At 34.6% G+C, this 121564-nt stretch overlaps 5 protein-coding genes across 13 annotated transcripts; 2 read left to right on the forward strand and 3 right to left on the reverse strand.

The window, feature by feature from the left end:
* Nucleotides 1-1399: 1399 nt before the first annotated feature.
* LOC128230695 (uncharacterized) lies at nucleotides 1400-2447 on the forward strand. The gene is made up of 4 exons (XM_052943138.1): nucleotides 1400-1543; nucleotides 1807-1976; nucleotides 2134-2383; nucleotides 2427-2447. Exons 1-4 carry the CDS (start codon nucleotides 1490-1492, stop codon nucleotides 2445-2447), a joined length of 495 nt encoding a protein of 164 aa, XP_052799098.1. The 5' UTR covers nucleotides 1400-1489.
* On the reverse strand, nucleotides 2351-3496 carry LOC128230070 (uncharacterized). Its single transcript, XM_052942067.1, has 3 exons — nucleotides 3287-3496; nucleotides 2847-2929; nucleotides 2351-2664 (listed from the first exon to the last, which is right to left on the reverse strand). Exons 1-3 carry the CDS (start codon nucleotides 3459-3461, stop codon nucleotides 2512-2514), a joined length of 411 nt encoding a protein of 136 aa, XP_052798027.1. The 5' UTR covers nucleotides 3462-3496; the 3' UTR covers nucleotides 2351-2511.
* An 18720-nt stretch (nucleotides 3497-22216) lies between these two features.
* Nucleotides 22217-29569, reverse strand: LOC128230696 (uncharacterized). The gene is made up of 6 exons (XM_052943140.1): nucleotides 29222-29569; nucleotides 24069-24295; nucleotides 23726-23942; nucleotides 23542-23637; nucleotides 22865-23009; nucleotides 22217-22749 (listed from the first exon to the last, which is right to left on the reverse strand). The coding sequence occupies exons 1-6, from the start codon at nucleotides 29567-29569 to the stop codon at nucleotides 22217-22219; spliced, it is 1566 nt and encodes a 521-aa protein (XP_052799100.1).
* Nucleotides 29570-40668: 11099 nt separating this feature from the next.
* On the reverse strand, nucleotides 40669-84179 carry LOC128232835 (serine/arginine-rich splicing factor 3-like). Of its 3 annotated transcripts, none has more exons than XM_052946601.1 (6): nucleotides 84141-84179; nucleotides 54561-54770; nucleotides 54029-54178; nucleotides 50193-50252; nucleotides 48282-48390; nucleotides 40669-42067 (listed from the first exon to the last, which is right to left on the reverse strand). In XM_052946601.1, the coding sequence occupies exons 2-5, from the start codon at nucleotides 54758-54760 to the stop codon at nucleotides 48324-48326; spliced, it is 477 nt and encodes a 158-aa protein (XP_052802561.1). In that variant the 5' UTR covers nucleotides 54761-54770; nucleotides 84141-84179; the 3' UTR covers nucleotides 40669-42067; nucleotides 48282-48323. The 3 variants fall into 3 exon arrangements, with proteins under 3 accessions (XP_052802561.1, XP_052802562.1, XP_052802560.1); XM_052946602.1 differs by lacking the exon at nucleotides 84141-84179 and adding an exon at nucleotides 76600-76686 and having other exon boundaries at nucleotides 48282-48381; XM_052946600.1 differs by lacking the exon at nucleotides 84141-84179 and adding an exon at nucleotides 76600-76686.
* On the forward strand, nucleotides 80169-117015 carry LOC128232832 (uncharacterized). 7 transcript variants are annotated; one of them, XM_052946591.1, is made up of 9 exons: nucleotides 80169-80266; nucleotides 86111-86188; nucleotides 89364-89434; nucleotides 90008-90096; nucleotides 90724-90809; nucleotides 96935-97096; nucleotides 99195-99706; nucleotides 114142-114210; nucleotides 115193-116983. In XM_052946591.1, exons 2-9 carry the CDS (start codon nucleotides 86138-86140, stop codon nucleotides 116307-116309), a joined length of 2157 nt encoding a protein of 718 aa, XP_052802551.1. In that variant the 5' UTR covers nucleotides 80169-80266; nucleotides 86111-86137; the 3' UTR covers nucleotides 116310-116983. The 7 variants fall into 7 exon arrangements, with proteins under 7 accessions (XP_052802551.1, XP_052802557.1, XP_052802553.1 ...); XM_052946593.1 differs by having other exon boundaries at nucleotides 80181-80266; nucleotides 86100-86188; XM_052946594.1 differs by lacking the exon at nucleotides 80169-80266 and adding an exon at nucleotides 84144-84451 and having other exon boundaries at nucleotides 86100-86188.
* The last annotated feature ends 4549 nt before the right edge of the window (nucleotides 117016-121564 follow it).

Consider the following 121564-nt stretch of genomic DNA (forward strand, 5'->3'; position numbering starts at 1 on the left):
ATTGATGAAAAACCGTTACAAACATGCCAACTAAAGCTCAAGAGTCCATACAAAACCCTATAAAATCAATGGAATAAATAATGCTATCATGAAACAGAGATGCAAGCATTGTTCCGTCTATTTATCATCATGCAGGGTACATTCATAAATTCATTTTTAAGTGCAAGTTTCCAACGATCGTTACTTTTAAATTAGCAATTTGAAAAGAGCTATTGTTTTGCTTCGTTATATGGGAGATGTTTTCGTCGCGCAACCGTTTATCAATTCGAGCGTATTGTTTTTACGACATGCCAGCGTATCCATGTATATTTAGCATAACATCGCTAAGAAATACGTGTCTCAGGTTTTCCAGGTTCTTTTTATACTTTATTTAGGAAAACATACCAACAATGAGTGCGGTTATCATAGTTCGTTTGGTAGTAGCACTCAGCATAGCCGTTGTTTTCCTCTTTCAATCTTTATCTGGTTTATACTTTGAACGGTGTGAAGCTAAAAATGGGGAACCTGGCCATGTTAGCATTCTACATGGAATTTGTTACCATACGTGTAAGAAAAAATGCGCCCTTTGCCCATGGCGTGAAATGGTGGGATACAACAGCAGATCTCACATGTGTTACTTGTTCAACCAAGCCCGCAATCAGACAAATGGTGGAACATTGGAATTAATGAACTGTGCATATATTCAGAGGCAAAAATTCCAAGCGGATTTGGAAAAGGTTTGCCTGATATCTTTCAGAAGTATCATTCACTTAGTTAAACGTTAGGTAACAAAAAGTCTTTATGCTTGTCGTCAGATTTTTTAATGAACAATGGTATACATTATTCATCCAAAATATCCACTTGACCTTGTAAGAAGATAAATTTTGACTATTTAAAAATAATATTTCCCTAGCATCAGATAACTTTTATGTGCTTTCCTGTGGTTTATAGAGATTTATAAGTGAAATAAAAATTATATTTCATTGTTTCAAACAGTGAAATAACAATTTGATAGTTTCACTGTTTTGAAATTTAAGCCTGCTCTCTCTTTCAAAATAAACATAAGCGCGCACCGGGCTTAGACACAATTTCAACGACGTCATTATGACGTTACTCTATGTACTGTTAATAGGTTTTTTGTGCATATGCATCTTCGTTACACATAATCAGAATATCAAGTATCACCACATGAAATAAGTTCGGACGTGTTAGCCCATCAAATATTCTTAAACAATGGTTTCGTTCTTTACGTGCAAAAAAAGGTAAATGATAAGTAACTGACGTACTAAAACTCATAGGCCTCTCTCAAATTATATGCATACCTTGCATTCCATAACCAGAGCGAGGCTAGCTAAACAAGAATCTAAACACAATGGCTGACCACCTGATAAGCCCAAGCACGAAGCAACTCAGTGTAAAATCTGCTTTACATTGCTGTGTACCTTTATGTAACTCAGATTCTAGGTATGATAATAGCATACACTTCCATAAAGTACCTAAAGATGCAATTATGAAAAAGAAATGGATTGTGAAAATAAGACGAGATGTAGGAGAACATTTTAAGGTAAATTCAATTTGTTTTCTATTAAACTAAGGCTATTTGTCTGACAATGTAATGAAAACATTTGCTATAAGACACATGTTCATAGGCTGAATTGCTTTTAAAAAGTAACACTTAAGCATGTCATTTCAAAATAAATATTAGTAATAAACAATCAAAAAGAAACATAAACTATGCTTAGCAATAAAGTTATGTGGGTCAGTGCAGACACTTAGCAATACCGTATTTATGCTAAGCAGCATTGATAAACAAGTATTTGATTTCAGATCACCAAGATGACGGTTGTTTGTTCAAAACATTTTAAACAAGAAGATTATAGGGCATGGACACCAGTCCGGAAGTGTCTCAAGCCAACTTCTGTACCGTCTGTGTTTGATTGGAGCAGTGACAAACCAAAGAGGCGAGCATTGAAGAGGAAGATCTTGGCAGATTATAGGTATTTAAAAAAAAGTAAAATAACACATATGCAAGTATTATATTTAATGAGCATATTACACATCAAAATGAAAAATAAATGTGATATAATAAGCTGTAATGTTTAATGTAAACAAACTTAATACATGCACATGTATATGTATTCATTTTGTTTTCAGTGTTCAGGTGTCAACTGGTGATGACAGTCTACCTCAACAAGCATCAAGTTCAACTGCTGAATTCACAGAGACACTAATACAAAAAGATACTATTGAAATTGAGAGGCTGCAAAAAGAGCTGGCTGACCAGAAAGTTGAAAATGAATTTCTCAACCAGCAACTTCAACTTGAAAAGTTTGGCATCACTAGGTTTTCATTAAATAGTTCATTAGTTTCATTCTATACTGGATTTTCATCATACTTTGCATTTGTCTGGAACTGTGGCTGTTTCATCTGTTACCCGTTTGGAATAGCCAGAAACTTGCAGGTCTTGAACTGCTTGGCCCTTTATTTGAGGTCCCCTTGGTACATGATGGGTTTGTTGCTGAGAGGTTTTGGCTACATCTTTAGGTAAAGCCCTAACCCCAACTTTTTGTATTTGGCAATTGTGTAGAGTGCTCCCACTACATGACCACAAACACCTGTCAAACCAATAGGGCACGAACACCATGAGCTTGTGATCTCTATATTCTCGTCATTCTTGAAGGATACCTGCAGTTCATTCATTATAAAATTATATCATTATGGATGTTTATTTTAATTTATAAACGCATTGACTTGAGAGAAAAACAACAAAAAAATGTATATTGCATTTCTTCATTTGTTATTTTATATTGATATATTGCCTCTGTACATGTGTCATCATGTTTGTTGAATTGTTTTAATAAACATACGTTTAACTGGTGTGGGTTTTCATTTTTCCTTTGGGATCTGTAACATTTTCCATCCAATCGACACCCATTATCTGTTTTTGAAACTGCAACAAAAAAAATAAACACATCACATTTTGTATGGTGAAACTACAAACCAATATAACTAGATAAAAGCTTTATGAGAACTATGGTAAATCAACCACTGAATTATTCTGACCATCAGATCACTCCTTGTAATTAGAGAACCCCCAGGTATGTGTATTGATCAGCCCTCTGGCTTAGGTTGTAAAAGTATGAATAGCTGCCCACTTATTACATAATATATTAGGGATAGAGGGTTAAGATGATTATAAAAGGGCTCTGAATGATCAATCTTTACAGCTCTGTATCAATGGTTTGCAATTTACAGGCCTGGTCAGTATACATAAACAATGAATGTAACACAACATAAAGTAACATACCTTTGAGATCCTGGATGTAGCTCTCACTATAGTATTTAAAACCTTTATCAATCGATTTTTCTCCAGAACTTGTTTTGTTATCTTTCACATAATTTTCAATAAAACTGAAGGTTAACTGTGGTATTAAATCCAAATCATGATGACTATAAGATGCTGGTGCTAATGCTTCCGCCATGGTCAACTATACATGTTTCTAGGGAAGCAGCTAGATTGCTTGTTTAGAAAGCCTCACTCTGAGATAAACATGAATATTCATTAGGCAATATTAAGAAGGGCCTATTAAATGGTCACTGCTTGTTTTCATTAGGAATCAAAGTACTGAAAGGACTGCTGGAAGGTGATTTGAACTGCTTAATACACACATTACGAGCCATTCAATCGAACGTTAATGACTTGCAAAAGGCCAAATGTCTGTCATTCACGTATGCTCGATTGAATGGTTCGTAACGAATCGGAACGAAAAAAAAAGTTGAGCGTTGATGTTTCGTTTAACGAAAATTTATACCCAACAAAGGTGTGTACATACTAACAACCTTTCCTTTAACCATTACTAAATGCATATTTACACTTTTACAATTAAAATCAAAGCGCTGAAAGTGTGGCATGCTACGATTTGTGGAATAGTCATGTAATACCGAATGGAATGGAAAGTGATGGAATATTTCTCAGTTTGTATTAATAATTTCACCCCTAGTCTTGAGCATTTTGCATATTCATAAACCACTGACATGAATATGCTCATTTTGTCCACGAGTGACATAGGGTGAGAGCAATAGTAAGATACATCAACACATACAGGCAAGATAGTATGTGGGTGATTCCATCCAGAGGAATTTAACGCCAGGATCTTGTCATAGTAGAATGACACCTTAAACATAAACTTTATTAGTTTAAACAATATGTATTCAGTATCATAACATTGTACATACACTACACAAAAATAAATCCGCATAAATAATGATGTAAATCGGGAAACAAGCTGTACAGTAGCAGCTTATGTAAATCCCTTTCAACCGTTTGGTATAGTTACAAACACTTGGTAAACTTATTGAATTGGTCAAGATCAATACTGTATAAATAACTTTCGTTGTTAAATAAGGCCTACCAAAAAATACATTTGGTTCGGGTAGCCCGACCCTACCTACGGAATAGGCACCGACCCTACCGTTTTTATAGTCAATTTGAAAAAAATTAATGAAAAACTAAACAAAAAATGTTTTTAATTGCTGTTCAATATGAATTTTAAAACCTTAAAATCTTATACAGAAGATAAATTTAACACCGTTTTCCAATGATGAAAATATCATTCTTATATAAAGCCTTATAAAAAAATAAAAAAAAAATAAAAAAAAGCCTACCTACCCTACCTATTTTTGAAAAGGATGTCACCCAAACCAAACAATTTATTTTTTAGGCCTAACATACGGTGTAATAAAAACAATATAACTATAAGTCAAGATCTAACTAGATATTTGGGACATTTTGTAATTATAGAGCGGCTTGCAACTGTGTTCCCAGTCATCATGTGGTTAACTGCAAAAACGGTTTTGAGGCAAGCGTGTATTGGTGAACATTAAGAAAAAAGTATTATTCTACTCGAGTGTAAGGTGTTCGTTTCCATAAAGAAGGTTGTCTACTGTTGGCGGACAAGGGATGGCAGATAACATATTAACGCTTATTGTGTTATATATATTACACTCCAGAAAGCAATGTTTAACAGTTTTAATTGACCCACACTCACAGAGAGCCGAGTCAACTATTGATTTGCGATGTAGGTCATAGCTAAGAGAACTACTTCCAAGTCGAAGGCGAGTATGGAGAATCTCCCCAATTCTTCAGCCAACATTGTAGTGTGGTGTTGGTTTACGAATATTTTTGTTCAGTGTTTGTTTAAAACTTGTTATTTGACGGGCCTTGACGTGTAGGGTGAGAAAGATAATTCCAATCTCGGATAGTTGCCGGTAGGAAACAAATTGAACAACTGAGTCCTTGCGTGGACAGGAGGAGTGTCACTAGCATTACACAGGCGATAGCGATCTTGAGTTTGGATCGATAGATATCTGATAGATAGCTTGGAGAAACGTGGTGATTCATTTGTAGAGATGTAGATATATGAGTTACCCAACGCCCGTCGTTCATAAATGTAAGACCAAGATGTTGGTGAGATTTTACTGTTGTGATTAAGCAGTTGTTGAATAGGAGAGGAGGGTGATACGGCTGATGCTGTTTTCTTGAGAAGAGCATGAATCCAGTTTTGACTGGGAGTGAGGCGACAAGCTACGACTTTGACCAGGAGTTTATCTTCTTAAGATCGTTATTGAGTTGGTGAGTTGCAGTTGTTGGAGAGTCAACAATTATGTACAAACTAGTATTGTCAGGAAAGAGACGTATATCAGACTGAATAAAATTGACAAATTGTTAATGTAAACCAGAAAGAGTAAGGGTCCGATGATCGAGCCTTGAGAAACTCCTGTTGAAATTGAACACCATTCGGAAGAGGCATTTGCAAAGATAACACATTGTTTACGAGAAGACAAATACGATTCAAACCATCGCAGAAGTCTACCTTGAATACCAAGAGGTGCAAGTTTGTGAAGAAGACCCTTGTGCCAAACCCGATCAAACGCTTTAGATATATGGCAAAAGACTGCTCTTACTTCTTTTCCTTGATCAATAGCAGAACAAATATCATTGTAGATATAAACCAATTGATTGGTGGTAGAATCTCCTTTAATAAAGCCAGATTGGAACGAAATAAGAATGCTATTCGAGAAAATAGTTGTAAACATATTTGTGGACACATCGCTCCATTACCTTTCCGATGCGATCAAAAGAGAAATAGGTCTATAGTTTACAGGGTTTGACGGATCAGATTTTTTTTAAAAAGGGTGTAACATTTGCCAATTTCAAGTCATAGGGAAAAATAGATCTACTTATAAGCTTGTTTAAAACTGTGACACAGGATGTGACAGAACGGTAACATCTTCTCTTAACAAACGGGGACTGATGCGATCAAAACTTTGGCCTTACTTGAGTCCATGGACATGATTGCATCTGAAATGTCCTTAGGGGTTATAATGCACTCAATGATGTACCAGAGATAGAAAGATCCGGAAGAGGGATGTCTTTATCGTCCAAAGGAGATTGTGAGCAGAAAAAATCATTAAGGAGTTCAACTTTTTCTTGGTCATTATCTGTTTTTTTACCATTGTATAAGAATGTTGGTACATTTGGCTGTTGCTTATTGGTTAATTGCTTTGTTAATTTGAACCATGTCTTTACATCAGTCGTGTTTGAATTTAACTGAATGAGTTTATGTTCATATTCAGCTTTAGATTTTCTTATTTATTTAACATCGTTCCGTATTGTCGAAAGTTTGCCCATGAGATTTCAAAATTTAGTAGTTTTGCTTCTTTATGCAGTTTTTATTACGTTTTCTTATGAGTTTCCTAATATCATTATTCATCCAAGGAATATCCGAAGGGCGTACCGTAGCTAGCTTGTTAGGTGTAGTCTCTAATGCGGATGTAAGAGTATTGTCGGTTATATTGTGTGCTGCTCTAAACTTTATTAGCATGTCCAATGCATTTTGTTAGATACATTTGGTTTAGCGGCCATACCCTGGTAGTAAATTAATTACGACTCAGTCATGTTTGAATTGTAGAATAGATTTGACTTAAGAATGCCTATAAATGCTGAGGCAGTGCATTGTTTGTGAAACCAAGGTTCCAGATAAGGTTTCATATGCAATTGCAATTTTTTATTACTCCAAACTTGTTAAATTAAATTTTCGAGTGACTGATACTCCATGGTTTTGATTTAATTCAGTTTCAGCATACAAATCTAAAAGTATTTGCGAAGGAATTCATGAGCATGCATATACATCTTTAGATGTTTACGTTAATTTGTTTTACAATAGCATGACCAAACTTACAAAACGTGGCAGGCCGAAAGTCTTTCAACGCTTAAAGCGCTTTCACTTGCAATTTTGACCTTGACCGCGCACTCGGTTGTTTTAAATGTAAGAAGGATTTTCATTGGACGGCTTTTACAACGTTTATGACGTTATTAGATGGCTGTCAAATGTCGGCCGAAAGTGAAGTAGAATTATCGCAATAAAAAAAAATCCATTCGGATACGTGTTATTTAATGACAGTTCTACAGATTTATTCATTTACTGTAGTTCGCGGTTGTCAAAGAAGGTCATGTTATTTTGTCTTCTGCTAAAGTTGATTAACTATCACTATAAACAACTTTGAAGAAAGCTTATTAAAATATATAAAGCACTTCAATGTGGCCTGATTTTGTTCTATTTATCTTTTTAAATGAATGAGCAATTATGATTATTATTTAATTATTTTACCTGTACACAGAAAACCCAGAAATGCCGGAAGTATTGTCCTGATGTCGGCGGATACCAAACATGCTTTAACTGCAGCCTTCAAGTTAAAGGTTGTTGTATTTGTGTGTGCGTGCGTTGTCATGTATTTAAGCCTGGCTATACAGTGTTATCATTCTAAAGCATGTTCTTGGTAGAAACAGAAAGTTAAAAAGGTATTTGCCATGAAAACTAAAAAATAAGTCTATTGTAATTCAGAGCTGGATAATTATTTCCAGAGTGTCTTTTATTCCGAGAGGTGGTCAATGGAAAAGTTTTAGGTAATCAAAATTGGCCTGGGTGTGTTCTTCTTGTTCGTTGTAACGAAGGCGCCATTTGGTTAACGGAACAGTACCTGCAACGGCCGTATGTTCAGAACAGGGCTCGTGGTCAAGCCAACCTGCATGTGTGGAAAACGGTAAATAATAACTAATAATTGATGACGTCAAACTACTGTACCAGATAGCTTCACATTTAAGAAATATCTCCAAACATGGGGTAACTTGATTTTTTCACTAATTTTATGTAATGGGTACTAAAGAACTCTTGTTGTTTTGTGTGCGTGTTTTTTAATTACATGACGTATGTAAGTTTGTAATTCTGACACAAATGTTCAATATGTTTTCTTTCAGGGCATCATCCGACGGGTGTCACAGGTTTGTTAAAAAATGATCAAAAATGATAGAATTTATTAAAATAGAAGTTTGCCATTAAATAACGAAGCTAACTTTTGTTAGAATTTGTTAAAATAGAAGTTTGCCATTAAATGACGAAGCTAACATTTGTGTTGATGACGTCGTATTTTTGTATAGTAAATCATTAAATTGTGTTTGAAAAAGTTCTCAACATAAATAAATTATAAGTTATATCCGCATACTCAGGGTGTCCAATTGCCTAATTAAATTAATATTAACATGTCTTACAGCTCGTGTCTTAATTACACTTTTATAAACACACGCGTTTTCTGATTCTGCATCACACAAAAAAAATGCATAAAAATTCTTTGCTCAGCATTAAATATGTTTAAACATGCAAAAATCGGCCGTATAGTGCTCATGGATGTGAGTGCACAAGTCGTCGAAAAAAAAATTGCAAACATCAATGAAAAATAGCTAAAATCGGTAAAAGAATGGTACACTTTGACTAAAAACACAGTTTCAAGTCACGCAGTTTTCTACTTTCACTTTGTTAACAAGCAATCGGTCAGCTTATACATTCAATAACCTTTTTGTTAAGGCCACTAGAAATATAGGTTAAAGAACTGAGGGAAACTTACATGTGCGGCCTCCGAGTAGGCGTATCTATAATGCGAGAGAATTTAAATAACTCACTTACCAGGTAAAAATGTCCTCCCGAAAAACCAAAATCCCTTCAAACACCGCCATTTTATTCCGCATCACACATTTCCCTCACTTAAAATTCGGAAAACACAAAACACGTTGGACCCCCCTGAGACTCAGAAGTGGATATTATTAACAGGTCGGCTAAAAGAGAAAAATGACTGTCCGCTTTTTTGAGCAATAAGAACGAAAGGGTCATTACATACTTAATATGCACCCTTCTTACTATTGTTATTTATTTTTGGAATTAACACATGTGAATTGTTTATGCTTATTTTCAACAAAAACAATAGCTTTTGCTTTTGTTTCAGAGCAACAACCGACGAGTAGTACAGGTATGTTCGTTATTGTTTCTAGAAGGGTTATAATTTGTTAAGATAGTAATTTGGTATTTCATGGCGAAACTCAAAGTTTTTACCACATGCTGCTTACTTTTATTCGTCCTGTATATTCGTCCACTTCTTCACAAACATAACCAACAACTTTTTTACGAAAGTTAAAACCAGTGATCAAAATAAACGTTAAAAATAATCTCGGCAGGCCGTAGTTTTATTCGAAATAAGGAGAAACGCAACTTGTTTTTATGGCGTCAAGACAGCGTAACCTAGAAGGCATGCGCTTTTGCCAGCGCATTTTTATCTAAATTTGCTTTGACTTATTTTTCCTACCAAAAGTAAGCATATCATAAAAAAAGATTCTGACTTTCGTCGTCATGAAACACTAAAATATATTAAACAAGTCAAGGTAGTTTATTATTAAGATTCATTACAATTTTCCTTAATTCGTTTAATTTTTTTTTGTATTACATGACAATTCAATATATTATATTCATCGCAGGTGTAATATATTATGAAATCGTATCAAATACATGTTTTTAACGTGAGCTTCTTTTCATTGATTTCTAAAAAAGCTGATAGCCGATAAATAGTCTGCAGGGTATATCATTGATTACCAGTATATCTATTAAATGCTCTATTGCACAACCTTCACAAAAGTAGCACAACCACTTACGTAAATTATCGACCAGAATTTTCCTTAAAAGAGCGTACAGAGTTAAATCAGTCACGCGGAATAACAACGGAACGAATACTTTGTTGTCGCACTGATACAAGAAGAGTATATTGCATGAAAATCGAAAAACACCACCTCTCGACTACCAATGGTGTGGAGGGCGTGACAAGTATGCAACATGCTCCGACACACTGATCTTTGTCAGGGACTGCTCTTTGCTCTTATGGAACATTGTTGGACAACAGTATACCAGGATGTTCCCCAAGTTCTAGCACATGTCCTTAAAGGGCTCTCTCTCTCTCTCTCTCTCTCTCTCTCTCTCTCTCTCTCTCTCCCTCCCTCCCTCCCTCCCTCTTCCTCTCCCTCTCCCTCCCTCTCCCTCTCCCTCAACTTGTAACAGTGGTGTTCGCCATCGTATTCGTCATTTCAACTTGTAACAGTGGTATTCGTCATCTAAACGTGTAACAGTAGTGTTTGTTATCTGACCTTTGTAACCGTGGTATTCGTCATCTAAACTTGTAACAGTGGTATTCGTCATCTAAACTTGTAACAGTAGTGTTTGTTATCTGACCTTTGTAACCGTGGTATTCGTCATCTAAACTTGTAACAGTAGTGTTTGTTATCTGACCTTTGTAACAGTGGTATTCGTCATCTAAACGTGTAACAGTAGTGTTTGTTATCTGACCTTTGTAACCGTGGTATTCGTCATCTAAACTTGTAACAGTGGTATTCGTCATCTAAACTTGTAACCGTGGTATTCGTCATCTAAACTTGTAACAATGGTATTCGTCATCTGAACCTGTAACCGTGGTGATTGTCATCTGAAGTTATATATATTAATTAATATAGTCCAACAAGAGCGAAAGCAAAATGAGAAATGAGAAATTATTAGTTGAGTCGGTAGACAGAATGACAGAAAATAAAAACTCGTCAAAACAAATATGGTAGCTACCGGTTTTGACACTTTTTATCTACGATATTAGTGGTATTTAGTGTTGTTGTGTTGTTGTTTTTTGTGTGTGTGTGTGTGGGGGGGGGGGGGGGGGTCCTAGTTTCCTCGTCGTTTGCCTGCCACCTGTCTAGTTTCCTATACACGTGTATTTACGGCTTGTTTTCAGAGTTTGAATCGTTGTCATACCCTCATGTACTTTCTTCACTACAAATACCTAAGGACAAACTGTTTACTGCCATGATTGGTAAATTATGCCAATCTTAAATCTTGTCTTGTTGATGTACCAAGGCTTAGAAAATATTATGAAACTGCTTAGCACAAAGACACGTTCTTTTCTTCCGTTTATTCGTTACTGGTTGAGAAGCAGTTTCCGACAGTTTTTAAACGTTTTTATTGAATTATTTATACGTGTTTAAATATCTACTAAAATTGTTCACATTTTATATAACTACAGCTCAAGCTGCTATTGTCGATATATTTCTTACATGTGTGACGTCACATATAGTGTATCTAATAGGGGCGCAAAGAGGGTACTTACATTGTTCTGATTAGCTTGTGATGAGAAGCAGTTTCCGACAATTTGAATGCGGGGCATATTTAAGGTGCCTGTTGTGTGTTTTTATTTTCCGTTTATTTAATAAACTAAATATAAGACTGTAATAAGAGAAATGTTATTTAATTTTTCAGCATTTACGAAAAATTTAAACCTTAAAATTTACAACATTCAATTCATACTCGAAATCAGGCAGAGACTGAATATCAATGATTTTTTTTATTCATTTCTGATGGAAACATGTGTTTGTATACATTTAAGTGAATGTGGATGCGAAACAAGCATGACACCAGTGCTCACAAATATGTACACAATGATCATCGTTTGTATAAGTCAATTAAGGAAAACCTTGTAGCTATTAATAGATATGCAAATTAGGTTCACACGCATGCGCAATACCCTGCGCGTGCAGATCCCCCACGTGCAAGTTTGTGTACAAAATGAAAAATAAACATTAAACATTAAATAATAATAAAAGTTTCTTACGTGTCTCGGTAAGAATTTCAACTTTTGATTGCAGTATTGTTGATATTCTCTTGTTGTTTATCAATTGCACTTTATTTCTGTATAAAGTGCAATGGCATTTCCCATCGATATCACGTGCGTTTGTTCGATACTTCTGTCCTGTCATTGGGCGCAATAATACCAAGGGGCGGGGCATATTTACTACGGAACTATTTTTTTTTAATGAAATCGTAGTACAATTATTGGCAACATGCAAAATTGAAATCTGCAGTAAAGCAGTTAAAACAAAATAAGCAACGATTATTTGATTGATTTTAATGTAGATAATTTCATGATGGATGGAACAGTTGAAGAAACGTTTGTGTTTAAAAATGCTGTTAAATGTCACGAAAATGCAAAAACAGTTAGTTCAAAATAATCTCTTTAACGGGTGCTTGTATGACGTCATGGGTGATGTCATTGAAAAAGTTTTACATTAAGCTCGATTCGGGCCGCAACATAACTCGGCAGCTGCATTTTGTTTCGACGCCATTTTTTGCAGTGTTCATTCGTTTTGAAAGTGTTGTTTTTCGAAAATTGACTGGATTACTGGGATTATTTACACACAATACCTATTGGGTAATCAATTAATTACCTATTCAGTCCTACTTTAACCATAATTTGTTTTGATAACTAATTCAAGCCTGAAAATTTTGTAAACATGTTCTTGATAAAATGTACAGCATCTTCAGCATCAGAGAAAAAACTATTTGAAATTTCTTTGTTTATTGCATACGACATAGTGGAATCATGTCCATATAAGTCGTATGTTCTGAATAAAATCGACAGAAATAACTAAAAGTTCGGAGGAGTTAGTCGTTTTAGACATAAGTTAGTGCTTTTAATAGTCAAAACAACTGCAGAAAAAAAACTATTTGGTAAACACATCAGCTTGCCATGAAAAGACAACTCAGCAGAAAATATGTAAGTTATATGACTTTTGTGGTTTATTTCCTGTTTTGGTATTTGTATGCAGCTACATTATATATTCTAAAATATGTTTTTGTGCAAAAGTTTGCATCGTTGACCAACTTTCGGTCAGAAATCAGGTCGCTCAGCCTTCATTGTTATGATGCGGGCCCTGAAAGCGCATATGTAAAACAAAAAAACGGCACGTGAATTTACTGAATAATGACCGTTTTCTACCGATAACGCCCGGGTTTTTGCGTTTTAATACACCACGATAACGGACCGAAAACACACATTGTATGCAAAAATACGTATTCATAATATTCTTGACCTTGAAAAGATAGAAAATAAACATATAAATAAGGAACTATTTTATCTGTGCATTCATTGTCGTATACAATTAGGTTACGATAGCTGTTCTAATTTACCCACCGTTGAGAACAACGAGAGAAAGAAAAGAGAAAATGCTCTTGAAATATCAATTTATTTTAGCAGAAATGTAGATTTAAATGAATGTAAATATAAGTATTAAAATTCGACATGTTGCAGTTCAAAATGTTGGTGGAGTCCTTCGGACTCCACCCATTTTGAACAGCCCCATTGCATACCATACCCCGATAAAATGCAACATGTCGAATTTTAATCCTTAAATAAAGTACGTCATTTTTGCGGGAAAAGAGCGTGTGATTCAGGTGAGACTTTTACTGACGTCACTTTGACGTGTCGATCATGTATATACGAAGTTTTGACGTCATACCATAAATAACAACGGTGCGCTGACCTTTTAAAATACCCACACTAGGATTATCTTCAAGTAAATGATATTTTGTATTTTTCATTTATATTAGTAATTGTTATTGTATTCACATTTATTTTTTGTACATGTTTTGAAAACATATTTGTTATTGTGTATATTAAATTTCATTACACGCAAACGCGCATTTGTTTTTTTAAAACGCTCGTTCACGAACTTATTGACTCCCCCTCGTATAAGGGACGATTTTTCCAGATGCCTTTCAAGAATCCAACGTATTTTTTATCAATTATATTGTAATATTTTGTACCTGTAGCATGATTTAATAATGAACCGAGCATTGGAATACATGCCTTGTTACAATTCGGCTTACATGTAATCCTGTCAGCATGCCAAAGTGAAAGTGAAAGTAGGTCTGGAGAAGTTCTATACGTTAGACAGTGACCTTACATAGTTAATGACGTCTTAAGTAGCATACATTTTTAAACAATAGTTCTTAGAGACTACGTTTCAGATTGTTGTTTTAGTTTATTGCACATGTGTAGTATTACATACTGATGTCAATAACAGTGGCGGTCCAGGAATTCATAACTGAGGCGGGGTTGGGGGTGGGGCGATTGGGTTTGAGGGTTGTCTTCCCACCGTCTTGGGAATTTTGTTTCGCTGATTGATTGCAATGACACATTCAACCCAACTCCGCCTCAGCGCGGTAAATTATTAAATCATGCTGCAGGTACAAAATCTTACAATATATTTGACAAAAATACTCACATCATAAATAAATCTGTGTTAACTTCACGTTAAATTCTTGAAAGGCATCTGAAATATCGCCCCTTGTGTAGTTTAGTAGGTGTTACCATATATGGTGACGTCATCAAGTACATGTGAAAACAGGAAACCGCAGCGCCACTCGTTTTTCGTTTTCCGTTTTGCGCTTTGTAAAACAAAAATCGAAAAACGGTATTAATTAATCAATTTCTTGTCTTGATTTCCGTTAGTAAAATTGAATTCATGGAAAAGAAAAAGCCTTTCGATTTTGGTTTTCTATTCAGTCTTAAGAAAAACGAAAAATGATTTGAATGTTCCTTTTTCGATTTTTACTTTTAATCATTAAAAAGGAAAAACGAAAAACGGTATATACAGGATAGCTTGTTTTTTGTTTTTCATTTTACACTTTGGCGGAGAGGGCCGATATGTTCCGATTGTCTGTCAGTGGTGCTGTATCTGTTGAATGGCGTTCGTCGGCGAATGAGTCTTACCATATGGCATGGAAAAACAAACGCAACATGATTATATAACATGATATTCGTATGTCTCACACCACACAGCCCTACCCCAATCCATAGACCACAACATATAACACAAATATATTAATCAAAATTGATTGATGATGCTCTAATTAATTAGAATTTTAAACAATGCTTAAAAATATTTGCTCCACAAAATTATGACAAAATGTTGCCGCCAGTCAGCCATCTTGAATGCGGCTGAAAACGTGTTTTATGTATATGCGATGAAGTGCAAACAAGAATTTCTATGTACTTAATGTTAATGTTAATGCCGATGTTAATGTACAACCAGGCTTGATTCTAATCATTCACGTGAAGTTTCATTATTTGTGACGTTCATCCCGACATACACTGATATAGCCACCAGATAAACCTACGGGATCATATTAGAATGTCGCTTTGTGTTCAATGTGCACAGTACTTTATGTAGTATAACTCCTAAGCAGTCAATGAAAAAGATGCGCCGATGCAACGATAAATATCGCGGTTTTTTTAACCCAGAAAAAAAACTTATGAAACTTATCAAATGTCAAATATCGCATCTTTGTTTTCAATGTGTACAGTACTTATATAGTAAAACCTTTAGGAAGTCAATGAAAAAAAATGAGTCAGTGCAACAATAAATATCGCGTTTTTCATTAGACAGACTTATTAAAAAGATGCACCGAAGTAAATGTAAAATCTCGCTTCTTTTTTATCGAATTTCAAATGAAAACACAAACGTTTGCCTAAATGAAGTACTACAAATTTGAAAGAAAGAAGATACAAAAATGTAACAAACAAATGTAGCGTTTTATTAATCAATAAGGCGAGGTGTGGGGTCGCGATGACCATATAGGATTCCGTATATACCTGTTTACGGGTTTATAAATTTGTAGTGATTATTATACGACGATCAATATTCCTAATTAACTTTTCTTCCATTGTAATAAAATACAAACTAGAGATTGCTTTTTTTGAAAAAGCGCTAGCCTCCCCTATTGTTTGGTCTTAGCTGAGAAAAAAGTAAATGATGGTCATGAAATTTGTAATTTTGGACTGGAGACGAACCAACAGTGAAGTTTGGTTTATTCACCCGTATTAATTAGTGAACATCTACTGCGACCTTGACCTTTGACCTACTGATCACAAAATAGGGGTCATCTACTAGTCATGACAAACTAGCATATAAAGTATGAAGTTCCTGGGTGCAAGCGTTCTTTATTTATTGAGCGGAAACGAAGTATGACGTACAGACTGACTGACAGACTGACTGACTGACTGACTGACTGAGAGACTGATCACAAAATCAATAGGGGTCATCTACTAGTCATGACCAACGTGCATACTAAGTATGAAGTTCTTGGGTACCTCCGTTCTTCAATTACTGAGCAGAAACCATTTTTAAGCTTAAGGTCACCGCCAACATATCGTTTTTTTTTTTACCTGAAGGTAACCGCGACCTTGACCTTTGACCGTTTTATAGTTAATGAGCGGAAACGAAGTGTGACGTACAGACTGACGGACGGACTGATGGATAGGGAAAAAACAATATGTCTTCCCATGAATGGGGGAGACATAATTCTATGAAACTATCGTTCCAGTACATTCCATTTAGGTCATTAATAGAAATAGGTCAAATCTGAACGTTTGAACACGGACGTCTTCAACAGATAAACATCCAACTCACTGAATTATAGCTGCATTTTCACAAATGGACCGTTTTGACATTTTTTTTATTTTTTTCTGGGAATGAGCCAATTTGTGCGTAAATGTCTGGAAACCAGTGGTATAAGATACACCAGAAAATATCAGAACGCAGTTTTTCATATTTACGTTCGAAATTGACGTTTATGACTAAAAGTGTTACTAACGCTTTAAGAAAAATGATTTTTTCGGCAGGTTTGCAAACCAGTGAGGTCTGTTCTTTGGTGTGTTGTCTTATATGACTGAATTGAAAGCATGTGTGCCAAAATAAGCTGATTCTGAGACAAAAAAAATAAAATAAAAGTCAAAACTGCCAATCTGTGAGAGTGCAGCTTTAACAGATATATCTAAAGAAAAAAAAGAAAGTAGGTGTGAATCACAGTTGTCTTGTCCATTAGAACTTAGCATGGAAAGGGCCTAAAACGAAGAATAATCCAACGGGCACACATAAGTATGCTTTTGTTACAACCACCGAAAAAGAAACCAGCAACAAACTTAAACAACAACAAATGCTATTTACTAACAGTTTTACAAAAAAAAATCAAATAAATATTGCTAATATTAAAATACCTAGACTAAAAACTAATGTACAAAGTCCAAAATACATTCACTTATTCAGGTGTGTTTAAGAATTAGAGCCCCTTGGAATATTGATCGATACATGAGCACTTTTAACTCTAACAACACTTTCCATACAAGTCCCAAAATGGTTGGAATCTAATCATCAATGATAAATTTTATTATTTTATTATTTATTTTTGGAAAGCATCAAAGGGCGCCGTTTAATAGTTTATGCATTTGTTATAATGAAAAGTTACGGTCAACGAGTATAAAATTACGCAAACAAGCTAAGGAAAAAATGTTCTTTTCAAAGTGTAAGATTTGTGAAGTTCCCGCGAAAACATCATATCACATGACTGACTCGATTAATCATTTTGTGCGCTGACTGTGTACTGTTTTTAGTTAAAACAACTCGGGACAATCGTTATGAAATTTTACTAATGTCACCTTCAACACATTAACAAATAAAGTAAAATGAACATTTAATTCCGATATCGATAAAATTAAAAAAAATATCTTAGCTTATGGTTTACTAATTCAGTAAACATAACAAAACAAAATATAATATAATTATTCGCAATCACATAATTACCGGTCCACCAATTTTACATTTCCAGCACATGATTACAGGTAACCAATCGGAAAACGTAAACGAATCGGTAACAGTTATTAAACTTATTTGTCGTTCTTCTGAAATAATGTTTTGAAGATAAATTGAAGACAATCTTTTTAACCATCAATAGCATTATTAACATCCATGCTATGGCCATCCATTTGCATTTTTTAAATCATAATAAAATAACAATAAAAACCAACTGTCAATCTGATTTAAAAAAAACGCTCCTACCGCTAATTAAAAAACCCATTCCCATCCAATAATAGGCGCGCACTTCAGTGCGGCGCCAATAAAGATTATTAGTATGCTGTGGAATCTACAATGACAAGCCAAGCAGCACAAACGGAAGTCTTTGTCGAATAAAGTTAAACGTCAGCGCGACAGTTAATTTTTCATCATGCAAAAGCATGGAGGCACAGCAAAGCTCATTTGAGTACTTTGCATTCTTTTGGGTAATGAGTCCTTTAAAATGCAGCCGCTAGTGTGTCAGTTTAGTTGTACCATTTGTAAATACCAAGTAAGGTTTTTGACCAGACATAACCCGTATTTTAACCTTGCTTTCTTTTGCGAGTATTGGTTAAACAATTCAGTCAAGATATGTGCTTTACTATTTCAAAAATGAACATAGTGCTGATGTTTTTAACTTGTTCTACATTTAATACAGAAGAACAGTATGCCCAGGTTTGATAAACATCTAGCCTATGTTAGCTATTGCTATAAAGTGAGGAAAAGGCTTTTACAACAATTGAGGGCGTGCCTTTATCGCTGTTACATATTTAAAGACAACTTTTAGAGCAGAATCCAACTGTTTGAAACTGGTCCATAAACACTATCCAAAATAAGACACTTTGTGACACTGAAGTGCTACATCTACCTGTTCAAGTAACTAATTGTTTATCAAAATGATTCTATTTTTAGAGCTTGGTTTGTCAATCTTTAAGACTATGACTTCAGGACTAAACAGCAAACAATAATATAATGTTAGGAATAAAGTCAAAAAGATCAGCCAGAAACTATATTTAAACTCTACTATCTAGGTTATTATCTCATATTCAATTTCGCGTACCAAGAAAAGAATCATTGTAGGGTGTCTAGATTTGAGTCTATTGTTTGTATAATATAGTGCAAAACCCTAAAGAAAACACCATTTTGCCTAAAAAAAATTAAATTTTCAGACTTAATTAAATCACCCTTCACCCTATCTTAACCTTCAACCTATCTTACCTCACCCTATCTTACCCTTCACCCTATCTTACCCTTCACCCTATATTACCCTTCTCCCTATCTTACCCTTCACCCTATCTTATCCATCACCCTATATTACCCTTCACCCGATCTTACCATTCATCTTATCTTAGCCTACACCCTATTTTACCCTTCACCCTATCTTACCCATCACCTTATCTTAAGATCACAAATTGGGAATACATTGCTATGCATTTAACTACAGCATGGTCAAATCACGTGGTTTGTGTTGTCGCATTTAAATAACGCTTAAATTGAAAAAGCCTCCAGATTCGAAAAGGAAACTCGCTTTAAGTCCTTTTTTTTTCTTATCAATTCTAACCAAACATAGCGCAGTCTAAGAAGAAAAATGTAAACTACACTTGATTATTGACAAATATGTTGTGCATTGCATTGTTTTTGCAAAATTAGCGGCCAAAATGTTGAGATTATATTAAAGTTGTTATTACCGAAAGCATATCACTTTTCAGTACAAAACAGGATCATTTTTATATCCACAGGGTAAAAAAATACATATGAGGCTCTAGAATATAAAAATATGATATTGTTGTATGTTTATATCGCAAAGAAACAAAATGCATTTCCCTTTCGTGTCCATTAGTTATTTAGTTATAAAGATAACACCGACAGACCTTTCGAAAGATGTATGTTTTAACAACCATACACCCTAAAACAAAACAAACTTTTTTTCCATAAGAAATTTAGTAATGACTGGTCGCGATCACTTGAGTGATCTTGATTTAATTAAATACCATAAATGAAAACCTGTTGTTGGTGTTGATATTGTTGTTGTTAGTATTGTTGTTGTTTTCGTCGTTGTTTTTGTTGTTGTGGTTATGTCGATTTAACATAATTTAACATTTAATGTTCGCAGAGTGTATATATATCGGCATCGATTAAATTGAAATAGACATATACTTATAAGATATAACCGAGGTACAGCCAATTCGCACTAATGATGATATGTCATGTCTGTTCTTTAATTCATAAACAACTTTTTATCATCCAAGCAGCGCATTGCATTTCAGATTTATTTTTTGTATATTAGTACAAAATTATGAACAAGAAACATCGTCTATATAAAGACCAGAGTTTACGCTATTTTGTTAAAGAAATTCAAGGTCTTCAACAAATAGCTCCATCAAATAACATCGGAGTCATTACTTCCCCTTGACGTAAGTCAATTACATAACAAAAATATTCAGAATATGATTTGATATGGCCCAGCCCTCACCGGCAGCCCAAGTTCCTGGTTTACCATATTTAAACAACAGTACACAATTCATCGTACGTTTTGGGCCGAAATCGGCCTCATCCAGATTTAAAAAAAAAATACACCACGGAATAATGAACATGTGTAGCTCGTATTTCCGAAGTTTTAAAGAAATATTTAAAAAAAAACAACTTGAAATGGCGACTTGTTGAGTAACGTACGTGCATTTCACGATTCCACTGCTTACCGCGAGATATTGACGCTTAGTTGCGCTCTGCGTTGTACAGTACGTTATAAAACAAGAACTGATTCACATTTGTATCTTTATCATTTAAAGTTTTAAATGGCATAAGGATCTCCTTTTGGTTTTTTATATTTCAATTTATTGTAAAACCAAATATAAACACACTGAGTTAAAACACAACATTGTCATAATATAGTATTAATTAATACCACATAAAAAAATTACTTCCCTTTATTTTTTATATCAGTTTTTGCAAAACAATTACTGGTTAGCGACCCCTTTTCGGCCGGAAATGGAGGTTTTTCCTATGTTACTTTTGACACAAGATAGCTATTACGATAAAACTTTACACTCAGATAGGTCGGCCCTTCCGACAAAAACTGTGTAATTTGTTTTTTAAAAATAGCTAGGGATTCCGAATATTCCCACGTGCAAAGTACCCCTATAATTTCGCTAAAATAAGCACCCTACTGTACCAATTATTCGCCCACCCCATAAATTCGCTGTTCATACGATGTTTTCATATATTTCTCTCTAAACTATATCTTTAAACATTTTTATTTTATTTGACAAGTCTAGCGACCGTTTAAAACGACAATTGATCAATAAATATAATATGTTAACTATTACATACTGTTTATGTATGTTTAAAATGATACAGCACCTACTCGGTAAGCCACCTCTTTGCAGAAATTGAAAAAGCTACCGGGATTCCTTCTTAAAATGACCTACACTATGTATGGTTATTTATAGACTTCCGAAGAGGCATGTCCGTACAAGAATGTAATCATTAATTCAAATTTGAGTTGCTTCCCTTAGACGAAAAATTCAACGATTACTTCACCGTTTTCAGGTTTTAAGTAAGTTAGTATTTATGAATTACTATACCTAATTAAATACATTTTATAAGAGTTAATTTATTTTACAAAAAAATATGTTTATTTATCAGTGTATATAATTTCTAAATTCCATTCAGTTTGTATAAAACCGGTCCGACCGCCCGGGTAGCTCTGTCGGTAGAGCGTTAGACTGTTAATCGGACAACCCGGGTTCGATTCCATGGGCGAACCAGGTCACTTCAGTTGTGATTGGTTATGAAATCCTTTCTACGACCATTCGCACTGTACCACTGCCCCTGGCATGTGCAGAAGTTGCAGAAGTGAAGGCACCTAGTACTGATTAACCGCCCAGGATATGTGTGCGGTGGTTGAACTGTCACTCTGGGACCCTTCAATGTGCTCACGCCGGGACCCGGAGTATAAACTACTAACACCACCACCACCAGTTTATATAAACCTTAAATGTGCCATAAACGCCGGGACCCGGAATTTCATCACCAATTTCATTCAACACCGATCGAATATAATGAAAGTACTAATAAACATAACATACAATCTTGAACTGAATTTTAAGAAGAAAAAAAAGTCCTTGAATTGAAATTAGGACGAAAGTGACGTATATCAATCAAGAAATAGATAATAATGTATCTATGATCAGATATGTTTCGTTTTCTTAATAGAAAATAACTGAACATATCTTTTATAAAGATTAATAAATCATTAATTCATTGTGAAAGCGTGAGGACCACATGCATACATAAAACAGTAGACTAAAAAAATCATCACTGTATCTATGGCGAAGTCCTATGATATGAAAGATCAAACCTTCAATCAATTTAAGGCTCAGCGGTGTCAATTAGAGCGTCGGTCCAGTTCCTGACACCGCGTGCCATGACATCGTGACGCTGGTATGACAAGTGCCATACAACCGCTGTTATGTGGGCGCACATGCCAACAACCCTGGCCCCCGACTTACATTTACAGTACCACCCATTAATGGCGCCCTCGTTATACCCAACCCAGCATTTGTATCTGATAGCTGACATATGCCTGCTCTGTATTTTAATACAAAGAAGGCCAGGCGATTGCTCGCGGACAAAGATATCGAAGTTGCCATGTTCATCAAGGTGCTCTTGTACGTAGGATGGCGCAAGCTTAAGTTGGTAAACACCAACAGTCAAAGTCCTAAGGTCGGACTCGTCCAGCTTTGGAAAGTCCGGCACCACACCAGGTTCAGACAATAGTGCCCAACCGGAGGACTTAGTCAGATGGTCAAGTCCTTCTTCTTCGACCATTGCTTGCAAGAGGTTCTCACGGCGGCTCATTGATATCAGACGCGCGGCTGTCAATAGGTCATCTTCATCATTACCTAGAAAATAAATTAGTTTGATACTACACATGTACAATGATATATAATGGTAATAACTTTAAATTACAAATAATAAAGCAATCATTAACATATTGCGTTCGTTATTAAAACATACCTGCTATCAGTGGGGATCTGTACTTGTTGCAGATCGCCGCAACAATGCGTGTGTAATCTCCGGCATACGGGATCTTAGAATTGGGTATCACGCGATCAAGATATTTCCAAACATATCCGTTTGCCGATTCTACTACCCATCTAATCTGGAGAAAGATTCACATGATTGCATGGCAATGAATACGGTATTGAAGATTGATAAAACATACGAGCCTAAACATGTATAATGTTTCTGATTGTAAATACCTTAATACTATTTGGATGTATATTTGCTAGGTTAGGCTTATTATAAGATGTTTCTGGTCGCTTTACTATTTTGCCTCTGAACCTAATTTTTGTTTGGTTTTCCCTTATCAATTACTTCCTTTTTCAATTCTTTAAAAGTAAAAAAGGTGTTTTACCAATGTCTGCGGTGCTATCATTGTAAATGTTAAGTTTTATAATAAGTAAAAACAAATGAGAACGACCCTGAGATTCTATTTTATGCAGGGGACCGGAAGCATGGCTGAGCTAGTATTTTAGCTTTCAAAAGAGCAGTATATTTTTTCAAGCGGAACAATTTATAGCAACTATAATGTTCCTGATTTGTGTCAGATTAGACAACGTGTCCAGTATTAATAGCTGAAATGTATAATGTAATACGACACTAGTTGCGCAGTATATTTTGAAGAGTATAACCTTTGTGACTAATCGACTGTGATTAGCGCTGTTTGTCTGGAATTGTTTTTCTTTGGGTCCAAGGAACGAGGGCATTTCTGTCTTGACACCGACGTCCTAAAATAAAAAGGAAGGAGTTCTGTGATATGAAAACATTACAATAAAGACGAAGCTGTAATGGAACAAGAATTTCATTTCGTGTTACCTTCAAATGTTGAACTGCGTCCCTAAATCCCCTGTCTACAACAGCAATATCGTCTTCTTGTATCCAATGTCGAAATTTTTCGACATTCTCATTAACGATGTGGTTGAGTATACTGGCGTCGTTATTTTTACCCACGTACGGCCCCAGTACACTGACAATGTATCCAGTAGTGGTAACCACTATCATCGGTTTTATCAGATGGCGGTGTTTGTGGACACTGAAAGAAAAAATAAATGTGTTTAACTAGTTTCATCTCAAGATGGTATTTATCGTGAAACAATTATCTATATTTATTTATCTTTTTTTTAAGTATTGTTAGAATAAAGCAGTAAGCATTTCATACCAGAAAGACCTTCGCAGGAATGTGTAATTGCCACTCTTCTGCACATATAAGTAGGTGCCATCTAGCGCAAGAATGGCCACGTCCAACCCATGTGCAAACAGTTCCTTGGCAAGCGTCCGTGTGTGTCTATGAATTACTTCATCTCGTGTGATATGGCCAAAACCGACATGCAGCGGAACGAAGTTTTTCAATAGAGCATTTCTGGCTGATGTTAACGTTCTTCGTACCTATCAGTTTAAAATAGAACAGTTGATAAAACGTGCATTTACAGTTTTATGTGCACGATAACACATCTCAAACAAAATTGATATTTAATTGTTGTTGATAATCGTTTGCATACTATTATAACGTGTATATATCGTCAAGGAAAATCAGAGAGTCGGCGTGAAATAAAAGGTCCCGAATTTACAACAGACAACAATAACGAGGCAAGTTGCAATGAAGATGTACAATTGCTTCCAGAGACAACATTGTTGATAGGAGATTCTATTCTCAAGAATGTAAATTCAAGAGGATTAGGAAATGTTGAAATTCGAATGATAAGAGGGGGTAAAGTTAACCATGTTGGTTTAAGGTTGGAAAAATGGGAAGTAGACGACTTGAAAAACGTTATTCTGTATATCGGTGGGAACGATGTATCTGATGGCCAGGATCTTCACGAAATGTATAAACAACTGAAAGATGGAATAGAATCAGTACAACGTAGAAATCCGTACTGCGAAATGTACGTTTGCACCATTTGTCCCCGAGCGGACTGTGAGGTAAGCCAGGCTAATAAAATGCTGGCAGCGCTGTGCGAAGAAACGGGAGCCAAACTTATTAATACATTTAATAAGTTTGTATTCGGTGACGGTTCCTCAATTCCGAAGTATTACAACCACGACGGTATTCATTTGAACAAAAAAGGAACAAGTGCTTTGGTTCGTGCAATTAACACGTCGGTGAAAATAATTCGAAGGTCAACAGACGCAGGAAGTTATCACTCCGAAATCGGCGGTGCAGTGCGAAACACACATAAACCCGAAGCAGCTTATAGGACGGGTCGTGAAAGAAAATCTGCGGGACAACGCGGTGAAAGAACAAGGAGGCACTCGGACAATATAAACAATAAATCCCCTCGGCAAAATGTTGCCGGCATTGACATAGAACGAGATAAACCCGTAGATCGTAATAAATGGTGTACACACTGCAGAATGCAGAACCACAATACCAGCGAGTGTGGACGAAGGCGGCATGCTGGAAATACACATTTCAGTTCTAGCTCTTACCGGAAATACTAGGAATCCGCCGACAAACACAATCAAAGTAATGAAACTGTTTTTCAAATTATTCCACGTAATACGTTTATAATGATACCATTACAATTATTGTATATATATAGTAAATTCTGTAATATTATGAACAAGTATAATGAAGGAATTTCAATCAGGAATCGCAATCAAAAATGTGCGAATACAAATGCATGTAACTCTGACTATTTGTTACAACCTACGGGTCAGCCTCAAAATATATATCCATTTATTTCATGTACGGTGAATACCCAAACTGATTTGATAAGAAATACAGGCTTTAATAATAATATTTCGACTTTGCCAATTAAACATGACAAAAAGAATCATAAAGGCTTACACATAGTCAGTTTAAATATTCAACACATTTCAAACAAGCGAGATGAGTTGAAATTTCATTTATTTCAGTCATTTCACATTGATATAATTGGTTTATGCGAAACGTTTTTGACACCCAGTGTACATGATAATGAATTAGTTATTCCTGGATATAGCTTCGTGCGCAAAGATCGCCTCGACAAAGGGGGCGGGGGTATAATTGTCTACATTTCAAATAAACTCTCATATGTTAGGCGATATGATTTAGAGTCTGACACTTTAGAATCCGTCTGGGTTCAAATCGCTTTACCCAGAAGTAAATCGTTTTTAGTAAACTTTGTATATAGACCTCCTGATTCTTCACAAAACTGGATAGATCTATTTGAAACTCAATACAACAAATTAGGAAGCAAGGATAGTGAAGTATATGCTCTAGGGGACTTTAACATCAATTATTTTCCAGACAAACAAATAAATTCAATAATGCAAAATGGGAAAATTTTCTTTCAAAGTTTGGACTTTCTCAAATCATTGAAACGCCAACTAGGATTCATACAAATGGTTCGTCTATTATAGACCATATATATACAACAAGAAAAGATCTCATCTCAGATATTGCTGTATATAATTATACCATAAGCGACCACTTGCCTATCGCTTTCACGAGATCAGTAAAAAAGAAACAAGTGAAAAACAGTCACGATTCAATAACATATCGATGTTATAAAGGCTTCGATGAAGATCTTTTTAAAGCAGATTTAGTTAACTCGAATCTGATCCTTATCGATTCAATAGCAGATCCAAACTTTGCTTTGGACATTTTTTATGATACAATTCATACTGCTCTTTCTGACCATACGACAATCAAGCAAAAGAGAATTAAACATGCGAGTCAACCGTTTTGGTTCTCGGATCAAATAAAACAAACAATTTTTTTGAGGGATTATTATTTTTTGCACAAAGATTTTGAAAATTACAAAAAAAAACACGAAACAAAATTTCATCTATGATACGCAAAAGCAAGAAATCCTTCTATAACGATGCTATCAAAAATAATAAATCTTCAAAGTTTCTTTGGCAAAACCTGAATGATATCACAAATAACAACAAAGCACACCAATTTAGTATTCCAAATAAACTTATAATAAATGAAAAAGATATTGAGGGTACAGTGGAAATATTGGAAGCCTTAAATTCTCACTTCACCAATATATCTAATATAATTAAGAGAAAACCATTTGCTAAGGAACATTTTTCTACTCTGCAGAAATATCTGGATGAAAAATTGCGACATCATCAATTTAATGTGGAAAATATTACAGCCCTTGATGTAAAGCACATCATTGATAAACTTGACATTTCAAAGTCCACTGGTCCTGATGGAATAGGACCAAACATTTTACGCTATTGTGGCGATTACATAACATCTACAATAGCTTCCATCATCAATAACAGTATAGAAAGCGGTATATTTCCTGACAAATTGAAAGAAGCTTCTGTTGTCCCGATACACAAATCAGGAAATAAATACGAACCGGGAAACTATCGCCCTATATCCATTCTCAATACTTTATCAAAGATATTTGAACGACACATTGCGTCTCAGTTGCAAATGTTTTTTAAGAGAACGGATATTATACACAAAAATCAGTCGGGTTTCCGTCCAAATCACTCTTGTCAGACTGCATTAACCCATCTTATAGATACTTGGTTGAAGGGTATAGACAGTGGTGATTATGTAGGGGCCATTTATCTCGATCTCCGAAAAGCATTTGACTTAGTCGACCATGAAATACTCTTACACAAATTTAAACTTTATCACTTCACAGAAAGGTCTATGAAGTTATTTAGGTCCTATCTGACTAACAGGATGCAATTTGTGAAAGGGAACAACATAAATTCAGAGAAAATGAAAACCATGTCGGGTGTCCCTCAAGGATCAATACTCGGTCCCTTACTTTTTCTAATATACATCAATGATATGCCTTTAATTTCTTCCAATTCATGTATTGACTTATATGCAGATGATTCCACGTTATACAAAATAGGTCCAAGTATATTGAGCATTCAGTCAGATCTACAAAAAAGTCTTAATAGTGTGAGCTGTTGGTGTGAGACAAATAATATGTCAATCCATCCATCAAAAACCAAATGTATGATTCTATGTACTAATTATAAGGCAAAACATGCATTGCAACTTGAACTATCAATAGATGGATTGTCAGTAGAAAACGTGAAATGTCAAAAGGTCCTCGGGGTGCATGTTGATCAGACATTGTCATGGCATACACATGTTAAGACTGTAGTGAATAAGCTTAATTCAAAATTGGCACTTTTAAGAAGAATAGCATATTATTTAACAGACGAGATGAAATCATTGTATTATAATGCATATATCATGTCAAACATGGAGTACTGTTGTAGTGTCTGGGGACTTACACATTCCTCAGATACCACTAAAATCACTAACATTCAGAAAAGAGCGATTAAGCTAATAATGAAGTCGGGAACTAGCCACTGTGGAAACATGTTCAAACAGTCTGGGTTGCTATCTTTTGAAGACAGGTGCTATTATCATCTCTCATTACTTGTTTTCAAAAGCATGAATTGTTTGACTCCTTCGTACTTCACAGAATTGTTAACATTTGCCAAAAATGAGCACTATAACTTGCGTTCTTCAGAAAACAAGGATCTTTTTGTTGTAAAACCTAGAACAAACTATATCAAAAATACATTTGCCTATAAAGGAATGAAAATTTGGAATAATCTTCCTACATACATAAAATGTCAACATAAGCTACCAGCCTTTAAACATGCATTAAAAGGCTACTTATTGGCAAAATAATTTTATCACATGAACAAAAAAATCTTGACACTTTATTTAAATCACATTATAATAAATAGTTCATTGTTTACATGAATTGTGTTAATGTACGTATATGACATTCTTGCAACAACTTGTAATGGATACTACCAAATATGTAAATATATTGATTGAATGTGGTTTTACTGAATATATCTACATTATTTACAGTATGAAATTATTGTAATTTATAATCATCATATTAAACTGAGTTGTGTTTGTCGAAGAAATGTATGATAGTGATAGTGTGATGGTATGTTTTGTATGTTGCTTAATATGTATAGTACATGTGTTTTTGTAATACTTTTTGTGTGAAGGCCATATGCTGGAAATAAGTAGTATGTCTGTAATGATTGTACACTTAGTATGTTACCTTCGTTAAATAAAGTTGTTATTATTATTATTTTTATTATTATATTATTGATGTCTACTTGAATAATCGATATTTAATGTAACAGTAGTTTAAGAGTTTACAATTAACGTAAAAAAATAACAATAAAAACAGGCAATAAAAAAACTTGATGACAAAAACGGGAAATCTGAAACAAAGTATAATTAAAATATTGTTTTAGCCTTAATACCTGTAAACGGTTCATGCCGAAGAGTGTTCCAAGAATGGCATTACCAAGGCCAGTCCGAAGTTTAACCAGTAAAACTGCGATACAACTTCTGAGTGACCGTACCCTAGAATGACGTAAATCTTCAGCTGTTGCGAAGGATGTGAGGTCATCGAACTGATCCTTGGTGAGACCAGTCAAGTTTAAGTAATCTTCAGGGCTAATGTTACCTGGCGGGTCAAACTTAAGTTTTGTGCTGGTTTTAGGTTCTAAAAACCTGAGAAGACGGGTCACTTCTGATCCACTCATTGTTGTTGGTTGGGTAAGATTGGACTTAAAATGTTCTTCATTGCAGATGGACGGTAAAAAGAAGCCGTTCTTTATGTGTTCTGCACACGACCGTGCCTTGCTTTGTAAGAGCACACCACTTCGTAGGAACATGTCACTAATTGCCATGGCCGAAACTACAACCATTTTCTTAGCCGAGCCGTTACATACAACACAGCGACTATGGCTTTTCCCTGTAGATTTTACTCGTATGTTACATACAGGGCTTCTTATCGTGCATTGCTTGACTTCGTCGGCCTTTCTACGGCCCTTTGTCTTGCTATTTTGGTAATATACCAGCTTACATTTGTTACATATGACATCATCGTCGCAGGTCCTTTCAATTAAAAATGTTTTTCTTAAATATTTCCTTAGAGGTTTATTTTGTGAACTTATTCACGGCCACACTGGCCGTCTATCTTTTGGCAAATCTGATCGTAAACTAACTACCACAATAAACGATATACCACGCGTCCATTATTTGCTTAAACACAATGACCACAATGGAAATAATTGATTTATAATTCCTTTTGTGATATCATTTGTGTATAATGTACTTGACATGGACAATTTGCCTTTATTTGTTAATTTTATTTGTTTAATGTTTTACCAGTGTATAAAGTTTCCATGTGTTCTTCGTTGTTCTTTTTCACCAAAATATGGTTCAACACCGGCTATGAACTATTAGTTGTGTTTAACCATCCTTTTTCAAAATACCAATAAAATACGTGTTCTTATAGAAAAACAAATAACTTTAAATTATTAAATATAACTAAAAATGTTAGTAAAATTTGTTTATTGCACAAAAAACTAATCAATTTCTCACATTCAATTTAAAAATAAATACTTTTGTATTAATTTTATTATCTCCCTTGTTTTTTCACATGAAGTAAATTAGTGCCCTTAGTCGTAATTTGGCGCCATTTGACAGACGACTTTTTCTCGAGCAGAATATTAAATACATAATTAAGCAAGTCTTGTAGTATAACATATCAGCTTTATTCTTATTATTGTTCTTTTCATTTCTAGTTCACTTCGTTTCACTCAGAGTCAGATATGAAATGAAGATAAAAATACATTACCTTACTGTTTAAACTGCGATTGGCTGTTGGGTTGATCCGGACCTTGAAGCTATGGTTAAAAAAATCACTTACACCTTTCAATACTATTTCAAACGTTGGAAAATACTCGACCCGAACAATCAAGTGATAAAGTACTTTTTTCTCGGAGCGTCTGCGTAGAAACGGATAATTGATTAAATCCTGGCGGTACTCAACCGATTTTTGGAAATATTGAATCGATTATTTTAAGTAAAAATATTTATAAGTGATTCCAAGTTTCAGACGATGTATTAAACCAAAACACTCGAACACATATGACAGACTAGACACTTTTTGGTTACATTTAAGGTCTAAATTATCAGTACTAGGAAAAAAACAAAAGTATTAATTTTATATTACGTACAAATTAAGAAGCTTTTTTTGGTGTTTAAGGGTAGAGCGCAGATAAGTGTCACGACCAAACTGTGCATAGAAGTAAATAAGATAATACTGAATCCTATGTGAAAAGATCTCAGTGACACTTGCATGAATTATTTAAACAATTAGAATGGCTTCAATTTGAATACCGTTGCAAATATCAAACGGCTGTTATGGTATATAAATCTATTAACAATCTTACACCGAGTTATATAAGAGACATTATAAAGTTATCAAACAATACAAGATATGGATTACGATCTTCTACGCGACAAGACATTGCCCACATTCGACATAAAACTCAATACAAGAAACACTCGTTTGCATGCTACAGCGGGACAGTTTGGAACTCTTTACCAGAACGAATACGTAAATCGAACACGGAAAATACATTTAAAGCCTGCTGCAAGAAGTTCTTTTTACATCATCAATTGCAAAAACCGTTGTAAGAATTGTACGCATAATTCCATGACTATTGTTTTTACATTATATATATCTCGATTAAGGTGTTAAATACATGTGTGACTGTCCTACTTACTCAGTTAATAAATTTTAATGATACGATTTGTTAACCTTTAGGTACAAATTGATGTATTGTTCGGCATTGATGTTATAATTAATGTATTATATTCATGTTTCTTTATGTTTTCGTATAACATTTTAATACGTACCCTTTTGAAATAACATAAATTTATGCTTGCGTTTTCATTCTAAGCATTTATGTGTGTGTGCGTGTGTATGTTCTTTCAGAAGGCCACATTGTAAATAAGTCGTGTGTTATGTTTGTTTATAATATGATGCCTATGTCTTAATGTGTTACCTTCTTTAAATAAAGTTATTATTATTATTATTATTATTATTATTATTATTATGCGCTCTGTGTTTATTTTTACTTTAAAAACACAAAAATCGGCAAAATCAACGCTTTTGGCGCGAAACCACGTGCTTTGTGTGCCGTTTCTGACTTCATCTGTTGGCATAGCGGAAAACTATTCGGAATAAAATGCAGTTTACATGTTACTCTGTTTATTAAAAACTTTCAGTAACAGCAGTTAATAACTGAATATTTTGTAATTTTGTTCATGCTCTGAATTAAATATAGATTTTACAACTAATGAAATATAAATTTTGATGAACCACATGAAATTGCAATGCTTTTGTTCATATAATCGTTTTCATGTTTTTACAATGCATATACAAGTTTACGAAAGTCATTGTTAACATTTGTTTTGTTGACGATGTACATTGTAAACATCTGCCTTCCTGCTTGTCTGTCTGAGAATACATAGATCTGTCTTTGAAGAAATCGGCACACCATTAATAAAAGCCAAACAAGGACAGCAATGAAATTATCAGGGACAAATAAAGCGTGTGTTTTGCAATACTTGATATGAATATTTAAAGGAATATAATCACATAAATAGTAATATTAAACACGCTTTGGTGAGTATGTTTAATTTAATTTTGGAGAAACACCGTTTTCCCAATTGAAAGAATATTACAAAATATCAAGGGTCTGCGCTTAAGGCCTTTTTTAAAAAAAAATGGTTAACGGATCCCCACCAAATTATTTCGACCCCTCCCCCTCTAAAAAAGGGGGAGGAAAAAGATTGTATTTTAGAATTGGCCTGATCCACTGTAAAGCTTTATCACAAAGGACTGAAGTTCAACTTAACATACCTGTCAAAATGTTTTTTTTAATATTTCATTTTTAAAATTGTACTGTAGAGTCAAAAGCTGGTGAAGCCAAAAAAAAAGAAAACTACAACTTATGTCTTCGAGACCAAGAACTTGTTATAAGCTTGGATGTTGTTATTATCTTTTCATATATTTTTGTTTTTATTTGGATGATCAGATGGAGAAAAAAAAACATAATCAAGGGTATATATAAATACATATGTATATTAACTCTAACAGTTCTAAAGCTGGCCCGGTTAGCACAGTCAGTAAAATGCTAGTTTACCAATTAAAAGGTCCTGCGTTCAAACCTGCAATCTGCTGGCTATAGTCACTGTCGTGATTTGTTTCAAGATTCAAGATAAGTGAAGTCGAGAAATGTGCTGGTTGTGTAGCCCAGGTAAACCCTGTATGGACTGACAACACCTGTAAATGACTTTAAATGATGTATTGTGTGTTTACCCCCACTTTTACATTAACCTAATCTTGTGGAACTACACAATTTCCAGAACCAAGCCCTTGCCACAACAAGGTGTTTGTACGAGGGGGCATTGATGGACGATAAGTTAGTTCCTTATTCCTTTTTCGAATAAGGAATAGGGAACTGGTTCCTTATTCCTTATTCAAAATAAATAATTGTAGATATGCATAAAATCGCTTCTTTGTGATATTTTCATCACAAACAACTGAATAAAAAAATGCACGATAATAGAAAAAAATCGAATAAGGAACTAGTTCCCTATTCCTTATTTAAACTCGAATTAGGAATAAAAACTTTTTAAGTAATACATTTTTTTCCAATAACTATGCAGAAGTGGTCTACATAAAAAGTTTACAGAAATGCATTGTCTATTCAAGAAGGTTTCAGTGCTTCAAGTGCTTTAAAAACGTTCCAAAAACCAAATAAGTAACAGAATTTACGAAAAAAACTCGATTTCAAAGTGCTTAATTTGCTATTTTTTTGAAGAAATATCAAAAATTAAACTTTTTAAACAACTTGAATAAATGCATTTACTTATTTAAAGGGATGGAGAGTTCCAAGTTCTTTATAACGCACACTAAGTCGAATAAGGAATAAGGAACTAGTTCCCTATTCCTTATTCAAACTCGAATAAGGAACAGAAACGGTGAATTTTCAACTTTTTAATTAAGACATATTTTGATCAAATAACTATGCAGAACTGGACTACATAAAAAGTTTACAGAAATGCATTGTCTATTCAAGAGAGTTTTAGTACTTAAAGTGCTTTAATAACGTACCAAACTCCGAATAAGGAACAGAAATCTGGAAAACTTCAAAAAATTAACTTACTCGTTTTATCACTTTTCGACAAAATAACTATGCAAAAGTTGTCTATATATAAAAAGTTTAAAGTAATGCATTGTCTATTCAAGAGAGTTTTAGTGCTTTAAGTGCTTTAAAAACGCTCCAAAATCCGAATAAGGAACAAAATTTACGAAAAAATACTGAATTTCAAAGTGCTTCATATATGCTATTTTTTCACGAAATATCAATTGCACATTGATCTTATCAAATAGTTTGAATAAATGCGTTGTCTTATTGAGCAGGATGGAGTGTTCCAAGTACTTTATAACGCACACTAAGTCGAATAAGGAACAGAAACGGTGAATTTTCAACTTTTGAAGTAACACATATTCTGATTAGAAAACTATGCAGAAGTGGTCTACATGAAAAGTTTACAGAAATGCATTGTCTCTTTAAGAGAGTTTTAGTACTTAAAGTGAAAACATACTGAATTTCAAAGTGCTTCATATATGCTATTTTTTCACGAAATATCAATTGCACATTGATCTTATGATATCAAATAGTTTGAATAAATGCGTTATCTTATTGAGCAGGATGGAGTGTTCCAAGTTCTTTATAACGCACACTTAGTCGAATAAGGAATAAGGAACTAGTTCCCTATTTCTTATTCAAACTCGAATAAGGAACAGAAACGGTGAATTTTCAACTTTTGAAGTAAGACATATTTTGATCAGATAACTATGCAGAAGTGGTCTACATAAAAAGTTTACAGAAATGCATTGTCTATTCAAGAGAGTTTTAGTACTTAAAGTGCTTTAAAAACGTATCAAACTCCGAATAAGGAACAGAAATCTGGAAAACTTCAAAATGCTAACTTACTCGTTTTATCATTTTTCGACAATATAACTGTACAGAAGTGGTCTATATAAAAAGTTTAAAGAAATGCATTGTCTATTCAAGAGAGTTTTAGTGCTTAAAGTGCTTTAAAAATGTACCAAACTCCGAATAAGGAACAAAAATCTTGAAAACGTCAAAAAATTAACTTACTCGTTTAATCACTTTCCGACAAAATAACTATGCAGAAGTTGTCTATATAAAAAGTTTAAAGAAATGCATTGTCTATTCAAGAGAGTTTTAGTGCTTAAAGTGCTTTAAAAACGCTCCAAAATCCGAATAAGGAACAGAATTTACGAAAAAATACTGAATTTCAAAGTGATTCATATGCTATGTTTTTGACGAAATATCAATTGCACATTGATCTTATCAAATAGTTTGAATAAATGCGTTGTCTTATTGAGCAGGATGGAGTGTTCCATGTACTTAATAACGCACACTTAGTCGAATAAGGAATAAGGAACTAGTTCCCCATTCCTTATTCAAACTCGAATAAGGAATAGAAACGGTGAATTTTCATCTTTTAAAGTAACACATATTTTGATCAAATAACTATGCAGAAGTGGTCTACATAAAAAGTTTACATAAATTCATCGTCCAATCAATAGAGTTTTAGTACTTAAAGTGCTTTAAAAACGTACCAAACTCCGAATAAGGAACAGAAATCTGGAAAACTTCAAAATGTTAACTTACTCGTTTTATCACTTTTCGACAAAATAACTGTGCAGAGGTGGTCTATATAAAAAGTTTAAAGAAATGCGTTGTCTATTCAAGGGAGTTTTAGTGCTTAAAGTGCTTTAAAAACGCTCCAAAATCCGATTAAGGAACAGAATTTACGAAAAAATACTGAATTTCAAAGTGCTTGTGAATGTTTTTTTTTTTGCATTTTTCTTAAACCGTTAGTAACGGTTTAAGTCATAAAACATTAATTTTCGAACGGAAATATGAAAATCTACAATCTGATTTGAAAATCTACAATCTGATTTTTTATCAGCAATCTTATATCATTGGTTTGTAGATACCTACGCAAAAATTTGCTCTTTCCAAGACAAAAAATAACAAGAGATGTTTGTCAAACATTATGCCCCCTGAGCGCCAAGTTGCCAGAAATATTTGGACAATTGAATGAAATATGCATGGACTGAAATGACAGCTGATTTGTCATTGGATGCATATGAGGCAGGTCATCTACTGGTCATACCTAATCTTCATGTCAAGTTTGATGACCATAGGTCCGGGAATTGTTGAGTTATCACTCGGACAAGCTTTGGTCTTCCAACAGACCGACCGACATGTGCAAAGCAATTATATAACCCCTCTGCTTCGAAGGGGGGCATAATTAAACTAGATGTTCACTGAAAACTGATACTTCAACTCATGCATTTAGTGACATATAAATTTCTACTGTCTACTATATAAGAAAATAAAATATGGACAATCAGAAAACCTTTTTTCAGCTTACAGTCACACTGACCTTGACCTTTGACCCACTGACCTCAAAATCAATAGGGTTCATCTGCTGGTCATGACCAATAAGCCTACCTAGTATGAGGTCCCTGGGTCAAAGCGTTCTCAAGTTATTGATCGGAAACCGTTTTTCATGTTAAGGTCACACTGACCTTGACCTTTGACCTCAAAATCAATAGGGTTCATCTGCTGGTCATGACCAATACACCTACCAAGTATGAGGTTCCTGGGTCAAAGCGTTCTCAAGTTATTGATCGGAAACCGTTTTTCATGTAAAGGTCACACTGACCTTGACCTTTGACCCACTGACCTCAAAATCAATAGGGTTCATCTGCTGGTCATGACCAATAAGCCTACCTAGTATGAGGTCCCTGGGTCAAAGCGTTCTCAAGTTATTGATCGGAAACCGTTTTTCATGTTAAGGTCACACTGACCTTGACCTTTGACCCACTGACCTCAAAATCAATAGGGTTCATCTGCTGGTCATGACCAATACACCTACCAAGTATGAGGTTCCTGGGTCAAAGCGTTCTCAAGTTATTGATCGGAAACCGTTTTTCATGTAAAGGTCACACTGACCTTGACCTTTGACCCACTGACCTCAAAATCAATAGGGTTCATCTGCTGGTGATGACCAATACACATACCAAGTATGAGGTCCCTCGGTCAAAGCGTTCTCAAGTTATTGATCGGAAACCATTTGGTATTCCGACCGACCGACCGACAGACAGACAGACCGACCGACCGACCGACCGACCGACATGTGCAAAACAATATACCCCACTTTTTCAAAAGGGGGCATAAAAAGTTGTAAAAACGGTAAATCTGTGAGAGTGCAGCTTTAATATACCAAATTACAAAGGTTATTTGGGACAATAAATTATCTTCATAACCCGTATATTCGTTTAAGAAAGTGGCGTTTTACCTTAAACTATAGAAAGCTTGCTTCTGGCCTGAAGCCTCGGTTTCGTCTCAGCTCTCCAGAGGTCCCTGTTCCTGGTTATCTCTATTGAAATGATCTACTAACTAGGTACCAGAATCGGATGATGTCACAATTCTGACCTAATTTCGTGATGATTTCCCAAAGATATTGATCGGTTAATCGATAAATGTTCCTTATTCGGAATTTGGAGCGTTTCTAAAGCACTTTAAGCACTAAAACTCTCTAAAATAGACAATACATTCCATTAAACTTTTAATATAGACCACCTCTGCACAGTTATTTTGTCGAAAAGTGATAAAACGAGTAAGTTAACGTTTTGAAGTTTTCCAGATTTATGTTCCTTATTCGGAGTTTGGTACGTTTTTAAAGCACTTTAAGTACTAAAACTATCTTAAAGAGAAAATGTATTTCTGTAAACTTTTTATGTAGACCACTTCTGCATAGTTATTTGATCAAAATATGTCTTACTTCAAAGTTGAAAATTCACCGTTTCTTTTCCTTCTTCGAGTTTAAATAAGGAATGGGGAACTAGTTCCTCATTCCTTATTCGATTTAGTGTGCGTTATAAAGTACTTGGAACACTCCATCCTGCTCAATAAGACAACGCATTTATTCAAACTATTTGATAAGATCAATGTGCAATTGATATTTCGTCAAAAACATAGCATATATGAAGCACTTTGAAATTCAGTATTTTTTCGTAAATTCTGTTCCTTATTCGGATTTTGGAGCGTTTTTAAAGCACTTTAAGCACTAAAACTCTCTTGAATAGACAATGCATTTCTTTAAACTTTTTATATAGACAACTTCTGCATAGTTATTTTGTCGGAAAGTGATAAAACGAGTAAGTTAATTTTTTGACGTTTTCAAGATTTCTTTTCCTTATTCGGAGTTTGGTACATTTTTAAAGCATTTTAAGCACTAAAACTCTCTTGAATAGACAACGCATTTCTTTAAACTTTTTATATAGACCACTTCTGTACAGTTATATTGTCGAAAAATGATAAAACGAGTAAGTTAACTTTTTGAAGTTTTCAAGATTTCTGTTCCTTATTCGGAGTTTGATACGTTTTTAAAGCACTTTAAGTACTAAAACTCTCTTGAATAGACAATGCATTTCTGTAAACTTTTTATGTAGTCCACTTCTGCATAGTTATTTTATCAAAATATGTCTTAATTAAAAAGTTGAAAATTCACCGTTTCTGTTCCTTATTCGAGTTTGAATAAGGAATAGGGAACTAGTTCCTTATTCCTTATTCGACTTAGTGTGCGTTATAAAGAAATTGAAACTCTCCGTCTCTTTAAATAAGTAAATGCATTTATTCAAGTTGTTTAAAAAGATTAATTTTTGATATTTCTTCAAAAAATTAGCAAATTAAGCACTTTGAAATTGAGTTTTTTTCGTAAATTCTGTTACTTATTCGGTTTTTGGAAAGTTTTTAAAGCACTTGAAGCACTGAAACCTTCTTAAATAGACAATGCATTTCTGTAAACTTTTTATGTAGTCCACTTCTGCATAGTTATTTGATCAAAATATGTCTTAATTAAAAAGTTGAAAATTCACCGTTTCTGTTCCTTATTCGAGTTTGAATAAGGAATAGGGAACTAGTTCCTTATTCCTTAATCGACTTAGTGTGCGTTATAAAGAAATTGAAACTCTCTATCCCTTTAAATAAGTAAATGCATTTATTCAAGTTGTTTAAAAAGATTAATTTTTGATATTTCTTCAAAAAATTAGCAAATTAAGCACTTTGAAATTGTGGTTTTTTCGTAAATTCTGTTACTTATTCGGTTTTTGGAACGTTTTTAAAGCACTTGAAGCACTGAAACCTTCTTGAATAGACAATGCATTTCTGTAAACTTTTTATGTAGACCACTTCTGCATAGTTATTGGAAAAAAAATGTATTACTTAAAAAGTTTTTATTCCTTATTCGAGTTTGAATAAGGAATAGGGAACTAGTTCCTTATTCGATTTTTTTCTATAATCGTGCATTATTTTATTCACAAAGTTGTTTAATTGTGATGAAAATATCACAAAGAAGTGATTTTATGCATATCTACAATTATTTATTTTGAATAAGGAATAAGGAACCAATTCCCTATTCCTTATTCGAAAAAGGAATAAGGAACTAACTTATCGTCCATGAAGTTTACAAAAAACTACATGAAGTTCAATGGAAAAGTCTGATTTTTAAATTCATCATTAAGTAAAAATGATTTTTTTTCTAAAGAATAAACCTTATAATAATTATTTGAATCTACCTTAAAAAGAACAATAATTACCTTAGAAGTGACTATGTTGAAGACTTAATAAAATCTAAAATCTCTTCCCTAGTTACTAAAAATAGAATTTTTTGAAAGTAGTGGAATCTCCAACAAAAAGGGAGACCATATAGCAAGACTTGCTGCCCTTGCTTCAAGAGTAAACTTTACATAACAATCAGATTTTAACATTTTGGCAATTTTGTTGTTGTTGATCAATCATGACCCCTTGTTGTATTTTTGTAGAGGGTCACCCAAGGAAGCTTTCTGTAAAGTTTAATTGAATTTGGACTGGTAATTTTAGAGATGTTTTTAAAGCAAAATAGGAAGTTGGCCATTATGTTGTTGTTGCTGTTGTTGTTGATAAATCATGACCCCTTGTTGTATTTTTGAAGATGGTCACCCAAGGAAGCTTCCTGTAAAGTTTCATTGAATTTGGCCAGGTAGTTTCAGAGGAGAAGTTTTTTTAAGCATTTGTTGACAGACGGACGCCGGACAAAGACCGATCACAATTGCTCACCTTGAGCACTTCGTGCTCTGGTGAGCTAACAAAACAGGAAGTCAGCTATTTTGTTGTTGTTGCTGTTAATCAATCATGACCCCTTGTTGTATTTTTGTAAAAGGACTATTATTGTTGTTGTTAATCAATCATGACCCCTTGTTGTATTTTTCTAGAGGGACACCCAATGAAGCTTCCTGTGAAGTTTCATTTAATTTGGCCTGGTAGTTTCAGAGGAGATGTTTTGTAAGCAATTGTTGATGGACGGACAGTCCGATCACAATAGCTCACTTTGAGCACTTCGTGCTCTGGTGAGCTAAAAAGCTTACTTTTTGCACAAAATAACCAAACAAGGTGACATCGCTAAATTCAACATGCCAACAAAATTTTCCCACCAAAGAGAAGAAAAGACCCATTACGGCATATGTAGTTGAATAATCAGTTTGTTTTTTACATTTTTCACTCGAGCATATCATTAAATATTCAACCTTCCCCTTTAAATTTGATAGACGCCTTGGGTTGTTTTGTTTTACTGGACTTGCCTTTTGCACGTGAATAACAACCAGTACTGTCACTTGCAGATTTGACAATACCACATTTTAACAAGTTCATAAGCTCGTAAGAATCACTTCGGTAAGGTCTAGGTACTGGTGAGTGAGACTGGTCTATAAGCTTATTTAATGGGATTTACATCATCATACAAAAACTGTTGATGTAACAAAACTATAAATGGATTTGAAAAATACACAAGTCTAACATAAAGACAATTGTTTTATTTATACAGTTTTCATAACATGACTCAACAAAGCCCTTTGGTTATTTGATGAAAAGAAATGGAACTCTTTGTAAACTTCATTTTAATGAATGTTACTTGAGAAACATTTTAATCAATCAAAATGTTGGATACAACAAAAAACAGAGACCATTTAAGACAATAGCAACCTTGTTAACTACACGCATAAAGGTTAATTAATATGATTGGCTTTAACTTCAATTGAATAAGAATGCTAAATGTTTCATGAACAACTCAACAAACTACAAAATAATATCAGCACAAATTCTGTTACAATCGCTGAAAATAAATATTGTACATGCTTAGTTTATATAAATATTTATTTTTCCAGTAAATGTGTTTTTGATGAAAAATATGCTGTATGCTGAAATTTCCTGGTGTGAAGAACTCGAATACAAATGTGACGAGTTTAATAAGCATCAGTCTTAAACACTTGACTGGAGCCTTATTAGAGAAGATGAGTCTATGGAGGTTAAACTATAGATGTAGTGGATAGAAATGAACAATTATTTACATGCAAGGTAATTAACTCATGACTTGATCAGCAAGAACAAATATAAGACAAGATAATTTTTAAAACAATCAAATTCTTCTTGCTTCCATGAACTATTTGCTTAACTCATTTAATAAAGAAGCAAAAACACAAATGAAAGCCGCACAGCATGTTTCTTTTGTGTAGAACTGTCTCTAAATGATTCATGTTCTCAAGCATGCTTACTAATCACTCAAATGTGTTAAGTAGAAAAATATACACTGTATAGTAGAGTAGGAGAAAAAAATGAAGAGTTCATTTAATAAATTGAATATTAAAACCATAAAAAACTTGGGAGCAATGGTATTCTTATGATACCTCATGACTAAGATTTTAACCATAATTCGACATAGAAATAATGAACACTATGATTATGATGATAAAACATTACGGTGATTTATATACCTTAGAAATAAAACTCTTCATAGGCAAATATTTCAAATCTCTACAATAATAACATTTAGGAATGACAAATACAAAAACAAAAACATCAAATTTTTCTTTTGTCACATTAAAATAACAGGTTCATTATATTTCTGTTCTACAGAGTTTGAATACAAACATCTCGAATTATCCCGATTTCATCATTTATTCCAACAATAGATTTGTGTGCATTTACTGATATAACTTTTTCTACAGTTCAAAAACTGTTGCATTTTAAAGTGCCAGGACTCCAAAGCATAGGGCATTAATTACAACATAATTTTTTATTTAATTAATTTGTTTACATAATATAACTGAAGGTTATGTTATTGATTATCATTAAAAAATAGCTGTTCGTTACGATGATTGGCTTGCTCTTCAAACTTCTTTGTACAAATGTGATCAGCATCTGCAAAGAATAAAATATACATATATGTTTGATATACTTTCATCATACAATTACCATAATGCTGAAGTGCCTTGATTTTATTATTCAGAACTGTAAAGCAATGGGGTAAAGCCTAGAACAAACAATGTACATCACAGAACATGGATATTTCATGGTTTGTAAAACAAATTCATAAATAAAGACAGACAACAAGGGGTTAATGCTAAATCCACAATAAAGCTAGATTTTTCGTTTGGATCAATGTGATTTTGATGCAGGACATATGTTAATAGAGCACAAGAAAATGCTGCAGCATATTCACATTGGTCTGACCTAGTTTTTATATTCTGACAAAAAAACTTTGGTTTGGATAATTTAAACCTTGTTGAATTTATGAATAAAACTAGAAATGTGTCCATAGGACACGGATGCCCCCACTTCGATTTTTTGTCACAGAAAATAAGCCATAATGATTATTCAGGATAATCTGCACATATAGGATAAGTTGAGTTGAGTTGGGTTTTACGGCATCGCAAGACTGTATAGGTTATATGGCGCCATTCAGGCAGGAAAAAACTTGTTGGATCCACATTGGACACATACTTTTCAAGAATTAGATTGGAAACATATATTTTTGAAGTATTTTTGGCAAAAAAGGGCCGTAACTCCTAAATGACTAAAGCGATTTCCATGACTATCGAACTTGATCAAGATATTATGGTCACAAACATGTGTTTAAAGTTTGGTGAGGATTGGACAAACAGTTTTCAAGAATTAGATTGGAAACATATATTTTTGAAGTATTTTTGGCAAAAAAGGGCCGTAACTCCTAAATGACTAAAGCGATTTCCATGACTATCGAACTTGATCAAGATATTATGGTCACAAACATGTGTTTAAAGTTTGGTGAGGATTGGACAAACGGTTTTCAAGAATTAGATCGGAAACAATCTTCGGGACGTACGTACATACAGACAGACAGACGTACGTACGGACAAGGGCAACCCTATATGCCGCCACTTTGTGGGGGCATAATAAGAAACTTAAACACAAAATGTTATAGTACTATAACTATGACCTAGTGAAAGTTTTCAAACCAAGATTACCTATAAATACACTGGTCTTAAATACCATGTTCACATATATAAGTGACATAGTTTTCAAACCATGATTACCTATAAACACACTGGTCTTAAATACCATGTTGACATATATTAGTGACATAGTTTTCAAACCATGACTACCTATAAATACACTGGTCTTACATACCAAGTTGACATAATTATATTCTGACCAAGTTTCATGAAGATTGGATAAACACTTTTGACTTGAACACAATACTTTCTTGATTTAACCTAGTGGCCAGTCTTTTGAGCTGAGAAGACTAATATTTACACTTTACTTCAATATCATACTGAGAAATAATATGACTAAATTTCATTTAAGATCAGATAAAAACTGTGTATATATGACTTGAAAAACAAACTATCTTGTTAACAAAATTAAATGCCCAATGCAAAGGCTTTTGCTAATCTATAACCAGGATTTTATCAATTAAAACATTTAAATATATAAGTATATAACTATTACTTGTAAACTAGAAATCTCATTAATACATGTTTTACATGTAAAAAGTGTAATACTTTAAAACAATTTTTAAATACAAATATGAAAAGTTCATGATATGGCACATAATTATAATACAAGAAACGCCACAATGCAACGAAACCAGGTTTTTAATGATTGACAAAAGAACTTCAGCCTGTGTCTGTTTTTCTATTTTTAGTAACAGTGACATTGACCCTAGGGACCCCAAATGCAATCCATTGAAAGGTATCCATTAACTCTTCCTTTATACTAAGTTGGGTCAGGATATGTCAACCCTAAATTAAGTTATCAAGTTTCAACCATTTTTCTATTTTTAGTAACAGTGACCTTGACCTTGAATTTAGGGAGCCCAAACGCACTCCCATGAAGGTATCTATAAACTCTTCATTTATACCTGGTATGGTCAAGATATGTGGACCCTGACTAAATTTATTCAGTTTCAACCATTTTTCTATTTTTAGTAACAGTGACCTTGACCCTAGGGATCCAAACACAATCCCATGAAAGTATCCATAAACTCTTCCTATAGACCAAGTTTGGTCAAGATATGTCAACCCTAACTAAAGATATTCAGTTTCAACCGTTTTTCTATTTTTAGTAACAGTGACCTTGACCCTAGGGACCCCAAACGCAATCCCATGAAAGGTATCCATAAACTCTTCCTATATACCAAGTTTGGTCAAGATATGTCAACCCTAACTAATAGTGATGTTCCAATGATCGATTATAATCGAAAATCGATTGGTTGCCCCAGAAGTCAGCGACAATCGTTTGTATATGGTCATAATCGATCATCGGTTGCTTTTCGTCTTCGTTTTTCACTCGCCAGGGGACATCACTGCGTTAGAGATTCGTCCTTTACTTTCCGTTCATTACCGTCTATTTTCTTTTGCTTCATTTATACATTTGGAGCTGTTCATTTCTTATCGTTAAACAATATGGCTGACTAAGCGCCAAATCTTGAAGACAAAATATTTCCCTATCCTGGGGGCAAAGCCAGTAGAGAGTATGGACTCACTTTGGCTTCAACAAAAAAAAGCCAGGCCCACCTACCAAAAAAAATCTTGATATGGATTATCCCCTGTGCCGGCTTTGTAACAAGAAATATGCAAACAAAGGTTGGCTGTCAAACTGTTTTCTTTTCATTTTGGCAATGCAATTAGCACGTTGGAACATTTGATACGATGGTCATAAAGAATGTTTGCTTATTTTTTTTCAATTGATAAGTAAATTTAACAAAATTTAATTAAAATTGAAATATAGCTGTCAAATTCACTAACTAACAATCACTTTATGACTATTTTGTTTTCTGATGCTTATGATAAAACAAATAATATTTAAAGTGTGTTTGTGGAAATATAATTGCCATGCTGATATTGATATATAAACTTTAAATGTTTACAACCATTCCATTAACTTTTTTACATGTCATAATGCTAGTCTAAAAATAATAGACGGGATTCTTCCAATCCCTAACATCTAAACGGGAATGTGCAAAAAACAGGGGTGTTTTAAAAATATTGAAATTGTTTTAAGTGAAGTATTTTATGGTTGAAATTGATCATAAAGAGTTATATTAATATTTTACCATGTAAGTGAAATGTTATTTTGCACTAAACAAGCATTTAATGCATTAAAACAAGTTGTTTACCTTTCCAACTAGAACTCCGCGAGTCGGATGTGTCGCCTGACGAATTATTTACTGTCGCCATTATAGCAGTTAGATTGGCATTTTATTCATTTATAGACAATGGCAAGAGATACAGTTTTTGTGCACTGCGATACCCTTCAATAAGATCTATCTATCTATAACGTTTCAAGTTGATAACTCTTATAGTTTTCGAGAAATGCCCCGGACAAAATTTAAGCTTGAAAATTAACAAAGGGCAATAACTCTAAACATATAGATGCAAGAGTTACGGTTTTTGTGCACTGCACTTTCCCTCAATCAGATATACCTACGGAATAAGTTTCAGGTTGACACCTCCTATAGTTTACGAGATATGCCACGGACAAAACCTAAGCAAGAAAATTAACAAAGGGCAATAACTCTAAAAATATGGCAGCAAGAGTAACGGTTCTTGTGCACTGCACTTGCCCTCAATGAGATCTATCTAGCTATGAAGTTTCAAGTTGATACCTCTTATATTCTTCAAGATATGCCCCGGACAAAACTTTAAAGCATGAAAATTAACAAAGGGCAATAACTTTAAAACTAAGAAAGCAAGAGTTACTGTTATTGTGCACTGCACTTGATCTCCATGAGATCTATCTATATATGAAGTTTCAAGTTGATAACTCTTATATTCTACAAAATATGCCCCGGACAAAACTTTAAGTATGAAAAATAACAAAGGGCAATAACTCTAAAAATATGAAAGCAAGAGTAACAGTTCTTGTGCACTGCACTTGCCCTCAATTAGATCTATCTACATATGAAATTTCAAGTTGATACCACTAATAGTTTAGGAGATATTCCCCAGACAAGCGAAAATGGGACGCGGACGCCGCCGCCGACGACAAAAGTAACCCCTATATGTCGTCTTTTCAGGCAACACAATAAAACGAAACTTGACTGACACAGACAACAATTATGGGAAGGGGAACAACTCGATACAATCGTAATAACTCGGCCTCCTCCGACAAAGCTTCGAGATAGACCATGGCCGAAATGTTCCGAGCGATTTAAAACTGTGCCCTGAAGCCTTGCAGGTGCCCTTCATGTATATATTGTTATGTTTTGACAGAATGAAATGAAGAAAAGCCGTCAAACTCATAATTATAAGTTGGACATTTATTTTTTGTGTACGGAACTAATATAAAATAACATTAACTGGTAATATTTCTTGTTTTTATGATATTTTATAGACGCTATATGCTTTACCCCGGAATCCTGATCGGAACAACTACCCACTTTTGATATTAAACAATTTGTACGTGAAGGATTTGCCATATCAAAAATCTAAAAAAAAAATCCGTCAACATATTTATTTAATATACCATTTATTTGGTTGTGAAAATGTTTTACATGTTCTTGTTACTTTTTTTGTTGTTTGTTCATTCATAAACAGTGTGTGTATACCACGTGATAAATTAATTACGTCATATATGCTACATCGGAAGGCAACATTTTGCTTAAAATGAAGACTTAAATCAAAGATAACTTTTCTTTTACAACTCCATTTTAAATGAAACAAATGGCAGTCTTAAAAGCTTAAAGAGCCCCGTATTTGTGTCATTACCGAAATTTGATAAGGTCATTAGTTTCATCAACACTTCGACAAACCTGTTTCCAAAATAATGTTTTGACAGTGCTCCGACAGACGGCCGTATTATGAAAAGGTTTGTCGAAGTGTTTTAAGAGACTAAACTCTCAATCAAATTCTGGTAAAAGACTGAAGGAAGGGCTCCGTAAGCGACGTAGACTACGGTATATTTCATTTAAAATGGTGAAGAAATAGTAAAGTAATCTTTGTTTAAAGTTTTTTTTTCAAATCAGAATATTGCCTTCCTACGTAGCATTTATAACGCAATTTATCATGTGGTATACACACACTGATAAATAAAACTAGTAAATGATTTAATGCATATGTTTGCATTTGGTATTGTCAACAAACCACTTGGGTAAACAAGGCATGACAGTTGTACTATATGACAGTCTATATTCTGAGACTAAGACTTTGATGCAACATAAAACTCAGCAGACTGTAGAGTGAAGCAGTTTGATTATTACAGTATTTATTTGGCTCATAGTAATAAAAGAAAAAACAACTACTTCAAACATGGTAAATTTACATGTTTAATATAAGCTTAGTTTAAAATGATTATGAGTTATTAACTTATTGTACAAAATACTACAAATACTACTACATTTAAGGTAAAGTCAGAAATGGTCCAACCGATTGTACTATCGATAATCTGTTACTTGAGTGGAACTGATCATCGATAGTAAAGCTGGAACCGATTTCCATCACTACTAACTAAAGTTATTCAGTTTCAACCATTTTTCTATTTTTAGTAACAGTGACCTTGACCTTGACCCTAGGGATCCCAAACACAATCCCATGAAAGGTATCCATAAACTCTTCCTATATACCAAGTTTAGTCAAGATATGTCAACCCTAACTAAAGTTATTCCGTTTCAACCGTTTTTCTATTATTAGTAACAGTGAACTTGACCTTGACCCTATGGACCCCAAACGCAATCCCATGAAAGGTCTCCATAAACTCTTCCAATAGACCAAATTTATTCAAGATATGTCATCCCTAACTAAAGTTATTCAGTTTCAACCGTTTTTCTATTTTTAGTAACAGTGACCTTGATCTTGATCCTAGGGACCCCCAAACGCTATCCCATGAAAGGTACCCATAAACTCTTTCTATAGACCAAGTTTGGTCAAGATATGTCAACCCTTACTAAAGTTATTCAGTTTCATAGGTGAGTTTGACGCTGCCCGGCCGCCAGCCCGCCCGAACAAAGACGTTCGTCATTCTAATAACCAGGTTTCACTATGTGAAAACCTGGTTAATAACACTTCTATTACTATAAACAAAGATATTGAATACATAAAAACCAAAATATTCAATATATAGGTATAAATATTTCATATCAAAATCCCATACTTACTGTTTAAACCATCCTCTTTTGCCAACAATACTGGCTGTAGTTCTACTTCCTCTCATCTGACAGGGAGCGGGATCGCCTTCTGTCGTCAGGGGAACGGGACCTGGAACGACTAACCATTTAAAAATATTTTAATTCAAGTAACAATATCTTAGTAACACAGAACTTGAATTATGTCATCAGGGGAACATACCTGGAAAGACTTAACAACTTAAACACATTTTATTTGAGTAACAATATCTTACAGGGTCGCCGTCTATCATCAGAGAAATGTCACTTGGAATGACTAACCATTTAAACACATTTTAATTTAGAAACAACATCTGACAGGGAAAGCAAACAAGATCCGACACAGAAAGCCTTTTATGTCAGCGGAAAAGGACGGGAATAACTTACCATTTTAACACATTTCAATTCTAGAAATTACATCTGTCAGGGAAAGCAAACAACATATGACAGTCATCTGTTGTCTGGGGAACAGGACCTTGAACTACTATAGATCCATAGACTACTCTATTTGTCAATTGGCATTATTGTTGTTTATCCTCCGATAAAATATTAATCTATATGTAATACAGTATGTTGATGTTTTTTGGCTTAATAATTCAAATAAACAATGTTTGAGAGGAAGAAATGCACTAGAGTAACTACTCATATATTCTAAGTTGTACTCCACTGTCTTTTGCATATGTAATGAGATAGTTTACACAAAAAATTTTCAGTTGCGTTAGTAGAATTATCAAGAAACTGGGGCCTGGAAGAACTAACAATTTAATCATATTTCAATTTTAAATAACAGCATTAAAATTATCCTTACAATGTGGCAATTCATAAGCGGTGCTTTAGAGCCATTATAGCTGATTTAGATAGTATTATATACAAAATTAATTTTAAATGAGATTCTTATTGAACATTTTCAAACTTTTGTCCTGTACAGTCTGAACCCGTTGACTTGATATCCAAGGGACCGACCAAAATACTTTGAGCCTTGCAAATATCCAGCCTAGCGGTTAATGCTTACAGTTTAATCAAAATCAGTCTTTTACATCCAGTTGATGTTTGAGCCAATGAGGAAATTGAGTCAACAGCGACTGTATATCCCTATGAAGAACAGGTGACTCAGAGGGCAGGGCCAAATATTACCCAAGGGGCATAATTTGAACAAGCTTGGTAGAGGACCACCATATGATGCTATGTAGTAAATATCAACGGTCTGAGCTGTTTCGATCAAGACGATCTCCATATATATATCAATATGTTTAACAGGTGAGACCCAGGGCATACTTTGTACAATCTTGGTAAAGAACCACTAGACAATGTGACACACAAAAGACTTCAGCATGAAATATATTTCTTTGAACAATTTCTGATAGAAATCACCCAAGGAAAATCCTTGATCAAAATTGGCCAAGCGGTTAAGGAGATGTTGTTTAAAGCAAATATTGACAGTTTGCAAAACAGATGACCCTCCAGGGCATGGTCAATTTGACCCTAGAGGCATAATTTGAACAGTCATGGTAGAGCACCACCAGACAATGCAACACCAAATATCTTAGCTCTACGCCTCATGGTTTGTGTCAAGAATATTATTCTAAGTTTAACCTTTCAGTTGCCATGGCAACCAGAGTTTTACATTGAATTCATTTCTTTGAACAATTATTTTTGAAAAGGCACCATCCAAGGAACATCCCAGTGAAGTCAAACTTTTGTCGGGGGTATAAATACATTTCAAAGGTTCCTCATTTCTTCTATTTTTCATCTCAGTTTTATATATTCATAATTTCACTGGTACCAGACATGTTCACTGTTCCTAAAAGATGTGAACAAAATTGCTATGAATCATGATCTTTTGTCAAATAGTAGAATTTGCTCAGGAAATCACACTGATATAAGATTTTCATTGGAAACACTTACCTGCTTCTGGCTGGGCGCCTTGGGGGCGTCGGCCTCCTGCGTGGGGGTGGGGTTCTTGATCTAAAAAAAGACCAAATGTCAACACACACAAAACAAATGGTTTGTAGGGAGATGAATTATGGGATACTCACTTTTAGCCTTACGAGCCACAAATAATACTCATTAAAGCAGTCTAAAAGCAGAAAATAAGATATCTTTGACAAATGCTTCATTGATTGTATATCGACGTATTATACCATTAAAAACCCTTTTAAGTTACACATTGGTACATGTATGCATGTTTTGTATCTCGCCACAGCAAATAGTTACCTGAGAAATCGCGTGGAGAGAATAGGACTGCATACAATAAATGTATGCAAAGGGGTCGACAAGACAACAACGGGAATGACGTATAGAATGAAGATGGATGGACGGCAGGATTATTCTTGGCGTTTTAACTGTGAGACTCGATGAGAGAATGAAGATATTTGTTTTCCTGTGCAGCGTTGTATTGAACACTGACGGGTTAGAGACTCTAGACGCTCCCTGCAGAGTTGCCTTCAACTCTCCCCAAACAGAAGCTTTGGCGATTTTGATTTTTTGGCCATTTTGAGATATTTTTGGTGCTGCGAAGCATTGAAGAATTAAGTGGGTGGAGTAAACAGGTTGACAAGACTGCAGGAGCCGCTAGCAGTTTCCGGTCGAGGTGAAGACTTTTTGTAGTCATAACGTAACTGAGGATTTGTGTGAATATGAAAGTCGCGAAGGGGAGCAGATGCCTTGATAACCCTGATAATATCAAAACATATGAATTAAAATTTAAAATCATACCATTAGAATGTATTTTTCATGCAGTTGATGCCAGAAGGTACCTAACCTTCAATATTGTTTGGTACCTTATGGAATTAACGCAATCATTTCATTCTTTTCATATTATGGGTAAAATCATTATTTTCGTAGTTAGTTTTAAAGATTTGAAAGAAAATTTACTCATGCACAAAAATGACATTGCTATTTCTAAAATAAGTATCACTTAAGTACATACAGTATAAGTGTTGTGTCTATAATAAATTCATCTGTAAGTACCCATAGCAGATGCATTAAGTATTGCCACAACTTAATTGAAAACTTGAGATTAATTCACATAAACAATTAGAGGTCTTAAGAAAGAGCATGAATCAGCAGAAAAGTTCAACACTAAAAAGAAATCATGCAATTTATAAAATCATCTCATCAATAAAACCTAGGTTAGACTGTAGATTACTTTAGAAAGTTTCTGCAATTTTTTAACGTTTTTGTGTGCTTTGGCCATTTTAAACATACTATAAAGTGTTAGGGACATGAACATGCTATTAATTGCTTCCAAGGTTTTCCCAGAGATTCTATATAACAGAAAACACAACACCAGATAAGCAAGCTTTTTGAGCGTACCCAATATTGCTTTAGTTAGTCCAGATATTCTATTAAGAATCTCTGATAAGTCTGAAATACATGTTTTTGTTCAGACTTAAAATAGTGCAAAATATAATGAAATGTCATAAACTGTTTTATCTGTTATTTTTATTGTGCCCTATCTAAAATAGAAGATATGTACTCCATCATTGAAATTAGTCTTTTGGATGAACAAGCCCGAATTCATATACTTCTGCTGGGCATTACATTTTGAAGAAGCCCTGCTGTATAAAACCCAGAATTTGACCAAGCCGGGAATGCATATTACCAGTGCAGGGTTTGAGGGCTTGTGCTAATTTTGACCACTGATGTACTTCATTTTGTTCATCAGGTACTTAATCAAATGACATTTATGATTTCTATGATTGCTTTTTCAAAATTTTGACTGTACAAATTCAAAGCTAAAACATATGTTAAATGAAAAAAATTTATAATCAGTGTGTGTATACCACGTGATATATTACGTCACAACTGCAATGTCAGAAGGCTGAATTTTCCTTCCAATGATGACTTAAAACTGTTTTTTTTCTTCACCATTTTAAATGAAACATTCATTCTAGCCACTTAAGGATCCCCGCCTTCTTTTATTACTGTAGTTTGATTAGGTGATTAGTTCCTCAAAAGCTTTGACAAACCTGTTTCAAAAATAATGTTTTGACAGTGCTACATCGGGCCGCGGTTTTGTGAGAAGGTTTGTCGGAGTGTTTTAAGAAACTAAACCATCAATCAAACTTGAGTAAAAGACCGAAGGCAGGACTACGTTAGCAGCGTAGACTGCACCATGTTTCATTAAATATGATGAATAAATAGTAAAGTTATCTTGGTTAAAAGACTAGATTTGAAGCAAAATATTGCCTTCCAATGTAGCATTTATGACATAATTTATCATGTGGTATACACACACTGTAATTAAACACTAAAAATGCGCACCTCTTTGTCACAATTATGTATAATGCAATGTCAAAATGTCAATATATATTTGATTCAAACTGTCAACCCAAAACACAACAACACACAATTCTGTAGCATAATGGCCAACATGACCAACATTTCTGAGAGAGTTCTTCAAGTCTAACTTTATAACTAAAAAAAATATAACAAAGAATTGTATAGCAAATTTGCAAATAACATGTCACTTAACTTACTTTTAATTGAGCTATAGAGGCTCATTTTATAAGAAAAGTATTGTTTAGCTGAAAATGACCCATTTAAAAAACATATTGGGTGCCATTCTTCGATAATGTTTTTGCGATTCTCATAGACAGAGTAATTGAGATAACTTGTCTTGTTCCTTATCTCTGTGTAGTGTACATAGGATCTCTGGTTTTCCCAAGGTTTTTCTTAAAGGGACTGTACACCAGATTGGCACCAAAAGAAGTGTTTTTTCTGTAACGAATCTCAGGACAATTATTTAATAAAATGTTTTACTCTTTGATACCATAATTGTAAAAAAATTACCAAAATGTAAACAAATTCAAGTCGGACACCGGGTTCGAACCGGTGTCGCCAAAATTGCATTCCAGTGTTGTATCCACTGTGACACGAAGGCTTACCCTAAACAGTTGGAATATTTAAGCTATATACCTAACATGGTAATATCTCGTGATAACATCGACTAGCCAATCATGCATAAGGAATGAATTCTACTAGGTAGACATACCTAGTAATCTTTTTTAATGGAAAAATACGAAAAAAATGCGGAAAATAAATTAATTGTAAACTATGTGGTACTTCAGTTAGTAAGTTTCAATGCATTGTACACATCGATACCAAGTTTATGTTTTCGACAATTTTCTTCTTTTTTTCCGCTATTTTATCATACGGAGTACAACCCCTTTAAGTAATAATTACAAGATTAAAAATAGTTTTGAATTTGTAACACCATGGTATCACGAACAACTGCAAAAATAAGACCGACAAAAATTAATAGTAATCTACAGTTATAATTTTAAGTTACTGTTTCAAATCTACACATTTAATTAACCAATTAACAATTCTGTATCATTGTTTCTCTGCAGAATAGTTGGAGGTCAAACAAACTACTGAGATGAAATCAACAAAAATTTCACGACATCAAATCATGCGAAGAATTCATTTTTGAGAAACATTCCTGATAATTTCAGTATGATCAAGTCATCCATAACAAATACTAAATCCATAATTAAGTGATTCTGATTTACACTTTGCTTAAAAATTTAACAATTTATATATTCTTCAAATGATAAAAGTCTTGATATTTGAAAACAAAATTATCTCTAAGCCCACATGACAGATCATAATTTTGTGATTCACAGACAATAGAAGTCAGTTCTATGTCAACACAGCAATTAACTTAGGACTTCAATAAAATAGTGAACAAAACTAAGGTGACCTCTAATAAAAAATATTTAGAAGTGTAGACTGACCCAGATCTGTCCCTGTAGTCCCGGCGACCTCCACCACCGCCCCGATCACCCCGATATCCACCACCACCACCACCACCACCACCACCGCCTCCTCGACTGCGTGATTTCCCGTTAGATTGCTCAACACGCACACGCCTGCCATTGACTCTCCTGTAAGACATATTGGAACTCCATTACAAGCATGTACACCATAGCACAAAATAAATCTAAAACAAGTAATGAAATAACAGCAAAAAAGTCTGAATGTTATTGCTGGGCTTCAAACAACGTTCAAATGTTTTGCTTCATTGATCAAAATTTTTATTTTGCATTACTGTCATTATATTACGTTAAAAGCACTATATCATATTGTTTTTAGCTTCAAAATTTGTCAGCAGCCCGCTTTTTATCATTTTATAGCTTAGTTTATTACAGTTAGTAATTTCAAATTAAGACTTCATGTACGAGTACAATAACTTTTTACTAACTGTTACTTATGTTGTAAGCAGCATTAAATCAACATTAACAAAATCAATAAAAGACAATGACTTACGTTCCATCCACCCCTCTAACAGAATCTTGGGCATCTCTAGGGTCTTCAAACTCAACAAAGGCAAACCCAGGAGGGTTTCTTGCAATCCAGACATTCTTTAAAGGGCCGTAGCGTGAGAACACATCCTCTAATTCCTGCTTGGCAGCACCGTATCCAAGATCTCCAACATAGACTTTACAATCACTTGGTCCTCTTGCCATGACTTTGCTTCTAAAACAAAAGGAAACAGTCTTTGGGAAATGAACAAGGCAAGCATTTTAGATCTTTGGAGAAGATCCATTGTCCTTTAGTGGGGAGAAATTCAAAACAGATTTCAAGTGTATGGGAAAGGAATGCAGCATGAAACTTAGTTACATAAAAAAATTATTGCACCAGAGACATCATTGTTTGCGATACTGTCTATAAACTATTTTGGATGAAAATTTCATACAAATCTATTGTACAGTTGCTAAATGTTGTGAAGATACAGATGCAAATTGACGCCATGTTCGATATGAAACTGCATAGCGTATTTATCCATTATATTCTTAGCCGGAAGTCGAAAAACACAATTTTTGATAGTTTTTATACTGTTTCACACATGGACACAAGCTATTAAGAGAGGATTTTCCAGAAAAACAGACAATTGTGGTACAAATTTCAATGCGAGTGGTTAAAGACATGATTCTGGGGATTTGTTTTTAGCATGATCACATAAAATGCCTTAAACTAAAAATTATCCAACACAGTTTGAAAAGTATTATGAGATATGCTGCGCAAACCAATGCACAAGGATTTTTCGCGCTGGAATATTGATATATAAGCCTTCAGTACTGTACACTCCACGCGGAACTACCACTTTCCTTTTCCTTGGCGGATTTTCGTCATCACAAACACAAAATCCAATTTACCGAAATCCGCTTTCCTCTGCATTTTCAATCGTTCACACTCTGAGGCTGATCAGTGGACCGTGTAATTACAATCGCTGCGTTACTAGGGAGTGAAAACACCGCATAACTCTGAGGAAACCGATAAGAATCTCCTACTGTATATGCATATTATTTTGTATAATTTATTTGAATACTGGTCTTTTATAGTGTTGTTTCAATATTTTTCAGACTAACTTGCGCATAATATGACCACCTTTGTATAATCCGCCTTTGACGGCGCAAAAATGCAATATTTGTCGATGTCAATTTTTGTCCCAGTTCTAATTATATCTTACTCATTTGACTCTAGTCCCAATTACTTAAAGTAATGTAAACATTCTGTTTCCTTCTTATATTCAATTAATTTCTATTAACTTGTTTACATTTAAACCTCCAGTTTGATATAAAAAAATATATGCATTTTTTCGCAAAAACAAACATGCCAGATAACCAAAAGTAGTCTAAATTTAGCGGACAATACGTCACAACTAAATTTGCATATCACGTGACTTCCACATTGACAAAAATGCTAGATTGCGTTCCATACCAATATTTTCTAATTATTAGACTAAGAAGTAATGGTTTCAATATTTATTAAACACAATAATCATACTAACACCGTAACTTTCATAAAATAGTTCAATAGAAAGCTGAATCAAATTCATTTAGAGAAGGAAATAGATTACAGAACATGAGTTACCTTCATACTTTTTTAATGTCATAATTAACAATACAATTAAAATATTATCTGGATGTGGAAAAACAACTGATATGTATCACAAAAGAAATAGTGACAGGAAAATTATTCAAACTTACATGGTACCCAACACCTGCATTACTCCAATCTAATTTAGTTCTCAACAACACAAAAGAGTATGACGTAATAATGGTAAACAAACAAACATGTGGTGTTATATCTTAAATGTGTGGATATCAACAGGCAATTAACAAATATTATTTGTTGAAAGGAAAATTAATAACCGAATGAGTTATATAGATGTATTGTTTTATTGAATATGTCTTCTTTCTTTCTTTACAAAAAAAAAAGATTTTTATAAACGAAATAACTGCAAATGTAATTATTTATTTTCAATAGTAGCAGGGTAGTAGCAAAACATACAACTTGGGAGTTCCGCTTTGAGGCCAATAAAACAACACGATCACCGGCGATACTGGCAATAAAACCCTCGGCTGAAAACGTGCAACTCGGCGAATAACGGCTAGTTTTAGCGAGGAAAGCGGTTACGTACTCGGTGGATGTCCGCGATAAATTAAATCAAAGCGCTGATAGTGTTGCATGAACAGGGTGTTATACGGGTTTTCACCATCATGATTTATGATCACGTGTGTATTAATAAGGTGATGATATGTAGCAAAGCGAATGAAAGAGACCCCGTGTAAAACAACCACATGGGCCGCCCCAGGTTTATTGAAGCGTGATGGTAAATGACAAATTCATATTTTTTTGACAATAAAGTTAATGTCGCTGTGTAAGCAAGCAAACCAGGATGGAGAATGTAACCAATCCCAGCATAACTCCATCCTATGGTGTTACAATATGAGTTAGGCTTGCCAAGGATTTATTAACCAAAGAAATAAAATAGAAATTGGTTGATCATCCTGGGTGAATTTAAAATATACACTAAAACCGTTTTCGGTTGGTAATTAGATGTTGGCATTAACACAGACTATACTAATTATGAAATTGAAAACAATCCTTTTCAGGGCCACTGTTAAAATTTTAAATAGTAGTTTTTTTACATAAAAAATGGATTCTCAGCCGGGAGGAACGATAAAAAGATAATATGCAACGACTGGTGAATTATTGAAACAGCATAGAAACAAACTCCACGAAGCCTCCATAAATGTGTGGGGTTTAATAATAGAAAATGAAAATATAAAAAAGGGTGAATGCTTGTGCTATTCCCAACCAAGAAAATGAAATATATTCTAATCAAACTTTACTATGTTTGCCTAGTTATTCACAAAACAAATTTGAAAGTACAACAGATTGAAGAGAAATAGTTAAATTAAAAAGATCAAAATTAAAATAATTGATTTCAAACAATTGTAGATGAAACACCTAGAAAAGTTATTTAATCCATGATAATTTCTCATATTTACACCAAACCAGCAAAAAATATAACTCAATTCATTTTAATGAAATGCCATTTTCAAAAATAAATACACAGACATCCGTCTATATGTACACTATGGAAAGTATATAAAATACAGTTAAACATTAAGTCTTGAAAAATCTTTAATTTCAAAACTTGTTTTCCTTTATTGTCTATATGGTCAGCAACTCTCTTCTATTTCTATATTGTCAGCTAACTCGTCAGCACTTTAGGACGTGCCTGGCAAAATGGCGTGTTTGTTATTCCCACTAACATGATGTTTTAAGCGATCATTGAGATCAATGAGATCATTGTGTCACGTGATGGAATGATGCGCTTTGAGTGGATAGTAATTCTTTGTTTACGTTTCGATGTTTATTCATTTTTCGGTGCAGGGATACTACTTTAATATTATCTTTAGGCCTAAAAAAAAAAATATGTCTGTTTCCTGTAACATGCTGAAAAAAAGATGGGTCGGGGTAGGGATTTTTTAATTCTTGTTTTAAAATGTCAGAATGATCCAATATTTATGTTTATTTCAGGTGAATTATTTTAAAAAGAATTCAGTGTGATATATAGATTCAAAATATCTGCCACTTATAAGCTAAAACTGCTAGCTTGACAGCCATTGTACATGTACTTCAGTTGTAGAATGCATCCTGTTGAAGGGCAAGCCATGGGTTCCACTCCCAGCGGTGGCAACATTATGTGCAATTTGGAGCATTGTCAGTATGTTCACCAGGGAAGCAGTTCATCTTTACACTTTGGAAATATAACCCAGTGAAAAAGTGAATCAAATAACATTTAGACAATTTATTTTTGGCAAATGTTTTAAACAAAACTTTCAAAATGCATACATTTTGTAGTATTAAAATATGATATTATTGCACAAACTATTTTAAACTAGAGCTATCACTGAAGGTGATTAATACCCCCGAATGCCGCCTCTCATTATGATTTATCATTGTAAGTTTTATGAAATTCCATCTAGTAGTTTTCAAGTTACTGTGCGGACGAAAGTTTGACAAAAAAAAACACAGAAAAAGGCATTAACTCTGTAATTTGCTAAAATAGTGTAATGATTCATTTACACTGCACTTTCTCTCATTGTGATTTACCATTGTATTTAAGTTTTAATAAATTCCATCCAATAGTTTTCAAGTTATGCTTCGGAAAAGAAAAAAAGTAACAAAGGGCAGTTACTCTGTAATTAGCTGAAATAGAGTTATGGTTCTTGTGCACTGCACTTCCTCTCATTGTGCTTTACCATTGTATTAAGTTTTAATAAATTCCATCTAGAAGTTTGCAAGTAAATGTCTGGAAAAAAAATGACAGCAAAAAACAAAACAAATAAAGGGCAATAACTCAGTAATTAGCTAAAGTAGAGTTATGGTTCTTGAACACTGCACTTCCTCTTATTGTGCTTTACCATTGTATGAAGTTCCAATCAATTCCATCCAGTACTTTTCAAGTTATACTCCGGACAAAAAAAGTAACAAAGGGCAATAACTGACTGGGTATAAGACGATAGGGGGTATTAGACGCAGGGAAAAAAATCTGTGAAAAATCTGCGAAAAAAACTTTTAATCTATGTTTTTGGTTAAAAGACGCATAGAAAAAATGTCAAAATTGTCCGGCATTTTCAGCCACCATGTTTGTTGACAGTGACAAAAAAATTTTTTTTTCGTGAAAATGGCGATGGTTATCTTTAAAACCATACTGTCGAGAATGAAAAGTTATGTTAAGCAAAAAATATTTTGACAGTGCCCAACTTTGCTTTTTTATATGTAAGTTTGATTATTGTTTAATTCAATTTATTATTCAAAATAATATTTAATACCGTAATTCACAAGAGTTCGGACACCATAAATTAATTATTTTTTTCGCTCTCCGAATACATCGAAAATTATCATTTTTACATTTTATTTACATGTTTGTTTAACCTGCCTTTTTTCTTCATGTTTGCTTTTTACCACTTATTAATTTATCCGTAGTAATCAATGGTCATAAACTTATTTATTACGCCTGTAAGTGTAAATCCTTCATGAAGTTAATTAAAACACCATTTTATACATGCACTGAACTGAATAAACACATTCTATCGGCTTCAGATCAAAGAGTCACACTGTGTGACGTCACATAACTTACAGTTATGCCCACGAGGATCTCGTGGAGAGCATGGACTTTGCTATGCAGGATTAATGTATAACTGTACGATTATTGCTTCATATAGTCTATAAGTGTGGTACAAGTTTGAAAGCTTATTGGCAGATCGTTTTACAAACATGCCATGTCGATGTTTTCTTAATCCCTTGATTGCCCTTGTTGTTTGTTTAATCCTCAAATAAATATATCACACTTCCTTTTCAACAGGCAATAAATCGTTTAGGATGGGTAGTAACTAATTAAATTGTCACAGTGGTGTATACGGTTAGGTAATCTAGCCAGGCAGTGTAAAGATAAAAATCAACAAGAGATGTTTGTCAAACATTATGCCCCCTGAGCGCCAAGTTGCCAGAAATATTTGGACAATTGAATGAAATATGCATGGACTGAAATGACAGCTGATTTGTCATTGGATGCATATGAGGCAGGTCATCTACTGGTCATACCTAATCTTCATGTCAAGTTTGATGACCATAGGTCCGGGAATTGTTGAGTTATCACTCGGACAAGCTTTGGTCTTCCAACAGACCGACCGACATGTGCAAAGCAATTATATAACCCCTCTGCTTCGAAGGGGGGCATAATTAAACTAGATGTTCACTGAAAACTGATACTTCAACTCATGCATTTAGTGACATATAAATTTCTACTGTCTACTATATAAGACAAATATCAGAACAATACTCTTACTTTAAAACTTTACTGAAGAAAATATATCCTTGATGATCATCTATCTTAGTTTGAAACAAACATGGCACTTAGTGGATAGAGGAGCTTGAGGCAAATTTTCTCCAAAATTGCATAAGATGCACTTTACTTATGATAACTTAAGAAGGCAAATAAATGCCCAACTAAAATAGTAACATAAAAGAAAACAAGAGATGTTTGTCAAACATTATGCCCCCTGAGCGCCAAGTTGCCAGAAATATTTGGACAATTGAATGAAATATGCATGGACTGAAATGACAGCTGATTTGTCATTGGATGCATATGAGGCAGGTCATCTACTGGTCATACCTAATCTTCATGTCAAGTTTGATGACCATAGGTCCGGGAATTGTTGAGTTATCACTCGGACAAGCTTTGGTCTTCCAACAGACCGACCGACATGTGCAAAGCAATTATATAACCCCTCTGCTTCGAAGGGGGGCATAATTAAACTAGATGTTCACTGAAAACTGATACTTCAACTCATGCATTTAGTGACATATAAATTTCTACTGTCTACTATATAAGACAAATATCAGAACAATACTCTTACTTTAAAACTTTACTGAAGAAAATATATCCTTGATGATCATCTATCTTAGTTTGAAACAAACATGGCACTTAGTGGATAGAGGAGCTTGAGGCAAATTTTCTCCAAAATTGCATAAGATGCACTTTACTTATGATAACTTAAGAAGGCAAATAAATGCCCAACTAAAATAGTAACATAAAAGAAAATCATTTCTATACAAACATTTATACATCAATCCCAATCATCTGTGCATGCATTAAAAAAATATGGACAATCAGAAAACCTTTTTTCAGCTTACAGTCACACTGACCTTGACCTTTGACCCACTGACCTCAAAATCAATAGGGTTCATCTGCTGGTCATGACCAATAAGCCTACCTAGTATGAGGTCCCTGGGTCAAAGCGTTCTCAAGTTATTGATCGGAAACCGTTTTTCATGTTAAGGTCACACTGACCTTGACCTTTGACCCACTGACCTCAAAATCAATAGGGTTCATCTGCTGGTCATGACCAATACACCTACCAAGTATGAGGTCCCTGGGTCAAAGCGTTCTCAAGTTATTGATCGGAAACCGTTTTTCATGTAAAGGTCACACTGACCTTGACCTTTGACCCACTGACCTCAAAATCAATAGGGTTCATCTGCTGGTCATGACCAATAAGCCTACCTAGTATGAGGTCCCTGGGTCAAAGCGTTCTCAAGTTATTGATCGGAAACCGTTTTTCATGTTAAGGTCACACTGACCTTGACCTTTGACCCACTGACCTCAAAATCAATAGGGTTCATCTGCTGGTCATGACCAATACACCTACCAAGTATGAGGTCCCTGGGTCAAAGCGTTCTCAAGTTATTGATCGGAAACCGTTTTTCATGTAAAGGTCACACTGACCTTGACCTTTGACCCACTGACCTCAAAATCAATAGGGTTCATCTGCTGGTGATGACCAATACACATACCAAGTATGAGGTCCCTCGGTCAAAGCGTTCTCAAGTTATTGATCGGAAACCATTTGGTATTCCGACCGACCGACAGACAGACAGACAGACAGACAGACAGACAGACCGACCGACATGTGCAAAACAATATACCCCACTTTTTTCAAAAGGGGGCATAAAAAATCAATAGGGTTCATCTGCTGGTCATGACCAATAAGCCTACCTAGTATGAGGTCCCTGGGTCAAAGCGTTCTCAAGTTATTGATCGGAAACCGTTTTTCATGTTAAGGTCACACTGACCTTGACCTTTGACCTCAAAATCAATAGGGTTCATCTGCTGGTCATGACCAATACACCTACCAAGTATGAGGTTCCTGGGTCAAAGCGTTCTCAAGTTATTGATCGGAAACCGTTTTTCATGTAAAGGTCACACTGACCTTGACCTTTGACCCACTGACCTCAAAATCAATAGGGTTCATCTGCTGGTCATGACCAATAAGCCTACCTAGTATGAGGTCCCTGGGTCAAAGCGTTCTCAAGTTATTGATCGGAAACCGTTTTTCATGTTAAGGTCACACTGACCTTGACCTTTGACCCACTGACCTCAAAATCAATAGGGTTCATCTGCTGGTCATGACCAATACACCTACCAAGTATGAGGTTCCTGGGTCAAAGCGTTCTCAAGTTATTGATCGGAAACCGTTTTTCATGTAAAGGTCACACTGAGCTTGACCTTTGACCCACTGACCTCAAAATCAATAGGGTTCATCTGCTGGTGATGACCAATACACATACCAAGTATGAGGTCCCTCGGTCAAAGCGTTCTCAAGTTATTGATCGGAAACCATTTGGTATTCCGACCGACCGACCGACAGACAGACAGACCGACCGACCGACCGACCGACATGTGCAAAACAATATACCCCACTTTTTTCAAAAGGGGGCATAATCATTTCTATACAAACATTTATACATCAATCCCAATCATCTGTGCATGCATTAAAAAAATATGGACAATCAGAAAACCTTTTTTCAGCTTACAGTCACACTGACCTTGACCTTTGACCCACTGACCTCAAAATCAATAGGGTTCATCTGCTGGTCATGACCAATAAGCCTACCTAGTATGAGGTCCCTGGGTCAAAGCGTTCTCAAGTTATTGATCGGAAACCGTTTTTCATGTTAAGGTCACACTGACCTTGACCTTTGACCCACTGACCTCAAAATCAATAGGGTTCATCTGCTGGTCATGACCAATACACCTACCAAGTATGAGGTCCCTGGGTCAAAGCGTTCTCAAGTTATTGATCGGAAACCGTTTTTCATGTAAAGGTCACACTGACCTTGACCTTTGACCCACTGACCTCAAAATCAATAGGGTTCATCTGCTGGTCATGACCAATAAGCCTACCAAGTATGAGGTCCCTGGGTCAAAGCGTTCTCAAGTTATTGATCGGAAACCGTTTTTCATGTTAAGGTCACACTGACCTTGACCTTTGACCCACTGACCTCAAAATCAATAGGGTTCATCTGCTGGTCATGACCAATACACCTACCAAGTATGAGGTTCCTGGGTCAAAGCGTTCTCAAGTTATTGATCGGAAACCGTTTTTCATGTAAAGGTCACACTGACCTTGACCTTTGACCCACTGACCTCAAAATCAATAGGGTTCATCTGCTGGTGATGACCAATACACATACCAAGTATGAGGTCCCTCGGTCAAAGCGTTCTCAAGTTATTGATCGGAAACCATTTGGTATTCCGACCGACCGACAGACAGACCGACCGACCGACCGACCGACCGACATGTGCAAAACAATATACCCCACTTTTTTCAAAAGGGGGCATAATAATCTTCGTCTGTGAAACTTGGTAACTATGAAAGTTATGATTGATGTCCTTTGGGTGTCCGAAATTCGGTACGCAAAATAAATTATTTTGGGAAATAATTATGGGTGTCCATATATTTAGAGTGTCCGAACTCTTAGGTGAATTACGGTAACTTTAATCGAAAAATATTTTTGTTGAAATTATAAACGTCTTACGATATACCGTATCCCGATCTTCAACTGCCGTTTTAACCCGTATATACTCGATCAATATGACGCGAGTAACATCCCTTTCTACATAAATCTAAACAAACTCTCGGCTTGAAATTGACCTCAGAAAAAAAGTTCAAAAAATTGTTACTGGGTATTATACGCAGGCATTTTTTTGCATCAAAATCTGAGGGAAAAAAGTGCGTCTAATACCCAGTCATTTACGGTAATAGGCAAGAATATAGTTATGGTTATTGTACGCTGCACTTCCTCTCATTATGCTCTACCATTGTATGAAGTTAAATCTAATTCCATCCAGTAGTTTTTAAGTTATGCTCCGGACAAGGTAAATTGCAACGGACCGACCGACAAACCAACCGACCGACCACAGGGTGACTCCAATATACCCCCTTCAAACTTCGTTTGTCGGGGGTATAAATAGACTGTGTAATAATATCAAGCTGTATTACAAATAAACGTACATGACAACTATTATAAAATAAAATGCTGTTACAACAAGAACTGGCAAGAATCTCCACAAAAGATAGACCCATGGTCTTCGCTGTTCACTGCTTGGACACTTAAACCTTACCTACTGACTAGTCAGCGAACAGTGTAAAATGATAGATTGGACTGAAATATGTTTAAATAGATTAGAATCAGTATCAAAAAAGCTTAGACTGACTGATTAAAAATTAATACCATTTTCTTTTTTAAAACATTAAAACAGCAAAACTAGTACACGTACAGTACCTTCATTAAATAGTTTCCACAACTTATTTTTTTTTAACAATTTCCAGTGTTTTAAAAAGATCTGCTCTTAAAGATCCACTGTTCATTCTCTAAAAATCTTGGAAAAATATGTTCTGACTCTGACGAACGTATTATTTAGTTAATGCATCTTCGTTATGTTACCCAGTGCATCCTTGTCAAATTCCAATATGCACCAGCGATTGTTTAGTTGCAACGACATCTTTCTTACTTTAACTTTCAGTTTCACTTTCACATTTATCTTTTTTTCCAGAAGTAAACAAAAACATTCAATGTTCCTATTGCCAATATTGCAACATAGTATTTTTCATAAATGGCATAACCATAACCATACAATACTGTTTTGTTTTAGAACTTAACTATAACTCTGACAATGGTCTACGCAGTTCTCCTTTCATTTTCATTAAAATTGACATGAAGTTAGCGTGCACCCGTTTCCCGTGCTTTTTAGACCATGCAGTACGAAAAATGTTTATTTTTCTGTTTACTCATTAAAAAATTATAAGAATATTTTTTAATTAACCTGAGATATAATAAAACAAATTAAAATAAATGAACAAAATATATCTTAATAGCATTGTTGTTTTTCAAAACAATCGCACTTAGGCCACAACAAATTGATCATTTGTTCGTCGGATTTGCCGCACCTCAAATTCGAAAAACGAAAAAAAAAATGAAAAAAAACTCTTTTTGCGCCAGCACATACTATTTGGCCGCCAAATTTTTATTTTTTGTTGACTTTTAAATTTCCTCTATTTTCTGAAACTCTTTTACTTAGAATTTAAACCTGCAACGTCGACTTTGCCTTTTTGAAGATAATTCCATGCTTTACATTCTTTGCGAGCAAACTTTCCTCGTGTCAGGACAAAATAAGGTCCGGGTAACCGCAAAATAGCCGATATTTGTTAACAGTATTTTTTTTCGGGAATATTTTGCAGGACACACCGTTGTTATTCATTTCCGGTATTAATTTTCAGGTTACTATCAGTATTTGTAATGTCAAATACACGTTTTAAGTGAAAATCAGTTTTATAGTCAATGGATTATAGTCTTCAGTAAACAACAAGAGTTTCACAGCGTCGAAGGCAATAATTATTTATGTGTGTTTTAAGTAATTTATTTTGTACTCAAAATTTAGTGTTAAATAATAACTAAATCGGATTTTGAGTGCAAAACTTATATTAAAATACACGAACACACGACTTACTGTACAACCATTGAACATGTTTTCGTGAGTTATTTTTTTTAAATTCTTAAATGCATTTCTCAGTTTTCATATAATCATAATTGTTTAAAACAGATAAAAATAGTAGGACTTGTAAATGTTTTAGAAACATTCTGTATTTATACACCAGTCAATTGTAACCACGCCCCCCCCAACCCCCTCCCCTCAGGTCCGAGGATAGCCGGGTAAATGAACCGTGTTTTAACCTTCCAGGTGGCCCCGCAGTGCCGGGTGAATGCGGTGGATTTACCTGGCAGGGTTGGCTGGACCGAAAGTCCCCGCTATTCCCCAGACCTGGAAGGGGGGGGGGGGGGGTTACAATTGACTAGTGCATAACACATACAGTTTGAAAAAAACATCAGTTAAATCAGAAAATAAAACCTTTTATAAGTAAAATGACTGTTTTAATTCTCTCAATTCTTTGTGCTTATCCAATTTTTTCTTTGACCGAGTTGTAGTAAAGTGGCCTGTTATCAAAGTGGCCTGTTTCTTACGTTCATTGAAGCTATGGGGCCATCATGTTATTCTTTTTAAGGCACGGACCTATACACCGTGGTCAAGCCGTGGTCTTGAAAGGGAAACACCACCTGCTTTAAAATAATAACCGGTGCCACATTTGCAGAATTGTTTGATACTGCTTTTCAAGTATGTTGTCCCGCAATTCAATCCACAGTGTTTCTTTTTTTAGAAATGTTCTCTGTGTTATTTACTTTTTCAACTTTCTGCAATGTCAATGTCACTACAATTTCATCATGTGCTTCAAGAGGTTCAAATTTAGACCTGACCCAATATTTGGACATGCTCAAATGATGAATTACTCTTACTAGTCTGAAATGTTTTTTTGTGATAGTAAGTTACGGAATGAATACAATAGTTCTCTTTTTGGTCCTCAAATAATTGCACGTTACTATGAGGAATGTTGTCTTTACAATATATCCACATTTAAATTTAAGTTAATAGTAAAGAGTATCTGTCTAATATTGATTCAACATCATCATCATGTCATCATATGCATCATTATCGTCAGCATCAACAGCATACTTATAATCATCATCATCATCATCGTCATCGTTGTTAGCATCGTCTTCATGTTTGTCTTATGATTATTTGCCATATTTTCATTCTGTTTCAGAGGGCCATATCGAAAATAAGATTCTGTAGTTTTGTACATGATCTTAATATGTCACCTTCTTAAAATAAAGATATTATTATTATTATTATTATTATTATTATTGCCATTTGTTAAATATTGAGACAGATTTTCATGTGATACAATCAAAACCTTTCCATTTATAACTGAGCACCTTTGTTTGTAATTAAAAAGCATTTCTTGACATAATTGTACGATAAATTTGGTAAGAAATAAACTTTTTTTATTTATTTTTTTAATTTTCCACTCTTCGCTCGCCTCTGATTTGCCTTAAATTTAAAAAAAAGTTTTTTTCGCTCGCTCGCTCCTACTTTTTTTGGCAAAATCCGTAGAACAAATGATCAATTTGTTGTGGCCTTAGTGAAAAAGTGGAAGGTATCCGTTAATTTGCATTATAGGCAGAGTTAATATTACGTCACTGAGTTTGAGCGCAGCTAATATTGACATGGTTACCGATCAGATTCCAGATCGATAATCATTTGTCACTTCGGGTGTTAATTGCTCTTGCGGGTTAAACAAACATACAGATCATGCATTGAGGCTCCTTTCAGATGATACTGACTCTCACACCGAAATATCCTAGGTCAAAACTGACGCATACTACAAATGTATGGTGCCGTCGATTTCGGGTCATTTACGATTTCTGTTCCTCAAAACCCGGGAGCACGGGTCAATTGAAAGCCCTACAGTTTAATGTCACAGCCATTAAGCTTTTTGCCATTGTTTCAACTTGTCAAACCGAAAATGTTTGTAACTATGCGACGATTATGCAACTTTGTCAAATCTAGCTCAGTTATTGAAACTTAGCTTGCAATTTATATAGTCCGCACATTGTCAAACTATATTTTTGGTGGTAAAGAGACAGACAACACTTGTTACTATTATTAGGCATTTTATGTTGTGAGTGTTTGTGGCTACATTGAACAGGGTTGAAAACAACCCTGTTCAAAAACCCTCAGAGTGACCGAGGAAAGTGGTAGTTCCGCATGGAGTGTACTGTATATGTGGACCTCTCCAGTCAGTGGAGTTCAAAAATCATCAAAACACTCTTTGATGTCCATCTAGGTGGACTATTCATGAGGGAAGAAGGGTGTTACCAAAAAAAAGGACTATGTGCAGCGCCCTTCAATATTCCTTCCTAAAAACCATGCTAAAGATGATGACATTACAGAGATGTTTTGTTGAGGGCTAATATTTAACCTCTAGAAAAGTCTATGAATAGTCTATGATATTTTTAGTATACATTAATTCCACTTTAACTCAGTAACTTTTGAAAATCGGCTGTCCCATGCATATATTTTGACAGTAAATAATGTTAAGGTGGGTTTGGGGGCACCTCTGTGTTGAACAATATCAATATTTTCTCAAACCAATCAGTTTTTTAGTATACAAATTGTCACACTGCTGTGGCTATATCAGATATTAGCTGTTTTTGGTCATTTGGGGCTGTCACAAATTATGAACACCACATTGTACATGAGATACTATGCATACTGAAGTTAATTAAGCATTTATTTTTCATTTTAACATAAGAAGGAAGGTTTGCCTTATCAATTTCAAGGATAAAATGCTGCTGTGTTTGCTATTATTTGTATGCATGCCAGACATCCATTGACCCAAATTTACAAATAAGATACGTTCCTTAGATTTCCATCCAAATTGATTTGGTTTTAAATGGCAGCGTAATGTTTTAATTAAAAGTGTTCAAACAAAGAACATAAAATTATATAGATAAACTTAATGAAAAGTTCTGTACAGGTAAAATGGATAAAAAGTAAGTTTTAGGCTTTGTTTCAATCACGACTGGGTTTGCACAAAATCCATCAGATACGTTCCCAGTCGAGCTTCAATATCTGAAACAAAATGGTCCTAATATGTCCTAAACCTATATATAATTACAGGCAGTTATGTTCTTTAATATAAAACCAAAATGCATATAAAAAAAAAAAAATTATGTCAAATCAACATTGTAATTAAGCATTGAATTTAATGTGCATAAGATACGTTCGAATAAGATACGTTCTAGAAATAATTTAATTGATTATAACACCCTGAAATAAATCCAGCTAAACGGCGTAGATGCAAATCTTCAATATTTTAGCATCCGCCGGAACCATGAAGTAGACGTTTTTGTTTATTACACTTCAAGTTTGAATGCCGCGAACGTTTGAAACTTCAAAGATACATGATGAAGACAAAGTAACTAAATTTTGAGATTGAAATTGTTATATATCAATTATTTTAGGATAACTATTAATATAAATGATTTTAGTTATGGTGATTTCATACTTAAGGTAAATGAAACAGACCATGTAGTAGTTTAGGAAGACTATCTGGATGGCAAATGAATAACGTATCATATGCATGTCAACGTATCTTATGAGGTATAAATAATCAATATATGCAAAATATGTTAATAAAACTGAAAATCAAACCATTATTGGACTGATAATCCATCCACACAATACTGTACATAACCGTTTATCACAGAAGTTGTCGAGCGGCACAATGAGCTTTTTGGGATGAGTGCATGTTGGAATTACTTTTAATCCATACATGGTAAGCTGCCATATGATGTCATCGGTGGCAAAGCCAAACAACAGCATCTGAGGCCGTCAAACAATGCAAAATTAGTACTCAGGACGCTAGTGATTTCTTTGCATTGAGAGTTCAGAATCAAAGGTTTCAACTACAGATTCTATACTCAAAATGAGTATGAGAGTATGTTTTAGAAACAAAACTTAAACCAACTTACGGAACCATGAAACTATATGCTGCCTTCCCAACAAGCAAAGGAATTTACACCTCAGTTCAGTTGTCTCGTGCCACTGTGACGGTTGCTTGATAGAGGGTGAGTTATGCAGCATTTAAAGAAGGGCAACATCAAATCACAAGAAAAGCAAGAAAATCAACAAACGAAACAAGCCCTACTATCTGAAGAGTTGGTCGACGAAGTTAAAACCAGGAACACACAATCAGACACTCCGAACAGTCTTTCAATTACAGATCAAAAGTCAGGAGAGTTTGTTGCTGCCATTTATGAAGAGAAATGTTATGTTGAAAAGGTTACTGGAATTGCCATAGAAAGTGAGACCATTGACATAACATTCATAAATACTAGATCTACAGTCACAAGTATTTATTCTGAAAGGTCATTGTCAGAAGAAAAATCCTCATGTAACTCGAAAATTTATTATACAAATGCAGACAATTTGTTAAACAAAATTGACGAGCTTGAAATATTAGTTTCAATAAAAATGATTGACAGACATCATTGTAAATGAAGTATTTCCAAAAAATATAAAAGCTACGAACATTGACTCTCGAGAGTATTCTTTGAAGGGTTATCAGTGTTTTAGTGCTAAAGTTCAAGACAACAGCCGTGGGGTAGTTATTTATGTTAAAGAGGCTATAGTTGCAGATTATTGTCAAATTTTGTGTGAAGCTGACTCTGTTTGGTGTGAATTGAGACTTGCAAATGCCAAATGCTAAAAAACTTTTAATAGAGGGAATATACAAGTCTCCTTCAAGTTACTTGGTAAATCAGAGGAATTTGAACCAGCTTGAAACAGGCATGTAGTTTAACTTTTGACCATCTGATGATTTTGGGTGACTTTAATTTCCCGGAAATAGACTGGTCCACATGGACAGTATACAGAAATGAAACACATCCTGCTTTTTCTTTTGTTGAATACCTCAGAGATAACTTTCTTAACCAACATGTGCAAGGTGTTACAAGGTATAGACAGGGTCAAGACCCTAGTTGTTTAGACATATTACTAACTGATAACCAGACTTAAGTTGAAAACTTAACTTTGAGTAGCAAACTCGGCGCAAGTGATCACATATCAATAATCTGTGAAATTCCATGTGTAGTAAACAAGGACAGAGAACCAGTAAATAAAGTAAAAAAAGTGATTATGTTGAAGTTAGAAACTACTTAAGTAGGGTAAACTGGAAGGAGATGGCGGATATGAATGTTGATGACTCTTGGTCCTTTCCATTTCGACATATGAATTTCTGTGTTGAAAATTTTATTCCAGAGTGTAATACTAAGGGGGGATGTAAAAACACCAAAATGGATGGACTTATTACTGTGTAAAAAGGTCAAGAAAAAGTATCATGCATGGAAGCGTTACACCTACAGCCGTAGTTATAGGGACTATCAATCTTACTGTAAAAAAAGAAATAGTACAACTAAAGCTATTCGGTTCTCTAAAAAGAAATACCAAAAAGGTGTAGCAGAAAGTTCAAAAACACATCAAAAATCGTTTTGGAGTTTTGTGAAAGGGGAGACAAAAAGCAGGAGTGATCTAAGAGATAAGAACGGTAACATTGCTACTGAAATTAAAGACAAAGCTAACATTTTGAATGATTTCTTTGCATCTGACAGTCTTCAGGAGGGAGGATAAATCTGAAATTCCTAATTTTGAGGATAAGTTTGAAAGAGAAAATTTTATCTCGGATGTTATTGTATCACCCCAGTTGGTGTTAAAACATTTAAAAGCTCTAAACTTCTTAAGCGTGTGGTCCAGATAACTGCCATCCTTTCTTTTTAAAGCAATGTGCTGAAGAAATATACATACCGTTAAGCGAAATATTTCAGAAGTCAGTTTCCACCGGGATCCTACCATGTGATTGGAAACTAGCAAATGTAACATGCATTTTTAAAAAAGGTGACAAAACAGACCCAGGAAATTACCGCCCCGTGTCATTGACTTCTTTGATTTGTAAACTGCTTGAGAAATTAATTCGGGCTGTTATAGTTGTACATTTGTCCCGTCATAAACTTTTGTCAGACTGTCAGTATGGCTTTCGTAAGAACAAAAACACTATTTTCCAACTACTGTCGGTATTGGAGGATTGGACTGAAGCAGTTGACAATGATTTTCAAGTTGATACAATATACCTTGACTTCAGAAAAGCTTTTGATAGTGTAGTGACTGTACCTCACCGTAGACTTCTTAAAAAGGTAAATGCATATGGTATTTCTGGACCAATTTTGAACTGGCCTGGTAACTTTTTAAAGAGTAGTGGTTGATGGTCAAAAATCTGAGTGGAATCCAGTTTTGTCAGGAATTCCCCAGGGCTCTATATTTGGGCCGATTCTTTTCGTATAATAATTTTCGTGAATGATATACCGGATGTAGTTGGATGCCTCTGTAAATGTTTGCAGATGACTGTAAAATCTATAATAATATTCTTTCCACAACTGATCAACAACAGCTTCAAGAAGATATTGACCATTTATGTCAGTGGAGTAAGGACTGGTAACTGAAATTCAATATTAAGAAATGTAAAATTGTGTCATTTGGTAATGAAAAATTTCACAATGACTATAACATGAAAGATGAAAACGGAAATGTTCACAAACTTGCAAGGGATTAATCTGAAAAAGACCAGGGTGTGCTCTTCACAAATAACTTGAATTTTGAAACCCACATTAATTATAGTCAACAAAGTAAACAAAATCATTTGGCTTATTAGAAAGAAATTCACCTTCATGGACAAATCCTTGTTCTTAACATTGTACAAGTCTCTTGTTCGTTGCCACTTGAACTATGGAAATTTAATATACTTCCCATACACTAAACAAGAGGCCCAAAAGGGCCTACGCTCTACTGGCATGGCTCTTGTGGTCATTTTCAATCCATGTACGTTTGAGTAATAGGCAACACATATATAGTTCACTTTTAGTGTTTGGGTTAGCTGAAAACGCTGCACGTTCAACATCTGAGGACAGGAAGTGTTGTAAGCAGATTAATTGCGTGAACTATTTTAATATGTGCCAAGTAAAGGTAATCTGAGGGTAAAACATATCTGCTTTCAAAACTGTACTCATCGTCAAAATTTCATTTCTGTAGCTTTAAAAATAAAAAGTCGGTCAAAGTCAAGGACATCCGAGGACAACATTAATGCTCGTTTGCAAAACTGTTCACATGGTCAAAATTTCATTACTGTAGCTTTAAAAATTAATAAGTCAAAAGGGGTGGGGCCAGCTTTTGCCCAAGGGGCATTATTTCAAATGTTTTCAATTGCATCATAAGATGCACCACAACAAATATGAAAGGTATAGGCCTTGTGGTTTGAAACAAGAAGATTTTGAAAATATTTCTTAAATAAGTCTCTAGGAAAATTGTGACACCCAGGGCAGTGCCAGTTTTGACCCAAGGGGCATAATTTGAACAACCATGGTAGTGAAATAAAGCCTTGTTCAATATAGCAAGGATTTGCATAGTGGTTTCAGACAAAAAAGTTTTTAACATTTCCCAATTTAGGGGGGTGGGGTGGGGCTGAGTCCGTCCCTTACATAGAAAAGACAACTCTTCCCTGGGCCTCCGCCAACATCGCAGAGGTCGTTTCCATCTCCGTGGGGGGGGGGGGGGGCAGTAATGACCCCAGGGGCATAATTTGAACAAACCTTCACAAGCAATTGTGACTTTACATGTAAACCTGGCTAAAAATAGACTTCGCTCATGCAGACTTGGCTAAAAAAAGACTTAGCTTAAAATAGCATTTTTTATACTTTCAAGACCCATAATCCAGGCATGCATGGGCAGATCTGGCTGGTTTTCAAAAGGAACTGAGCTCTAAGGGATATCTAAGTACTGTACAAGTTTCATCGAGATACAATCAAAACTGAAGACTGTATCGTGTTCACAAGCTAGTGTTTACACAATAGCATTTTTTTATACTATCAAGGGCTATAATCTAGGCATGCATGGTCAGATCTGGCTGGTTTTCGAAAGGAACCGAGCTCTAATGGATATGGGTGCTTTTCAAAATAATGAGGCAAAAGTGTGACATAGGGGTTGAAAATTCAAACCCAGTTTTCATGATTGTCACCTATTTTACATGAAAGTAAATACTTCAAATTACACAGAAACAACTTTGGGAAAGTATCAGGAAATACAAATAAAAAAATTTGACCTTAAATCCAAATATTGCGAACATTTCTACTACAATATGGTTGATTTATAAAAGTGTCTTATTCATGACAAGAACCTTGCGTAAATCATATGCTTTTTCTGAATTATATAATCAGTAATTGGTACCTGTGTGTAGTGATGTGCATACCGGTAATAACTCAGTTGTTTAAGAAAAATAAAAAAAATCAACACATTTTGTCTAAATTTGAAACCAAAAATAAATTGTTACCTCACAAAGTTTTTGCTGTAATTAAAACAAGAATCAAATAAGGGAAAAATCTACATTAACCTCACCTTATGCATCTTTATAGACCACATACCAAATTTCAAGAATGTATTGTAACTTAAAAGTGCCAAATTTTTCATTTCAAAATTGAACTATTTTTCGGTGCACAGGGGACACATATTGAAAGCAAATATAATGCATTATTATTCACTTTCATGTTAATAAAATAATGATTTGTGATCAACTAAAGACATTTCTGTGTATATGATAGTGTATTCCTCAAAATTTCTTCAGTATCACATTTTTCACAAGTATTTCCTCAAAATTCAACAGCATGTAATGATGCAAATGGAAAATAGTGGCTAAGAGAACAACTTACAGCAAACAATCACATATATATATATAACATTTATTACTTCATATTGAGTCTAAAAATAAGAAAATACCATCAATGGTAATATAAAGTACTAGAATTCATACATGTTTAATACTTTGTTAAATAATGGAAAGGGTGCACAGGGGACAAATCATAATGCAATTAAAAAAAATTAATTATGTAATTATTTTTGTAACTTAACTTTTCCTGGTAAACATTTTTACAATAAGAGGAACTGTACTTTCAGTAAAGCTTAAAACAATACTGTAAATGTTTGAAAGATTATATAAGAGCCTACAAAACTAAATTTCTAAACAATGGAATAATCAGGGATCGAATTTAACGGTCGCTAACTCGCAAAATGCGAGTAAGAATCGTAAAATGCGAGTAGAAAATCCTGGCACTCGAATATTTTTGCGACCGCGAATAAAATCGTCGAATTCGCTCAAACTCTCCTTTGCGCTTTAAAAACTCCTTTCCGCAAGTTTACTGCATAATAGATAATCACGTGACCCGGTATATGGACGCTTGTCGGTGTGTACAAATGTTATTATCAGATATTTAAGTAAGCGCCTCGAAGATAATCCCGTGACCGTGTATGGACGGTTGTCGCTATACTCAAATGTTAATATCGAATATTTAAGCAAGCGCCTAGGAGATAACTGTTTTCGTCTGGTTTGTGATTCACAACTGCCAAAAAAGAAGTGGAAATTAACCACGTTTTGTTACGCGAAAATGCCTGGAAAGGTGAAAAGGCTGACAGCGACGCGGGGATTGACCGAAAAACCCTTCAATAAAACCAAACCTAGCGAAAAGTCATGAATTGTCGGTACTTTGTCGCAAACCAAAAATTCTCGGTCCGATTCTACGGCATCTGTCAGAACCGTCTAAAAAATAGGAAACGGAGTTGAACACAAAACTTTTGTATGCAACAAAAGAGAATAATGGCAATGTTGAGTTTAAAGTGTAGTGTGATGTTTGTAAAGAATTCACCAGTGATAAAACATCAACTGTAGGCATTACAGTATTTTTTTTATTTATTTTTTTACTAAGCAACAGCTAGTTCGCACCCTGCCCATATTACTGACTAGATCCTCCATGCTTTGGTCACGTGTGCAACATACATTACCATCGAAAAATGTCAGTGTACATATATATATATTTTCAAGAGAAAAACATCTACTCTGTGTAGGATTCGAGCCTATGAACACCTGCTTGCAAGTCTGGTCCTCTAGCCAACTTGACTTACCAGGCACTTGGCTACTCAGACGCATTGAATGGCTAAGAATAATGACTGTTACACTCCTCCCCACTTCACATTTTGAAAGTATAAAATAAGGTGGGGAGGAGTGACTGTGTAGTCACATACTACTAATGATTCAAGGCTTTTGAGTAACCAGGAGCTTAGTTAGCCCAGCTAAGGGTATATGACTTAATATATGTAAGAATTAAAAACAAAACGTAAAGGTTTATAGTTGATTCTTATCTCAGTGCACTTGATAAACAATGTACATAATGCTACAACAAAACTACTTGTTTATTTGGCAACTTACATGAAGTAAAACAGCCTTTAAATATCTGCTAGTGGAACCAACCATTTTGCTAGTTGAAAAAAATGGCACTAGCAAAAACTTGCTAGTGGCAAAAAAAGTTAAATTCGATCCCTGAAAATTAAGTAAATAACTTTCTTGATGTGTCATTTTGACTTAAGATACACATGCGAAGTTGCTGAGTTAACGTGGAATGAATGTATAAACCTCTTCTCTTTCAATAGAATTTCATGTGGGTGGGGTGTGGCCACATGCAAAATGCATGCATGGGTGAATTTACCGTGAATTTAAAGACCTTTTAACAACAATGTACAGTATGCCTTAATAGCACAACATGTTTATCAAAGTAAATAATCTTCTCTAACGGAAAAGGGGTAACAATCTCTAATATTTCAGAAATATACCTGCGATCCGCCTTTCTTTGTGCAGATATCGGAAATAATTTAATTTCCCTTGGTTTGCCTGATTGTATTTGCACAGGACAGATTCTATCAATTGTTCAGCGAGACTGCAACAGTACTAGGACTAGCAAACTTTAAAAACAGACTGCATGTTTATCTACACATGTACTGTCTGCAGTTAAATTTCAAAATACAAGTCTAAGGTATCAATCTGAAAAAAACGATAAGTTTGAATTAAACCGTTCCATGATGATCGGAAAAAGTTCCTTTTGTATTTTCCTGCATATCGGATAAGCAACCCCATGAACCCGAACATGCATTTCCGGTGAATTAAGCCGTGCTGGAAAACTTCCGTCTGGCATCCCCAGGCCAGAGGGAAATATCGCGCCACTTCTAATTTCTTGTACTGCACGGTCTATGATATTTATGTAATGAAATTTCAATAAAGAGCAATTAACTATATAAGCATACCATTCTTTTAAATAATCAAAGCTTTGAAAGCACTAATGTACTCATGCACTACTTTACAACACAACTGATCATGCAGTTGATTCGTAGGCCGGTGTTTTATATTATGTTTTACTCTGAAAAATATTGACCATTTTTCAACGGATGCCGGATGACAGATCAAGTTTTAACGTTGAAATCTGCATGACCCCGACCGTAAATTAACGACCCTTCTATCATAGCTTGAAAACAGTTTATCCTTGTTTAAAAAAACAACGAACGACCAACCACTACGCTACCGATAGAGATGGTACAGTTTAATATTACCCAATACATGACAACAAAACATTACAACATACCCATTTATCAAGCTTTAAATATAACAGCAGTCAATACCAAAAAATAAAAATTACAATCTGCGTGAAGGTTTTATACGGTAAAGGTTATTCCCCTGTTTCTTTTATTGTCGTCTTTAATTTATTATCCCTTAAAGGCCTAGTTTAAGCCTTCTATAAGTGCCCCCCCCCCCAAAAAAAAAAAAAAAAAAAAAAATATAATAATAATAATAAATCAATCTTATTGCCTAATTGGCTTATCAGATCTCCAATCTGAGTATCCTGCTGTGCAGTTTTCGATGTTCTACTTTAAAAATGGACCCTAAATGACCCTGAGCCAATAAAAGAATAGACAAGAAATTGGCCCCTACTGTGACACCAGTGCAATTAGCAGGAGATGCACAACAGGGGATTATCATGCCAAACATTCCTTAAACTAGGCCTTTTAATTTCCATTTAAATCATGGAACGGCAGAGTGGATGAGGTTTTTTTTGTATTCAAGAATTCCCTGTTTTTTGTTAAACCTAGCTGGGAGTGGGATTTGTTTTAGGTCCCAGGTTTAACTCAATTCGGGTAATAGTTTCAGTTTCAGTTTATTTTTCAATTAATATTTTAGTTGAAATACAATAATGGATCTTCAGAAAAGTTTCATGCAGCTGTTTATACCACGGACCTATAAAACGGTTATGGATAGATAGATTCGTGCATTTGGTTTGTTACTATGACACACACACACATATATATATATATATATATATATATTATATATATATATATATATATATATATATATATATATATATATATATATATATATATATATATATATATATATATATATATATATATATATGTCATAGTAACAAACCAAATATCTCATAAAGTTATAACACAGACTGATTAACAAAGTATTAGTGATGATATAGATCTATACTAAAGCACAACATCATTAGAATGCTTTAGATACATACGTGCGTTAATAAAGATTTAATTCAATGTGACAAATATATAACACAGGATAACCCATTAAAGTTATTCAACTTATTTCCGATGGGGTCCTTATGACAAATGTAATTATTTGCCCAGATCTCAGTTGTAAGCTTTTTAAATTAGGTTTTCTTATGCAAAAATAACATGCATGTACTCTTGACCAGTCAAAGAATGATTAAATGTTTGAGATCGAACTTTTAAAATTATAATGCAACCAATTGTTAAAACCATATGACACTTTAGCATAATATGACAAAAATCTTAGAACTGATATATATGCAATATTAAATGAATAACAATTAATAAAATAGGAAATCTTCCATTTCTGCACATTTCATACCAACAATGAGATGTGATTTCACTTCTTTTTTAAAAGTATTCACTTCTTTTTTAAAAGTATTCTTATTTTTCAATTCTTTTAACTTTATTGGAATACTGTTCCAGTCCTGGATTGCTTGATAAAAGAAAGTATTTAATATAAAACTGTCAGCCTGTGGCACTTTAAAATTTCCAGCACTATGTCTACTGTTGTAAGAATGTGTGGATGAGACTAAAGTAAAATGTTCATGTAAGTATGATGGGCATTTGCTATTAACGATTTTAACGTAGTTGCTTTATCCTATTTTCTATATTAAGCCATCCAATATCATTGAAAGCTGAGACTTTCAGGGAAGTTCCACAATCATAGCCATAAATAAATCTGACAACTTTGTTCTGAGTGACCTGTAATCTGTTCCTGAATTGTTTAGATATACCACTGTACCAAGATTTCGATGCATAGTCAAAATGACATTGTATTAAGGAGTTACATAACAATCTTCTTAGTTTCATATCTAAAAAAAGATTTTGTCTATATAAATTTTTTAACCTAGAATTAACTTTACTGACAATATTGTTAACAATAGATGCCGCACTGAGATCATTGTCCAGTATACTTCCAAGATATTTAACGGATTGTTTAGGTTTTATGATATGGCCATTGCAGTTTACATTAAAGCTATCAACTTTTGTTAGTTTCCTTTTAGACCCAAATAAAATACATTCTGTTTTTCCAAGATGCAAAGACAGTTTGTTGTCAACTAACCACTTACTACAGTTTTCAAGTTCCTTGCCGAGTACATTACTAATAACAGACGGATCTTTGTGTGAGAAAAGGATAGCACTATCATCTGCATATAATATTAATTTACATTTTTCACTTATGCTTATACTCATAACATTGACATAGCTTAAAAACAGCAACGGTCCAAGTATGCTTCCTTGAGGAACGCCACAAGAGATGTTCATGAATTGAGACGTTGTATTATTTACACTGACAACTTGTTTACGTCCAGATAAATATGATTGAAACCACTCAATTGAATCCACACCAATTTCTTTTAACTTCTGACATAGAATTTTGTGATCTACGGTATCAAACGCCTTTTGAAGATCCAGCATAATCATTCCTGTATATAGACCTTTGGAATTTTGATCTTTTATATGGTCGGTCAAATGAATTAGGCAGGAGTCAGTTGAATAGTTACATCTAAAACCACTCTGAAGTTCGTATAATAATCCATGTTTAACAAGAAAAGATTCTAGTTGGTTGTATACAACTCTTTCTAAGATTTTTTAAACTATACGGTTAATAGGTCCGTGATTGATATGGACTACCTAGAAAGCAAATAATCTAAGTTAATCATCCAATTGGTATATTGCACGATGACGAATTAAATACTTAAACTTTTGCATAGAGTCACTATAGAGTCTAACCAAATCGACCACTGTTTCAACAAAAAATCAAGTACATCATAGCATTCGGAACAACTCGGCCATTTCTTATCGAAAACAACTGACTATTTTTTGTTCGAAATTTGTATGATCTGTAGCCGTTGACCGATTATTTGCCAACCAGGTATGATATCCAGGAACAATTTCATTTCGACCGCATATTGATTATTTCCATTGGCATAATAACTGAGTGATAGTAAAAAAGTGTGTGTGTTTCATTTAAAACAAGATGACCGAGGGAAAGGTGCCAGCTATGCCAGCAAATGCCTATCTGACCCCCATTAGTGGCAAACGCCTGATTAAACCCAGAAATCTTAAAGACTTTGTATCAAACAACCTAGTGCAAAAACACGCAATAAACCACTCAAAGTGTTACAAACATATAAACTGTAAAACTGAACAATTTAGGCAATCGTTCCTACCTAAGACTACCACCGAGTGGAATAACCTGGACCCTTCCATTGTGTGTGCTGATACAGTGAACTGCTTCAGAAGAGCAGTCCAACAGTCTTACTAAGTGTTCTCTCTCCCGCTGCGTACATGCTGAAAGGCTCTGCAGCGTATACATCCAGATCCAGATCCAGAACCACAGGCGGCAGTTGCATTGACATGACCCACCCTATAGCCGCGGTGGAGGTTATATGGGAGACGTTTTCTCATTATTCAATGATAGAGGGGATTCAAAAATGGATAATGTCGTAAAATGACTTATTTGCTACATAATGGTTTAAAGCTGTATATGGGTATAAGATAACTATATGGGAAGGAGTTTTGATATATCTTGGCCGTGGTTACTAATATGATTACTATATTGAAACGAAGTGTTGACTATAATTATGGGAGTCAGTTTTGGTAAAAAAGAAAATCCTTACTATATGGGATCCAGTTTTGGTAACTCAACGAATATATAATCATATAACATAAGACAGTTGATTAAAAGGATTCAGTGTTTGTTAAATGCAATTTATGGGTATAAAATTACTATATGGGATCAAGTTTTGGCATCTTAACTGTAGGCTAGGCATTGAAAACACGTTACAATGAACAGCTGAATCAGCTGACTATATGGGAGTCAGTTTTGGTTAACTGCAATTGATGGGTATACAATTACTATAAGGGAGTCAGTTTTGGTTAACTGCAATTTATGGGTATACAATTACTATAAGGGAGTTAGTTTTGGTTAACTGCAATTTATGGGTATACAATTACTATAAGGGAGTCAGTTTTGGTGAACTGCAATTTATGGGTATACAATTACTATATGGGAGTCAGTTTTGGTTAAATGCAATTTATGGGTATCAAATTGCTATAAGGGAGTCAGTTTTGGTGAACTGCAATTTATGGGTATACAATTACTATATGGGAGTCAGTTTTGGTGAACTGCAATTGATGGGCATACAATTACTATAAGAGAGTCAGTTTTGGTGAACTGCAATTTATGGGTATACAATTACTATATGGGAGTCAGTTTTGGTGAACTGCTATTTATGGGTATACAATTACTATATGGGAGTCAGTTTTGGTGAACTGCAATTTATGGGTATACAATTACTATATGGGAGTCAGTTTTGGTTAAATGCAATTTATGGGTATACAATTAATATATGGGAGTCAGTTTTGGTTAAATGCAATTTATGGGTCTTCAATTACTATATGGGAGTCAGTTTTGGTTAAATGCAATTTACAGGTATACGATTACTATATGGGAGTCAGTTTTGGTTAACTACAATTTATGGGTATACAATTACTATATGGGAGTCAGTTTTGGTTAAATGCAATTTATAGGTATACAATTACTATATGGGATCCAGGGTTGGCATCTCTACTGTAGGCTATGCAATGAACGCACATTGAAATGAACAGTTGACGCAATTGACTGTAAGGGATTCAGTTTTGGTTAATTGCATTTTTGCAACATAAATGTATGGGTATTAAACTACTAGATGGATCCAGGCTTGATATCCTTAGGCAGTGAAAACATATTGAATACACAGTTGACTTAACTGACTAAAAGGGATTCAGTTTTGGTTAATTGCATTGTATGTGTGTAGCATTACTTTATATGGGATCCAGTTTTGATATCTCTAAACCGTGAGCATTATAATGAAACGAACAGTTGACAGTAAGAGATCCCGTTTTGGTAAAAACACATTTTCCTCTGTATATGGGATCCAGTTTTGATAACACAACAAACGCATATTCATTTTAAATTGGACAGTAGACTTAAAAGGATCATGTTTTGGTTAAATGCAATTGCATTTCATAAGTAAGGCATCAATGCTATCTTGGATCCAGTTTTGATATCTCTAGGCATTGAATGCATATTGAAATGAACAGTTGACTTCCGACTGACTAAAGGGGATTCAGTTTCGGTTCATTGCATTTTGTAGATATATCATTATAGCTGTTCATTGTAACGTGCGTTCAATGCCTAGCCTACAGTAGAGATGCAAAAACTGGATCACATATAGTAATTGTATACCCATAAATTGCAGTTAACCAAAACTGACTCCCATATAGTAATTGTATACCCATAAATTGCAGTTCACCAAAACTGACTTCCATATAGTAATTGTATACCCATAAATTGCAGTTCACCAAAACTGACTCCCATATAGTAATTGTATACCCATAAATTGCATTTAACCAAAACTGACTCCCATATAGTAATTGTATACCCATAAATTGCAGTTCACCAAAACTGACTCCCATATAGTAATTGTATACCCATAAATTGCAGTTAACCAAAACTAACTCCCTTATAGTAATTGTATACCCATAAATTGCAGTTAACCAAAACTGACTCCCTTATAGTAATTGTATACCCATCAATTGCAGTTAACCAAAACTGACTCCCTTATAGTAATTGTATACCCATAAATTGCATTTAACCAAAACTGACTCCCATTTAGTAATCGTATACCCATAAATTGCATTCAACCATAACTGAATCCTTAATCAACTTTCTGGTGTAATACGACTTTATAATATTTGTTGAGTTATCAAAACTGAATCCCATATAGTTTTGTTGACTATACGGGGGTCAGTTGAAAGTCATTTTCATTTTTTGTTTATTTATTTTTTATAAAAACTTTAGCCTTATTGAAGTGTGCAATTGACTAAAATGGATCCAGTTTCGGTTTATCGCCTGATCTGCCAAAATATATAATTGGATACAATTTGGATAACTATAACCTTTGTTATCAAATGAAGGCATTTAGTTTAAAGTAAGAGCATATTTAATAATTATAACTCCACAACAGCCATCGTACTATTATAATATTAACTATAGCAGTCCTATCGGAAAGTGATTGCAAATACCGGGTACCGGTAACCGTGCTTTTGCACCGCCCTTCAGAACGATTTACGTTAACCAAAATCGAATCCCCTAAATATTCGATTTCGTTTCCCATATAACACTTGCCTATAGCCGCTCAACCCTCCAAAACCAAAATTAATTGAAACAACTATCACAAAACCCTAATGCACCAGTCAATTGTACCCCCCCCCCCCCCCCCCAAGGCCCCAGGACTGGGGAATAGCGGGGACTGACTTTTGGTCCAGCCAAGCCGGGGTAAAATCCCTGACCTGCGAAGACGGCCCGCTGGTAAAATCACCACCAAATGCCTCGCACCACAGGGACCTTAGGTAAGGCCCATTCACCGCTATTTTTGGTGCGAAGACAAAACATTCACCTGGGACTCGGGGGGGGGGGCATCTGGAAGGTAAAAACACAGCCCATCTCCCCGTTATACCCCTGGGGATGGGGGTGGAGGTAGTCTAAAATAATAGACATGTTATACGGGATTCTTCCAATTCTTAACGTCTAAACGGGAATGTGCAAAAAACAGGGGTGTTATAAAAATATTTAAATTGTTTTAAGTGAAGTATTTTATGGTTGAAATTGATCATAAAGAGTTATATTCATATTTTACCATGTAAGTGAAATGTTATTTTGCACTGAACAAGCATTTAATGCATTAAAAGATGTTGTTTACCTTTCCAATAAAACGAAAGTTGACTGACACAGACAACAATTATGCCAAGGGGAACAACTCGATACAATCGTAATAACTCGGCCTCCTCCGACAAGGCTTCGAGATAGACCTCGTTATACAATCGTAACAACTCGGCCATGGCCGAAATGTTCCGAGCGATTTAAAACTGTGCCCTAAAGCCTTGCAGGTGCCCTTCATGTATATATTGTTATGTTTTGACAGAATGAAATGAAGAAAAGCCGTCAAACTCATTATTATAAGTTGGATATTTAATTTTTGTGTACGGAACTAATATAAAATAACATTATCTGGTAATATTTCTTGTTTTTACGATATTTTATAGACGCTATATGCTTTAACACGGAATCCTGATCGGAACAACTACCCACTTTTGATACTAAACAATTTGTACGTGAAGGATTTGCCATATCAAAAATCTAAAAAAAAATCGTCAAAGTACAATTATTTGGACTAGGGGTGGAGGGGGAGGGCTGTGGTAACAATTGACTATATTCTAAATTTTGGTTGATAATTAGGGTTTTGTGATTGATGATTCAATTAATTTTGGTCTTTGAAAAAAAAGTTTTGACTGGAGGGGTGTGTGGCCATAGGGTGGGTCATGGTCAAGGCAACTGCCCCCTGTGTGAAAAACTACAAAAATAAGACCTGTCTGTATCAATCATCTGTTGTTTACATTTTGCATCCAACATGGCGGCTGTCGGTTATGATTTTTTGGCCTCAAAACAACCTGGTTTCGATCATGACCTTTATCTAATTGATACTTCATAGTTCATACGCATTGTTTTTCATTTACAAGTTGTTAATTTGTAAAACTTGTTTTAACTGTAAGAAGACTCTTTTAGTTAAGAATATTTACATTTGCCATACTGACACTTGAGTCTTTATAGTTACTGATCACCACAAATTGGGTAAAGGCTAATAGCTTTCACAGTACAAAAAGGATAAATGCACTCACAATGAATCCTGGTATCACTGGCCCCACTCAGTATGACCCTCTTATGACCTGCATAGGCTGCTAGTATATGTATGTGTCTTTGCTTATTTTGGCATTGATACCTTGCGAAACCAATGTTACTGCCACACAACGAAGCATAGGCTAGCGTATTGCATAATGACAAAGACCCAAAATCTTTCATTGTGTTGTTATCCATGTATTATTTAGTGCATTTTAGCTATCTTATAATGTTAACATTTAATTTACATGTATTAGTATTACAAATAAGTATCTTTTAAGCTCAGAACAAACACTGTGATAAATCAATCTATGTGTGCAATGATTTTGATGAAGAAAACAGTACATGTAATTGAATAACAGGATGGACACTTGACTGGACTTTGACTTGACTTGCCTTTGAGCTTTATATTTAATGGAAACAGTCTCTGCAGTGTTTAAAGATGTGACTAACACTTTTACAGTTAGCCAACTTGCTGCTCCCAGTGTGTAGACCTATACCATGTGATAAATTGTGTCATAAATGCTACGTCGGAGGGCAACATTTTGCCTCGAATGAAGACTTAAAACAAAGATAACTGTCCAGTTTCTTCACCATTTTAAATGAAATATAGCGCAGTCTATGCCACTTATGGAGCCCTGCCATCAGTCTTTTACCAGAGTTTGATTGAGAGTGTAGTTTCTTAAAAAAACTTTGACAAATCTTTCCACAATATGTCCATCTGATGGGAGCACTGTCAAAACATTATTTTGGAAACAGGTTTGTCAAAGTATTTGTTGAAGCTTATCACCTTATCAAAGTCCGGTAAAAAAACGAAGGCATGGCTCTTTCAGCAGCATAGATTGATTTTAGTCTTCATTTAAAGCAAAATGTTGCCTTCTGACAAAGCATATATGACGTAATTTATCACGTGGTATACACACACTGGCCCCCCTTGCCTTCATCTTGTAAACATTCATAATTACATGTTGAAAATTTCTGTCAGTTCTCTTTCAGGCTTGTTCTCTACAGCTCCTCACTAAGATGTCGTTCAAGAGAGATGGTGATGACTATTGTGCATTATCAGTTCAGAGGGTATAACAATTTGTTAGATGAATAAAATATCCATAATAGATATGTCAATCTCTTCTTCAAAGGAGGAAATAAAGAATTATCTATCTATCTATCTGTCTGTCTGTCTGTCTGTCTGTCTGTCTGTTAATCAAGGGTCATTGTTTTTGGTCACAATATGTGGTTTATTATAATTGAAAGTTCATTTTTGCAGTGCTAGGAATGCACTGTAAAGTCTGTAAGCTAAAACATGTTCCCTTTCTGATAGGAGAATTAACAATGCATAAATCAAAGCAAAGAAAACACTCCAATAAAAAAAGTACAATTTGTAAAGTTTAATGATGGAATATTTGTGGAATTTGGAATATGTAAGACCACATCTGAACAAGATATTCAAATGAAAATTTGTATACACACAAATGTTTAGCGATAATCATTAAAGCCAAATTTATGCGCCTTGCTGTACATGTCCGTTTTGTCTATTGATTTTGAGGTCAGTGGGTCAAAGATCAAGGTCATGGTGACCTTAAGCTGAAAATTTGTGTTTGGTCCATAATTGAAGAAAGCGTAGGGATAAGTACCTCAAACTTGGTAGGCAGGTTGGTCATGACAGCAGACAAAACCTATTTATTTTGAGGTCCATTCTCAAAGGTCAGAGTCGTGATGACCTTAAGCTGAAAATCTGTTTCCGGTCATTGATTGAAGCAAGATTAGGTATAATTAAGGACCTCAAACTTGGTAGGCAGGTTGGTAATAACGAGCAGACGAATACTATTAATGTTGAGGTCATTGAGTCAAAGGTCATGGTGATGTTAAGCTGAAAATCTGTTTCCGATCAATAATTGAAGAACGCTTACGTCAAGGGACCTCAAACTGAGTAGGCAGGTTTGGCATGACCAGCAGATGAACCCTATTGATTTTGAGGTCAAAGGTCATGGTGGCCTTAAAGCGACACTCTTATTCAATATCAATACATACACATGTAAAGGGAACTTAAATTTTGAGTGATACACCCTCAACTACTTACTAAATAATGCATGTAGGGAAAATATTAATCACTATCAACAATATTATAACAGTGTATTTAATAGCTGAAAATGCAAAAAATATTAAATGATTGGTGACTCGAAAAGATTTACTGCGATTTACTATGGTCTCATAAGGTAAAGAACCGTGTTTTCTGCACATTTCTTTAAATAAAACTCGGTTTCTTCATAAGACCCATTGTTTTCGATATTTGTTCATCCTTTTGGGTAAATGAATACAATTGAATTAAATGTGTTAAATCTTATTTTGGAGTAATAGTGCATCTTTAAGCTGAAATCCATTTTCGATCAATAGCTGAAGAAAGTCAAGCTCTGGGACCTCATCTTTGGTAGGCAAGTTGGCCATAACCAGCAGGTTAATCCTATTAATTTTGAGGTCAATGAGACAAAGGTCAAAGGCATTATTGGTTTGTTATTAGTACTGCTTAATTTACAATATTTTCAACATTTCAAAAGGGTCTTCTGCAATATCATGTTATAGAACATTCATCTTTCAACTCGGAATGCTGGTGTGATGGCTAAAGAACCCATGAGTTCAAGAGTTTACAGCATGGTGCTGTTACCAAAATTTAGTTTTGACATGTCCACTGTAACAGTGTTGATGGTGTTTGGAGAGGGCGTATCTGGTTTAATAAGGTTAAACTGTATACCCCAGGTTGTGAATGCAGTCCTGAATTGTATCCAGTTTTCCTGAATAATGGCGGCTTTAATGTCACCATCCTGTATTTTGGCACTTAAATAATTGATAAAAACACGAATGCTAGCACATTGTTTTGATTACTTTCTTAAACAAATTGAAGTCGAGTTGTGGAATTAACCTAGTTGTATTTGAAGAGCAAACAATGAATCACTCAGACTGAAAAATAATAGTTTTAGAAATATAATTGTTTTGTGGAAAAATCTTTTGGAATAAATTTTGAAGCAAAAATTGGGGTAAATATGAGTTTTTTGTTATGAGTATTGCTTATCTAAATAAATGTCTGATACAATAAAAAATCATTTTAATTTGATAACTTAAAATCATTTTAATTAAGATTTAAAATTTTTAATCAGATTGACAACATTTTTTTGCATAATTTAGACTTCTAGACTTCCAAATATTGATTATTGTTTAATTTGTTTTAATCTATGTTTATTATTTGATTGATAAGACTGACAATGTATTTTTATTTCAATATGGGAAGGTTTTCATATGACACGAAAAGACAAACAATTAAACACTCATGTTGGACTTTGCTTAAAGTTTTAGTTCAAGTTGAGATTTTTACTCATTATCGTTTTATGTTCTTTAAAACAAATTTTGACCCTTTATTGACATATATTTACACCTCAACTTCCATTCCTTAAATGAACTGCCTTTCGGCAATTGCATTTATCAATCGATGAACGCAACATCTTCTGATATAATCGGATCGCAATTCATCGCATAACAATATACATGTAAACTATTGATCTTGTTATTGTTTGTATTGTGTCAGAGGGTCCCGTAATTTATAAATCAACATTTTAGAAAGTGTTAATTTATTATATTTTAAATGTGTTGTTGCCATAAGTGTTTCAATTTTACGTTTAAAAGGTTGATCTTTTCCCGCATTATTGTGACATCTTTTGAAAAAAGGTTACAGTCGGGACGTTCTATTTACAGAATGGGTAAGAAAGGATTACTGCAATGTTTTCTTTAATGAAATGAAGTATTTTTTAACAATTCTTGAATAAAATAATAATTTATTGGTGTAAATATAAGGAATGAATTGCGGGGTTGATGTCATTATTGGAGATATGAACGCAGTTGGGCTGGTCAAATTACTCGTGGAGTCCTTCGGACTTCACACACTTTGACCAGCCCAATTGCGTTCATACCCCGATAATGACATCAACCCCGCAATTCATTCCTTAAATAGATATTAACAAACTTTATGGGGTGGTAGGATCGGTCACCATGAAAACATGTTAGATACTGAAGGCTTTTTTTGTACAGACAGGTTAAAATACTAATGGCTATCCGTCCAATGAGGCCAACTGAGGACATTTGTCACATTTCTGTGACATCTCTTGTTTTAAAAATGTGCTTGAGAAACTAAAGATTAGATTTCATTGTCTGTACATGCGTTAAGTTTATGTACTGAGGGTACAGTAAATAAAATTTATTTCAGAAAAATCGTGTTACTGAGTTACTCTATGAAGACACCAGCAGTGAAGAGGTTTCAAAACTTCAAAATGGAAAGTAAGTCTACATGATGTAGTTTACTTGTAATCACGGAAAGGAGTATTTTGGGCTTGACTCAGTTATTATAGGAAATGATGTGGAGGTATGTATTGCCATAGACTTGGTGTTGTTATCATCGGCCATATCTTCAATTTGGTGCAGAAACTTATCCTAAGATACAGCTTAAAATTCACTCAAAACTTTTACATGGGAAATGACAACATGCATATGTTCAAGATCCAAGATTAATTGACTTCAGTCCATGCACATTATGACAGATTTACATATATACAATGATGACATGGGATCAGACATAACTACATGTATGTACCAACATTAAAAATGACACAAATGTGAGACAAGTACTATTTCATCACCCTGATGTTAAAATATAAAATGTTTGTCAAATGAATTTTGATCCATAAAATGTGATTAAATTGTATTTAGAAAAGGTTTAATATTACGTTTTTTAATGTAATGAGTACATGTAGATGCTATTTTTAGATGTTTGTTTATTCCACATGGTGCATGCAGGAATAGTGGAAAACCAAATAATGTCTATGTTGAACATGTAACATTTCTACATTCTAGATATGTATGTAAGCTATGTCATCACAAGCCAATCTTCGACACCCTCAACATGTTCCATGTCCACAAACAAGCAAAGAAACATTTGGAAAGTAAGTACAGGTGAAGGAACGACAGTCAGAGAAATCTCCGAAGTTTGGGAAAATGGCAAAGGCTTTTGTGGAATAGCTACTGCAACCACTACTCGAATTGAAATATATAAATTCACAATATATTTCGATAATGACAGGTGTTTAAAATTTTGTACTATACTAAAGTCTTAAAATGCATTGCATAGTACATGTAGCTTTCTCCTCCTACTGTTAATCGTTATGAAAATGCATAAACAAAAAGAAGAAAGCTCTCTCCAATATCTATACAGTTAAAAGTTAAACAAGATTTATTAATTAGTTAATTCATGTTCATTGAAGTACATTACTACAATGTTCAATTGTAAATGCATTGCTCCAAATTTATTTTTATCTTATGATTACTTACATACATGTACACTCATCTAGTGAAGTGGTCTTCTCTCAAATTTGGAGGAATCAATTGTTACAGTATCTTTCTTGGACTGTAAAATACATGTGCAAGAATTAAATTGGGAAGGAAACAATGCAGCTGGTCAAAAACTCATTTATAGTTAGCTCCCAAAAGTGCTAAAAAATCACTCGCACCCTAAAAATAGATGTTTGATATACATGTAGCCATTGTTTGCTTTACAAATCTGTCTGACATAGGTATTAAATGGGCAGAATTGGAGAAACAGGAATTAGCAGACCTTATACAGAAACGGAAACATGAGAATGAACCCAACACACAGCAGGTGGGTTTAATTTTTACTGTTGCTTCTGTAATTAAGCCTTGTAGAATTATTATTTTGATAATGATCAAGTAGTTCAGGTGTCTGAAGCTCACCCAAGAGATGTTTGGTTTGAGTCCTACTAAGGGCAGGTTTTTTTGACCTCTCAAAATGGACACCTGTATTGGGGCCTTTTTCATAAAGCTTATTAGTGGACAGTTTCAACTTTAATTTTTGATAATGAATAAATAGCCTATACTTTTCATCAAATTTATTCAAATGCATATATATAAAAAAAATATATTTGGTGTAAAACATTGTTAATTTTCTTTCACCTATTAAAGTAATATAGCAATGATTCACTAAGTTGAAGAGGCTCACTAAAGATGCTTTATGAATACTGCCACAGGTTTCTACCATGAAAACAAACCAAAATGTGATTCATTGCCATGATTTATCAATTTAGTAATAGGATTATACATGTAAGGGCTATTCCATTTAAACATATACCCCACGGGGGGAAGGCACTTTTGAACTAGACCTCCCCCCTACAGAAGCAAATTAACCGTTTGGGGGTCTTACCTCTATTTGTTGTTATAGATCCGGAATAACCCCCTTCAGAAGCGATTTAAAATTTACAAGTATAAAAGTAAAAAAAAATAATTCACTGATCTTACATTAGGCTTTTATGGATGCTGTTAATGATGATTTAGATATTGAACCATTTCTGTTTTAATTCACAACATTTTCCCAAGATTTGAAGAGTTACTATCATTTTAATTTTACACTCTATAGTCACCGTGTTTTATGTTTTAAACTATCTTGTTGCTGAAGATACATTGAAATCATTGATTTACCATTATAGGAAGAATCACATGGCACATCTCCAGTCCATTTGTCAAACAGAACTTGATTTTAACTTTATTGAACATACCCTTTAACCTTTTCTCAGAAATTGGCAAAAGCTCTTTCTTCGAGGGACTTTGACCCTGACTTCAAAGTGGCAAAGAGATCTCATCAAACCTAATGACCCATTAGAAATTGATGTGAAATGCAATTTAATGATTCAACTCTATATTAATTTTGATAAGAATAAGATTATAATTTATGCCATGAACTCTTTGTTTGCTGTGCAAAATTAAATGGCATATTTATCATGTTCGAAGCAAGTTGATGTGTCTATCTTAAAAAATAATTGGAAAACAAACACAACATGGTTGTACGGATTTGTAATTTATTGAAAGATCTTGTAAAATAATTGTTTATAGTATAAAACAATATGTTGCGCATTATGAATATTATTATTGAATAATTGTACCTGTAATAATATTAATAATAAGCACTTAGTAATAAGTACTTATAATTCTATACAGATTATATGACTTTTAATGATCATGGCTCAGATAAAACAGTCTGAGAAACACAACCAATGAATGGGAATCCAACCAGTTATTGCTGTCCAATTTACAGTAGCTGTGCAACAAAAGAGGTCCATTTATTAATCGCTGTCCAATCAACACTTATGGTCAAACCAATATTTTCAATCACTTAATAGTTGTTGAAACAACACTTATGGTCCAATCTATAAATATAGCCATCTAGAAACAATAGTTGTCCAACCAACAGTTGCAGTTCAAACATCACTAGCTGTCCATTACACTTGCTGTCCATCCAGCAGTCCAGCCAACAACAGTTGCCGTACCCCCCTGGGTTATATGTTTAAATGGAATAGCCCTAAGTATCTTTCATGTGTTAGCGGTCCTGATAGAAAAAATCAACCAAGGGCTTGCACGTTAATCGGTTATGAGGCATTCAGGGCACGCAGCTTGCCTGAGGGTCTGATATTTTTTTATCCGGACCGCAAAAACATGATTGTTATTTCCCTTGCATATCTTAAATTATCGATTTGTGGAAAAAATGATGTAGGAAATGCTTTTTTGAACAATTTACACAAAAAACATGTTGTTTACTGACATCATGAAGCGTATTAATTCGAATACTATTGACGTCAAAGTTTCTGTAAAATTTGTGTTTTTGATGATTATTTATGTCTTTTGTACATATATTTCATTGCAATTTATTGAAATGGCATAATGTACTTTTCATAAACCATACAATTAAAAAATAAGAAGTCAGCGCCGTAGCTACACTGAGGCACACCGAGGCTGCTGCCTCGGTTTAAATTCGCAGAGCAAAACATACAATATATAAAAAAGAATGACATGTAATAAAAAATAAGAAAATCGACTTCTGAATTCGAGAAAAGACTACACTGTTTCATTATGCAAAATGCTGTGGCAACAGACGTTGAGGCACCGTTCTCTCTGTCATTTAGTCGGGACACGTACACAATGTACCAAACCCAACGGAGGAGCTGTGTTGTTTGCTCACTGACAACGCGGTCGACTAAATTTTGCTTTACTCAGGTCCATAAAGTTTGGACAAGGAATACGAAATCAATAAATGTATCGTTTAATATACACTGTGTGGGAAGGGACACCGGATATAGCTCAAAAGGTGATAAGTAAACAGACAATTATGCAGTTGTTTTAATTTACCAGAGGTAAGATCTTGCTGTGTTAACGCATATTTATCGTATCCACAAATGAAGCAAGTGTTTTAACTAATAGCTGAATGCTAAATGTGGCCTATGGTATACTTTAAAGTGCTTACGATTTAGCAGACCTCGTAAAAGGTTTCTTCAAATCTGAGATGATCACCTCAAAGTATTGTTATTTTTAGGTATATATCGAATAAATAAAAAATCTGAATCGAAGGATTTCACAAGAATAAGCTCAACTATTTTTATTGTAAGAAATGGCAATGTAACTTTTAAACTTAAAGATATGCCGTTAGAAATGTTCACAGTACTGTACTGGGGATAGCCGTATTATGTACTGAGGACAGCCGTATTATGTACTGAGGATAGTTTCAAAGTTGAGAAATGTGTGTCCTGGTGATAACATATAAAATGGGACAAAAATTTATAGTAACACTGTTTATATACACTATACATGTATATGTCTATTTCGAACTTTCAAATAATCTGCAAAAAGTGAGAGTACAATTTGATAAGATATTATTGAGCAAACTTTAGTTAACAACGAGTTTGATCCGTGCTCTCCTAAATGAACGTATATATGCAAGCTGCGTAAATATCAGGGTTGGTCACAATACATTCTTTCTCACTGAAGTGAACGAGCAGAGACCATTATTCTGTTCTAAGTAATACCAACGTCGACCCAAGGTCAGAACAAAGCTTTACGTGTTTCAAATTTGATCACAATATCCCTTCTGGTGACTTCCTGTTTGCAAAAACGTACCTACTTGATTTACAAAGCAATATTATATATATGAATAGCAAACACCACATAAATTCTACGGCCATATGTTTTGTATCTCTCAATAAATCAGGTGACCGGCGTATTTCAAATATTAAGATATTGATGCTTGTGAAAAAAACATATCATGGTTGACTAATATGTATGAATGAAACAGTTGTAAGTGCATACAGATACAAAGAACAACAACATGTTTTTGCTCTCATCCCTCGATATGGAAAACATCGAACAATTTCCCTCGAGCTCGCGTATAGATAAATAGCCGTAATCATTATCACAGTCTCGTTTTTCTAAAAACATCGTTACTATCCTCAGTCCACTTAATAGCTATCCCCTGTGCAGTTATTTATTTGCTTCATCTATCCCCACTACACTGCCAGAGCATCAAAAGGTATGAATATCTCCGTAACAACAAAAGATATCATATTGATATTTTACACATTACTAGATTATGTAATTACAAAGAAATCGCTCGATTCAGTTTTTATTCTTACTTTCAATTTGTTGATTTATGTTTGAAAGCGTACCACATAAATGAACATTTGTGAGCGATCATGCAACTTTCGGCGGGAATTGGGCTATTATACAAAAGAGGAGACACATTTCCATCATAGTCGTATATTGCACAGTATCAAGTAATTCAAAACTCTTCGATTTTGTTTAATATATCACCATAAAATACAACAAAAAATGATAGAAAACTGCCATGTGTCAAAACCAAACGCTTATCGATTGATAATTTTTTGAGCTATATCCGGTGTCCGTTCCCACACAGTGATACAGCTTGTTTCGCTTAATAAGCGAAAAACAGACATATTCTTACGGCCAAAATTGTTTTTAAAAAACTTTCATCACGAGAAATTCCCCTCAGAGGGAGGTGGTTAAAAGACCGTAACTGTGATGATATCAATTTTAAATTAATAGGACTGGATAAGCATATATTAATGAAAGAATTTTTAAGCATCTGAAAACAAGTCCAACGAATGCGCAATTCTTAAATGTATGTTATGTTCCTAAAACCTCATTTTAGCATCATGGCAGATAAAACGACTGATATTAGTGTTACAAAATATGAGTGTTTATATGTGTATTGCGGGTACGGAATTTCGTGAGTATTTCAGTTGTCTTATAGAATTAACAAGGAATAATGCAGAAACTGTTACTATTATAATGCTTATTAAATGCCTATAACAATGGAACCCATAGGCTATACCTAACGAAATGGCTTTGGAAAGGGTCCCATATTGATGGTGCATCGAAAAGAAGTAGCCAAGAAAGTGACGTTAAGGCTAGAATAACATATCAAAATGCTATTTTTTTACGCATTGCATTCTGTTTTCATAATTTAGTAGGAATTGTATTTCTAATTGACGTATGTCCGGTAAAAGCGCAGCATCCGATCTTTTAGCAGATGAACCAGAGTGTGAGAAATACAATTGTCATACTTCAAAAAGACAGACTCCGCCTATACTCTCAGATAGATGTTCATCAAGAATGGATTCCATTAGCACCCTGTTAGTTCATTGTGAGCATATATACGACGCACTGATTGATAGTGTTGACGAACCATCTGGTTAGTCAGCATCTGATGCGTCAAATTATTTGAGGTAAATGGAAATCTTCGAGTGTATGTTTGTGGCACTTTTGACGCAATATATGTTGCCATTTATAAGACCACTGTCTGTTAACTTGCAAGCCAACGATTGTGACTTGCTACGGGCTCACATATAGCTAACAACATCGTTGATATCCCCATAACTATAAGAGCCATATCCAACTACATTGTTTTTGAAAGATTTACGAGATCAGTTTAAATTACTGTACAAATAAATATAGTGCCAGTGAAACGACGCATCGTTAGAAGAAAAACTTACATGGCAAGTGCCACTGAAAATATAACTTTCCTATTATAAGCCAAACACTCGATTTAAAAAATAACCCGTGTCTTTCAAAGAATGATTGCAAATCTTGACAATAACTACATCTTCAACATTAAATCAATTTTCAGTTAATTTTAAGTTTACCTGTGGGTTCCTTCCTGTTCGTGAGAACGCAGTTTTAGCGCTATATATACTCAAATCTTGGGAAAGATCAAACATAACAGACTCTCGTCTTAATGATTTAGTTCATTTTTTGTTCATAAAAACATTCAAATAGATGGCATGAATTTTCGCGATTTAGGGATTTCCAAACTTAGGGGATAGATGGACTTTTGATTGAGTAAAATAAAATTAAGTGAAATTATTTCTGGTCTATTTAAATCAGTGTTTGCCTACTAAAAACTCGACGTAAGCCCACTTTCATTTCTGCATTTTTTCCTCAGATTCTGACACTGATAAAGATCTATACTGTAACTATTTTTTTCACGCTCTCTTAAATGTTCAAAATAAAAATGTATTCATAGTGTCAATAATAATAGACTGCCTCGGTTTAAAAATGCCTCTGGCTACGGCACTGGAAGTGGTGCGTTGTTGCGCGTGACTCAACTTACATGGGGGTGTAAGATGGCGTTTCCCAGCACTGGTCACATGACCGGAAACACATCTTCTTTATGCAAGAATTATGAAAATAACATTAATTTAAATATATGAAAAAAAGGAATGTTTGTAAAAATCTGGTTATATACTTATACTGACTATTACAGTGATTTTTTTTTACTCTGCTTGAGTGCATCATTTAACATAGTGCATCCCCAGAATGCCCATGGAAAGAAATATTTGAACCATATAGGAAAACCAGTCACTGAGTGAGTGTAGAACTGGGGATGAGTTCAAAGATAAATCACTGCTAATACCTGTTGTTTTATAGGTAAAAGAGGAGACGCACAGTTTCGGAAGTAAAAAGCCTAGAACTAGACCACATCAGAGAAAAAGGGCCATTGACCTTGACCTTCCCTGCATTGACACAACTCCCGTCTCAAGTCTCCCCGGCAACCATGTCTCTGGTGTCCATGGCAACAAGTATTTTAAGGTGGATTTAAAAAAATAATAATTTAAGGTGACGCTTGTATTTAAAATGAATACATACACATGTATAGCAAACATAAATTTTGAGTGATAAACCTTACTAGATAATACATTTGTGCAAAATATTAGTTAGTGATAACAAGATTGAAACCATGTATTTGATGGCTGAAAACGCAGAAATATTATATGATTGGTGAGTCCCAAAAGATTTACAGTGATCAACTGTCGTCTCATTAGGTAGAAATAGCTTGTTTTCTGCACCTTTCTTTCAAATTAAACACGCTGTCCTTCATAAGAACCATTGTTTTATTCATCCTTTTTGGTAAATTAAAACAATTATATTAATTGTGGTACATCTTATGGAGTATACTCTTGGGAGTATGAGTGCATCTTTGATAAATCCTTTATTTTCAAAAGTTAAAAACAGTTATTTTACGACATGAGAAATAACACAAATTAACTAGACATATATTTATTCACATTTTCCATAAAATAATTAATTGACTAGAAATATATATTTTATAGACATTATACAAAAATACTGGAATGTTCATAATACTGGCATGGCACATTCTATTACAAACATATTATGTTTGCATGGCACATAACAATAGTAAATCGATACAAAGGAAAAAATCATAGAAACTATAATGGTGAGATATTTGATCACAACGTTACTCTACTAGGTTATGCCATAGTCAGAGAATAGGAGGAAAGAGAATAGGAGGAAAAACCCAAAGCGGCACGCCAACGACATGTGTTAACCAAATAAAAACTAATGCCTAATGCTGTGGTTACGATAATGTTTTGCGTAATTATATCCTTTATCCATATCCTTCACAATTTCCGCAAGCTTCAAATTCCGCAATTTCCTAATACCCAAAAATTTGGGGATACACGGGAGAAACCTAGTATTAAACTATTCGGGCTTAACCCTGGCCCCTAATTACATTCCAATTTTTGCAATTGTAACCAACAGCATTTAATGGATATATTCTGCCAATAACCTGCACGATCCATCCTCCCAACCCAAAAACAGTTATATAGGTAATAAATTATGATCCAAATAAATGTCAGAAGATAACTACGCATCTTTTATAGAGTCTGACTCAATGCTTCTCTGTCTGTGTTTTGGCAGGGTTTGCATGCAAACACTCTTAACTTTAGCAAAAACATTTCAAGATATTCAAATCAAACTTGGTACCCATGTTGCCAGAGTCAATATTTATGTGTACAGCAAAGCTCACTCTGGCTTGAAGAATTATCGAGTTAGGCCCATTTTGGACTGATAACTAGTGTTGGTGTTAGCTCTGTGGGAATATTGTTTTTTTATTAACAAGTCAAAATGATATAAACAGTAGAAAAAAAAACATAATTGCAAAATTAAAACCCGTAGTAAATGTTGAATGCAAAAGAAATTAATATGTTAAATGTAGTACAGGGCTTTTTCTATAGTACCCACGGGTCCGACTCTCGGACCCATTCCCAAAGCAAAATATAAGATATTTTTCCCAATCTTCAGAACAAAAGTCCCAATCCAAAAAAAATTAAAAAATAATTATTTTTTTTAGAAATTCTTTTTACCTGTACTGGTTCATTTTCAACATCCTAATAAATTATGTGATGTGAAGTTTTTTGGGTAATTGAACTCAGAAATCATTGATTTTCATCACATTCAGAGATATGAAATATTATCTGTCATGATTTATTGCAATATATATTTACACTCCAAGGATTGATATTTCAGCCATTGTGGGTCTTTTAAAAGGAAAATAAACTAATATTAAATTATTTCCTAATTCACAGGAGACTAGACAGCTTTTTTCTTTTCACTGTAAAATTTCTCAATTTCCGCATTTTCACGACGCAAAATTTCCCAAAATGTTTAGGGTCTTTTTCCCAAAATGGGCAGAAAAAGCCCTGTAGTAATAGTTATTTATTTTTTTCAAAACAACTTTCTTGTTAAAAAATATCCCATTTTAAAAGTTATTTACGGATAGGTTGAAACAAAAGTTTAAATGAAGCCTCAAAAATGTATAATTTAACATGAATCCCAATGTCCATAAAGTATTCATGTTAGTTCCATAATCCTTCAAATTCAGGGCTCTGCAGGCTGTGGTTTCTCTGCCAACAAGAAAACAATGTCATCTGACCTACGGGGCAATGTAGAAAGCACTCATACATCACTGTCCACCTATCATCATGGAAACCAGAAAAACAGTGTTCATAACAGCAAAACTATGAACAGACATTCTGGTACAATTGCACACAATTCGGAAGCTGATGTCACTCATAAAAACATAAGTTCAGTGGTTGGTGGCATAAGCAATATAAGCCAGTTTTATGCTGCAAGAAGAAAACAAAAGCAAGCTTCTATGAATGAAATTAACAGCCAGCTTAAGGGACCAATGAGTAGTTTTTCTGCTGAAAAGCCTAAAAGTATATACAAGAGCTGGGACTACTACAAACAGGGTAAACCTGGCAGGAGCATTTCAATTCCACACACTGGTTGTAAAAAACTTATAACTGATAAGCCAAATAGTCACCCTTGTGGAAATAGAGAAGCTGATGTTGAGAGAGCAGCCAATGCAGAAAAAATATTGAAAGCATTTGGGTGAGTTTTTCTGTTAAAGTTATTGCATAAATTCTGGTTCTTTGGAAATGTTTTTTGAATGAGCAATTAAACTGAGATACACAAACAAATTTTAGGGCCATCATGGCCCTCTTGTTATCCCCCGCCAAACCAAAGGTTTTGGGAGGGGGATATTGTTTTGGCATTGTCCGTCAACCCTTCTGTCCGTCCGTCCGGTACCATATGTTGGTAAGTATTGATCGGAAAATGTTCAGACTTGGTCAGAATGTTTTCCTTGATCAAATCTCGACCATTTGTAAAAGTGGGTCACATGGGGTCAAAAACTAGGTCACTAGGTCAAATATTAGAAAAATATTTGGACCATATTAGAGACATTATACATGGTTAAATATTCATGAAACTTAATCAGAATGTCCTTGATGGTCTCTTGGTTGTAAATAGAACTGGGTCACATATGATCGAAAATTAGGTCACTAGGTCAAATCTTAGAAAAATCTTGTCTGGAACCATATCATGGTAATGATTGGTCAAGTTTTGTTCAAAATTGGTCATGATGTACCCCTTGATGAAATATGGACTGCTTTAAAAAGTGGGTCACATGGGGTCAAAAACAAGGTCACTAGGTCAAATCTTAGAAAAACCTTTGGAACATACTAGTGGCATTATACATGGTCAAATTTTGCATGAAACTTAATCAGAATGTTTTCCTTGGTGAACTCTTGGTCGTAAATAAAACTGGGTCACATATGATAAAAAAATAGCTCACTATGTCAAATCTTAGAAAAATCTTGTCCGCAACCATATCATGGTAATGATTGGTCAAGTTATGTTCAAAATTGGTCATGATATACCCCTTGATGAAATATGAACCATCTGAAAAAGTGGGTCACATGGGGTCAAAAACTAGGTCAAATCTCAGAAAAATCTTTGGAACATACTAGATGCATTTATACATAGTCAAATATTGCATAAAACTAAATCAGAATGTTTTCCTTGATAAGATCTTGGACTTATTTAAAACTGGGTCACATATGATCAAAAATTAGGCCACTATTAGAATTTTTTGGTCTGAAATGGAAATGATTGGTCGGATTATGTTCAAATTTGGTCATTATGTACCCCTTGATTAAATATGGAACGCTTGTATAAGTGGGGCACATGGGGTCAAAAACTAGGTCAGATCTTAAAAAAATCTTTAAAACACATTAAAGGCAATATGTATGGTCTTATATTCATGAAACTTGATCAGAATGTTTTCCTTGATGAACTCTTTGACATGTCTAAAACTGGGTCACATGTGATAAAAAATTAGAAAACTGGGTCACATGTGATAAAAAAGGTCACTAGGTCAAATCTTGTCTGAAATCATTATATGGTAGCAGGCCTTCCAGCGTTCCTACTTTTTTAACAGCTTCCTACTCTTTCTACATTTTTTTCTAATTAACTCCTACTATTCCTATTTTTTTTAAAATAAAGTCCGCAAAAATATTGAAGTTTGATCATTGTGCTAGTTTTATTTGCAGAAAATGAACAAAAGATGTCAAACTGGCTGGTTTCTGTTGTTGAAAGGTGTGGCAACATGTTCCACTTTGACATGCATCATCTTTCATAATAAAGGGATGATGACCACACAGTTCAGCAACAGAAACCGACCAAGCATCATTCACTAAAATATTCTTTGTGGCATATAGAAAGGTATGATTCTGCATTAAAAACATCTCCTCTAGGTAAGTTAATAGCTATTAATAATTACATATTTAACCAAAAATATTCCTTCTTTTCCTAATTTTTTGTAGAAAATATTCCTACTATTTCTTTCTTTTCTGTCAGAAAACCTCCTACTTTTTATGCCGCCGAAGGTGGACATATTAAAATCGCACCGTCCGTCCGTGTGTCCGGCTCAGTAACTCGTGTCCGGGCTGTAACTTTACCTTGTATGGACATATTTTAAAATAACTTGCCACATGTGTTCGGCATACCAAGACGACGTGTCGCGTGCAAAAACCGTGTCCCTACCTCTTAGGTCAAGGTCACACTTAGGTGTTTATTCACAATGGAATGCTGCATATAAGGACAAAGAGTATAGGTTGTCGTGTCCAGACTGTAACTTTCCCTTGTATGGACAGATTTTAAAATAAATTGCCACATGTTTTATGCATACCAAGACGACGTGTCGCGTGCAAGACCCGTGTCCCTACCTCTTAGGTCAAGGTCATACTTAGTGTTTATTCACAATGAAATGCTGCATATAAGGACATAGAGTATAGGTTGTCGTGTCCGGGCTGTAACTTTCCCTTGTATGGACAGATTTTAAAATAACTTGCCACATGTGTTTGACATACCAAGACGACGTGTAGCGTGCAAGAACCGTGTCCCTACCTCTAAGGTCAAGGTCACACTTAGGTGTTTATTCACAATTGAGTGCTGCATATAAGGACATAGAGTATAGGTTGTCGTGTCCGGGCTATAACTTTCGCTTGTATGGACAGATTTCAAAATAACTTGCCACATGTGTTCGGCATACCAAGACGACGTGTCGCGTGCAAAAGCTGTGTCCCTACCTCTTAGGTCAAGGTCACACTTAGGTGTTTATTCACAATGGAATGCTGCATATAAGGACATAGAGTATAGGTTGTCGTGTCCGGGCTGTAACCTTCCCTTGTATGGACAGATTTTAAAATAACTCGCCACATGTGTTCGGCATACCAAGACGACGTCTCGCGTGCAAAAACCGTGTCCCTACCTCTTAGGTCAAGGTCACACTTAGTGTTTATTCACAATGGAGTGCTGCATATAAGGACATAGAGTATAAGTTGTCGTGTCCGGGCTGTGACTTTCCCTTGTATGGACAGATTTTAAAATAACTTGCCACATGTGTTTGACATACCAAGACGACGTGTCGCGTGCAAATGCCGTGTCCCTACCTCTTAGGTCAAGGTCACACTTAGTGTTTATTCACAATGGAATGCATAGAGTATAGGTTGTCGTGTCCGGGCTGTTACTTTCCCTTGTATGGACAGATTTTAAAATAACTTGCCACATGTGTTGGGCATACCAAGACGACGTGTCGCGTGCAAGACCCGTGTCCCTACCTCTTAGGTCAAGGTCACACTTAGTGTTTATTCACAATGGAGTGCTGCATATAAGGACATAGAGTATAGGTTGTCGTGTCCGGGCTGTTACTTTCCCTTGTATGGACAGAATTTAAAATAACTTGCCACATGTGTTCGACATACCAAGACGATGTGTCGCGTGCAAGACCTGTGTCCCTACCTCTAAGGTCAAAGTCACACTTAGGTGTTTATTCACAATGGAATGCTGCATATAATGACATAGAGTATAGATTATCGTGTGCGGGCTGTAACTTTCCCTTGTATGGATGGATTTTAAAATAACTTGCCACATGTGTTCGGCATACCAAGACGACGTGTCGCGTTCAAGACCTGTGTCCCTATTTCTTAGGTCAAGGTCACACTTAGTGTTTATTCACAATGGAATGCTGCATATAACGACATAGAGTATAGGTTGTCGTGTCTGGGCTGTAACTTTCCCTTGTATGGACAGATAATAAAATAACTTGTCACATGTGTTCGACATACCAAGATGACGTGTCACGTGCAAGACCCATGTCCCTACCTCTAAGGTGAAAGATACACTTTCACAATGGAATGTTGAATATAAGGACATAAGAATGTAGGTTGTCAAGTATGGGTGGTATTTTTTTATGTTCAGAGGCAATTTAAAATAACTTGCCATATGTATTTGTTTGATCTTTAACTTTTCATGTACTGACTGTTCATAGGTCAATGTCACATTCGGGGGCATTCGTCACATACTGTGACAGCTCTTGTTTCCTACTTTTTATGCCCCCTTTTGAAAAAAGTGGGGTATATTGTTTTGCACATGTCGGTCGGTCTGTCTGTCGGTCGGTCGGAATACCAAATGGTTTCCGATCAATAACTTGAGAACGCTTTGACCGAGGGACCTCATACTTGGTATGTGTATTGGTCATCACCAGCAGATGAACCCTATTGATTTTGAGGTCAGTGGGTCAAAGGTCAAGGTCAGTGTGACTGAAAAAAGTGGGGTATATTGTTTTGCACATGTCGGTCGGTCTGTCTGTCGGTCGGTCGGAATACCAAATGGTTTCCGATCAATAACTTGAGAACGCTTTGACCGAGGGACCTCATACTTGGTATGTGTATTGGTCATCACCAGCAGATGAACCCTATTGATTTTGAGGTCAGTGGGTCAAAGGTCAAGGTCAGTGTGACCTTTACATGAAAAACGGTTTCCGATCAATAACTTGAGAACGCTTTGACCCAGGAACCTCATACTTGGTAGGTGTATTGGTCATGACCAGCAGATGAACCCTATTGATTTTGAGGTCAGTGGGTCAAAGGTCAAGGTCAGTGTGACCTTAACATGAAAAACGGTTTCCGATCAATAACTTGAGAACGCTTTGACCGAGGGACCTCATACTTGGTATGTGTATTGGTCATCACCAGCAGATGAACCCTATTGATTTTGAGGTCAGTGGGTCAAAGGTCAAGGTCAGTGTGACCTTTACATGAAAAACGGTTTCCGATCAATAACTTGAGAACGCTTTGACCCAGGGACCTCATACTTGGTATGTGTATTGGTCATCACCAGCAGATGAACCCTATTGATTTTGAGGTCAGTGGGTCAAAGGTCAAGGTCAGTGTGACCTTAACATGAAAAACGGTTTCCGATCAATAACTTGAGAACGCTTTGACCGAGGGACCTCATACTTGGTAGGTGTATTGGTCATGACCAGCAGATGAACCCTATTGATTTTGAGGTCAGTGGGTCAAAGGTCAAGGTCAGTGTGACCTTAACATGAAAAACGGTTTCCGATCAATAACTTGAGAACGCTTTGACCCAGGGACCTCATACTAGGTAGGCTTATTGGTCATGACCAGCAGATGAACCCTATTGATTTTGAGGTCAGTGGGTCAAAGGTCAAGGTCAGTGTGACTGTAAGTGTCCATATTTTATTTAAGTGTCCAAATCCTACTAACAATTTGGCTCCCAAGGGGGCATAAATGTTTCACTAACATCTCTTGTTTGTTATTGGCTGCTGGAAGGCCTGTGTAGTGATTGGTGGGATTATGTTCATACATGTATTACTGAACACATGATAATAAATATATGTATTTTATGATGATTTACTTCCATCAACTTTGATTATGATAGGTTTTGATAGGTTATAATCAATAATCACCAACATGAAGCTCATAATGAGCTTGAAAATAACACACAGTGAACATGATCATAAGGTACCTTAAAATGTCATTTTCCACTATTTACTGTTATCAATTCAGACATATCTGAACTTTCACTTTGAAATCATTCAAATTCATAAAAACTATTACAAATGTTACTCTATATACAAAACTTTTAGTTCAAATACTAAACTAGTAATTCCAAACAAACTCAAACTTATATCCAACGTTCATTACGGTCCATTTCTCTGCATCCATATTACATGTGAATATAGGAATATTCCACCTACTTTTCATTTCCAATCCATGAACTTTGCCTAATCAGGCGGGGAATGGGAACTCTCATTGGATATATTAATTTAGGCTATGTAATCATTTTCCCAGCTTATGTGGGTGTAACAGTAAGACCTGTTTCTGCTTGTTGAGTCTGTAGTGACCTTCTTAAAAAGTATAGTTAAAGTAAGTAAACATGCTGAAGTGTTCACTGTATTGGTTCCCTGCAGGTCAGGCTGGAAGAAAGATTGGACAGGAAAGTGGGTCAAAGACGAGGAGGCAGAGTTTGATTCCGATGATGAACCACCCAATGTCTGACATGAATCATTTATGCTTTAAACCTGTACTCATGAGCAATAAAAAAAATTAAAAACTATAAAAGAGATTTGATCCTGGTTTATGATGAAATTTATAAGAGTGGAAGTACGTGAAACATTAAAAGAGTCTGAACGTTTTTTTTTGTAGTATCTATCAAAGGTTAAAAGCTGTAATGAAGATGTCATTTGGCTGAAGGCCGCTAACATTCGCATTAATCCAAATCTACCAGCGGCAGATCAACATTATATTTTTTACATTTGACAAAGTAAAGTGGGCAAGGGCGTATTAACCCTAGCGCTGTTAGAACTGGTGGTCAACAACTTAATTTACATTACCGATCTGCTCTTATAGCTATGGCATGCTTTCTGCGTAAGTAGCTTGCTAAAAATTGCACAGAATGATTAATGTCAACAAGTTCCAAAACACAATATAATAAGCAGAATATGCAAATAGTTTGAAAATGAACTCATACTGAATCAAAATAAATACATGTATAGATATATATATATCAACAATCCAAAATGGTAATGTCAAGTCGTCGGGTCTTCGGCTTAAAAAAGATATGGTTTGGTTAGGGTTATATCCATTTCAATAATAGGTAAGGTACGCTTTATTTTTTTATGAGGCTTTATATAAGAATGTTATTATCATCATTGGAGAATGATGTTAACATAATCTTCTGTATACACATTGAAGGTTTTTAGCTAGGTATCGAAAAGCACTTTTTAAAAAAAAAAAATTTAGTTTTTCATTGTTGTTTTTTTCAAGGCTAACTGTATTTTGCGGAACAAAATGGAACCAGAGTTGGGGCACACAAACGGGGAATGTTTGTCTGAGGGGAAGAAAATCTATAATACTGTAGCTTTCGTTCTGGTTACTCAACTCAGTTCATTGTTAACTCAATACATGTACAATTAAGTGGAAAATAAACATGTTCCGTAAATTGTTAGTTTATATTAAGAATTTTGTTTCAAGATTTTTTTTTGATTTTTTTTTGATTTCACGTTTAGTGATAACACAAACACAGCTATAAAACAAACACATACATGGTATAATAAACAAAAATATAGAACCTTTAACATCATCTATGATAAAATAGCACTTCAATGATGGCTTCATGCTTCTCATTGTATGATTTTGAAGACAGTTTTCGTTTTGAACCCTTACTTCCTTTGGTCAATCCAAATATCCCTGCTGGTTAAAGTTTAAGGGAACCGGTTAAAACTGAATAACTTTAGTTAGGGTTGACGTATCTTGACAAAATTTGGTCTATAGAAAGAGTTAATGGATACCTTTCATGGGATTGCGTTTGGGGTCCCTAGGGTCAAGGTCAAGGTCACTGTTACTAAAAATAGAAAAATGGTTGAAACTGAATAACTTTAGTTAGAGTTGACATATCTTGACCAAATTGGTCTATAGGAAGAGTTGATTGATACCTCTCATGGGATTGCGTTTGGGGTCCCTAGGGTCAAGGTCACTGTTACTAAAAATAGAAAAATGGTTGAAACTGAATAACTTTAGTTAGGGTTGACATATCTTGACCCAACTTGGTATAAAGGAAGAGTTTATGGATACCTTTCATGTGATTGCATTCGGGTCCCTATGGTCAAGGTCACTGTTACTAAAAAAAAAACAGACACAGGCTGAAGTTCTTCTGTCAATCATTGAAAACCTGGTTTCCTCGCATGCGGCGTTTCTTGTTTTCTTTTTATTTCTCGTGACAGGCACATTTTTAACCAGGTTTTTCCCAAAGGGAAAACTAGTTATTAGAATGACTTGCGTTATTGTTCGGGCGGGCTGGTGGGAGGGCAGCGTCAAAGTCACCTTATGTATCAAATCATTTTAGCTATAGGTTTGACATATAGTGACCAAACTTGGTATAGAGGAAGAGCTTATGGAGACCTTTCATGGGATTTCGTTTGAGGCCCTTACGAACAAGGTCAAGGTCACTGTTACTAAAAATTGAAAAAACAGTTGAAACTAAATAACTTTAGTTAGGGTTGACACATCTTGACCAAACTTGGTCTATAGGAAGAGTTTATGGATAGCTTTCATGGGATTGCGTTTGGAGTTCCTAGAGTCAAGGCCAAGGTCACTTGACTAAAAATAGAAAAACGGTTGAAACTGAATAACTTTAGTTAGGGTTGACATATCTTGACCTAACTTGGTATAAAGGAAGAGTTTATGGATACCTTTCATGTGATTGCATTTGGGGTCCCTATGGCCAAGGTCACTGTTACTAAAAATAGAAAAACAGACACAGGCTGAAGTTTTTCTGTCAATCATTGAAAACCTGGTTTCCTCGCATGCGGCGTTTCTTGTTTTCTTTTTATTTCTTGTGAGAGGTACATTTTTAACCAGGTTTTTCCCAAAGGGAAAACTAGTTAGGCCTAAAAACAAATATGTCTGTTTCCTGTAACATGCTGAAAAAAAGATGGGTCGGTAGGTAGGGATTTTTTTTAATGTTCTAAAATGTCAGAATGATCCAATATTCATGTTTATTTCAGGTGAATTATTTTTTAATAAACGAATTCAGTGTGATATATATAGATTCAACATTTCTGCCTTAAATAAGCTAAAACTGCTAGCTTGACAGCCATTGTACATGTAGTTGTAGAATGCATCCTTTTGAAGGGCAAGACCTTGGTTCGACTCCCAGCAGTGGCAACATTATGTGCAATTTGGAGCATTGTCAGTATGTTCAGCAGGGAAGCAGTTCATCTTTACACTTTGCAAATATAACCCAGTGAAAAAGGGAATCAAATAACATTTAGACAATTTATTTTTGGCAAATGTTTTAAACAAAACTTTCAAGATGCATACATTTTGTAGTAATAAAACGTGATATTATTGCACAAACTATTTTAAAATAGACTGTGTAATAATATCAAGTTGTATTACAATTAAATGTACATGGCAACTTTTATCAAATAAACAGTTGGCTAGACATGGTAAGAATCATAACTAGACTATAAAATCTGACTAGCATCAAACCGCTGTTACAACATGAACTGGCAAGAATCTCCACAAAACATAATCAATACTTCGAATGATAAATGACTAGAATCAATGACTAAACCATTTAACTCTTAGAGCGCTGTCAGAATTGTACAGGTCTTTGGGACTGCTTGGACACTTAAATCTTATTAATGACTCGGCAGCGAACAGTGTAGACCCTGATTGGTCTAAAACAGCAAAACTACAGTATTCAAACCTTCATTAAATAGTTTCCACGACTTATTTTTTTTAACAATTTCCAGTCAACAGTGGATCTAATACAGCAGATCTTTTTAAAACACTGGACCAGTGTTTTAAAAAGATCTGCTGTATTAGATCCACTGTTCATTCTGTAAAAATCTCAAGCACGATGAAAAATAATCAATATAACTTTTAATAGAATACCTTGTCTTATTTCCTTTTTTGGACTTGACTGGTCTTAGGTGGTTAAAACATTCCCAGAGTCAAAACTTGGAAAAATATGTTCTGACTCTGACGGACATATTATTTAGGTAATGCATGTTCGTTATGTAACCCAATGCATCCTTGTCAAATTCCAATATGCACCAGCGATTGTCAGGTTGCAACGACATCTTTCGTACTTTAACTTTCAGTTTCACTTTTACGTTTATCTTTTTTCCGGAAGTAACGTAAACAAAAACATTCAACGTTCCTATTGCCAATATTTCAACATTGTATTTTTCATAAATGGCATAACCATAACTGTTATACAATACTGTTTTGTTATAGAACTTAACTGTAACACTGACAACGATCTACGCAGTTCACCTTTTACTTTCATTAAAATTGACAGGAAGTTCTCGTGCATCTGTTTCCCGCGCTTTTTAGACCATGTGCTACGAAAAATGTTTATTTTTCTGTTAACTCATTAAAAACTTATACAAGAAAGACCATTGATGCAAAGCATCAAAGGGCGCCGTTTAATAGTTTATGCACTTGTTATATGTTGAAAAACAAGGAATGTCAAGGCCAACAAGCATATTATGGTGCATTGAACCGCATCTATGAAATTCTTAAAATATTTGTAGTATTCTGCATGACAACATAGGCAAAAGCATTGAAATTGAAGATTTTCAAGTTGAACATTTCATTAGGGGTGGGGTACATTAATGAACACGACAGAATTAGGGTGCTTGTGCACTATACTTTTTGTCATTGCCACATACCCATATACCAAGTTTTATTTCAATACCATAGGTAATTTTAAAGTAATGCTCTGGTCAAGAAAAAGCGGCAAAGAGCAATAATTATGTAATTAGCTTAAAAACAGCTATAGTCATTGTGCACTGCACTTCCTCTCGCTGTGCTAAATACCATTGAATGATGTTTAATGAATTTCCAAAAAAAGTAGTTTTGCTCCGGACAGGAAAAGATACAAAGGGAATAACTCTTGCAATACGCTGAAATAGAGTTATTGTTCATGTACACTGCAGTTATAATCATATAGGGGGAGGGGGCAATGTCACCATGCTGGAATGACAACTTGTAGGGAAGAATAAGTGATATGAAATAACAATTTAACAATTTGTGTAGTACTTTAATAAACATTATCATTTCGTCCGAAAGTTGCAAACATAAATAGAACAATTATTGAACATATAAAAAGTGAACATTGTTTACTAGATGAAATGCATTTATAACATAACATGCCTTGTTTTTAGCTGTTTAATAATACTAAAATGTAATGTAAAATTGCATAAAAATCTAGTCAATGGAGTTATTATGTTAACTTCTTCATTTACATAGTAAAGAAGAGTTGAAAATGGATGTTTTTAGTTGATATTAACACAAAAACAGCGCGTGTCTTATTGGACAATGGCAATTTTTTCAAATATGATAAAAATAACGCATTCAAACTGAATATGTATCAGACTATGTATGAAAGAAATAATACTGTTTCTATTTTTCACAAAGGTTTTGAAATACAACAATGCACAAATAAGCATAAATAGGCCAAATATGCAAAAAAAAAAAATGGTAAACAATGTGTGAAAGTGATACTGAACACTTAAAACAATTTCTTTGTGCATTAAATGAATATATACCAGAAAAGCAATACTAAATCAAGTCCAAAATGTATAATAACATGAAGAACACCCCTTTATGAATATCTTCATAACAAATCAGAGTACATGTAAACAATAATCATTTATATCATTAGTATCAAATGTGTCTAGTTTAAAGTGTGTTTTCATTTGCATTAAATTACATTGTAATATATACCAGAAAAGCAATTATAACAAGAGGCCCAAAAGGGCCTATGCTCTACTGGCATGGCTTTTGTGGTCATATCAATCCAGAGCATGTATGTATGGGTAAAAGGCAACAGACATATAGTTTATGTATTGTGTTTGTGTTACCTGAAAATGTAGCACGTTCAACATCTGAGCCCAGAAAGTATTGTAAGCAGATTAGTTGCATGAACTATTTTAATATGTGCCAAGTAAAAGTCATCTGACAAAAAAAAAATGCTTTCAAAACTTTACTCATAGTAAAATTTTCCGTAGTTTTAAAAGTTAAAAAAAGTTGGTCAAAAGGTCAAAGTCAAGGGCATCCTAGGACAACATTGATCAATTTAAACAAACATTCACAATCAATTGTGCTGAGATGGATGCACGAACACACAAAAAGATTTTCAAACCTTTCCAGATTTATGTTTACCAAACCTGTGAACCCTAGGTGTGGCCGGTAATGACACCAGGTGCATAACTTAAACATTCACAACCAATTTTGTTAAGATGAATGCGCAAACTACAGAACTTAAAGCTAAAAAATGGCCTTTGGGCTTTCAACAAGAACAAGGCAGAGTAATTCACAAAATCAACTGCAGAAGCAAAAAGCAAATTGTCTCTCAAAATCCTAGACTTGCAAATTGTCTCCCTTAACTCTAGACTTGAATTAACATGTACATGTAAACTTGGCTAAAAATAGAATTCGCTCATGCAGACCTGGCTAAAAATAGAAAGCATTTCTTTAAAACTTTCATAGCCCATAATCTAGGCATTCATGGGCCGATCTTGCTGGTTTTCGAAAGGAACCAAGCTCTAATGGATATCTAGATACTGTACAAGTTTCATCGAGATATAATCAAAACTGAAGACTGTGTCGTGTTCACAACCAATTGTTTACACAATAGCATTTTTTTTATACTATCAAGGGCCATAATCTAGGCATGCATGGGCGGATCTGGCTGGTTTTCGAAAGGAACCGAGCTCTAATGGATATCTAGATACTGTACAAGTTTCATCGAGATACAATCAAAACTGAAGACTGTATCGTGTTCACAAGCAATTGTTTACAGACGCACGACCGCAAGGACGCACGGATGCACATACTACGTACACATTACCATCGCATATGCTCTTCTGGCCTTTGGCCAGTAGAGCTAAAAATCCTTAAATGTATAAGAAACTGAAGACAATCAAGAATAACACCCATTTATGAATATCTCCAATACAAATCAGAGGTCACCTATATATAAAACAATAATCAATCATATAATTAGTATCAAATGTGTCTAGTTTTTGTGTGTCTGTTCATTATCTTTAAATGAGCATCTTTAAAGTGAAACTCTTATTTGAAATCAATACATATAATTGTATTTATAACACACATCAAATTGAATGAAAAAACAATAACTACTTACTAAATAATGCATTTACTGAAATACCGTTTACTGATAACAATCTTGTCACCCTGTTTATAATAGCAGAAAGCATGACAAATATTAAATGATTGGTGATTGCTAAAAGATTTACTGTGGTCTACTATAGTATCACAAGGCAGAAATACCATGTTTTATGTTCATTCTTATTAATTAGCAAATTGAACTCAAGATCCTTCATTAGAAACATTGTTGTTGACATCTATCAACCCATTTTGAAAAATGAAAACAATAATATTAATTATCATAAGTCTTATTTGGGAGTAAGAGTGCATCTTTAAAAATAGTGTGTGTGTTTTTTCACTTAAATATGTAACAATTCAATTTGACAAATGAGACAAAAGTTAGGAAATAGAAGTAGTAATTGTACATAATACAAAACAACAACAAAAATTGACAAAGCTCAATATAACAGGAAATCTATATGAAAACACAAATCCTTAAAGTTAAAGGCCATAATTATTTAAACAGAATTAAGGTATAAGTAATACACACTTTTATAAAGCTTTTACCGACAACATAGTTATTATCATGGTACACCATGGGACTTTTATCCAAATTTTGAAGATTTTTTACTGTGAATTAAAAATATTTTGTCTATATTTGATTTTTTTTCACATTATCAGAGATTATGAAATAAACACAACAGTTTCTGGTAAAATAAAATTCAGTTAACAGAAAAATTAAGTTCAACCGAACACATTATTGATACACATGGAAAAAAATCATTTTGATTGATCTTGTGAGATTTCGGAACAGAGCCGTATTTCGATGTTTGAAAATATATAGCAGTTTTATAAATTCATAAAAAATAGTTAATAACAAGACAACCTGCTGAAATCATTTTAAATATTTTCTATGATGTCTAATGAACAATTTAAAAGACAATTTATGAAAGTTTAACGTTCAGTTTTGAAGGAAATATACATAATGTCATGTAACTATACATTTTTAAAACTAATAAAATGCTTAAAAATCAACCTTTTCCTTGTAAAAAGCTTAAGTGGACTTATTCATAAAATATAATCATTCAAATAAATGAATTTTACTTGTGATACTTACTCAGAATTCAGATTTAAAAACAATGAATGTACTTTTAAATTAAAATATGTAAAGAAACAAGAACACTAAGTAGGCGGTAATGCCCCTCCAAAAATGTCAGAGTGAAAGTTCTCAACTAATGTCTTTTTAATATTATAACATGTAAACAGTCTCTGTTGGTAATCGATGTCTATTTGTTTTATTTAGTCAATGGTATTCTAACATTTAGAATTTTTCACAATAATTCTTCACTCTTCAACATTTAGAATGTTTAGTGCTCACCGGGGAGTATCACGTGATCTCTATAGTACATTGTCCGCACAACATGGCTGAAAAAACCGTCGATTCGACCACGAAATAAGGGGTATGCTCATTGTTACTGATATTTCAGGATATGCAGAATAGGCGCAGAGTACCCGCCTAATGATATAATATACTTACGTGCCTTTCGTTCGTCCGAGGGCTTCTTGGTTTAGGCCTGAAACTCGATACAAATTTTATTTTTGTATGTACATCGTCTGAACAAGTACTTTATTCGGGTATTTCAGCGCTAAATGCAAATTTAAGTCGAGATCTTCTACAAAAAAATGATTTAATTAGTAAATGTATCATTCGTGCCAAGTTTCCATTGTTTTCTCGGTGTTTTAAGAAAGTTATTGATTCCTTTCTTACCGAGTACACAGTCTGAACAAAATATTCATGAGTACATCGTCTGAACGTTTTTTTCAACGCATCTATTGCTGTCACGAAGTCATTAGGACTTATTCTGAATACAAAATACTACGAAAAAGTACTAGAATATCACAGAATATCTCTTCGATGTGATAATGTCGTTACACAACTGATTCTTAATTTATTCAACGCCGTTTTTCTCATCTATACTTTCTTCTTTGTAGTTTGGGGCAACACAACAAGCGTTTCGTTCCTGCTCTTGCATGGTTACCAAGGGATACACAGATAAGAAGGTAATATAAAAAATTATAACAAGTGTACTTGTGAAGTATATCTGGTCTACTTTACACGTTATACGAATATAGTTTAAACCAATCTGTTTCAATCGGAATCGTACTATCTTAATGAAAATGAGTCAGTCTTTGGTTAACAATAGTCTTATAACAGTTTTTGTAGTTTTGTGTTGTTGATTGAATATTCCTGTAGTTGTATAATATTACCCTAAAATATATAGTTTAATTGTCGACACTTGAACAGGAATAAACTCACCATTTGCGATTCATATTCTTATTTAGCATTTAGTTTGTGTTCATGTTCTTGTATAGTAAAGTCTTTAAGAATTTAAAACCAACTGATATGTAGATGCAATTACATAAGTGGTCATTCAAAACGGTCTTTACTGAACTATTTTCTTGTCTAAATTGATCAACGAGTTTAACAAAATTTGTATTGCATGAACACGGATGAAATACTTAGTATTATTTTTATAAAATACATATCTGGCTGATGATTTACAGCGCTAAATACATGACACGTCCTTTAATATAGCGCTGATAGTTAAAACGTTTTTCAATGTTACGCCAAATGATATTATTCCAAACACAGTTATTACACTAGATATAAATTCAAAATATATACTATCGTACTTAGTTATTTATATCACATAGATGTCGCCGTCTTGAAATTACGTCGTTATATATATTTTTATATACGATCTATTACCGTTTAACTAGTGTAATAAATATGCAAGTTATTATAAACGTATTTGACGTAACAAAATAAATAAATAGCAATGACAATATGCGCTATATATAGGGACGTGTTATGTATTTAGCGTTTAGTAGAATATCGAATTAGTGTTCTTTAAATACGAGAAGGCTCGTTTATACCAAATTTAGAAGAAAAACACTCGTTTTATACATTCCGTATTAAATGACCACTCATGTCAGATCGTCTATTTAAACTCAATATACAAATAATGGTATATTATTTTAGAATGCGCCGAAAGAAGCCGTCGTTGTCGCTTCATCGACAGAAGAAAACACGGGCGGAGAGAAACTCATTTGAAAGATGCTCGAAAACAACGGTGGCACAGCTGAAAACAACAAAACGGAAAACATTTTTTTCCCCAGCCAAATGTCCTATTATCGTGAGTTTACAAGAAATGACCCCAATACTGTCTCCGATGAAATCTCCATTTCGTTCTCCGCTTTACAAAGCATCGCCGCCCAAAAAACGTGCAAAGAAAAGCACGTCAGCAAGAATACTCTTTGAACAAACTGACTGCAGCATTTCCCCAGAACACCAGAAGAATAACATAAGCTTTCCTGAACTTGATATATTAGAACTCGATTATGACACTGCAATTGATAAAACTGTGCATTTTCTTGAAACCATTGTGGAATCAAGCCCTGCAAGCATCAATGAAGAGGTTAAAAGTTTGCCAAACAGAAAACGTCAGACTCAAGAGGGCTCTATCGAATCTGAGAAATTAGAAATATGTGATACTGCGTTCAAATGTAGGACTGTGAGTATTAAAAACAGTGATAAATCAAATCTTGAACACAATACGGACATTGCTGAAGGTGTCCCACGTATAACAGTGACAACTAATAAAGAAACAGCATTAGACAAGTCAACGAGTACTTCGACTGAAAGTGGAACCACTAGTATAAATAAATCTTCCAAATTGCAGTACGCAGATACAAGCCTCTCAGAAGTAACTGGTAAAATTCAAAAGCTTACTCCAGAAGTAGTCAAATTGTTAGCTTCAGAGGACAGACTGGACCTTGTTTTGCTTCAGTTTTTAGAACAAGTGAACGACAAACGCTTTCCATTGGACAATATGGCATTTCGGCTTTGGACGGAAGTCGTTAAATGGTTTGAGTGTAGAACCTCGACTGAAATGCGATATTCAGAAGATACAAAACAGTTCTGGAGACTAGGCTACAAATTGTTCGGAGCACGATTTACCAATTTTATGGGCGGATACAAACACCACGGCCAAGTCGTTAGAAGTGAAACTGTAAAGGGTTATTATTCTCCAGCTTCTGCAAGCATTAACTTTGCCGTCCCAAATGACAAAATCTTACGACAGTTTGTTAGCCGTTAGTGGCAAATTTGTGACCACATGTGTCACAGCAAAACAACTTGGGACCATCGTGTACCGAAGCCCTAAAATTAGTAAAATGTGGTTATCAGTGAAAACACATTGCTTAATACAATACACTAACACATTACCAAGCACAAACTTCACAGCATTGCCACACTGATAATTTATGTTTGGGTTTCTGCCCTGCTATTAATACACAACTTAATTATATTGAAAATAATGCATATAAACAATGCATTTTTGATACTGTTATATTAACCATGTGCCGTCCACAAGACAACACTCATGTATTCATAGATACTGTATAAATAACATCTATTGACCAGATTAAATCATCTTTGCCTATTGAAATACTGAGTAAGAAAATAATTGTGCAAACCTGTGCCTCTGAACTTTCGACTTGCTGTAGAAAAGCTTTCCACAGCATCTATACGGCGCCTTTCCGTCATGGCTTTTCTCGTGCTGATAAAGCCCAGATCTGCCTTTATACGACTTTCCGCAGTGACGGCACATCAACTCCTTTCCAGATTCCTGAAATTATACGTTTTCTACGTATACTTTATATATCATTAGACGTTTATGATCAATTTTTTTACAAACATTTACAGGACTTTATCTTTATATCATACAGCATTTCAACGTTTGCACAAACAACATTAACAATCAGTTTGACAGTTTGCAGATTAACTGTATTGTCATATATGATCATTAAATCTGACGCTCTTTACAATTTTCGTGAATTATGCTTACATCAAGAAAATAATTCCGTAAGCGAAAACAACTATAATATTTTTAAAAGACGTTTAATGGTAATTATCATGTAGAAATACGTACCATTCTGATAGATGTATATCGGATTCTGAAATAAATTAAATAATGCAATTAAGAATCAGATGTGAAAAGACATTACCACATCGAAGAGATATTCTGAGATATTCTAGTACTTTTTCGTAGTATTTTGTATTCAGAATAAGTCCTAATGACTTCGTGACAGCAATAGATGCGTTGAAAAAAAAACGTTCAGACGATGTACTCATGAATATTTTGTTCAGACTGTGTACTCGGTAAGAAAGGAATCAATAACTTTCTTAAAACACCGAGAAAACAATGGAAACTTGGCACGAATGATACATTTACTAATTAAATCATTTTTTTGTAGAAGATCTCGACTTAAATTTGCATTTAGCGCTGAAATACCCGAATAAAGTACTTGTTCAGACGATGTACATACAAAAATAAAATTTGTATCGAGTTTCAGGCCTAAACCAAGAAGCCCTCGGACGAACGAAAGGCACGTAAGTATATTATATCATTAGGCGGGTACTCTGCGCCTATTCTGCATATCCTGAAATATCAGTAACAATGAGCATACCCCTTATTTCGTGGTCGAATCGACGGTTTTTTCAGCCATGTTGTGCGGACAATGTACTATAGAGATCACGTGATACTCCCCGGTGGTGCTGTAAAAGAAAAAAAAAGTACTTTCTAACTAATTTGTATAGATAATAATACTGCCATACATATACAAAATAAAATATAAACAGTTTAATATTTCTCAACATTATTTAAAAACAACAACAATAAGCTGATACATACATGTATATAATATAAAGAAAATTACTAAATTTATCAATAAAATTCATCATCACCACCACCACCATCACCCCCACTGGATTATTGAAAACAGTGAGTTTATAAAACAACAACTCAAATATTTATGTTTTATATGAAATACTCACATCATCTCTATCAGATGTGACTGGCTTGTGGATAGACATGGATGTCAAATCTGTCTCAATGATCCAACAAAGTATTTAATGCAGGCTGGAATTCTTCATATCATAGTAATATTCAGTCCTTTTCCTGCCTGAAAGAAATTAGACTTCTGATTATCAACCAACAGAAACTACAACCGTAAAATACAAATGCACATGTATTAATTATACATTCTGCACTAATATCCGTTTTAGCCAAGAGTAAGGGTTGGTAGGCACAAATGTGTAGTTGTTGTGCATTTGGTTGATAATGATTCACAATAGTATGGCGTTCAACGAGACCTACATCAAGCAAATGAATGTCGCTTGTGTCCAAGCTGTTGTGGCTTCCAGCCCGGAACCATGTACATCTTTTAATACAGGTTTATTTTGAAAATATGCAGTTTGTAAACAAATAATGGGTATTTTTAAGTCTAATATTTTTCTAAGATAAAACAATCAAATAAAAGATTACATACTCATATCATATACATAAATGATGTACATAAGTACATTTAAAAATATGTAACATGTACATAATGCACCAGTCAATTGTAACCATGACCCCCCAGGTCTGGGGATATGCCGGGGAAATGGGCTGTGTTTTTACCTTTCAGGTGGCCTCGCAGTGCCGGGTGAATGCGGTGGTTTTGTCTTTGAGCAAAGTATAGCAGGGAATATGCCTTACCTAGGCTTTCTAGGGTACGGGGCATATGGCGAGGATTTGACCATCAGTTCGTCCCCGCAGGACGAGGATTTTACCTGGGGTTGGCTGGACAGAAAGTCAAAGTCCCAGCTATTCCTCGGACCTGGGGGGGGGGGGGCGTGGTTACAATTGACTGGTGTATTACAAGTAGATATAAAGTATGTAACATGTATATTTATAGAACATGTAGAAATATTAAAATGCTGTCTTAACATTTAGCAAATAAAAATGATTTAAGAATTCCAAAGAAATTAAAAAACAAACATTTTTGAACACATAAACTTACACAACTACTCAAGGATACTTACATGAATAGCCCTTTGATACGAATATCCCAGTTCCATGCTGATTGTTGACATTAGTTTTTTCGACAGAAAATCTTCTCTTACGCGTATAATTCACTTATAATCCATGTTTTACTGTAATGACTCAAATTGTTAGATGTATCGTAATCAACTGTCAGTGTGCACTTTTAGTGTTTACTTATTTTAAACGTATATTCATGACAAAACTTCTCCGAGTTTCCAACTATAAATCGACGATGTAGAAATTCCATTATTGACCTATGAATAGCGGGGAAATACCTTCTGGTTCTAAAAATAGCAACATCCGGATATCTGTACTGTAGTGTTCTAAAAATAAAACAACTCGGGGGCAATCGTAATAAAATTTTACTAATGTCACCTTCAACACATTAACAAATAAAGTTAGGTGAACATTTAACCCCAATATCGATTAAATTAAAGAAAACAGCTTACCTCATGGTTTATTAATGCAGTAAACATAACAAAACAACATAAAACATAATTATTCCCATTCACATAATTACCGGTCCACACATTTTACATTTCATTCGGAACTCCTCCGAATATTTACATTTCCGGCACATGATAATACAGTTAACCAATCGGAAAACGTAAACGAAACGGGAACAGTTATTAAACTTATTTGTCGTTCTTCCGATATAATGATTTAAAGATAAATTGAAGACAATCTATTCAACCATAAATAGCATTTTTAACACCCATGCGATCGCCATCCATTTGCATTTTTTAATCATAATAAAATAACAGTAAAACCCAACTGTCAATCAACTTAAAAACCGCTCCTACCACTAACTAAAATAAATTCCCATTCCATAATAGGCGCGCACTCCAGTGTGTCGCCAAAAAATATTTTTTTAATTAACCAGAGATTTAATAAAACAACTTAAAATAAATGAAGAAAGTATATATTTGCATTGTTGTTTTTCAACACCATCGCACTTAACGAAAAAGCGGAAGGTATCCGTTAATTTGCATAATGGGGGGAGTTAATATTACGTCATTGAGTGCTGCTAATTGACACGGTTAATACCGATCAGATTCGAGATCGATAATCACTTGTCACATCGGGTGTTAATTGCTCTTGCGGGTTAAACTAACATTCAGATCATGCATTGAGGCTCCTCTCAGATGATACCGACGCTGACACCGAAATATCCCGGGTCAAAACTGACGCATACTACAAATGTCAAACCGGGAATGTTTGTAACTATACGATGAGTTCGGACATGACTAAATTATCGTTGTCATCACAGGCCAGAGATCGCTTAAAATCTGACCTTTCGAATTTTGGGCCATAAAAAAAAATGCGGTCGGCGGTAAAAAATAAATACGGTCGGTCGGGTTACAGGAAACAGACATATTTTTTAGGCTTTATTAGAATGACTTGCGCAATTGTTCGGGCGAGCTGGTGGGAGGGCAGCGTCAAAGTCACCTTATGTATCAAATCATTTTAGCTATAGGTTTGACATATAGTGACCAAACTTGGTATAGAGGAAGAGTTTATGGAGACCTTTCATGGGATTGCGTTTGAGGCCCTTACGAACAAGGTCAAGGTCACTGTTATTATAATTAGAAAATGGTTGGTATTGAATTACTTAAGTTAGGTTTGACATAGAGACCTTTCATGAGATTGTGTTTTGGGCCCCGAGAATTAAGGTAAAGGTCACTGTTGCTAAAAATAGAAAATGATTAGTACTGAATAACTTAAGTAAGGGTTGACATATTGTGGCCAAACTTTGTATATAGTAAGAGTTTATGGAGACCTTACATGGAACTGCGTTTGGGGCCCCTAGGGTCGTGGTCATTATTACTAAAAATAGATAACAGGGCTAGATAGCTCTGGGGCATTTATTGGTTTATAGCAACATGTAGTAAAAGGATGTTAGTCTACTTCTTACATAATGGGTATCACAGGACAGAAACCTATACATGTTTGATTTATAAACAAAATATTGAAATAATAAAAATTATTAATCAACGTTTAACCAAATCCAAGTCTTTCAAGTTTCTATTTAAAATAGTCAAGAAATTTTTATTTGGAATCTGAAAGCTTTTAAGGGCAATACACAAGTTAATTAAACTACGGTAACAAAGAAACAAAAAGTTCAATAAACACTTTCATGATGGTGGTGGTGGTTGAGTTCATGTTGATGGTGTTTGCTGATGTTTATGATGATGTTGCTGTTTGTGGTGGAGTTCATGATGATGGTGCTAGTAGTGGTGGAGTTCATGATAATGGTCGTGGTGGTAGTGTTGGAGTTCATGATGATGGTGCTGGTAGTGGTGGAGGACTAATCATGTACATGATGGGCATTATTCCAAGTAGAATGCTGCACCTTGCCTCACGGTACAACCTGGCAATGAAAAGTGAAGAGCTCTAATGCCTTTTAACATTGTTACCATAGAAATGTCATCAATATTAAGGAATGCACCAACATAAAACAAACATTTGCCCTTAATATGATACAT

This window comes from Mya arenaria, chromosome 4 (assembly GCF_026914265.1).
Source record: "Mya arenaria isolate MELC-2E11 chromosome 4, ASM2691426v1".
Taxonomy (NCBI): Eukaryota; Metazoa; Mollusca; class Bivalvia; order Myida; family Myidae; genus Mya; species Mya arenaria.

Coding starts and splice junctions, on each gene's coding strand:
- LOC128230695 (XM_052943138.1), top strand. CDS start 1,490: ATGAAAAAGAAATGGATTGTGAAAATAAGACGAGATGTAGGAGAACAT. Junction 1,544..1,806: donor ATGTAGGAGAACATTTTAAG/GTAAATTCAATT, acceptor ATTTGATTTCAG/ATCACCAAGATGACGGTTGT. Junction 1,977..2,133: donor AAGATCTTGGCAGATTATAG/GTATTTAAAAAA, acceptor TTTTGTTTTCAG/TGTTCAGGTGTCAACTGGTG.
- LOC128230696 (XM_052943140.1), bottom strand. CDS start 29,569: ATGGTTGTAGTTTCGGCCATGGCAATTAGTGACATGTTCCTACGAAGT. Junction 24,296..29,221: donor AAGATTTACGTCATTCTAGG/GTACGGTCACTC, acceptor TTAAACTGATAG/GTACGAAGAACGTTAACATC. Junction 23,010..23,541: donor ACAGTCGATTAGTCACAAAG/GTTATACTCTTC, acceptor ATCTTTCTCCAG/ATTAGATGGGTAGTAGAATC.
- LOC128230070 (XM_052942067.1), bottom strand. CDS start 3,461: ATGGCGGAAGCATTAGCACCAGCATCTTATAGTCATCATGATTTGGAT. Junction 2,930..3,286: donor CTACATCCAGGATCTCAAAG/GTATGTTACTTT, acceptor TTTTTGTTGCAG/TTTCAAAAACAGATAATGGG. Junction 2,665..2,846: donor AAAACCCACACCAGTTAAAC/GTATGTTTATTA, acceptor AATGAACTGCAG/GTATCCTTCAAGAATGACGA.
- LOC128232835 (XM_052946601.1), bottom strand. CDS start 54,760: ATGGCAAGAGGACCAAGTGATTGTAAAGTCTATGTTGGAGATCTTGGA. Junction 50,253..54,028: donor GACTACAGGGACAGATCTGG/GTCAGTCTACAC, acceptor GTCTTTTTTTAG/ATCAAGAACCCCACCCCCAC. Junction 48,391..50,192: donor AGGCGCCCAGCCAGAAGCAG/GTAAGTGTTTCC, acceptor TTAAATGGTTAG/TCGTTCCAGGTCCCGTTCCC.
- LOC128232832 (XM_052946591.1), top strand. CDS start 86,138: ATGTCGTTCAAGAGAGATGGTGATGACTATTGTGCATTATCAGTTCAG. Junction 90,097..90,723: donor AGCAAAGAAACATTTGGAAA/GTAAGTACAGGT, acceptor TGTCTGACATAG/GTATTAAATGGGCAGAATTG. Junction 90,810..96,934: donor ATGAACCCAACACACAGCAG/GTGGGTTTAATT, acceptor GTTGTTTTATAG/GTAAAAGAGGAGACGCACAG.